At 34.5% G+C, this 144,179-nt stretch overlaps 11 protein-coding genes, 2 long non-coding RNA genes and 1 other non-coding gene across 17 annotated transcripts; 8 read left to right on the forward strand and 6 right to left on the reverse strand.

Moving 5' to 3' along the window:
* Positions 1-4,363: 4,363 nt before the first annotated feature.
* LOC123904514 (threonine dehydratase biosynthetic, chloroplastic-like) lies at positions 4,364-9,105 on the reverse strand. The gene is made up of 10 exons (XM_045954172.1): positions 9,089-9,105; positions 8,402-8,904; positions 7,902-8,081; positions 7,245-7,514; positions 6,948-7,154; positions 5,955-6,203; positions 5,804-5,874; positions 5,499-5,616; positions 4,798-4,932; positions 4,364-4,693 (listed from the first exon to the last, which is right to left on the reverse strand). The coding sequence occupies exons 2-10, from the start codon at positions 8,837-8,839 to the stop codon at positions 4,553-4,555; spliced, it is 1,809 nt and encodes a 602-aa protein (XP_045810128.1). The 5' UTR covers positions 8,840-8,904; positions 9,089-9,105; the 3' UTR covers positions 4,364-4,552.
* Positions 9,106-38,350: 29,245 nt separating this feature from the next.
* Positions 38,351-43,697, forward strand: LOC123904520 (protein CHUP1, chloroplastic). The gene is made up of 2 exons (XM_045954177.1): positions 38,351-39,679; positions 43,359-43,697. Exons 1-2 carry the CDS (start codon positions 38,605-38,607, stop codon positions 43,523-43,525), a joined length of 1,242 nt encoding a protein of 413 aa, XP_045810133.1. The 5' UTR covers positions 38,351-38,604; the 3' UTR covers positions 43,526-43,697.
* LOC123904526 (BTB/POZ domain-containing protein At3g08570-like) lies at positions 39,752-42,989 on the forward strand. 3 transcript variants are annotated; one of them, XM_045954180.1, is made up of 6 exons: positions 39,752-40,362; positions 40,973-41,246; positions 41,685-41,751; positions 41,903-42,010; positions 42,094-42,460; positions 42,651-42,989. In XM_045954180.1, the coding sequence occupies exons 2-6, from the start codon at positions 41,081-41,083 to the stop codon at positions 42,936-42,938; spliced, it is 996 nt and encodes a 331-aa protein (XP_045810136.1). In that variant the 5' UTR covers positions 39,752-40,362; positions 40,973-41,080; the 3' UTR covers positions 42,939-42,989. The 3 variants fall into 3 exon arrangements, with proteins under 3 accessions (XP_045810136.1, XP_045810139.1, XP_045810145.1); XM_045954183.1 differs by having other exon boundaries at positions 39,753-40,362; positions 41,883-42,010; XM_045954189.1 differs by lacking the exon at positions 40,973-41,246 and having other exon boundaries at positions 39,754-40,362.
* Positions 43,698-49,391: 5,694 nt separating the features above from the next.
* Positions 49,392-53,238, forward strand: LOC123904555 (peptidyl-prolyl cis-trans isomerase FKBP16-4, chloroplastic). Of its 2 annotated transcripts, none has more exons than XM_045954214.1 (10): positions 49,392-49,564; positions 49,653-49,805; positions 49,936-49,991; positions 51,071-51,126; positions 51,384-51,441; positions 51,604-51,678; positions 51,878-51,967; positions 52,236-52,327; positions 52,805-52,845; positions 52,926-52,955. In XM_045954214.1, the coding sequence occupies exons 1-8, from the start codon at positions 49,489-49,491 to the stop codon at positions 52,323-52,325; spliced, it is 654 nt and encodes a 217-aa protein (XP_045810170.1). In that variant the 5' UTR covers positions 49,392-49,488; the 3' UTR covers positions 52,326-52,327; positions 52,805-52,845; positions 52,926-52,955. The 2 variants fall into 2 exon arrangements, with proteins under 2 accessions (XP_045810170.1, XP_045810163.1); XM_045954207.1 differs by having other exon boundaries at positions 49,397-49,564; positions 52,250-52,327; positions 52,926-53,238.
* Positions 53,239-53,310: 72 nt separating this feature from the next.
* Positions 53,311-60,566, reverse strand: LOC123904545 (cactin-like). The gene is made up of 14 exons (XM_045954197.1): positions 60,131-60,566; positions 59,648-59,966; positions 59,454-59,545; positions 58,679-58,781; positions 58,251-58,322; positions 57,988-58,050; positions 57,763-57,903; positions 57,485-57,580; positions 55,158-55,442; positions 54,909-55,044; positions 54,653-54,801; positions 54,361-54,537; positions 53,736-54,002; positions 53,311-53,658 (listed from the first exon to the last, which is right to left on the reverse strand). The coding sequence occupies exons 2-14, from the start codon at positions 59,924-59,926 to the stop codon at positions 53,539-53,541; spliced, it is 1,980 nt and encodes a 659-aa protein (XP_045810153.1). The 5' UTR covers positions 59,927-59,966; positions 60,131-60,566; the 3' UTR covers positions 53,311-53,538.
* A 15,473-nt stretch (positions 60,567-76,039) lies between these two features.
* Positions 76,040-79,841, reverse strand: LOC123904573 (polyadenylate-binding protein 7-like). Its single transcript, XM_045954222.1, has 8 exons — positions 79,515-79,841; positions 78,537-78,655; positions 78,215-78,408; positions 77,823-78,082; positions 77,613-77,719; positions 77,344-77,533; positions 76,661-76,914; positions 76,040-76,534 (listed from the first exon to the last, which is right to left on the reverse strand). Exons 1-8 carry the CDS (start codon positions 79,708-79,710, stop codon positions 76,304-76,306), a joined length of 1,551 nt encoding a protein of 516 aa, XP_045810178.1. The 5' UTR covers positions 79,711-79,841; the 3' UTR covers positions 76,040-76,303.
* A 2,499-nt stretch (positions 79,842-82,340) lies between these two features.
* LOC123904579 (aspartic proteinase 36-like) lies at positions 82,341-87,529 on the reverse strand. Its single transcript, XM_045954227.1, has 10 exons — positions 87,072-87,529; positions 86,565-86,694; positions 86,162-86,418; positions 85,726-85,953; positions 84,811-84,973; positions 84,197-84,270; positions 83,866-83,962; positions 83,706-83,769; positions 82,966-83,037; positions 82,341-82,881 (listed from the first exon to the last, which is right to left on the reverse strand). Exons 1-10 carry the CDS (start codon positions 87,323-87,325, stop codon positions 82,706-82,708), a joined length of 1,515 nt encoding a protein of 504 aa, XP_045810183.1. The 5' UTR covers positions 87,326-87,529; the 3' UTR covers positions 82,341-82,705.
* Positions 87,530-89,975: 2,446 nt separating this feature from the next.
* Positions 89,976-91,930, reverse strand: LOC123904589. Its single transcript, XR_006808269.1, has 2 exons — positions 91,870-91,930; positions 89,976-91,172 (listed from the first exon to the last, which is right to left on the reverse strand). It is a non-coding gene; the product is annotated as an uncharacterized LOC123904589 (long non-coding RNA).
* A 3,827-nt stretch (positions 91,931-95,757) lies between these two features.
* On the forward strand, positions 95,758-96,742 carry LOC123904593. Its single transcript, XR_006808270.1, has 3 exons — positions 95,758-95,934; positions 96,051-96,190; positions 96,587-96,742. It is a non-coding gene; the product is annotated as an uncharacterized LOC123904593 (long non-coding RNA).
* Positions 96,743-105,122: 8,380 nt separating this feature from the next.
* LOC123895746 lies at positions 105,123-107,756 on the reverse strand. Its single transcript, XM_045946237.1, has one exon. It carries the CDS (start codon positions 107,754-107,756, stop codon positions 105,123-105,125), a length of 2,634 nt encoding a protein of 877 aa, XP_045802193.1.
* Positions 107,137-107,243, forward strand: LOC123903368. Its single transcript, XR_006807945.1, has one exon. It is a non-coding gene; the product is annotated as a small nucleolar RNA R71 (small nucleolar RNA).
* Positions 107,757-138,592: 30,836 nt separating the features above from the next.
* Positions 138,593-139,145, forward strand: LOC123904600 (putative defensin-like protein 234). Its single transcript, XM_045954243.1, has 2 exons — positions 138,593-138,706; positions 138,922-139,145. Exons 1-2 carry the CDS (start codon positions 138,634-138,636, stop codon positions 139,131-139,133), a joined length of 285 nt encoding a protein of 94 aa, XP_045810199.1. The 5' UTR covers positions 138,593-138,633; the 3' UTR covers positions 139,134-139,145.
* Positions 139,146-140,887: 1,742 nt separating this feature from the next.
* On the forward strand, positions 140,888-141,440 carry LOC123904611 (putative defensin-like protein 234). Its single transcript, XM_045954252.1, has 2 exons — positions 140,888-141,001; positions 141,217-141,440. The coding sequence occupies exons 1-2, from the start codon at positions 140,929-140,931 to the stop codon at positions 141,426-141,428; spliced, it is 285 nt and encodes a 94-aa protein (XP_045810208.1). The 5' UTR covers positions 140,888-140,928; the 3' UTR covers positions 141,429-141,440.
* Positions 141,441-143,184: 1,744 nt separating this feature from the next.
* On the forward strand, positions 143,185-143,737 carry LOC123904619 (putative defensin-like protein 234). The gene is made up of 2 exons (XM_045954257.1): positions 143,185-143,298; positions 143,514-143,737. Exons 1-2 carry the CDS (start codon positions 143,226-143,228, stop codon positions 143,723-143,725), a joined length of 285 nt encoding a protein of 94 aa, XP_045810213.1. The 5' UTR covers positions 143,185-143,225; the 3' UTR covers positions 143,726-143,737.
* Positions 143,738-144,179: the final 442 nt, after the last annotated feature.

The raw sequence follows: 144,179 nt of genomic DNA on the forward strand, positions 1-144,179 counted from the left end.
TGAACTCAAGACTCTTTGGGAGGAATTAGAATTGTATCTTCCAATTCCTTCTTGCACTTGTCGTCAGCGATGTGTTTGCGAAGCTATGAGGTCTGCGCGTAGAAATCACATCTTGCTTCAAACCGTTCGTTTCCTAACTGGTTTGAATGAGAATTTCTCTACTGTTAGGTCACAAATCTTGATTATGGAGCCTCTTCCTCCAATTAACCGAGTTTTCTCCTTAGTTATCCAGCATGAACGCCAAGGTAACTTTGCTGAAATTGATGATTCTAAGATTTTGGTTAATGCTGCAAGATCTGCAAAACCTTCTTCTAGTTCCAAATCTTCTACTCGTAGTTGTTCTTACTGTGGAAAGGACAATCATGTGGTTGAAAATTGCTTCAAAAAGAATGGTGTACCTCCACACATGAAGAAGTATTCATCTGCTCATAATGTTGCAGCTGAGGGAGGTAGTGTTGATTCTAATGTTGCTCCTACTCCTCCATCACTCTCTCAAGATCAGTATGATAAGCTCATGACTCTCCTTCAGAATTCTAATCTTGCTTCCAATGTTGGTTCTGCAAGCTCCAATCAGGTTGGTTCTTCCATCATCACTGATCATTCATCAGTGATTCACAAAGGTATTCATCTTTCTTCTCATAATGCATATGTTCTTGGCACTTGGATCATTGATTCAGGTGCTAGTCACCACATATGCAACTCATTATCTTGGTTTCAATCATATATTGAAATCAATCCTATTCACATTAAATTACCTAATGGAAATTTTGCAATTGCCAAATATTCTGGTATTGTTAATTTTTCTTCAAAATTAGTCATTCATGATGTTCTATATGTGCCTGCTTTTTCAATCAATTTAATTGCTGTGTCCAAACTTTGTAGTTCATCTAATTACAATGTTAATTTCACTGGTTCACAATGTGTCATTCAGGACAAGAAGTGCTTGAAGATGATTGGTTCTGGTGATGAGCATGAAGGCCTGTATCATCTTAAGCTCACAGATAGTTTGGCTCATGTTGCTTCCATTGATGGTTCTAACCATGCCACCATTCCCAAAACAGCTATATGGCATTTTAGATTAGGGCACCCTTCCCATCATAGACTTGTTAGTATGAAAAACAAATTCCCTTATGTAATAGCAGATCATAAAGGAATATGTGACATTTGTCACCTTGCTAGGTTTAAGAAATTACCTTATGGTAATAGTTTTAATAAAGCACTTGCTGCTTATGATGTAATTCATTTTGACATTTGGGGCCCTATATCAATAAAATCTGTTCATGGTTATTCATATTTTCTAACTGCTGTAGATGATTATAGCAGATTTACTTGGATTATCTTAATGAAGTCTAAAGCTGAAACTAGAACTCATATAGTAACCTTACTTAAAATGATAAAAACTCAATATAATCACCAAGTCAAAATTGTTAGGTCTGATAATGGACCTGAGTTTCTAATGCATGATTACTACTCTTCTAATGGCATTTTACATCAAACAAGTTGTGTGGAATCTCCACAACAAAATGGTAGAGTGGAGAGGAAACATCAACATCTTTTGAACATTGGTAGAGCTCTCTTATATCAGTCTAATTTGCCTAAAAATTTCTGGTCTTATGCTGTGTTGCATGCTGCATACATCATTAATAGAATTCCCACACTTGTACTTGAAAATAAATCACCATATGAAATGTTGCATCAATCCTTACCTGATTTAAATGATTTGAAAGTTTTTGGTTCTCTTGCATATGCATCTACTTTAACTGCTAATAGAACAAAACTATCACCAAGGGGTAGAAAATGCATTTTCTTAGGCTACAAGCAAGGTGTCAAAGGCACCATCCTTTTTGATCTTGAAACCAGAGACATTTTCATTTCAAGAAATGTTAAACATTTTGATCATATTTTACCTTATACCACCAACAATTCCAAAAACCATTGGCATTACCATTCAATCCTTGACAGTGATTCCATCACTCCCTCACCAGATAATTCAACTCAATACTTTGACACTCCTGCCATTACACCACCAAATGACTCACCTCCTAACACACCTGACCAACAACATAATTTACCTGACCAACAACATAATTTACCTAACTCTACACCAACTGCTACTTCACCATTGGTTAGGCCTGACAGGATAAAGCATAAACCTTCCTATCTGTCTGATTATGTATGCAGTTCTTCAGATTCATCCACACAGCCATCATCTCCAGGTATTCTCTATCCTATCTCCTCTTTTCATTCTTTAGATCATCTGTCTTCTTCACATAGTGTCTACACAATGTCTCTCACACAACACACAGAACCTAAAACCTATGCTGAAGCTTGTAAATCAGAACATTGGATACAAGCTATGAATTCTGAGCTTGAGGCATTGGCTCGTACTGGCACTTGGAAGATTGTAGATTTACCACCTAATGTTAAGCCAATTGGTAACAAGTGGGTTTACAAAATTAAGCACAAGTCTGATGGCACCATAGAGAGATACAAGGCCAGACTTGTAGCTAAAGGCTATAACCAGGTAGAAGGTCTTGATTTCTTTGACACTTTCTCACCTGTTGCTAAACTCACTACAGTTAGAATGCTTCTTGCCATTGCATCTATTAAAGGGTGGTTCTTACATCAGTTGGATGTAAATAATGCCTTCTTGCATGGAGATTTACAGGAGAATGTTTATATGCAAATACCAGATGGTGTTCAGTGCACTAAGCCTAACCAAGTATGTAAGCTGCTCAAGAGTTTGTATGGTTTGAAGCAAGCCAGCAGGAAGTGGTATGAGAAGCTTACATCTTTGTTAGTCAGGGAGGGATATACACAATCCACCTCTGATTATTCATTATTCACACTCAATCAACAAAACAACTTCACTGCATTACTTATATATGTTGATGATGTGATATTGGCTGGCACTAATATGCAAGAGATAGATAGAATCAAATGTATTCTGGATCACAACTTTAAAATCAAGGATTTGGGAGTTGTGAAGTACTTTCTTGGATTGGAAGTTGCTCATTCTAAAGAAGGCATCAGCATTTCTCAGAGGAAATACTGTCTTGATCTGCTCAATGACTCAGGTTTGCTTGGCTCCAAACCTGCATCTACACCTCTGGATCCTTCCATCAAGCTACATCAAGAAAATGGGAAACCATTTGAAGATATAAGCTTGTACAGGAGACTTGTAGGGAAATTATTATATCTCACAAACACTAGGCCTGATATAACATATGCAACACAACAGTTAAGTCAGTTCTTGCATAACCCTACTGTGACACACTACAAAGCAGCATGTAGAGTCATTAGATACCTCAAGCACAATCCTGGTAGAGGCCTCATGTTCCACAGAAACACAGATATGCATCTCCTTGGTTATTCAGATGCTGACTGGGCAGGGTGCTTAGATACAAGGAAATCAACAACTGGATATTGCTTCTTCTTAGGTTCATCACTAGTTTCATGGAAAGCTAAGAAGCAGTCAACTATATCCAAATCATCCTCTGAAGCAGAATATAGAGCACTATCTTCAGCAACTTGTGAATTAACATGGCTGCTATACTTGCTGAAAGATTTACACATTGAAAGCTCCAAACAGCCAGTGTTGTTCTGTGACAACCAGAGTGCTTTGCACATAGCTTCCAATCCTGTCTTTCATGAAAGGACTAAGCATATAGAGATTGACTGTCACCTTGTTAGAGAGAAGGTACAAGAAGGCTTGATGAGGTTACTTCCTATATCAACACATGATCAGGTAGCAGATTTTTTGACAAAAGCATTGCCTGCACCAAAGTTCAACAATCTCTTGTCCAAGCTTGGATTGCTTGACATATACCAAGCATCAGCTTGTGGGAGGATGTTAAGTGATGCTCATGATCAAGCTTTAAGTTGCAATATACATTGTACAGCTAACATTTTGTAACTAACTTGTAGCACAAGTTACTGTGTAGGTAGTGTAGCTTAGCTTATGGTAGATCATCTATGATTGTATATAAGTGATGTTAGTGTAAGAACAATTCATTCTATTCAATAATGAAGAAACTTTTCCTTCAATTCCCTTTCTATTCTTGAATCATAACATGAATTTCAACCAATAAAAGAGTGTATTGGAGTGTGTTTGTTAAAGAGTGTGTTGCTAGCATTATTCTTGTCACAAAATAAGGGTGAAGTCGTAATTTATTTCATTATGCAAACTTTCCAAACCATGTACGAAGATTGTATGTTATCCCATCATATAATACCGAAACTAAGACATAACTGTTTTTTTTCACTAAGCTCCACTTCATTTCTTTCCGCTCCACTCCGTTGCATTGATTTTAAACTATCCCAACATACCCTATAAATTATAAAAAAGCATTACAAAATCATGTATTAAGTACCACATAATGTAAAAATTGTTAATTCCTTGAGTCAACTTGTGAAAGTTTTGGAGGCCATTCGCTATTCGTCATTTCCTCTACCAATCTTTGAAGTTCACTATTGAAATAAATAGTATATGATAATCTACTGCACTAAAATACACAATAATTTGTAGTGACAAGTTCCTAAAACAATTCGATCAATATATTAAACGCTGTGTGGCAACGGTTTTAACCACCACATTATATTCATACCCAAGTCCGTTGGCACGATCATGGAATTCATCCATCTCACTGCTTGGAACTTGTATTCCAACTAATACATTTGCTCCAGTTTCACCCTGTTGCAAGTACAAATTAGATTGCATTGGTCGATGGAAAAATAACATGTACAAAAAAACCATGCAGGATTTGACTAGACGAATAAAATGTCGCAAATTCCAACCTGCGCACGGTAGTGGAATAAACTGATATTCCAACGTGGACTGAAGGAGTCCAAAAATTTCATCAAAGCACCAGGTCTTTCTGGAAAGGTAAAACGACAAAGAACCTCGTTCTGAATATTCGGTCGGCCTCCCATCTGAAAAATATTTTCAAAACAAAGTAAACTTGGTAAATACAAAAACCCGAATGGATCAGTTATTGAAGCATTTAATAAATATTATCAGCTTCGCGCACGACAAGACCATCAAATCAAATGGGGAAGCTCTTAGTGAAGAATATTGTGAAAAGTAAATATTCTAAATGTCACACATAATATGAGAAAGAGAAAATAGTTTCCAAAATATTGGTTAATTTGGACTGGAATATTAATCCATATTAAGAGAGAAGTCAAGATGAAACAGAAATGAATGCATTGAGATCTGTTGCTGTAAATTATCACGCAGTTCGACGTTGTACTTAATCTCAACTGTTGATTTAAGATCAGACGGTCTAAATTGCACATCAGTTTTAACTCATTTACACAATCTCAATCGTTTGATTGAGATCGGACGGCTGAGAACAGTAACTGAGTTACTGCACCAAATCTGATTCCGAAATGAATAGCATGGATAGTGAATTTAGTACTTGACTTTGGTTGGTTGTTAGTGAAGGAAAAAGAAATTATAAAATTCAAAATGAAGGGAGTTCGTCAAGCCAATTTACCAGGTGACGAAAATGATCTTTCACCAAGTCCATATCGGAGAGATCGTGAGTTTCAAGTTGAGAAGATTCCATTCTCTCCTGCATTTCTTTTAGTTCTGAGGCTGTGTGAACCCCAACACTGCACACAAACACAATTTATAATAAAATATTATTGGCCTTGGCATAACACTTGATGTCAACATATATTTGCCACAGAAAATGGAAGTAATCGAAACTCATAAATTGTGCAAGAGAGATGATAATATATACAAAATTGATCATAACCAGAAAAGACGAAACATCTGATCTATTGATATGATCTTAACCTGTAAAGGACAACAGCTTCTTCACTGGAATTATATCGGTATTTGAATTCTGTAATATTCATCTGCCCCACCTGTCAGGCCAGAAGAAAATCAGTTGACCTATGAACAACTCTGTTTTTGAGAAAATAAAAGTTAAGTCGTGTAAATATACCAATTCAGCAAACTGTTTGAAACTGCCAGGCACCTCCGGCAAGATAGTTTGCAGTATAGCTTCTTGTTTACGACCAACATTAGCAAGTTCAGTTACTATCCTAAGTTTATCAAAATTCATGTTTGCTCCAGAGGTTATTGCTATAACATTTTCCCCCTTGAGCCCATAATACTTGCAGTATGCCTCAGCTCCAGCAAGAGCAAGAGCGCCTGCTGGTTCTAATATGCTCCTTTTTTCCTCAAACATGTCCTGAAACAAGCTTTACCAATGTCATGTCCTAAAATTTTGAGTCCTAAAGAATCTGCAGTGCTTTCAATTCAATATACAAAACATTCAAACATTTATGCAGAAAAATATGTCCCAATAATCGTGTATACAACTAAAGAGCTACATTTGCATGAATAACAGCTTATAACTCAACAGCTACCGAGAGACATAGAGTACAAAGTAAAATTAACAACCAAACTCATATAATTATACCACATGCATCCTATAATCACCCTGCTGTGATTTAATGTCACCAGATAAAAAAAAATATCAGGAGTTTCTTTCTATCACTGCCAGCTCTCTCAACAATCCCCTTCCCTAGATTTAGCCATAATACAGAGAGAACAAAAACATCACCAAGTATATATAAACCAATGAAGCATTTAATAATTCTTTGATTACACAACCAGAAAGAGTTCGGATTTTGGAAAGTTATTCTAGTTCGAAATTTGTTATTACTTGCTGACTCACCAGTCAAGCAAATCTGCACTTAAAATTATGACCAGCTGTAAACGGTAAAGAAAGATAGATGGAAATGAAAAAATTAATCGAGCGCCAAAACAATGAGAATATAGAATTAAATTCATTTAACAAGGCATTACGAACTTCTCAATTTTACTTTTCATGAAACTAGAGTAGTAGTATAATGGTAGTGTGTGTGCATGTGGAAACTGTCTACAACACCAGATATTTTGAATGCAAAAAAGGGGAAAGGCTGTCTCTTACCTTTATTGATGCACAAATTGCATCACGGCTTACAAGAACAACGCCGTCTACCAACTCTTTGCACAAACGAAAAGTTTCCTCACCAACCTCTTTAACAGCCACACCATCTGCAAATCCTCCGACCTGGTCCAGCATCACTCTGTGGCCATGATGAAGTGACAAAGCCATTGCATTTGCATCATTGGGTTCCACCCCAATTATCTTCACCTGTGTACATTAAAAATGCCAATAGGCACAAAATGAAAGGAAGACGCGCACAATGAAAAAAACTATCAGGACAACATCATACAACCAAACCTCTGGATTTATCCTCTTCACGTAAGCAGCAATCCCAGCAATGAGACCACCACCTCCCACAGGCACAAAGATTGCATGAACCGGACCCTTCATTTGGCGTACAATTTCCATCCCTACAGTTCCCTGACCCATAATGACATCAGGATGATCAAAAGGGGGTATGAATGTACGACCATCCTCTTTAGCGCGGTTCTTAGCATATGCTTGTGCTTCATCATAGGAATCTCCAATAAGGACAACAGTAGCACCCAGCCTCTCCACAGATTTCCACTGCAAAGTTCAAATTAATTAAAATACATATATTAATCGACCACATTAATTTCTTCATCAATATATAACAAGAAACAAACAAGGTATTTTTTTGCTAACTTTCTGACTCTTAAGGGAAAAGGTCCTTAGTAATATAGAGTTTACGGTCGGGAGGTATGTAAAGTCTAGCCAAGATGGTTTCAGCCAGGTATCAAACTCAAGTGCTTTAGATCCATTCGACCTAAACGAAATCTCATTAACCACTTGGTTAAAAACAAACAAGGAATTCCCTCCGCCTTTAAACATAATAAAAAAGTCAAACTCAGTATTTAGTCCAAATTTAGACAAAATACACTCATTTCATATATTTAAGCCCAGATGGAGTATGAAAAGTAAATAAATGAATACCTTGATGTCGGGAGTAGTAACGGGCATTGCAATAACGGCGTTGCAATTCAATCTCTTAGCGGCCAATGCAACTCCTTGAGCATGATTTCCAGCTGAAGAACATATAACCCCTTTCTCCAAAACATCCAAAGGAAGTTTAGCCATCATATTATAAGCTCCACGGAGCTTAAATGAGAATACCTACCACAAAATTCACAATTTCATCATCACAAATCACAATAACTACACAATTTCATAAACATATCTTAAAGCTAACTAATCAACACAAATTGTTGATAAAAATAGTCAGTTGGTCCAGTGGTAATTGGCACTGGAATTGGTAGGTAGGACCATGGTTCAATCCCCGCAACTGCGATCGGGAGAGGCTTGAACCACTTATGCCAGAACTGACTCCGAACCAGATTAAGCGGTCAGACACGGGTGGTGAAAACCAAAAAAAAAAAAAAATCACAAATTGATGATAACAACAACATAAAAATGAAAAAAATGATGATTCTTACGGGTTGAAGATCTTCTCGTTTAAGCCAAATATTAACACCAAGTCTTTCGGAAAGCTTTGGCGCCAATTCAAGAGGGGTTTCTTTAGCAACATCATAGACCTTAGAAGTGAGTATACTGGTCAAATATAACATAGGACTAACTAAGACATTGCCGTCATCGGAATATGAGCGGTCAGGAACAGCTCCGAGATAACCAGGTGGATACTGAAGGGAATTGGACGAAACTTTCAATGGAGGAATAGACACTGGCGATGACTCAACGGAAGAGAGTAAAGGAGAGGAAACAGTGTCTACGGGTTTGGAAAGTGCGGCGGCGATGAAAGGGTTGAAACGAGGGTTTGAATGAAGCGTTGTGCGGTGCATTCTGTGGAGAGTGTGGTGGCGATGGAGGAGTGGTTGCGGCGTGGATAACCGTAACGCCTCCATGGTTTGGGACATTGATTGATTGATTTCGGACACAGATTTTGGAGAGTCAAGTTCGTACTGTACTAGTATTAGTATTAGGCAAATGTTAACATGTGCATCTAAGGCACATGTTAAGAATACAAATATAAAAATATTTTCTCGAAACATGTGTATTATATCTTTTAAGCATTAAATTCATTTATAATATTAAATGCAAATTTCTAATTATAGAAACCTTAACATGTGCCCTATATGCACATGTTAACAGCACCCTTAGTATTATTATAGTTCAAAAATGAAAATGAAAATGAAAATTTTTGTGTTGTGTTGTGTGTGGTGTTTTTTATATACGACAATTTCTTTATGCGGGAGTACTTAAGACATCAAATCCCAAATTTTCTATTTATTTATTTTATTATTATTTTTTAGGAAAAAACTTAGGTACAGTTCCATAGATGCTGTACATACTGTTCTTCACATAAAATGTAAAATAACTGCCAAAACTATTTTGCGGGACCCACCTATTCAACAACTTTGGATTTGTTTTTTGTAAAGCACATTATAAACAGTTTCTAAAGAATAATATGTAAGTTTTCTCCTATTTTTTATTATTATCCCTCGGATTTTCATGGGAAGGGATCACCCGATCAGTAATTCAGAACACAGTCGTAGGGTAAATACGGTCTGTTCAATAATTGTTCGAGTTCTTTTGAACGATTCGTTGTATAAGGAACTCATTAATTAACCAATATATTTATTTTAGAATTATGTATGTTTTTTTGTCTCAATACATTATCAAATTAAATTTTAGTTTGATTGATTCCTATAAAAAAAAGTGACATATGTTGGTTCCTTTAAAATTGTATGCATATAATTTTAAGGGTCTTGTTAACATGTGCATATAGGGCACATCATAAGGTATCTTAATATAGAAATTTAACATTTAATGATACAAGACATTTAATGCTTGAAAAGTTAAAATGCACAAATTCTTAAGACATAATTTCTATTTTTACTACCTTAACATGTGCCATATATGCACATGTTAACATTCTCCTAATTTTAATTCTTCTATTTTTTAGCTAATTCATAACATATCATTCTATTCTTGGCCAGCTAGTTTCATTCGAAATATATGACAAACTTCATTTGGAGTGGAGATGTCACTCAAATTAAAGAAAGTTTGTCATTAGATCATTATTATACAAACTCGATGAAACTTCATTTGAAAAATAAAATTGTACTTATTTTAATGAGGTTGGTCTTGGCATTAGATCATTATCCGAACTCGACGAAGCTTCTAAATTTGAAGATGTGTTGGGAATTAGTGCAATCTAATTTGCATTAAAGTCATTAAGAATTCTAAGTCAATCTCTTACCATGTTTTTCATCAATTTGGAGCAGCATTAAGCATTAATTTTCTGAGGTCAGTTCTAATACTTCTTGGCAAATTTGGTTATGGGGAGAACATTAATTGTTAGTTAGATTCTTGGTGTTGGGAGACTTTAGTTTTTCAACTCATTCTATTCCTCAGCATTTACACAATTTGCTTCAGTCTAATGTTAAAAGATTTCATTGTTGATGCTAATTGGTGGAATATTCTAAATAACCTTTTGAGGAGGGCTTATCCCCTTCTCTGTGTCATCTCATTGACAAGGTTATTGTTCCCATTTTTGAAAATTGAAGACAAGCTTTTATGGATTCATTCTCATGATGGTGAATTGACCGTCAAAGATGCATACTCATATCATTGTCTTGTGCTAAGCTCATTTGGAATCTTAATTTCCTACCTTCAAAATCCTTACTCTTCTTGTGGAAATGAGGATGAAAAGGAGAAAGTTTCGCTTGAGAGGTTTGGGGATGAGATTTTATCTCCCGATTCGCGAAGACATTGTCCCCAAACAAATTATTAAAATAACATTTATAAATGCATATTTAAGTACTTTATATATATATATATATATATATATATATGAGTCAGGATCCGTTGACACCAACTAGTTTGACACCAAATGTTACACCTCTCAATAACGTTTTAACCGATATAAATTTTATAAAATCCACCGTTGGATTGAAAGTTTACATCATATAGATCATTTGTGTAAAATTTCAAATAAATCCAAAATCATTTGATATGTTATTGAGATACATCAAAATTAACGGCATTTAAAAAAATACAAAAACCGTTAATTTTGATGTATCTCAATAACATATCAAATGATTTTGGATTTATTTGAAATTTTACACAAATGATCTATATGATGTAAACTTTCAATCCAACGGTGGATTTTATAAAATTTATATCGGTTAAAACGTTATTGAGAGGTGTAACATTTGGTGTCAAACTAGTTGGTGTCAACGGATCCTGACTCTATATATATATATATATATATATATATATATATATATATATATGTGTGTGTGTGTGTGTGTGTAAACTTGTTTATATATGATGTTTATTATTGTCACAAGATTTACAATAATATCTTAAATTTTGTATTTGTTTTATGATTAAACTTTAATTTTTTTTTACAACTAGTTTGATTTAAAATAATTGGAATTTGAACTTTTATTAAGGTTGATGGATCCCCACGGGAACCGTAGGAATCCGCGAGAATGAGGATGAGGAAAAAATACTCCCCGAAATAAAAAATGGAGATGAGGAATTAATATTTAGATGTGAGGAAAGGAGTGGTAAAATACTATCTACTCAATCCCTAGACTAGACCCAAACCTCCTTATATATTACAAACCCAACATAATTAGGTTTACCAAGCCTAACAATGATAAGCCTTTCCCTAATATCTCTAAGAATTTGTGCTGTTTATGACATATTAATTCTACCAATTTGAATAAATGACTATTTTAAATAAATAAATAAAAAACTAAACATATATTTAATTAGTAAAATTAGTTTATGTGTGTGTGATAAGTGCAAACGTGCAACAAGTTGCGCTATTAATCCTTTTTAGATGGTGAAATCAATCCTATCTAGAGACCTAAGAGACATCGTTGCTATGCATGAATTTTTGAATTTTTTTTAAAAGATTCACAGTCTTTGTTGCTAGAAAACCAAAATGTTCAAATGTAAAATGTACAAAAACATGCTAATTGTCGGAATATGTTTTCTCATATTTAACCAATTTACTTGAGACAATTTTATGGGCCGCCTTTTCTACCGTAAAAACTGGTATACGGGGGAGGGAGAGATAAAGAGAGAAGGAAAAAAATTAAATTAAGAAATTAATATTAATTTATTTTATAAGAGAAGGAAAAAATTAATATTGATCATTTTTATTTTGGAAATATCAAAGTCTTTGAATAAATTATAAAATAAAAAAATAAAAAGAATCAAAGTCTTTGAATAAGTTTTGAAAGTTGACCTGGATAGAAGATTTATTTCTCAAATACTATAAAAAAATGTTGCACTCTTTTTATAAGTTTTAAAGATGACCCTGGCTGGGTGGGGTTGTTAGTTTCTTCGAGTCAAAATATAAACATATGATGCACAGCTGAGCTCTATTATTTACCTTTATTGTAATCACATTAGATTAGTAGTTACAAAAAATTTAAATTTGGGTAGATAAATTATTAGAAGAAAGAAACAAAGAGTAAATATAAAAATTAAGATATGGAGATTAGCGTTAAATTAAAGGAAAAGGCTTAATTAGTCGGTGAAAATATAAAATTATAATGAGAGGTGAGTGATTAATTAAGGTCCTCCATAGTCCATAGCAATTGCCAATTGCCATGCATGTAGTACTAGTTTGGTAGGGATATTCTATCTTGTGGTCCCAAATCAACTCCCGAGAACTGACAACAAAGTGACAGGGACTAGGTTGGTGTGAGTCTCATCTCATGTACTTCACCAAGTGAACATTATTTAATGCACGAAAGATTTTTTAAAAAGGAAGGTAAGAAAATAAAACAATAAAGTAATAAAGTTAAGAGATATTAATCATTATAATTTTTTTGTGTAATTTGATCTCTCTTTCTAGAATTTGGATCATCTCCATCATCATCCTCTCATCCTCTTTATCTCTCTTAATTTCAATCTTTCTCTTCAATAAAAAGTTTTAAAATAATAATTAGAGAGTGAGATTATGAGAGAGATAGAGAAGATGGAGAGGGATGGATAGGAGAGTGAAGGAGAGGATCCAATCACCTCTTTGTATGTGTGTGTTAAGAGATATTATATATGGGGTTTTCTAACTTAGACCTTAGTTAGGTCTAAGTTAGCAAGGTGCACCTTTTCAATTGGACCAAAATACCCATTCTTTTAATTTTTGAAAGAATAGAGCAACAGGGGCATTTCTGTAATTTTACATAAAAAAAAAATACTGACACGCGCCCCCACCTTCTTAAAAATTAATAGACGTGGATCCAGTGTCGCGCGCGTACGGAAGGACCATGGTTACAGACCGTTGATTTCCATCAGACAGCCAAGATGTGATCTCATTAAGGCTGTCTGATTGATCAGACAGCCCAGATCATCCTACCATCTTGTCTGCGCCACACTAGATTATAAGCTGGAGAGAGAAAATTTTACTTTTGAAAAAGGCAGCCACGTGTCAGCATATGAATGGGTCTGCGTGATTTTTTCCATTTTATGCTTTAAACTCGATTATTTCGTCGTAAATTAATTTTTTATTTTTTAATTTTTATACCAAAATTCATAATTTTTTTTTCTCTACAAATAGAGACTTGGTTTGTTTGATTTGGACACCGAAAAAAAAAACGCAATTTTTCACTACTTTAAACTCGATTATTTCGTCGTAAATTAATTTTTTATTTTTTATTTTTTATACCAAAATTCATAATTTTTTTTTTCCTACAAATAGAGACTTGGTTCGTTTGATTTGGACACCGAAATCCTTCTGAAACCATTTAGCTTGTAGAATGGTTTCAGAGAGTTGTAATCTGAAACCATTTTGCTGGTAAAATGGTTTCAGAAGCAAATAACTAATAATCAACTTACTGAAACCATTTTACCAGCAAAATGGTTTCAGATTACAACTCTCTGAAACCATTCTACCAGATAAATGGTTTCAGAAGCAAACACAATTAATAAATTACTCACTGAAACCATTTTGCTGGTAGAATGGTTTCAGTAAGTTGATTATTAGTTATTTGCTTCTGAAACCATTTAGCTTGTAGAATGGTTGCACATAGTTGTATTCTGAAACCATTTTACTGGTAGAATGGTTTCAGTGAGTAATTTATTAATTGTGTTTGCTTCTGAAACCATTTATCTGGTAGAATGGTTTCAGAGAGTTGTAATCTGAAACCATTTTGCTGGTAAAATGGTTTCAGTAAGTTGATTATTAGTTATTTGCTTCTGAAACCATTTAGCTTGTAGAATGGTTTCAGAGATTTGTACTCCGAAACCATTTTTCTGGTAGAATGGTTTCAGTGAGTTGATGTAAGGTAGTGAAAAATGATATTAAGGTAGTGAAAAATTGGGTTTTTTTTTTCTGTGTCCAAATCAAACGAACCAAGTCTCTATTTGTAGAGAAAAAAAAATTATGAATTTTGGTATAAAAAATAAAAAATAAAAAATTAATTTACGACGAAATAATCGAGTTTAAAGTAGTGAAAAATTGCGTTTTTTTTTCGGTGTCCAAATCAAACAAACCAAGTCTCTATTTGTAGAGAAAAAAAAATTATGAATTTTGGTATAAAAATTAAAAAATAAAAAATTAATTTACGACGAAATAATCGAGTTTAAAGTATAAAATGAAAAAAATCACGCAGACCCAATAATAGCGTGACACGTGGCTGCCTTTTTCAAAAGCAAAGTTTCTCTCTCCTCCCATCCTGTCCACCACGCGCACCTGTCGGCGCGTGTCATGCACGCGCGTGATTTTTGTCCTGTAATCGCGTGACACGTGTCCTGGGGGGGGAAAAAGAAGTGGGGGCGCGTGTACTGTTGCATAAAATTACAGAAATGCCCCTGTTGCTCTATTCTTCCAAAAAATTAAAAAATGGGTATTTTTGTCCAACTCAAAAGGTGCACCTTGCTAATTTAGACCCAACTGGGTCTAAGTTAGCAGCCCCCATTATATATATATATGTGAATTTTTTTTTTTTTCTTTCACCACCAGTTAAATCTGGTTATGGAGTCAGTTATGACAATAAGTGGTTTCAACGCCTTTCCGATCGCAGTTGCGGGGATCGAACTGTAGTCTTCTATACCAAATTCATCGTCAATCACCACGGAACCAACTAACGATTGGTAGTGTGTGAAATTCTAATATGGACTACTTCTTCAAGTGGTCCATCGTGAACCAATATTTAAAAAATATTTAAAACAGGGTCTAGCTAATGTGTGTCCTAATTATGACACATGTTAAGTGTAACGCCCCAAAAATTAGATTCATTTTATTTAATTATTTAGTTGTTGTGGTGTTGATTTTTTTGTTGTGGTGTTGATTGACGATGTTTATTTGATTATTTTGTGGCGAATAATTAAATAATTGATAAATAAAAATAATGACGTTGCTAATTAGAAAATAAAATAAAAAGGTGTTGGAAGCATAAAGGGGGTGTTGATAGGAAAATGGTAGAGAAAGAGATAATAATGTAGTTGTCTGTTGACATTAGTTGATAGAAGAAGTATGATGATCCATAACAAAAACAAACACACAGAAAATAGTGCTAGTGAGTGAGAGAAGAGAGAGAGTTCGTGGGAGAGTGAAGGGAAGCAAGGAAATGAAATGCTTAACATTAATCTTGGGAGTTCACTGCAATCTAAGTAAGAGAGCTTTATATACTCTTGAAATTCTGAATTCAATAGGCATATTTGCTATATTCATTATGTGTGTTTTAAGTTGTTGGTCTCCTCTTTTCCTTGTTCATGATGTTGTGATGTTTGAATTTTATATACATGACTGTGTTTTGATTCTATCGTTGCACCTTAGGTTCGTGTTTGAAATATGTGTTGGCCATCATTTTGAATCTGTAAGGGGTTTAAAGTTTAAACTATCATCGGTTTATGAGTTTTAATAGGGTGAGTGTGGTCTTTATTTTATTTTGAAGCGTAAGTTGTTGTTGTTGTTGTTTGTACGTGTGCCTTTCTAATCTAATTCATGTTCTTATCATGTGGATTGAAATTGAAATTGTGTGTTATTGATCGATTAAAAGATCGTGTTTCTATTTCATGGAAAAGTCTAGATGAGCCAATGAGTTATCAATGGGTGAGTTAAGAGTTTGAAAGAAATTTTAAAATATGGTGGTTTGAGTCTAAGAAGTCATAAGAGGTGTTGCTATGATGTTTAAAAATTTGAAAACAATTGGGGAGTAGTTCTGGGATTTATATGGGTTTAAAAAAGGTCAAAAATGAAGCTCTTGAGTAAATCTTCAATGGAGTTTTTATTTTAAATTTCGTGAGAAACTTTCCCTCTTTCAACGTCCGGTTCGATTGTTGATTTTAAAAACTAATTACGAGTATCTCTTTAAAATTAAACGATGATCAAAACGATATAAAGAATGTCGAATTTGGTTGAGTAACGAGGGAGAACCATCCGGGTCGGATGCGGGCATCGCAACCCGTTTTACAGTGAAACGGGCGGAGGGGACGATGAACAGTGTCCCCGTCCACGCCCAATCGAATCCCCGGCGCGTGGCGGCGCGTGCAAGGGAAGGGAAGATCTTTTTTTAAAAATTATTTTACAGTAAAATAGTAAATAATTTTCTTAAAATTTTGGTAATTTTTGGACACTCATAGCTATTTTTAATTAATTATTTGGAGTAAAAAGGTGATTAAAAATATTATAATTTCGTGAAAATTTCCCAAAATTTTATGTAGGGTATTTTGAATATTTTGGAACCCTCTGGTGTATCTCACTCTCCCTGTGTTTATATAATATTAAGGATTTGAATTTATTTCACAATTGTTATTAATTAAATTGATTTAAAATTCATACATTTCATTGATAAACTTTTTTTTTGAAAAGACCAAAATGAGATATATATATATATATATATATATATATATATATATATATATATATATATACTAAGAAGTCTTCTCAGCACAAGACGTACCAAGAGAGACTAGAGTAAGTTACAACCAAAATCAAAAGAAAACCAAAAGAAACTAAACAAGGCCCAAACAAAGCATAGGATTAGACCACCAACTATGACAATTTAAAGCTAAAGTACTACTCGTTGCTTTCAACCACCTAAAAGAAAAAGTCTTGATCTTGTCCAACATATAAAGTAAAGAATTCGCCGAGCCTCTAAACAATCGATGGTTTCTTTCAGTCCACACAACCCACACACAAGCAAGCCATATGAGTTGCATAAAAGAATGTCGTGCTCGAAGACCACCCGCTGAACCAGTAAACTGAACAAAATGATCTGAAAGCGTCTGAGCAGTCACCAAAGACGAGCCAATCCAAGAGCTGACAAGAGACCAAAGAGCGCCAAAAGTACTACAGGAGAGGAACAAGTGCTGAGCTGACTCAACCTCCTCGCAACCAGAAACACATAGATGATCCTCCGAAGATAAAATAGCTCGAGAAACCAGGTTTGCTTTGGTAGGTAACCTGTCTCGCAAGAGTCGCCACGCAAAAATAGAAACCTTCAAAGGAACCTGAGGGTGCCAAATAAGCCCTGCCGCTGTATCCAAAGTAACTGTATCCTGTGCTGTCAACAGCTGATATGCACCACGCACTGTGTAACACCCAAACCCGTTATTTAATTAACTCTGCCTTTATAAAATCTTTTTTGAAAATACGCAGCGGAAAAATTGAAAATCTGATTTATAAAGCGCTGGTTTGAATATCACAAACTTCATTCAAAGATAATACTAATACATTTATCTAGTAGAATATTCGAATGAACTAAAAACAAAATCTCGCATCGAACGATACGTTATTAGTTATACAAAACGGATACTTTTCAAATGAAAACTTAAGACCAACAGAGTATACTAAGAGGACTACATGCATATACATATAAAAACCCCTTTTTCCCGTGTCTCAATCAGAGCAGAGCTTCACCATTGCACTCGGACGAGGCTAACACATAACCTGTCAACCTGGACCCCCAAAGGTCCAGCAATTAACACAAAGCAGAGAGTTAGAAAACATAAACATAAATATAAGTGTGAGTAGTATACTACACACTTCACACGCTATCATACATTTCTAACTCACGCACATACATCGTCAAATACGACTACCAATTAATCATTCATTTACAAACACACCAATCATATAGTTTCACGTCTTCTCGGACACTACCAAAGTGTTCATTTTATAGTCATGACGGACTCTACACTTGTTCATTTTATAGTCATGACGGACTCTACACTTGTTCATTTTATAGTCATGACGGACTCTACTCATATACCAAGACATGGCAACAATCACAGTATTAAACAATTAGTAAATACCAAAGCTTAACACATACGGAAAACACATTACAATCCGATCAGATAATGTCACATAACAATTATCAAATACATGTGCATTTACCCTAATGCATCTAATGCCAATTATCCAATGTCATGTCATCCCTAGACACGACTAATGCATGTGGTACCAATTTACATTGTTCAGATTTCAGTCATGACGGACTGTTCAGTTTTCAGTCATGTACGGACTGTTCAGATTATAGTCATGTACGGACTGTTCAGATTATAGTCATGCACGGACTCTACATCAACAGTTTTACATCATGCAGGATAAGCGTCTCACCAATGGTGGACCAAACCAGTTTTACATCATGTTGGATGCTGCTATTCACCCCATTTAAGATGAACCCAGTTTTACATCTTGTTGGATGCGTCGGAACTTACCGAACCACCTTATCTCCCTTGGATAAGCTCAATAACAGTTTTATATCATGTAGGATATGGTTATCATCAACCATCTCTCCCATAAAGAGGAGTCACACAGTTTTATATCATGTTTGGATATGGGCTCCAGATCTCGGATAACATAATCCCATCTTCGGCCACTTTTCATAAACATAGTCCATTTTCATCAATTATTGGAATTCACATGATTCCCATAACACAATTATTCATGAATGCATGATTACTTTTAAACACATCAAATACATGACGCTATCTAGCTCGAAGCTATACATTCACTGATGCGGAAACACAATTCCAACATCTAACACATTAGGATAACACAATATCCTATCACTCCAATCATAATTATTCACATGATAATTATCTGCATAACCATTTTTATACACATAAGGTTTCATTTACACTTATGTCATAAAACACACATCATTTCCTTAACATTGTAAATTAATGCTAAAACATAAACATAGTCACTTGAACTACAAGTCATTGCATACGCGTGCGAATCATATAACGATTAACAATAAGCATTAACAACATCAACATGTATCAACAAACATGTAAGGATACCCTTAAACCATGTTACAAGTGCCTAATTGCACTTAAAACAATTATCAAAAAGTTGCTGTCACAGTGCTGTTCGCTAAGCGAATCCGTAGCGAACCCGTAGCGAATCCGTAGCGAACCCGTAGCGAACCCGTAGCGAACTACATCAGAGGGTTGCAGGTACATGGCGAACAGGTAGCGAACTTATTCGCTAAGCGAATCCGTAGCGAACCCGTAGCGAACTTATTCGCTAAGCGAATCCGTAGCGAACCCGTAGCGAACTTATTCGCTAAGCGAATCCGTAGCGAATCCGTAGCGAACTACACCAGAAATATCTGTTCTTGAGTTTTCTAAGGCGGTTTAACATTGAATCAACTCAAAAATTCATCTAGACATGTTATAAATTCTTATAAACAGCTAATTCAAGCATATATGGTACTTATGAACATTAATTAACACTCACAAACACCCACATACATCACACTTACAAATTCATACCAATTTCTTGCATTTTAAGCAAGTTTAACAAAACATGCAAATCATTGATCAAACATCTACATATACCCACTTTCAACTCCCCAAAGTTGTTTACCTCATCTACCATGAGTTCACTACACATGTTAGGATCAAAAGAATCCAATTTCCATTAAGAAAATCACCCACAAAACCCACAAGAAAATAGAGTGGAAAGAGTTTGGGAATGGAGGAATCGACATCCTCCCCTCTTTCGAATCACTCACGAATATGTAATCTAACTCTCGTACCTTAGCTCGACGAATCCACAAGCTTGCTCTTCTCTTTCTCTCCCACGAGCTCTCCCTCTCCCTCATGAGCTCCTTGCCCTAGCTAAGCTCTTAAACTTCTCATGGATTTGTAACTTATGAGACTATTCACCCAAACTTATGCTACTTATACTACTTTCTATTGTCATGAACCAAGCCCAATTGGCTTAGGCCCAAATGGCCTCTCACGCCCATCAAGCCCAAAACAAAGGTTCTCGCGTCTAATAACTTACGCTCGGCTAAAATAAATAATCTCCGATTACGAGGAAATTCTTTTGAAAGTCAAACAATAAAATAAAACATATAGAATATATTTTACGAAAAACGGGTCGTTACAACTCTACCCCCCTTAAAAGATTTTCGCCCTCGAAAATTACCCGACTCAAACACAACTCCGGATAAACTCCCTCATCCGACTTGCTAATTCCCAACTTGCATTCTAACCAACGGGTTTTCTAGTCATAATACCTTAACCGATACGGTCTCTTACACAAACTCCGATTTAAATTCACACTTCTTCCGGATTCGTACCAACAAAACATACAAACTCCAAACCAAACCAAGTTTGACAAAATCAGTCAATCCCAATCGACACAATCTCGTCTACTTATCAACAATAGATCAAGGACAGCTAATCCCTTGATTTGTCGATAGATAGTCAACAATCGTGATGATGGCATAAACCATTCTCATCAAACTACTTAAAATTTTAACTTAACCTCTTACGGTACTCGCAGCACTACTCCAAAACAAAACCACTCCACTCGAAATACTCCGAAAGACCCTTCCGTTGCATACTTCACAACTTTCCAAATTCCATAAGTTCTTAACCTTTTCTTTAATCACGTAACTACGCCGAAACATACTATCTCCAACCGTCAAATTCCTTTTCCTTGCAATTCCCCAAATCATTGCGTCGAACATTCAACATAACTGTTTTATTTTCCAAATAATCTCTTATCCAATTTCTGACTTCCTTAACATGACCTTCCCGATATCATTTCCCGTCGAAATATTCTTACCAAAATATTACCTTAAGTCACTCGTCGACTCACTATCATCCCACCGTTCACGACGAAAATATCCATAATCATTTATTTCCTTCCCACATGGTATTACTATACTATTCCCATAGATACGATGTGTCCGACATCTCTAATCTCCACCGACTTTTCCATTTCATAGTTAACTTTTTCCAATTGCTACAAAACATCATTTGACACTTACTTTGAGCCTTGCTTCCAAATTCTTAATACACATTTTCCAAACACAACAATCACTTATGTGTGAGATAGTCCTTTCCGCAAATTCTTACTTGACATAAGTCACTTTCTTACGTCTCTCTAATACTCGTGCTCGACACGTTTCCAAAGGCTAACTTTCTTATCCCCAAACATCCAAAGGTAACACTTCGCACTTAGCTTCTCAAATCCTTCCAAGAAATGACTACTCGGTTCAAACATACTCAACCTTTATAAATCCTTCCTAGGCTCTTCTTGATCACCTAGTAATTCTGTATTTAAATCTCAGCTACTATCAAAAGTTGATTTCCAAACAACCATGATCTCCGTCTTGTTGATTCCAACACAACTCTCATCAGATTCCTCTGAAAACTTTTCATCAACAAAGCTTCCATCTTTATCACTCTTCCTCCTCTTTGAGGATGAACCATCAAGTGAAAGACAACCAATCAAGGGAACATTCTTGCTACGAGTTCCGCTAGAAACACCACCAGTCCCACTTATTGTAATCGGGTTTTCAGTTCCCTAACCACACCTTCAATCCTTGACATCAATCTCCCACTTAACTTAACCCTCAAGGTACCCACCATTCGCATACTCGTCGTATGATCATCACTAGGTTTTCTTACCCTTGACGCACACGTCTTCTCCGTTTCCCAGCAACGGTTTTCACTTAACATTCAATCTGCTCCATCGTCCCCCAATGGCCACATTCTCCCTACGGCTAAACAACTTCATTCCTACTCACTCCGAAATGATCATCTGATACTTCCTCCAAAGTATTCTCCAAATAAGAACTCCACATCGAACAACGCTACTCAATCTTAAACAATCCACTTCAAGAACATCTCTATTCGTCCTTACTCCTCGCGTTCGAAACATCTTGGAGAGACAAAATCTTCTCCCCCACTTATCTCAAACCCACCTTTACACTTCCACTAGAACATCCGGTGTAAGCACCTAACCGTCCTATCGATTCCAAATTTATTCCTCCCAAGAGAAATCTAATACCGACAGCATTCACATGCATGTCGTATGCAAAGGGTAAACATAAGGTAAGATATCTAAGCATCTACTCAAAACCCCGGTGCAGTCCTCTTGACATACACACCACTACAAAATACATAAACATACTATTCCCATCTATGCTAATGTAACAACCTACGTAACAACTAGCATACATAAACACAACAACATGTCAATACATATATTTATAACTAAAATATATGTAAGACAACAAAACATCCATGTACACAAGACATCGAGTCAAGTACATGCATTACATTTCATTTGCCCGCATACTTACAACATTTACTCAAACATGTATAAAACATAGCATGTTCTAAAACAAGTTCTCATCATGAGAATACATTCACATAGTTCAATTAAAGAACCACACTAAGTACTAGTAATCAATCTACCACATGTTATAAACAAACATATAACAACACACATTAGGATCTACTTACATCCTGCTCCATTCTCACTCTAGTGAGAAAATTCATTTTCACTTACTCAAAAGAAAATAATCATATGTTTTCAACAAAATCTTCATCACAAGCAGTTTTACATCATGCTGGATCATCAACAATTAGCAATAAGCATCTACAAACCAAAAGTTCAAACCACACAAATTTCTAAAACTTTAAGCATAGAAATACACAACCACTACTTGACTTGATAACTTATAACAATGATAAGTATCAATCGCATCAAGTACACACAACAAGAAAAGACAGACACAACTGGCACACACGCTCACTCGATCTGACTGCACAGAACGGCTCTGATTGACACGTAACCTCACAGTCCGAAGACGACCTGCTCTGATACCACTTTGTAACACCCAAACCCGTTATTTAATTAACTCTGCCTTTATAAAATCTTTTTCGAAAATACGCAGCGGAAAAATTGAAAATCTGATTTATAAAGCGCTGGTTTGAATATCACAAACTTCATTCAAAGATAATACTAATACATTTATCTAGTAGAATATTCGAATGAACTAAAAACAAAATCTCGCATCGAACGATACGTTATTAGTTATACAAAACGGATACTTTTCAAATGAAAACTTAAGACCAACAGAGTATACTAAGAGGACTACATGCATATACATATAAAAACCCCTTTTTCCCGTGTCTCAATCAGAGCAGAGCTTCACCATTGCACTCGGACGAGGCTAACACATAACCTGTCAACCTGGACCCCCAAAGGTCCAGCAATTAACACAAAGCAGAGAGTTAGAAAACATAAACATAAATATAAGTGTGAGTAGTATACTACACACTTCACACGCTATCATACATTTCTAACTCACGCACATACATCGTCAAATACGACTACCAATTAATCATTCATTTACAAACACACCAATCATATAGTTTCACGTCTTCTCGGACACTACCAAAGTGTTCATTTTATAGTCATGACGGACTCTACACTTGTTCATTTTATAGTCATGACGGACTCTACACTTGTTCATTTTATAGTCATGACGGACTCTACTCATATACCAAGACATGGCAACAATCACAGTATTAAACAATTAGTAAATACCAAAGCTTAACACATACGGAAAACACATTACAATCCGATCAGATAATGTCACATAACAATTATCAAATACATGTGCATTTACCCTAATGCATCTAATGCCAATTATCCAATGTCATGTCATCCCTAGACACGACTAATGCATGTGGTACCAATTTACATTGTTCAGATTTCAGTCATGACGGACTGTTCAGTTTTCAGTCATGTACGGACTGTTCAGATTATAGTCATGTACGGACTGTTCAGATTATAGTCATGCACGGACTCTACATCAACAGTTTTACATCATGCAGGATAAGCGTCTCACCAATGGTGGACCAAACCAGTTTTACATCATGTTGGATGCTGCTATTCACCCCATTTAAGATGAACCCAGTTTTACATCTTGTTGGATGCGTCGGAACTTACCGAACCACCTTATCTCCCTTGGATAAGCTCAATAACAGTTTTATATCATGTAGGATATGGTTATCATCAACCATCTCTCCCATAAAGAGGAGTCACACAGTTTTATATCATGTTTGGATATGGGCTCCAGATCTCGGATAACATAATCCCATCTTCGGCCACTTTTCATAAACATAGTCCATTTTCATCAATTATTGGAATTCACATGATTCCCATAACACAATTATTCATGAATGCATGATTACTTTTAAACACATCAAATACATGACGCTATCTAGCTCGAAGCTATACATTCACTGATGCGGAAACACAATTCCAACATCTAACACATTAGGATAACACAATATCCTATCACTCCAATCATAATTATTCACATGATAATTATCTGCATAACCATTTTTATACACATAAGGTTTCATTTACACTTATGTCATAAAACACACATCATTTCCTTAACATTGTAAATTAATGCTAAAACATAAACATAGTCACTTGAACTACAAGTCATTGCATACGCGTGCGAATCATATAACGATTAACAATAAGCATTAACAACATCAACATGTATCAACAAACATGTAAGGATACCCTTAAACCATGTTACAAGTGCCTAATTGCACTTAAAACAATTATCAAAAAGTTGCTGTCACAGTGCTGTTCGCTAAGCGAATCCGTAGCGAACCCGTAGCGAATCCGTAGCGAACCCGTAGCGAACCCGTAGCGAACTACATCAGAGGGTTGCAGGTACATGGCGAACAGGTAGCGAACTTATTCGCTAAGCGAATCCGTAGCGAACCCGTAGCGAACTTATTCGCTAAGCGAATCCGTAGCGAACCCGTAGCGAACTTATTCGCTAAGCGAATCCGTAGCGAATCCGTAGCGAACTACACCAGAAATATCTGTTCTTGAGTTTTCTAAGGCGGTTTAACATTGAATCAACTCAAAAATTCATCTAGACATGTTATAAATTCTTATAAACAGCTAATTCAAGCATATATGGTACTTATGAACATTAATTAACACTCACAAACACCCACATACATCACACTTACAAATTCATACCAATTTCTTGCATTTTAAGCAAGTTTAACAAAACATGCAAATCATTGATCAAACATCTACATATACCCACTTTCAACTCCCCAAAGTTGTTTACCTCATCTACCATGAGTTCACTACACATGTTAGGATCAAAAGAATCCAATTTCCATTAAGAAAATCACCCACAAAACCCACAAGAAAATAGAGTGGAAAGAGTTTGGGAATGGAGGAATCGACATCCTCCCCTCTTTCGAATCACTCACGAATATGTAATCTAACTCTCGTACCTTAGCTCGACGAATCCACAAGCTTGCTCTTCTCTTTCTCTCCCACGAGCTCTCCCTCTCCCTCATGAGCTCCTTGCCCTAGCTAAGCTCTTAAACTTCTCATGGATTTGTAACTTATGAGACTATTCACCCAAACTTATGCTACTTATACTACTTTCTATTGTCATGAACCAAGCCCAATTGGCTTAGGCCCAAATGGCCTCTCACGCCCATCAAGCCCAAAACAAAGGTTCTCGCGTCTAATAACTTACGCTCGGCTAAAATAAATAATCTCCGATTACGAGGAAATTCTTTTGAAAGTCAAACAATAAAATAAAACATATAGAATATATTTTACGAAAAACGGGTCGTTACACACTGTATAACCATCATCCGGGTCAGGCTGCCACTGCCACCTATCTAAAACAAAATCCTGCAAGGAAAAGGTCATAAGTAACGACTGACACTCCCCCACCAGCTCCTCCTCCCACGCCCTCAACTGACGCCGCCATACCCACGCCTCCCCTCCAATCCCCCACCCTCGCATAAACATCTCAGCCACAGAAGCCGATTTGTTTTCTGCCAAGTCAAACAACCGCCCAAACCTCTCCCTCAACGTGGTCCCATCCACCCAAGGGTCAGTCCAAAAAAAAGTATCAGACCCATCTCCCACCTTTCTTGAAATATGCCCTCCAAACCAGCCTCCGTCTAACGCACCACCACCATCTCGTAAACTCGCCAACTCCCTCCACCACGTAGACCCTCTCGACCCTCCCACACACAACCTGCCTCTCTCCACCCCATAACGACCAACCAACACTCGAAACCATAAACCCTCTCTATCCACTAACATCCTCCAGCACCATTTACCTAACAGGGCCAAATTAAATTCCTTCAACTGCCTAACCCCCAAACCCCCATACTCCTTACGCAAACAAATAGTTTTCCAATTAATCCACGAAGTTTTCCTAATATCCTCACATCCCCCCCAAAAAATTTTAATCAAAATAGATTCAATAGCAGAGATAGTACCTGAGGGAGCTTTGAAGAAGGACAGGAAATAGACAGGCAGAGAGGTCAACACAGATTTTAGCAGAACCAAGCGACCACCAAAAGAAAGAAAACGACTCCTCCATCCTGATAAACGATTCTTTAAACGATTCACGACCGGTTCCCAAAAACCTAAACGCCTCGGATCACCCCCAATAGATAGGCCCAGATAAAGGAAAGGGATTTTTCCCACTTTACAACACAAAGTTGACGCCGCCTCACCAAGCCAAGAATCAGGAATATTAACCCCTACCAGCATGCTTTTGTTAAAGTTAACCCGCAAACCCGACATAGACTCAAACAGCACAAGGACAGCCCGCAAGGCACGAACATTTGCCCAACTTTTGGACCCCAACAACAACGTATCGTCAGCAAACTGAAGGTGTGACACCGACACCGGATTTATATCTCCAACATTATACCCCGTAAAAAGGTTACGCTCTACCATGGCCTCCATCAAGACATGTAGACCCTCAGCAGCCAACAGGAAGAGAAAAGGGGATAACGGATCCCCTTTTCTTAAGCCTCTCTCAAGAGGAAACTCATCAGTCGGACTACCATTGACTAAAACCGAAGCCGTAGCCGTGCATACACATTCCTTAATCCACTTCCTCCATAGGGTTGGAAAACCCATCCTCCCCATAACAGCATCAAGGTAACCCCAGTCTACAGAATCATAAGCCTTCTCAAAATCGACCTTAAAGAGCAGCAACTCCTTCTTAGCCCTACGAGCCTCATCCACCACCTCGTTTGCAATAAGAATTCCGTCGAGGATTTGCCGACCCTGAACAAAAGCAGTTTGAGACTCAGAAATCACGCTGCCCATCACATTACGCAACCGGTTTGCTAACACCTTAGCTAGAATTTTATAAAGACTGCCCACAAGAGAGATAGGCCGGAAATCATTCAACCTTTGAGGACTATCCACTTTGGGGATCAAAGCAATAAAGGTAGCATTTAAGCCCTTGGCCAACCTACCATTACGGTGAAACTCTGAACAAAAACGCATGACGTCACCTTGAATCTCTGCCCAAAAATCCTTAACAAAGCCAAAATTAATCCCATCAGGGCCCGGGCTTTTATAACTATCGCAGTCCCAGACAGCTGCCTTAATCTCCTCCATCGAGAAAGGCTTGATTAAGCTACTGACTTCCGCCACCTGCAACCGTTTAAAAGCTAGATTTTCCACCCCAGGCCTCTCCATAGTAACAGCCTTAAAATGAGTAGCAAAATGAGAAACAACCGCATTTCTGATAGGGACCACACCCTCCACCAAGGTATTGTCCACCTGCAAGGACGAGATAGTATTTCCTCTCCGTCGGTTGGCTAGAACTGAATGGAAATACTTGGTATTGGCGTCCCCTTCCTTGAGCCAACGCGAACGAGATTGCTGCCAACAAATACTTGCGTTCAACCGGGAAAGCGAATGAATATCTGACGATACACCACGAAGTTCCGCTAGCTCAAATTCAGATAGATCATCCTCTTCCCCCTTCGCATCAAGCACCGCCAGTCTATCTTTCAAAGACTCAATCCGACTAGGCAAATTTTGGGTGTGCGTTGCATGCCAATCTTTCAAGGCCAGCTTAATCTTTTTAAATTTCTCTTTAAGCACATATCCACCCCAACCCTCAATCTGATAAGAATTCCATTTCTCTCGCACAAACAACTTATACCCAGGGACATCTTTCCAACATTTAAGCATCCTTAAAGGACGAGGTCCCCAATCCTCCTCATCCGCTGCCAAAACCAAAGGGCAATGGTCTGATAGCCCTCTCATCCGAGCTACTTGAGTACAGTTGGGCCAAGTTAAACACCACTCCCCAGAGAGCAAAAATCTATCCAAACGGCTCATCGAAAGCCCATCCCCTTTAAACCAGGTGTACTTACGTCCACACAGCGGAAGATCAACCAGGGTGTTATCATCTATAAAACGATTAAAAGAGATATGATCTGAGGAACGATACCCGACCCTAACCGAGTGACGTTCATCTACGCTCCTGACAGCATTGAAATCCCCGCACACGCATATCCGTGATCTCCCCAACGCTTGGATTCTCGCGGAAAGCGAGTCCCACAACAATTGCTTCGCCCCATCATCACAAGGAGCATAAACATTTGCCACATAAAACTCTTCATCCGACCTAACAAACCGACCATGACACCACAAAACACCTTCAAGACTCTCAGACGACCACACCTCCACCTCCGCAGAATCCCAAAGGGTTAGCAAACCCCCTGAAGCCCCATTCGAGGGACGGTAGGAAAACGCATGAGACGAGTTACCCCAAAGAGTCGAACAAATGAAATCATCGCAAGACTGCAACTTAGTTTCTTGGAGGCACAACATATAGGGATGTTGGGTACCTACCAACTTACGGACCTCCTGTCTTTTTGCTAGACCCCCCAAACCCCTAATATTCCAGGAAATAATCTTCATCGAGAACTCCCTCCTCCCTGCGTCTGACCCGACGCCGACTTCTTTACTATGCCCTTCCGAGCGAGCACACTAAACATGTTCTCATTGACGCCATTATACTCCACACCAATAGCTTTACCTACCTCTCTGACATCGTCGTCTACCACTTTCTCATTTCCTTTCATGACCACCCAATGTTGCCAGTCATTATTAGCAGAGACTGACGAGGACGAAACGGTAGACGACTCTCGGAGACTCACGCTGCCCGGCCTAGGCGCCCCGGGTCCTACTCTGCGGCGTCGCTCCTTCTTTTTGATAGCTTTTAATACCTCACCTCTCTCCGGACTAGGCATTCTGGCTACCTTTTTTATGCTAGAAATAGTATGCCGGAACACCCCACCACCTTTCCTCCTTTTCGGATCCTCCTGAACATTCCTCTCATGTCGGTCGCCATTGCATTTTCCTTTACACAACCGTTTATTAGCTGAGAAGAGGACCCCAGCATCCCCTTGATTCCTGTCCTGCAACCACTCCAAACTCCAAGGTCCCGATATCGCAGAATTCATCACACCGGGTGGACAAGAAAGTGCACGTTTGCTACGATTCGGTATAGGGTTAGCCACGCCCTGCCCTCCAGCAACACTGGGACTTCCACAAGCATCAGCAATCGGCGAGCAACAAGAATTACTCTCCTGTCTTCCCCCCGAAAAAGGAGAATCTCCTAAAGCGGATGGGGTTGAAGAAAATACTCTATCAAAACCAGGCATTTCTACCGCCTCTTTCACGCTCAAGCCGTCCACAACACCACGATTATTAGAGAGTGAAAAATTCTCCTCAGACCCGATAACCCCAGCTTCCTCCACACCTTTCGCTAAGTTTTCAACCATAGTATCAATCTGGCGTCGAACTTCCGGGTCGCCCTGGCCACCATTATTATCAAATTGGTACGACTCTGTGTCGCTCCCTTCCTCTAGAAGGCAAGAATCCTCCCCGAGGGTAAAACATCGTTCCTCCACTATTTTCACCTCAACCTGGAATCCGTCTACCAAAACAGACTCCATTTTATTGACAAATTCCAAGTCAGTTGTGGCAATCAGAACTCTGGCGTAATCAAGTCGAACCTTGTCCGCTGTACAACTATCCACACGCAAAAACCTTCCGCACTCAAGAACGCATAACTTGAAAAAATTCACATTCCACGCTTGCAGCGGGATACCATACAAACGGACCCAAGCACCTCGCCTGTAAGGCTGCACAAGGCTATCCCAACGTGCCCAACTCGAGAAAATAAGTTGAAAGAACTCCCTGACATTGTTGACTACTGTCATAGCGTCGTCGCCTGCCAGGCTTCGGACAAAAACCTTATCAGCCCCCATAGGAATAAGATCCAAATCGATAAAACCTGCATCCATTATTCTTCTCTGCATTACTAAAACCGCCTCTCCATTAAAACCCGTCGCCACTAAACCATTTTGCGCCCATGACACATCAACTGGCTCAGCCCTGTAGCTTCAACCGTAATCACAGGCTTAGACCCTCCCTCAAACAACTTAACATTATGGCGCCTCACCTGATCCTTCCCCGCCCCTAATGTAACCTCCACATCTCCCACCCGCACAGCTTCCGGTTCTCCGATGACTCCCTTAACATGCTCAACAACATTTACGTCTCCCCTACTAGCCTGCATCGTCTTAGTGTCCTTACGAAGACCGTTTCGTTTCAGGTCCAAAGATTGCGAAACGACGACGTCACCCTCTTTCTTAGCTAGCTTGCCGTTAACCTTCGTCATGACATGCCTCCCCTTCTCTGGTCTTGCCTCTTCCATCCTGTCATTACGGTTGAAGCTGGCTATTCTAGCTCGAACACGGTAATGTCCAAAATAAACATTATTCAGGGCACTTAACAACTTAGAGATATTTCTCACGTTTGAGAATTTGGCAAAACCGAACGGTTCACCACGCTTATTTCTCTTCCTGGGAACAAAAACATCTTCCAGCATGCCACAGACTTCAAAACCCTTGCAAAGAAGAAATTTTGATAATTGGTGCGGGAAATTAGTAAAATAAAACGTGACATACCGTTTTAATTCCGTCCCGAGCACATCAAAACCATCTTTCCCATGATTCACCAACCCGCCGTCACGTCCGTAAGAATCTATCTCCTTTCCAACAACCCTGTTTCGCACGATGGCCTGCTCCTCACCATGAATAGACTGCTGCAAGGTCTGGTTATGGCGTAACGCATATTGCCCTCGCTCACGATACACCTTCGCATCACCGCAACATTCATTGCTCTGCTTCCCACTGCCATGAAACTCCCGTCGATCATCATTCTCCAACCGCCTCCTTCCTTCCTTGCCCTGCCGCCGTCCAAATCGATCTCCCGCAGCCATATGTCAGTTCTGAGAAGAAAACGATGAAACAGATCGCCGCCGATGGAGATATCTTGATCGCCTGCGATCGCGGCGCACCTCCTTGTTGTACCGCGTCTGTAACCTCCTATCTGAGTCGTGATCGAGATCGTGATGTTGAGGCCATGATCGTTCATCGTGAAAGGAATGAAAATCAAGGATGGAATTGGTTCTGCTATGATATCGATGGTTCTGCATATCTCGGCCGTTCCTTCTATCCACTTCTCGGAGCCCTTTCCGACGTCGATAACTCACCTCAGTCCAACCTCGACTATCTGCTGATTCTCTCCCCCGTTTGTGCCTTGCTTCCGGTGAAGGCGGTGACCGATACGGCGGCTCTAAGGAAGCCCTAGATGCAGCGCCTCTCACTCTCTCTCTACCTCTCTCTCTCATCGCATTTTAAAAATTTCATTGATAAACTAAACCAAGTTAAATTGAGTTAAGGGTTCTGTTAAAAACGAGTAATAAGTTGTTGTCCTGAGAGGAGTGAATGACTAATTGAGTTATTAAATTTTAGTTGACGTTGTAAACGAAGTTGCTAATAATTGTTGTGTATCGATGTTGTTTGCCGTAGTTCGTTTATAGCAATTGTGTTGTTTGAATTGTTGTTTTGTTGAATAATGATGTTGAGCTACGTAGTTATAACGATGTTGAATTATCTATTTTAATGATGTTGAAGTTGTGCCGAAATTATGATGTTGTTGTTGTTGTAGTTGCTTATGGACGTTGTTTATTGATGTTGTTATAATGATGATGAAGTTGTCTATCGAAGTTGTTAAATGATGTTTCTTATTGACGTTGCTTATTATAACATGACATGCATTCATTCATGTGTTCAATGATGTTGCTTATTGAAGTTGTATAAATGATGTTGAAAATGACGTTGCTTAATGAAGTTGAAAATGATGTTGTTTATAATGATGTTGATCCTCCATGATGTAAAACTGGAAATGACGTTGTTACTGGTACCCCATGCATGTAGCGAGTCTAGGCACATTGCATGCATTTTAATTATATTGATCATTTAAATGATGTTGTTTATTTCTCTTTATTTAATTGTTAATTGATGATTGTGGTTGATTGATGAATGCGCATGGCCATCCGCTTAGGTGGTCTTGTTGTTATTTATGATGTTGCTAGTTATTACGTGTTTTAATTCAGTTACTTTCTTGATGTATTGTCGCTCACCTTTACATTCCCCCTTCTGGCTTGGCTCTACGGTAGATTAAGGGTAGGAGATGAATCACAGCTGATATGTTCGGATAGCTATTGCTTTGCTATTTATTTGGAGTCGCTCTGTTAGGATGTTGTTGGGGAGAAACTTATTTAATTATGTTGCTAAATTTTTATAATAATTAGGATATGTCATTTGATTCAGTATTTTCAATTCGGACTTTGAAACTTATATTATTTTGGTTTAATTTTTATTCTCCGCTGTATAATTTGTAACCATTTGAGGACATAGTTACGTTGAGTAAGTGTGACATCCTTATTAAATAAATTAAATTAACTATTTTTGAAAAATAAAATAAAGGGGTAAATTAAGGGTGTTACATTAAGGAACCTAAAAGAAGAATTATTGCATTAAAACACAATCATTTTTTTTTTTGACTAAAAAAAAACACAATCATTTGACTTTTGAAAAGTTGAATGCACAATTTTTAAGAATAATATATTTCTATATTGAATTGCTTTTCATATGCCCTTAGGGCATGACTGTAGTCTGGCAAGTGGATCAGTCTATCGTCGAGTAATAATTCACACTCTAGGCATCTAGAATGAGTTCGTATCCACAGAAATTGTGCCAAAGTGACTAATTTCTATTAGGACACATATGTGGCCAATTTTGATTGGACACATATGTGGTTGTGACATAGCGTTCACCAGCTACAAGCCTACAATTAAGATCATTAATTAAAAAAATATATGTTAAGGAATATTGTGCTATAGAATATATTATGTTAAGAATGTTCTAGAATACACTTGAGTATATTTACAAGGTGGAACATATAAATCAAATGCATCAAGTTTGCCACATATGTAACTCATTAATTCAAGGACATCACAATGGTTTTCTCAAGGTTTTAAATTGCGGTCCGCATCCACAATTGCAGTCGCAGTATTGCTGATGCGGTAGTCTCCACAACCGCAACGCACCACACTTGTAGTGTGATTATTTTCATTCACGTGTACGGCCGTATCTTAAATGCATTAGACTATTTTGACTATATTCGGTCAAACTTTCTCACCCAAAATAATTTATGAACCTTAAATCCTAATTTGCATCAAATCTAATAAAAATTTATACTTTTAACAATCTCACAACCGTATATTTTAAGTACATTCAAATCGGTGCTTATGGAATAAATTAAGACTCTACAATGGTGGATAAGTAGTGTAGTGTCATAGTAGTGACATTTTATATTATTGTGAAATTTCAAAATGATTTTATTCCGTAACAACCGCATTGCGCGTTGCAGCAACCGTAATGGCCGCAATTGCCTTATGCATTTGCGACACAATCGCAATTTAAAACTATAGTTTTGACGTAAAAGCTGGCTTTGAGGCAATATACAATACAATTTAATTATGACAAATAAGTGTCATGGGTCTTCCTTCTTCAAATTGAAACTCTTTGAGTAACTTCTTCAACCAAATGAGTTCACATGTTACTATGTTATGACTATATTCTGCTTTATTGCTTGCAACTGCATTTTATTTCTTACTCTTTTAAGATATCAAGTTTCCAACTACAACACAAATACCCATAAGTGAATCGTCTATGAATGAAAGAGTGTGCCCATCAACATCTGAGTAACCAATTATTTGAGTATGTCCTCTATGTTCATAAATATAAGACCTTTTTTTGGAGCACATTTATGCACGGAGGCAAGGCCTAGCAAGCCTGGATAGTTGTCCGGGCTCGGGCCAAATTTTTTAATATTTTAGGGGTTAGTTAGGGAAAAATTGACATTTTTAAAAGTTAGTTTAAGATAAAACTGAGACTATTTATATATTATGTCACTTGTGAAAGTTTGCCCAAACTCTATAATTTTCCTGGCTCCGCCACTGAACATCCATTTGTTCTTGGCATCGAGATTTTAGATCCGGCTAACCACACTACTAAACAAGTTTGGTCCTCTTCTTCATCAACATTTGACTTGTCTTGAAATGGTACACGGGGTGGTGTTTATCGATTCCTTAATTCTCGAACTCGTGGTGTAGAAGAACGAGAACCACCTCACCTCCGGACAAAAGTTTGACCAAATGGACTATATATATAGATGGCCAAATAAGGGCAAAACATTATCATTTAAGTACATATATTCAAATGATTGACCAGTTTGAAAGTTCTACAATGTCTATATATTGCACATTTTGGTTGCACTTTTAGAGGCAGAAGGAAAAGGAAGTTACGATTTATATGTTGTTTGGTTCATTTGGCTTAATAAAAATGGTTGCATTTTTTTTTAAGGAAATTAGGGTATAGTAGAAGGACTTGTACACATTAAAATCACTTCTTGGAGTTGGTATGCTACTATTTTTTTCGATTGAAAATGTAATCCGCAGTGATGCCTTTGACTTTCCTTGTATACTGTACCTCATACTCAGTAGTACAAGTTCTACAAACACCAAGTCCAACAGTACACACCAAATCATAGTCACAGTTGGCAATTCGTTTTAGTACACAACATGGGTTCGGGTACGTTACTCTCACAAAGAATTCGGTACGTGGGAGGTATACATAGTCGGTACGCTATTAATAAATAAAATATTTGATGAAAATATTAATATAAGTAAATTTATGTTAATTGATATCAAAAGTTGAGTATAGGCCGAAAGCACATGTGTTTTGTGTATGATAGAGAGAAAAGTCACACATCAGAAGTGTAACTAACATTGAGAGATAATCAAAGTTATACAACCCAAATCCATTTTACTAGTCGCAAACCACATTTTGTTGCAGTAAGAAACCACAGACAACCATTAATTTGAAATTAAATGGATTAGATTATACACTATAAATTTAAGTAAAAGCAATCTCAACCGTAAATTTAAATTAAACGGTTTCAATTTATTACAGCGGCCAGCTGTGATAGTGAAAAACCCATTTACGAGATATTTCCTAGCGTGGCTCTATTCAACCTCTATACAGTGTTTTAAAAATCAGACCGGTTGAACCGGGAACCGGAGGATAGACCGGTCTGGTCCGTATGTTGGGTCGCCCATGGTATTGGACCGGCGAAAACCGGTGAACCGGCGGTTTAACTGCATATATATTTTTTTCCTAGCCCAAAACGACGTCGTTTTGCATAAAAACTGAAAACTAAATATTTTTTTTTGGAGAAAACTAAATATTAGAAAATAAAGAAACAAGAGAACGACAAAATCACAAAATATAAACTGAGTTCATCTTCATCTATTTGCTCTGAACCCTAGCGCAGCAGCGACGACCTCTCTGAATCTCTGTCAACCGTTGTAGCTTCATCGGTGAGTGTTTCTATTTCTTTCTTTGTTTTTAATTGCTATTTCGACCAGTTCATCTTCTCTCAACTTTCTTTTTTTCTTCAATAGCTATTTTTAGGAAATGGGTTAGATATTGATGAATCATATCATATGATATGCTCAGTTTGTGTTCAATTTTTGTTCAATACTATTTTTTTTCTGCTGGTCTCAATGAGCAAAGTTTTTATGTTATGCTTCATCTGATAGTTACCTTCATCGATAGTTTTTTATTTTTTTATGTTAAGCTCAAAATTTTTGGGTTCTATTCTATCTTTGACTTTGTGTTCAGTACTTGTTAATTTCTATTTTTGTGTTTTCTTTTAATTTATATCTATGTTATGCTCTGTTACTTACTTTATTGTTAATTTTTTTTGTTTGTTTTGTGTTTGCACTTTCTAAATTAGTTAAATGACATCTTCTGAAATACCATCATCACAACCACCATCACTACCACAATCACAAGAAGCTTCTTCTGCTCCAAGTTCAGTTGAAAGGAATGTTAGGAGGAAGACTGGTATAACTTGGGCACATTGTACACAGATTCCGAACAACAAGACTCTTGTGTCTGTACTGTAACAAAGTTTTTAGTGGAGGGAGAATTCATAGGGTAAAGCAACATTTGGCTGGAATACTCGGGGATACTGAAATTTGCAAGGATGTGCCTCCAGAAATTCATTTTTTGGTGAAACAAAATTATGATGAACATAGCAAGAAAAGAAAAGCCTCAGAAGCGGCTGAAGTTTCAGCCGCCGCAGAGGGGGGTGGATTACAACAAGTAGCAACAAACCCGACACCGACAACATCTAAAAAGGAAAAGAATATTGGTCAAATTGGTACTTATTTTTTTACCTAGAACAACATCGGGAGCTCAACCTACTTTAAAAAGTGTGATACAAAGTAAAGAAGCGGTAGAAAGGTGTGATCTTGCTATTGCGAAGTGGTTTATTGATGCATCTCTTCCTTTCAACGCTGCAAATTCCCCTTATTTTCAACCTGCAGTGGTTCGACCAGTGAACTAGTGCCCTCGCCGGTTCGATGTTCGGTCCGGTTTTTAAAACGATGCCTCTATAACATACTAATGATTAGTAATTACTTTTTTTTAATAATTTTCATATTATAATATTATTTCTTTTTACAAAAATAAAATGATATTCATTCATTCAAATACAATCACATATTCAACATCGCTAAAAACATAAAAGGATGAATTTGTGAACAAACTCACAGCATTCAAGTTAATAGAATACAACGGCAAATTGCCTACTACAAATAATATGATAAAATTAAAGTGACCGGAATATCCATGCTTCCGGAGCTGCAACGTTGATGTCCAAATCATTGATTGAATCTGAATTTGATCGAAGTTGATCTTTCAATAGGAATAAGCGAACACTGCAACAATACGAAAAATCAAATAACGTCACACTAGACGACGACCAGCACAACGCCACTTAGACAACGACAACACGAAAAAACAAAAAGAAAAAAAAAATTGATATACGTGAAAGATCACTTATTTATATGAAAAGATGAGAAAAAAATGTGTAGAGGGGGTGATTCTAGATCAAAATTAACCTAAAATCACCCCTCGATAATGAACAAAGAATAAAAAGAGCTGAGTTGTATATTTTTGAAAATTGGTGTATTTCAATGTATTTTTAAAAATAGGTTGTTTAGAATTTTGATTTTAACAAATGAGAAATTAAAAAAAATGAACTTTAGTAATAAATATTAAATAATATCTACTTTAGTAAAAAAAAAAAAACTACTATACTTTTTTTTAAAGAGTCATCGACAAATTTCACACACACTAATTGTTAAAAAAAATAAAATTTAAATTCGAACTCGCATCCTACTATCAAATATTCATGTAGTTACCATATTTACTTTACTTTAAAAAATACATATTTGCTGCTGTAACTGCGTTGACACAATTACAGTATGAACCGTCCGATCTAAATAGATAGTTAAAATCATTTTAATATACATATGATCTAAACCGTCCGATATAAAATGAGTGGCTGAAATTAATTACTACTTTAAACTATATGTTTTTTTAACCGCAGCAAATTCAGGTCCTAAATTTTTTGAAGTGGGTTACTTTTGCTTTAAATTGAGACCATGCTTGATTATTTGGAGAGATATTTTCTCTTTAGGCTCCCCATGGTTCTTTTTTACCCTCTGGATTTTACTTTTTTGCCCTTCAATAAAAACTTCGGTTTCTACGAACCGAATTTTTTTTGCCTTGAAAAAAAAAATTCGGTTTCTGTTAACCGAAATTTTCCTGAATTTGAACTAGAAAAAACTTCGATTTCTGCGAACCGAAGTTTTTATCAAGGGCAAAATTGGAATATTGGGAGGTATAAAAAATACATGGGGCCCGAAGAGAAAATATCATTTGGAGAATATATTGTATGACTAATATGATCACACGTACCCATGGAAGAAAAGAAGCCCAACTTGAAAACCATTATTTTCCTAAGCTAATGCAATTGATTAATTCAGAAAGGAATCAGATTCCTTAGAGCACCAGGAATGGTAGCGTGGAAAGACTTTTGGAGTAGTCAAAAAGCCACATATCAATGTTCCTCTAAACAAAGGAAAACTATGTACACAAACATTAAACAATGTAACATTTCTAATCCTTTTATACCATATAAGAAACACCTTGTTAAATTTTCAATCAAATTAAATTCTCATCATAGGAAAAAGTCTAACCCAATAGCTTAAGTTTTCTACTTTTCTTTTGGATGGAAAACACAACACTTAAAGCAGAGAACCTTAAACCTATTATCCTAAAAGCTGGTGTTCCTTTAGCTGTTTCTTTGGCTGGTTTGATCTATGCATGGATCATAACCAAAAAAAGCTTAAAAAAAGTCTCTTCCTTTTCAGAAAATTACTCTCATACCCCTGAAATCAATTCTCGTGATGGAAATAAACATGAAGAAAATTTTGACAATTTTTCTTCTATGGAAGATGAAGAAGAAAAAGAAGAAGAACATGATACTTCTGTAGATAGTAGTGTTGTTTCTCGAAGCTTTGATTTGGAACAAGAGATTACTTGCTTAAGAAGCAAGCTTGAAGGTATGCAAATAAGAGAATTAGCTTTGACTTTACAATTTGATAAATATTGTGAAATGAAAGAGAAAGAATCTATGCTTATGGAAATCAAAAACATGTTGTTACTCGAAACGTCTCGAGTCGAGTTCTTTGATAGAGAGATTTCATTCATAGAGACAGAAACAATGAGGTTGGAGAGTTTTGTAGTTCAATACCTTAAGATTATTGAAAAAGTTGAGTTTTGGAAATCAGAGAATAGGTTGCTTCAAAAGAAAGTTCAGAAGCTACTTAAAAAATCAAAGAGTCAATCTCTTTTGATAAAGGAGCAATCTTTGATGATCAAAGAGGGAGAAGAAGAAATCTTGAGAAACCATGATGAATTGCAAAAAAGGGCTAGTGTGATTCATAAGTTAGAAGATGAAATTAAAGAGCTTAAAAGGGTTTTGGAAGATTTTCAAGATGAGAAGAATGAACTTATGAAGAAACTTGAAACATCAGAAGAATATGCATGTAAGGAATTAGAGTCACATAAAAAACCATTGAAATATTATTTGCAGATTGAATCAAAAGATGTTCTGAAGGAAGATTACAACAAGATTCTAAATGAATTGGAGCATGTTAAGAAGAAACGTGAAATTGAAGTTGAAGAACTTATTCACTTAAGGGAGATTAATGTTTGTTTAAGGCAAGAGTTAATGAAGCATGAATTGCATTGTTCCTTTTTGGATCATCAAAATGTGTCTTGCATTGGTTCTAATTTTCATGGTGACACTAGTACAAATATGACTTTTTACACATCATGTTTACATCTGACGAGCATATGTCAGATGTAAAAGGCTATGTGGAGTAACCTTTTCATCTGGCTTCAATATCCACAGATGTAAAAAATAAATAGACAAGACTTTTTACATCTGACTTCAATGTACCAGAAGCATAACTAAACGCGGTGGCAATCTTGTAATTATGGTGAAAATTATCTAAAATATGTATGTATCTGGCCATATTTAGGCACAGATGTAAAATGTCAGGTTAAATACAAAAAAAAAAAAAAATTTGGAACAAAGGTAAAGGTAGTGTATCTGTCTCTCTCCCAATTATCAAAAGAACTAAACCCTTCTTCACCTTCAATTCGCGTACGAGCAACACTCTTCACCTTAAACCCACAGCGCCGTCCTCACCTTCAATTCGCAGCAACCCACAGCGCCGTCCTCACCTTCAATTCGTAGCAACCCAGCAACACCCACCCTCTTCACCTTCACGAACGAAGCAAACCCCTCTCACCTTCACGAACGAACGAAGAAGCAAAACCGTCCTCACCTTCGATTCGCACCCAAAACGCATCAACCCAGCGCCGTCCTCACCTTCGCAAGAACCAGCGCCGTCCTCTCTCTCAACTCACCACCAGCGCCGTCCTCTCTCTCACGAACCCTAACTCCAAATCGATTCAGGTACTCTTCTTTCTATTTTAATCCTTTTTAAATATTTTCCTTTTCGTGATTTCTGTCGTGATTTTCCTTTTTAATACTGGTGTTAAGCTAAATCTAAGTGCTTATAAATTTCTATCGTGATTTTTGTCGCTTATCCGTAATCTCTCGCTCTCTCTCTGATTTGATGTTATTTAAAGCTAATACTGGTGTTAATCTCTTTCTGGAAAATTAGCTTATTGCATTGTGATTACTTACTAATAATTAGTTTATGCTATTAGTTTGTGATTGAATTGATTCTTTTGTGTTGAGGAAATTTTAGCAAAGTGAAACTAAATTGATAGCTATATAAATTGATAGCTTAACACCAGTATAATATAGATTTTCGTGACTTATAAGCGTTCATATTATAAACAATGTTTTCTGTGATTTTCGTGGTTTATTACTTGGTTTGTTACTTGATTTCTTTGTGATTTCTTTCGTGATTTTACATGGTTTGTGGTTTGTTACTTGGTTTTAGCTCTTAGAATTGTTACTACTGCAATTGATTCATTTAAGTGATTGGTTTCCCATCGGGTACGAAACCAATACTTTAGTTGGTGTTACCATGTTTTAACTTAATTTCACAACATAGGTATGGATCGTAGTTGGATGAAAGCTAGTAGATTAAGTGCCGAGTTTGAACGGGGAGTGATTGAATTTATTCGATTTGCTGAAATCAATCTTCCATCTCCCGAAAATAATGATGAAAAAAATCTTCCTCCTAAAAGCAATGAACATTTTCGATGTCCATGTGTTAACTCCCTCTAATAGAAAGAAAGGAAAAAAATGGTTTCTGAAAACTCCCTCTCTTCTTCTACTAAGCACTCTTCTACTACTCCTAAATTTTGTAACTCTTACACTACCAGGTACTTCTGCAATAAGGCTCAATTACCCTTATTTTTCTTTTTGCTTATTAGTTCTTTTTTACTATATATGTGTCTTGTGTGAGTGTATTTGTGTTTAATTCATTTGACAGTAGATTAAACATGTAACTACATTTGATAACTTGGTTAGCTATGCATATAAATCTTGAAGTGAATACTTAATATCTATCCAACACATGTTTTACTCTGAGATATTTGGAGCTTCTGAGGTATATATAGATTATCAAAATTCTTGTTCTTGAGGTTTTACTCTGTGAATGCTGTTAAATTCTTTCACATCTTTCTTTGTGTAACGAATTAAGGTGTTTTTGTTTGGGTAGAAGGACTAAGAGGATACAGGAGATTTTTGAATGTACTATGTGGTTTTCATGAAGGGCTTTTGTGTCTATTGTGAAATCAGATTTTTCTTCTTCATGGCAGGATTTTTGCTAATGTTGCTGGTGACATTACAATTGTGGTTGATGGGGAGTCATTTCTGCTGCATAAGGTAAATATTTCAACATTCCTAAGCTTTTTGTATTAGTCATATTAAATTGTAAGTTTTATATGGTAAACTTAGTAATATATTATGGCTTTGGATTTCAACTAAAAGCTGGTTTGATGTTGTGGTTCATATATTTTCCCTTGGTTACCCTAAGTGGGAAGATCCGAAAGATGGTTGCTGAAGCTAACAAGGGTTCAAATGTTTCAAATTTGGAGCTCCTCAATTTTCCAGGAGGACACCAGACATTTGAACTTGCCATGAAGTTCTGTTTGTCCTCATTCCCTTGACTTTCTTGTTTGGCATGTTAAAGATGGCTATAATGTTGGGTGCCACAATTCCATGTAGGCTTGAGCTTGAAAGAAGGATATCATTAAGGTTGGAAATGGTTTCACTAGATGATCTTCTTATACCATCTCTTCAGAGTGGAGACTCCTTGTTTGATGTGGATACAGTTCATAGGTTACTGGTGAATTTCTTGCAGCGAATTGAAGAGGAAGAGACGGAAGACTACGGATATGAATCCGATGGAATTGGTTCTAATGGACATGGTTCCCTGCTAAAAGTAGGACAGCTTATTGATGCTTTTTTAGCAGAAATTGCACCTGATCCTTGCTTAAGTCTACAGAAATTCATTGCTTTGATTGAGATACTTCCTGATTATGCTCGTGTCATCGATGATGGCCTTTATAGAGCCGTCGACATTTATTTGAAGGTAAATTTGCTTTTGGTTATAGTCTTATAGAGAAGATTGTTTTCTAATTCCAATATTTAGGCACTGCATATGCAAAACACATTCTCAATCATGAAACAGTTACACTTGCAAAACTAATCAGTCAATTATGTTTGTTATTAACTTTTCCTACTTCACGTTAACAATGCATCTCCTTTTTCCCTCTGTTCAGGCCCATACAGCATTAACAGAACAAGAATGCAAGAAACTTTGCAAGTTTATAGACTGTCAAAAGCTGTCTCAAGAAGCATGCAACCATGCTGCCCAGAATGACAGGCTTCCACTGCAGATGGTGGTACAAGTTTTGTATTTTGAGCAGCTGCGCTTGAAAAATGCCATGTCAGGAAGTTCAGGAGACGTGTTGCTATCACAGAGAATAAGTAGCGGTGTTCCAAGTGCAGCCATGTCCCCTAGGGATAACGATGCATCTCTGTATTTTGGTATTTTGCTTGACTTGTAAGACTTGTATTTTATTTGAATTGTAACACTTTGGTTGAATGTTGAATTTTAATGACTTGGTTGAATGTAATTGTATTTTGGTTGAATGTTGAATTGTAATGCTATTTTGGTTTTTTTTAATTACAAAATAGGATTTAAAAATATAAAAAAAAAAAAAAACGCAGGATTTTGAAAAAAAAAATTAAATAAAGTTACTATTTCACATCTGGTGACTTGGTCAGATGTAAAAGGTCCAATTTAATTAAAAAAAAAAATTGGTCAGCTGAAACACGAGAACAGAGGTAAAAGGGGATACTTTTACATCTGGCGAATGTCAGATGTAAAAAGCATAAACTTACTACTTCTCGTACGTCTACCTCTGACTTGGGCCAGATGTAAAAGGGGGTTTTGGCCAGATGTAAAAAGTGTTTTCTGTACTAGTGTGACCCTTCTTGTTCCAAAAAGAAAAAGTTGATTAATAGGCTGAAAAAATGGGTGGATGCTAGTGAGAAGGTAAGAGTGAAACCAGAAGCTAAAAGCAGTAATGAAATTAAGTGCTTTGGTTTGCATTCTGCTCCAACTACTCCAAGGTTTTGCTCTAGTGCTTGAGTCAAAATAACATACCATCTACATTCCTTAGCAAAAAGTCAAAATATAATTAGACTAAGTCATAATCTCTATGTAGTTATTGATGATACTATATAAAAATAGAGATTGATGTTGATGTATAAGTAATGATTATGTCATCTAATTATTAAATTTGATTCAGACTTTGGTTTAACATTTCTGCAAGATATATGGTGACTTTATTTCTGAGTTATTTTCCTTTGTTGTGAGATGACAAAAAATATCCATACATGCAAATATCCGTCTAAATATCCGTGGATAAAATCTGCCACGGATACGGGGCAGATAATTTATTGGATATCTATGGATGAAATAAATGGATATTTTAATTACCCGATACCTAATGAATATGGATACAGATTTAATGGTATCCATGCCCGCGGATATCCGTACCCGCTAATAAATAAGAAAATTACTTAAATATCCTTAGTTATTAAATATAAAAGAGGCTTTTATATTTTGCATAACTTTATGATGAATTTTATTTTAGTTAGAAATGTATGTATATTATTTTTTAAAAGAGAAATATATGGATATTATATTAAGTTTTGGTAAAAAGAAGAAAAATGAACGTGGTTACATTGTTGTTAAATTGAAAGTGAAATGTATGAATATATTATTATGTGTTAATATTTTTTTTACTTCTTTTAAGAAATTTTAGATAATTAGAAAAAAATATTTTTTTAACAATTTATCATCAATGGATATATGTTAATATATGCGGATACCTCAAAACCCGCAGATTAAACGCTTAGTGGATACCCGCACGGATATGGAGCAGATACGAATATCATATTTATTTAATGGGTGAACACAGATATTATACTATCCACACACATGAATATCCATTGACATCCCTAGTTTTGCATTTGTCTGTTCAAAATTTTAGAATGAGTGAAAGGTATTGTGGTCTAGAATTAATCATAAAACATAAATTAATAAAGTTTTATTGTGATAAGAAAAAACATGAGACCAAATGTAAATATTAGTTTGTTCTTATTTCTTTTTGTTTCGATAGATTTGGTAAGTTTTGAATGAGTAATTATTCGTGTGATTAATCATATGCACTAGATTCTGCCACATGTCTTGAGCTTCTATGATTCCTGTATTGTCTCCAACGCAGCTCACCTCCACACCTCTTCCAACGTTGTTCTCTTCTGACGTCGTCGCACCTCCGCACCACCTAGGGATGAGCATCATGGATAAACCAAAATAACTGTCCATAACCAAATATCATAACCGGATATTAAAACCAAATATCATAACCGGTTTAGTTTTCATAAAACCGGTTATGTCCATAACCACTTTTAGAACTGATTTTTAGTTTAACAACTGATTTTTTTTTTCAAAATCGGTTTTTGAGTAAAAAATTCAGTTTTCAATTTCAAAGTTTTGTCAGGAAAAAAAGTATCCGATCTTTTTTCCAGAAAAAATGTTATGATATTTTTTTCGGAATTTTTTTTTTTGTTTTCTCCGAAAAAAAGTTTATGATCATTTTTTGGGAAAAGTTTGCGATTCTTTTCAGAGAAAAAGTTCCCGATTATTTCTGGGAATAAAGTTTCGCTTTCATATAAAAAAAACAATTTCGGAGTTTTTTCCGAAAAAAGTTTACGATATTTTTTCGAGAAAAAAAGTTCTCAATTTTTTCGGGAAAAATTTTCGATTTCAGATAAAAAATAATTCCGGAGTTTTTTTCGGGAAAAAAGTTTACGATCTTTTTTTTTGGGAAAAAAATCTGAGATTTTATTCCGAAAAAAAGTTCCCGATTTTTTCCGGAAAAAAGTTTCGATTTCAGATAAAAACAATTCCGAGTTTTTAAAATTTTCCGATCTTTTTTCGGGAAAATTATTTTGATCTTTTTTCGTAAAAAAGTTCCCGATTTTTCCATAAAAAAGTTTCCGATTTTTTTTCGGTAAAATTTTTTTTATTTTAATTTTCGGAAAAAAAGTTCCCGATTTTTTCGGTAAAAAAATTTTAATTTTAGATAAAAACAACTCCATAGTTTTATCTGGAAAAACGTTTCCGATCTTTCTTCGAGAAAAAGTTCCGATATTTTATTCGGAAAAAAGTTTCAGATATTTTCCGGAAAAAAAGTTTCCGATTTTTTTTCGGAAAAAAAGTTCTCAATTTTTTGGGAAAAAATGTTTCAATTTTCAAGAAAAAAGTTCTCAATTTTTTCAGAAATATTTTGAATTTGATCTTTGAGAAATTTGGACATAAAATTTGGTTGTGGTATCCACTAATTGATTATGGATATCCAAATAAAAAAAATGGGTTTGGATATGAATTTGGTTATGGTTAATCCATTACAACTGGTTAAAATGAGCCACCTTGCACCACCTCCTCTTCTGTCGTCATTGCACTTACTTTCACTTCCTATTGTGGTCGCAAATCACTCTAGCGACACGCTGGCATTGACCCACCGATGCTAATTTGCTCTGTTGCCAAAAAAAAGTTAAATGATGAAAGAAACATCAAACTATAACCTAAACTAAAACCAGATGGAAAATTAACAATATCAAAATTATCTTTTAACATTGATTTAAAAAATTAAATGATGCAAGAAACATCAAACTATAACCTAAACTAAACCCAGATCGAAAATTAACAATATCAATTACCCTTTAAGTTTATTTACAAATAAAATCAAATAAAAACAAAAATTGATTTAAATTACCTTAATAGTGAAGTTTTCCACACCTGGAATCATGTCTTCATAAATATTTCAAATCCATCGATGTTGTTTCTTGAAATATCTCTCCCTTCTTTCAATCTGCTGCATCTCCGTATCTCATTCTCTATATAAGCGGGGTGGGTTCAAGGACGAGTTCAGGGTGGGTATCAATATCTCGATACCTTCCCGACCCCCGTCTTTTAAAATCGGGGAACATCCTAACCAGAACTCAAACTCAGTCAACTCGAATTTTCCACGTCAAAATCGAGGCGGGGCAGGCAGGGTTTACATAAATTTGATGAACATAAATTTAATTTAATAGTATATATTTTAAATAGTTGGAGAATATGCATTTTTTATTTTGTAATATCAATGTAATACTTAGATGAATCAACCCAATTCTTAATTAATATTAATTGGGAAGCTTATTTTGTTTTTTTGTAAAAAATTAGTAAACTTATCTATTAAATAGAAAACTTTTCCAATTAATATTAATTAAATTTTTTGAATTATTATAGTAAATTTGCACTATGAATGTATGCAAAAAAGGTGACAGGAAAGAAAAGAGAGAAATACAAAAGAAAATATGAAAAGAAATACTCCCTCCGGTCCTTATTATAAGGAACAATTTGGTAAAAACACACATACCAAGAAACCTTATCTTTCTTAATAAAAATTCTAAAATTTTACAATCTATTCCAAAACTAACCTTGGTGTATTAATTTATTCTTAGGGAATATGTCACTCTAATTAATGCATAACTTTGGAATGGATACAATTTAATAAGGGTAGAAATGGAATTGTAAGAATAAATTTAATGATTGTTTCTTATAAAAAGGACCAATTTTTTTTCTCAAATTGTTCCTTATAAAAAGGACCGGAGGGAGTAAGAGATAAAAGAAATTGTTATATATGCACGTGGTATTACATAAAACATTAAGGAAAACAAATTTTAATATATTGATGGTGTTGTGCATGTAATAATTGGTTGGAGGTATTTTTGGTGATTGATATGCATGACTTCAAAAGTCAACTTTAATATATGAGAATGAGAGAATTGTGTATGATTTATCAATATTAAAATTTTAATTTTTTAATTTAAACTTTGTAACTGATTGGTGGTATCATGAATGTAATTGATTGATGATATTCTAGGTAATTGATTTGTATAACTTCAAGAGTCATATTTTTTGGGGTTAATATTTTTTTTTTTGACAAAAGAGTTAATAGATCTTTTGCCCCCTATAATATGGGCGACTTTTGTTTCACCCGTAAAAAAAATAAAATTCGATTTCCTCATTGTAATATGAAGATTCCATCATTTACCCTCTCAGTGTCACTTAGATTTATAATATTCATTTTTCAGTGCCACTTAGATTTAGAATATATATTTTTTATGACGTGGCAAGCTTAGTTGAAATTTTAATTTTTTTTGGATTAATTTTTAATATCACTTGGAATTATTTTATACAAATATAATTTTCGCGGTTCGATCCCTCGCAACTACGATCGAGAGGGGGCTGGAACTACTTGATGACAGAACTAATCCCCGAACCAAATTTAACTGGTAGTGAAAGCAAAAAAAAAAAAAAAAAATTCGTAAATTAAAAAAATCAATTTTCATAAACACATTATGAAAAACAACATAAATCATCAACAACACCATCAAGAAGAACAACATCACCAAAAAGACCAACAACAAGAAGAAATAATATCCAAAATTTGGTTATTTGAAGTTTTGTATTTTAATAACTCTAATTTTTTTATACTTTAACTTTTTAACGATTTTGGAAACTTATGAACCTTCTTATCTTAGATTGTTATTTGGTGATTGATATGCATGACTCCAAAAGTTAAATTTAATACATGAGAATGAGAGAATTGTGTATGATTTATCAATATTAAAATTTTAATTTTTTAATTTAAACTTTGTAACTAATTGGTGGTATAATGAATGTAATTGATTGGTGGTATTCTTGGTAATTGATTTGCATGACTTCAAGAGTCATATTTTTATGGGTTAATAGATCTTTTGCGCCCGTGTTATGGACGACTTTCGTTTTTCCCGTAAAAAAAAAAATTCGATTTCCCCATTGTAATATGAAGATTCCATCATTTACCCTCTCAGTGTCATTTAGATTTAGAATATTCATTTTTCAGTGCCACTTAGATTTAGAATATTCATTTTTTATGACGTGGCAAGCTTAGTTGAAATTTTATTTTTTTTGGATTAATTTTTAATATCACTTGGAATTATTTCATAAAAATATAATTTTCGTAAATAAAAAAATCAATTTTCACAAAAACATTATGAAAAACAACAAGCATCATCAACAACACCATCAAGAAGAACAATATCACCAAAAAGACCAACAACAACAAGAAAAAAAATCCAAAATTTTCTTATTTGAATAACTCTATTTTTTTTTTTGGATAATTTAACTTTTAATGATTTTGGAAACTTATGAACCTTCTTATCTTAGATTGTTATTTGGACGTTTATATAATTTGGTACGATAATTATATATTTTGATATAAGTTTATAGACATCATGCTATTTATATTGTGATTTGGTATATTTTGTCTTTATAATTAAGTTTATATTTTGAAATATTTGCAGTTTTATAGTATTATATTAGTATATATGCTATGTACATAATAATTTTAATATTATTTTAATTTTTGATAAACTCATACAATTTTACGAGTCGAATTTACGTGTCAAATTTACCTAGACAAAACGAGTGCAGGTAAAAACTCCATCCCGACAACCTTGAATACAACTACAAAATTTTGACTTTGAATTCCGGTGAAGATATTCAGAATAGCAAACTAGAACTTGATTTTTTATTTATTTTTTTACCGTCAGTTTAATCTGATTCAGGAGTCGGTTCTGACATTAAGTGGTTCCAACTCTCTTCCGATCGCAGGATTCGAAACTACAACTTGATTTTTATTAGTTTATATTAGTACTTGTATTATAGAAGTAGAGGAACCTATTAATTAAGATTGTATTGATAGGTATATGTTGATGGTTTTGTTGATGACATATATAATAAATGTCAATAATCCAATCTAATTTTTGAAGTCCTGGTGTAAGTCAAGTCCTAAATGATTTCTGAAAATTGTGGATAGAATCAACCTTATCCTCTCTCTATATTTTTCTTTCTCTCTTTCCCCTCTTAAACCATACTAAAAAGAAAAGAAAAATATAAAAAGCTAATAATAATAAATATAAACTATACATTAACAAATTGAACAAACCAAGATCATGGAACTTTCTCTTCTCAGCCATCAGCTCCATCCTTTGCTCCTTCATTGCCCTCTCACCACCAATTTCTTGACAAGTAACTTCTCTCAACTCTACAATTTTCTTAATTACTCTTTTTCTTATCTAAACAGAATCTAAGACAATTGAATTGTTTAACTCCACAGGAACACAAAAAAGAATTTACAACAAAACTTCAAATAAGTTATTACAATGCAGCTGTTCACAGTCTTCTTCCAATAATACTTCTGTAGAACCAATCAATGTGTCTTTACAGATTGAAGGAAGGAGAACATTACTGACTTGTCTCCTTACCACATGTTAGTTAGTTAGTTAGTTAATATAGTTGATGATAAATATGCGTGTGTATGTGTGCGCGCGTGTGTGACATTTAATGCTAGAATTACAAGATTCGTAACTTAATTTAATTTTATTTATTTATGTGATCAGTTGCTGGAGTTTATGCATGTGATGTGGCTGAAGCTGTTAGCACTAGTAGAAGAGCTGTATGTGTCCTCATCATAAAGAAAAAATGAACGATGATTCTGAAAATAGAAATGTTATTTGAATATCGATTTGTGATACCAAAATTTGAAAAACTTTTAAACAGAAGTTCAAATTTGTGGTTATGAAATGTTAGATTTGGTTGATAGATATATTAGGTGTCATAAGTTATTAGTCATCTACCGAACTTTATTAACCACGATTTTCAGGTGTTCAAATCTACATGTAGTTGAAACATCTAAGATCGTCGTGGTTAATAAAATTCAGTCGATGGTTAATGTATTATTCAATTTTCAACTAATCATTGAACTACCATATATTTAGGGATGACAATTTGACCCATACCCAGAGGGTACCCGCAAAAATTACCCACAACGGGTAGGGTAAAAACCCGCATTTTGGGTACGGGCACGAGTATGGGTAATTACCCGCAAAAATGAACGGGTATGGGTACGGGTACGGGTACCTTAGTACCCACCCCGCCCCATACCCGCATAATATATATTTATTTATTTTATTTATATTATTATATTATAATATATATATATATAAATCAATTTAAAACAATACCACTCTACTAAACTATTACATATTTTTAATAAAAATGTTTATTTATAACATAATATAAAAATAATGTGAATATTTAACATAAATATGAACTTTAACATAAGGTTAGTAATAATTTTGTTTATAATTTTTATTAGTCAATATTAAAATCTTTGAAATTTTTTTAATTCTATTAAAATTATATGATATTTTATAATTGATCAATTTATTTTTAGTAAAAATGCGGGTAACGGGTACGGGTATGGGTACTTAGATACCTATAGGGTATGGGGACGGGGGCAAAAGTTGTTACCCACGCGGGTATGGGGATGGGTACGGGTATTTTTTCAATCTGTGGGTATGGGGATGGGTACTATAGTACCATACCCATACCCTACCCATCGCCATCCCTACATATATTTGAACTACGTTAAATGCTTAAAACTTTGTCGAATTTTGGTATCCCAAGGTGATGTTCAAATAACATCTCTGTTATGAAAATATGAGTACTAATTGGAATAGTGTTTTTCTGCAGTTAAGAGGAGCCAAAATTCCTGAAAGTGATTACAAAACCTTGCCTAATGGTCTGAAGTAAGTATATGTTGATTACCTCTGAAACTGTTTTGATTGTGTATTTTTCTATTCAACTTTGTTAGCTGACTCAAATTACTAATGAGTAATAGCTCATACAGGAATTTTTTGTTTCATTGGTAAACTAGTCTTTAATTAGGTTTTTTCCTTGGTGGTGTAATCTTGAAACTTTCGCCACTTTTACATGCTGATTTCATTTTTTAAGTTATATACAATTGGTTAGGGGGCAGTATGTGATAAAATTCTGATATGTTCAGGTACTATGATTTGAAGGTTGGGGATGGAGCTGAAGCTGTGAAAGGATCGCGTGTCGCAGTACGGTTGTGACTCAGTTAAATAAGTTTCACTCATTAGTGCGTTTGCATGTTTATACACAGACCTGACTCATATAACTCAAGATTTTCATTTGTAAATGCAGTTTATTAGTGATTAAGTTTTATATCAAAAGTTTTAAATAATCAGATTTTCATATTGTAGATTCACTATGTTGCTAAATGGAGGGGCATCACCTTTATGACTAGTAGACAAGGAATGGGCGTTGGAGGAGGAACGGTATGATCTGCGTAACTCGACCACAATCTACTTATCCTTTAATTGACTGTTGTATAAGTTAACAGGTTCTTCCTATTACATAATGATAACACATGAATAAAATCATTTTCTTGATGATCAACTATAAATCTAAGACATAATTTTATTGCAAGATTTTTCTTCTTGACTGATTAATGAGAACATCCTTAAATTATTGCAGCCGTATGGATTTGATGTAGGCGAATCTAAGAGAGGGAATGTCCTAAAAGGTTTGGATTTAGGAGTCGAGGGCATGCGAGTTGGAGGCCAGGTGAGAAGTTATTCTAGCAGCATGCAAATATCTGTTTTCTGTTACAAATTTCATTGAAATCATGAATATCAGTAAATGAAAGCTTCACTCAAGATATACTAATGAAAAACTACATTGAATTGGAATTTATCTTGCTCAAGATTTTGTTTTGTTTTATTTCATCTTTGTCTAGTTAATTACTGTATAATTATTCAAGCATATTATCTTTAAACAATATTATTTTAGCACACTATCAGCATTTGCGCCGCGCCAATAAACAGTAATTTAGTTGGTTTTCTGCAGCGACTGTTACTTGTTCCTCCTGAACTTGCCTATGGAAGCAAGGGAGTCCAAGAAATCCCTCCAAATGCAACAATAGAGGTGATTTACACTGATGTATTCCTGTAATTTGATATATACTACAGCCACAAGACTCATACTATATGCTTTTGCCTCTGCATAAATTGAATATTAGTCTATGTTGTATTATTCAATTTATGAGTTCCATTAACACCACCACCATTTCAAATGATCAAATTCCTTAGGCTTAATTTTCTTTTCTATTTCTTTAGTAAGGTGAATCTGTCTCCTTTGGACACCAAGCTGAATGCAAGATTCACACCAGCTAATTCTATTCTACCACTTTAAGCTACCCCTTCCAAATATAGATATCTGTGACTGTAAGAAAGAAAAACCCTAATAAGAGAAAAAGACCAATCTTGAATCTTTTGTAGTTTCTCTGCATTTATCATTAGGGCTCTGTCTATTTCTGCAGTTTTATATTGTTACATCACATATTACATTAAAGTGGATTTTATGCAATATACCGTTTTCACCTTTGCAACATTCGGCCTGCAGATGGATGTTGAACTGCTTGCTATCAAACAAAGTCCATTCGGGTAAGTGATAGTTTCAAAAAAGATTTATTCCTATGTTAAAGCACTCTTGTAGTTAATTTCAACAATTTTGGGTTCTGCAGGACTGCCGTAAAGATTGTTGAAGGCTAATGCACTGGTTTAATATTCAGAATGCTATGTTAGCAAACTATGAGAAGATAATCTCTGCCCTAGTAGGACGACCTCTACCAGACAGGACTTAGTTTGTCCTTGATGTGAATGAACGTACAATTTTACCTGTTTCTGGACCGGCATAAAAAAACAATGATAAGATTGAAACATTGCTGAACAAGTTGATTATTTGTATTCAATTCAATAGTTCAATACAGGATCTTGCCAGGAATCCAAAAACTCGTGAGACGAGACCACAAATATATAAACATTAGTTGTTTTTCATTTTTTGTGTTCTTGCACCACACATCAATTGTTTCCAAGCACGGACCGTGATTCACATTTGTTGTACCCATGTTCAGGACAGCGGCTGTTCATCACTACTGATTCTTTCAACTTTGAATTTCATGTTACATGTACTATCAATATCAGTCAAATTTGGCTAGAAGTAACTTAAGTCTTCCGAATATCTAAAAGAAACCCTACTGACAACACCTTCACATACATTTTACTCCAAAGTGGTAGAAACGTAGCTTCCTCAAGTTTGCATGAAAAGTTAACCAGAAAGCGAGCCAGTGCCTGAAATTATCTACGGTAGCGGTGGCGTTTGAAATTGAAGTATACGTGTAGAATTCCACGTTCAAACGTGCACTTAAAACCTTTCTTGTGAGAATATTCCCATTCTTTGTTTACAATGCGGAAAGCCTGTCAAGACACATGAAATAAGTAACTTGGTCGGAAAAAAAAAAGACCCTTCAGACTATCAAGAACAGTAGACTTACAATGTCTTCATATGGTGGCCCTGCATGGAATCTTATGATGCAAGTCTCACCATTGCTTCCATCCTTCTCAATAGTGTAAGTTGGAGCTTTTATCTTGTCTACGAGGTCCGGGTAGAAAATATTAAATTTATACCCTTGTACGACCTTTGGAGGTGGGTTGTCATGATCATAGTGAGTCTGATTATATTTGTTCCACTCATATCCTGTATGAACACGGTTGAAATACTTTGGTTTCCTGGGCCTGTATTTGTCATGCCACCAATAGACCTGCACCAACATTTATCACTTACATAAGAAACTTTAAAATAACAAAACATATCATCAGAAGTATATTTACCCAGTGCCAACTTACTAAAGCCCAAAGGATATGATAAGATAATATTTAATGTGATGCACAAAACTATCCTACTGTAAGTTGTTAACCACCCATCTCCATTATAATGGCATTCTAGGATTTCAGAACTTTGTATTCCAACTAACTAAATATTTTCAATCTAATAGTAATTAACATATTAGAATTTTTGACACAACATATTAGAAATTTTTTAAATATCATGGAAAGTGACAAGCATTCGCTGCCTTTTTACAGAGTGGAAATCATATAAATGACCAAAAGACAAAATACCTGTGAATCCAGATTCACTTCAGCACCAGAGCCGAACATTACATCTCCTTCTTCCATAGCTCCCATAGCTTTCATGGCTTTCATCTCAAAATTATCTTCTGAAGGAGCAGGCTTTGAAGCCATTGCTTCCTGAATTCGTTTCTGCTGTTCTTCCTTTACAGCCATACGTTTTTGTTCCTATAAATGCACCATCATTGGACAAGTTTGTGAGTTAGCCTATATACTTAACACTTAACAGAAACACAAACTCAGAGACACAAGACCATTAGATTAAGTGTTAAGTAAAATTTACCAGTAGAGCTCTGTCCTCTTCAGGGTCAATAGCTTCCTCATTTTCATCACCATGAAACAGTTCTGGTGAAAAGGACCCAGCCTCCTCTTCAAATTCTTGATCCTCTCCTTTAATGGGTTCTGGAGAAAGCGACCTGTTTGCGGATTGGACTGCATAAAAAACATCAGGGAAATATCAATATGAAATTTTGAATAGAGGAACTGAGGAAGTGTATAAAAGAGTCCCCGTATTTTAAACAGTGACAAGAAAGTTATACATTCAACATGATCCTCAATATCTTCATCAGATTTCATAACATGATCATCTTCCAATTTATCTTCACCCTCTGATGGTTTTTCAAGGCGATGCAAATGCTTGCGTAACATTTTAGCATGAATTTCCTTTAAACAAGCCTGTATTGCAGCAAATTAATAATGAAGAGTGAAATAATCCATTAATTTATGGCATAATCCATTAATTTAAGGCATGTATATAAAATACAAAAATAAAATGCTAGGGGGATTACCTTGGCCTTATATATGCGGAGGTGCTTTAAAACAGTCTCCCAGTACTCAACAAGCTTTGCTGCACCAGTACGCATTTCTGACTCAATATGCGCCTGCATAGCTTCCAATTCTGCACGTGTCTTCCCCTCCAAAAGCTTCTTCACTTCTGGTTCAACACTGTAATGCAGACCTCTCTGTTCTGCAAGCACCTCAGCTGGAGGTTCTTCTCCACGCACCCTAGCTCGATCAAGTGCATCTTTTTTTCGAGCTTCAGCTAGCTCCCAATCACTCACCAATAGGAGTGCCTAGATAAAGATATTGACCAAGAAATGTTCAACTTCAAACATGAGTTATGAAAGGACTAATTAAGTGCCAAGATGCATAGCATTACATGTTAAGGAAGCCAGCCACAATGACCATATAAGTTAGCTGAAACAGAAGAGGAGAATATTAAGAAGACAACTAATTCTTTTGGGCCTCAGTGCCTATAAGACATAAATAGTTGCATAATGATGCTTCTATAAACATACCAAGACATATACATAGTTGTATGTAAGAAAAAACATACATAAATGATCATCCACACCCTATAATATTCTCACCTCTATAGCATTGACCTTACTTATTTGCTATTTATCACCCAACATTCAACCCTATATAGCATTGCTGGTCTAATGCTTTAGAAAAATAAATAAAAATAAGCTTGAGTAACATTTATCTATCACAAATCACACCCAAACCAATCCTCCATTTAATTCACCCTCCTAGTTGGATCCTACAGTTTACATCTCTCTCTGTCTCCCCGTCATTTTGTGTGATGAACCAAAGGTGCCCAAGTCATGATATTTGTGGTATCATATGTTCTCCAATATCGTCTCTAATCTAGGATTTAAGTGCCTTCTACTAAGTGTATTCCATATACTATGTTTTACTTCTACTCAAGTAAAAACCATATGTTTCCATGGCCTGTCTTCATGTCTCTATCTTTGCATTTTCTTATTTATTTGACTTTTTAAATATGACTAAATCATAAGCAAAAAACATGTACAATGGCCCTGTCTCTAGGATATGTAAAACCAAGATAAAAATGATAAGCAGTCAAAGCAAACCTAAAACCAAGATAAACGGTCAACAAAGACCTTCATGTGAATCATTAGCTACGGCAAAATATTTTGTATCCGCCATATGGTTTCCTCACATTAACTGTGACCCCCTCACATATCTTAGACTACTCTATCATAAGCAATCCAAACTATTATATTCTTAGGGCCTTCCACAATACCTTTTTAAGAAAATCATCATTTGCCTTTCCCAAATCAATGAAAATCATGAACAAATCGTTTTGATTCCCCCAATATTATCACTAAGTTAGTCTTCACTCCACCGCATCAGATTAAAAGAAATGGAATAATTTTTTCATACGTAAACCAATTTTAAAGTCTATACTTGATATGAGATCATATCATTGCAAATAGTTGTTTTCAATTTCGGTGGCACTAAGAACTGCATAGAAGATATTGTGCTCATACACTTTTAGAAATTAAAATTAAATGATTGTGCTCATACACTTTTAGAAATTAAAACTAAATGATTAAAAGATATTATTCCAAAGCTATTCCCAAAGAGTTTAAATTCAAAACCATCAATTATTTGGCATGATTGTATATGTTGAGATCCCTATTATTCCACCCACATTAGTCCACGCTTCAGATGTCTAGTCCTAAGCTTGAGAGGGGTGTCGAGATTTGAGAGCTCCACATCAACTAGAGATTAGTGCCTTATAAGGCTTGGGCAACACTCACCTTACAAGCCGGTTTTATGAGGTTGAGTTAGGCTTGAAGCTCAAATTCTAAGATGGTATTAGAGTCCACCCTAGATCCTAGATTTGTTATTGGACTAAGATCTTTGTTATATTAGCTGCATATGTCCACGCTATAGATGTCTAGTAATGGATGTGTTGGGATCCATGTATTCCACCCGCATTACTCCAGGTATTAGATGTTCACACCTGAGAGATCGACTATAGATTAGAGCATGTAAGGCTTGACCGGTTCTCGCCTTAGAAGTTGGTGCTGAAGGGTCGAGTTATGCCTAAAGCCCAAATTCCATGAATATGCAAGTATATATAAGAACAAAAACAAATGGATGATATTTCCTCTTCATCATTAGATAATTTTCATAATTTTACTATGAGAGTATTTAAAAACCCGGACTGAAAAACAACCAGGAACAGTTGTTAGTTCAGAGGTTGTAGCTCAAATATTCTACATGGGTTGGCGTTTCCCTGTCAAAATATTATTTGCAGAACTATGACATAACTAAACAGGCAATGGAAAAAGGAAGATACCTCCCAATATTCTACATGGGTTGGCGTGGCCCTGTCAAGGTCCAAATGCATTTTGATATCATCACGGAGCTCTTCCATTTCATTCACTGTCAAACCCTGCACCATAAACGTCAAATCATTATGCAATTTGTCGAATATTGACATTTAATGCTAAATTGTCTTTAGTCACACAAAGGAAAGGGTTTGATAAGTTTTTGAGAACTGTCTTACATTATAATTATAATTTACAACAGTTAAAGGAAAAGAAACATATTGCTATCGTAAAGCCAAATATTAACCTTGAAGACTGTGTATGGTTCATTTATTTCTATATCCAAATCATCAGAGCCATCAAGATGCTTGGTCAGGACATCAATTGGCTTGGCACGTCCTTCACGCAATCTAATCTCAGACCTAAATTTGCTTTGATCAAAATGAAACTGCATATGAAATTGTTTTAGTAGTCAGATTGCCAGTACTATTTTATTTTATAAGAAAGCAATTCAAGCAACCATTAACCATACCTCCTCTTCTCTTTTTTCCCAGTCCTGGAACTCAGCTCGAGCACGTTCTCTAGCTAACAATGCCTGCATAAGATAATGTGCATACATTAAAAAAAAAGAAAAAAGTATATGTAACATATTTATGCACTAACAAGGTTTGGGAATAATTGGCAAGTCACAATAGAATATAGCCTAGAGCCCAAGACATACAGGTGGTACCCAGAACAGAATCTTCTTCTAACATCAAAATGAGAATTAATAACAAGTTAATCGAATGGACTTACCATTTCTTCCTCGTGTCGTGCTTTCTCAAGTGCCCTTTCTTCTCTTCTTTTTTTCACCTTTTCTATTTCCGCCTGCATTATAATTTTAACAAGAAATTAGTGAATGATAAATGGTATATGGGATGTTTGATTGTTTTGTTTGACCACATCATCATAACTCAAATCAATAACTCAGGGTGTATGAAGCATATTGATATGTGAAGCAAGTGAAATATCAGTCACAATGTTGATTCAAAAAAATATCAGTCACAACAACAAAATAACTAATTACTGGTGGCAAGTTGGCAACTGCATATATATTATATATAGTAATAATAACAAGATCCTGTATAATACAAGTTGAAATCATTTCAAATTGTAAGGTAGTCTACATTCTATATGCATATTTCCCTAACATACTAAAACATTTTTTGGAGAAAATTGCATACCATCCGTTCTCTCTGTCTCTTTTTCTCAGCTTTAACCGAAAATTCATCAATAGGCACACCTTGAACAACAACATCACGCTCAATCTTCTTCCGCCAAACAAACCTACAAATAGCATGTTTGTAAATAAGATGATAATGCACCTAAATATCACTCAACTACTAATACATTAATTTCTAGATAGATAAGCTAGTCACCGCTTCTAGAACATAGCAATGTCAATAAATTTGCAACCTTATTGGAACCAAATAAAACAGAAAAAAAATGAAGAGTGGATATATCAAAGTCATCTGACAACAACTGCTGCTAAACATTAACCCCGACAAGCAAACAAAAAGCTAAAAGCTTTCTACCATAACTTAACAAATAGTAGCAAGTAGCGACCAGTCACCAAAAACTTCAATGTGATAAATATTCACTCCAAGGTTATTCAATTGTTTTCTTGTTCAATCGTCTTCCAAAATAAAATTGTCGAGCGACCAACAATAAGGAGGAATCTCAACTCAAACAATAATTATACTTACACATGCCATACACTGACATTATAACTCCATAATTACCTAGTGCCTACTGCGACACTCTCTACAAATATAAAGTTTCTTCAAACTACATACTGTATGTATACTGCATATGAGTTACAAATACATATCTAGAAAATTTATCACTTTTATATACTAACCAACATGAAACAAGTTTAAAGTTTTTACTATATGAAAAATTAAATACAATATAAACTCTGGAAGAAAAAAAAAAATAAGGGTGAAGATAGGAACTTACTTCTCATTAAGATTGGAATCACCAAATGGATTTGAATCATTGGAATATCCCGACACAGTATGAGTCTTCAATTTCTTAGCAACTTTCAATGCCTGGACATAAAACCAAAAAGAATGCAACATCAAACACACTCTTCAAACCAAATCAAGTAATAAAAAACATAATAAAATATAAATAATTAAGAAAATTCAAACCTTTCTCTGTGCCTTTTTAGCCAAGTACTGTGCTATTTCCTCTTCAGTAATTTTCCTGGAAGATTTTCTCTTCCTTCCATCCCTATCACTACCACTGTCATCCGAAAAACTTTCAGAATCCGATTCATGCCGGCTCCTCCGCCTTCGTGACCTCCGGTCACTCCGGTGACCACTTCTCCGGCTTCTATCCAAATCATCAGATTGTGAAGAAGTTGACTCGGATGCAGAATCATCCGATTTTCTTCTTCTTCTTTCTTTCCTACTCTTACTACTACCCATTCTATTATCCTCAGATTCTTACGCTAGGCAAAAGAGAAACCTAAAGTAACGATTATATTTCAGAACACAAAAAAAAAAAAAAAAGCATAATCATTACAAGGTTGAAACCCTAGCTAGTATTTTGCGGTGGAGAATGATTCTACAATACTAGTTGAAGAAAAAATTTCAAAATTCGAAGTGAGAGTTGAAGGAAAATCAACGAACCCGGGGAGTAGAACACGGGTGGCGAATGGCGACGACGGTGACAATAAACGGCCGGAGATTCAACACCGGACATGACAATTGGCAGTTTTTTTTTTTATTTTCCGACGGTAAAGACAAACGGGCCAAAGCCCAAAAAAGAAAAGGGATTTTTGTTATGGAGAATTACTTTTCTCACCCCCTTACTTTTCTTTTTTGCTCTACCTTAGATTTTCAAAAATGACTTCCTCACATTCTAGCGCTCGAGCATTGTAAAAACGCAAAACTTAGAAGAAAAACAAAGGTTCATGTCGTCCAATTTGAATATTGTTCACAATCTAAAATGTGAACATGGTCAAAAGTCAGGTTTTTGGACAGTGGTCACAATCAAAGGAGCTTGGATAGTCGTCGCCAATTTTGATTGGCCAATTGGAGGGGCTATGATATATGTTCGACCAATTTGGTCTCTAAATTTATTTAGTTATTATCAATTTAATCTCTAACTTGTTATTTTAAAGGACTAATATATATAAAATTTGACTGAGTCATAAACCTTTTTGAAATATTGATCAGGAACTAATTTGGTGATTTATAATTCATGTTTAATTAAAATTATTCTTTTGTTATTTATTTACCTTGTACCTAAAAGATATTCAAAAATTAGTATTTTTTTAATAAAAGATTATTAAATTTGGTTTTTTTTTAACTACAAAAACTTAAAAATTCATATTTAATTCATCCTTGTAAAATAATTAAACTTTTTAAGAGTTTCTATAATATACTAAATATAATTTCCAAAAAGAATTCAAAATTTTAAAAATATGCCCAAATTCAATACGTTACCGCCATTGAGATACATTTTTGAGCTTACAGCTAAATTTTGTTTCCTTCACATATCAGCCATTTGAAATGGCATTTTTAAGATTTTTATTAAAATTTTAAAAATTAATAAATAGTTTAAGTGAATAGGCGGGGTTTGTATCTGTATGTGGTGCTCCTTTTCCATTCCGGTGAATGGGAGGGGTTTTGTATCTCGAAGTGCTCTGACGTTCAAATTAGTAAGTGTGCAGCAAAGATTTTAAGTGAATAGAATAATGTATCTGACTCCATTGCATGAGAGGAATATATATAATTCCGGTGTTGGACCAAGATCGTTGATGAGCATGTTAATGCCATCAATAGCTGTAAGAAAAGGCTGAAGAAGCATGATAGACAGTAAATGTCGATAATTCCGATGTCGGACATTACAATACGCTCAAGTTGATAAATGTCCATCATTTTTTAAAACACGCCGAACCACAACTATATTTTTTTGACTAAGTTTAAATTCCTTGGTGATATAAGATATTTAAAATGTACAGGGGACGTGGTTCAAATACTGGACACATAACTTATTCACCTTAATAGTAAAATTTCTAACTAGTTTAAAAATAAAAATACTTAGTATACTTCACTATTTTAAAAGTGTCCATGTTTCAGAGTATATTATATTATTTAAATGTATTTTTAATTTTTATTTAGTTTGTTTTAAACTATTTATCTATTTTTAAAATAAAAAAATATTGAAAATGCTATTTCCAATGGCTGAAGGAAACAAAATTTTGCTACAAGCTCAAAAACGTCATCTCAAATGACGGTAATGTATTGAATTTGGGCAGTGGGTCCCAATTAAAAGTGTGGCATTTGTGTCAATTATTTTCAATGTGTGGCGTTTTTTTTTATAAGCATGTGGCACTTTGATAATTTTTTTAAAATTAATCCAAATGATAAGACATTAGAGCCTATCAAGCAGTGGTCAGTATTCGATCATATAAAAAATTTGGTTACAAACGTAGAAAGATTTAGTAGACAAACTTAAGAAAATATTTTAGCCGCTACTGCAAAAAGATTTATTGTCTTAAAAAAAAAAAAGATTTATCTAGTTAGTCAATCTATTTACCAAACCCCCAAGTTAAGAAACTAAAATTTCAAGATAAGGAAAAGATTTGTTTAGAAGATTTGTTTAGTTAAAAGAAATATATATATTTTAACCATGCAAAATCTTTTTAGTTAACCAACTTAGGAAGATTTGTTTAAAAAAAAAAAGATTTTATTCTAGAAATAAAAACATAAAATCTAAATCAATAGCCTATATAAGTAAAGTAGTACTATGAGGTTTAACAAATAACACTTATTGTTTTCATTATTAAGCTTTATACAATATTTACAAACTTATTTGCCAAAAACACAATCTCTCTCATATTCATCTTCATAGTATTCAATGGCTCAATCCAACAACACATACCTTTCTCCTTTTTCTCTTTATTGTACCACCAAGGCTTGTCTCAATGGCCCTTTTTGTACCTCTTGTACAAAAAGTGATGATCAATGCAAGTTCCTCCAAAAGAAGACTGATTTTGGTAACGAGAAGACAAATGAAGTCAATCTCAATGCTAGATATCGTTGTTACGTTCATCCAATGTTAAAGCCGATTGAAAACTCTGAACAGTGGAAACTTGCTAAGAAGGACAAAACAAATGTTGCTATGTTAGTTGGAAAGAATGTGAAGAAGTCTAATGCTAGAGACAGGAGATACAATAATCCCGTATTGAAACCAGTTGAAAGCCTCGCTCAGTGGAATCTTATCAAGATCAAAAAAGTTACGTTTGATGTTTGAAGAATTTCAAAAGATGAGACATGACTTTCTTTATTTTTTGGTTTAGATTTTAGGAGATTTATTTTACAACATCAGCTATTTGTTGTTGTTTTGATGTAGTTAATTTTACAACCTAAGGTGTTAATTTTACAACCCTTTTAAGTTGCTTTCATTGTTTTATTGTTTTTGTTAGTAGAAAACTTTTTTTTTATGCATTGGAATATTAACTTGCCAATATAAAATTTATATTCAAGTATAAGTATGGTATTATAATTTTTTAGAGGCATAATAATTTATGCACACTTTTTATCAAGTTTGGAATGATCAATAAACTCTTTACTTGCATGTTGATTAAGAAAGAATAACACATCAGCCAAACTATAAAAAAAGATACACATCAACCAAATTTCCACATTAAATTATAATAAATAAAAGAAAATAAGAACAAAATTTTAATTGGGGTAACACAAACAATTATTACTCATACCTAACTTGATAGATTCCCGCTAAATATAGATTAAACACAAAGCAGTTGATTCCTATAGTTCTTGCCAATCCTTTTGAGTTTTCTTTTCTATTTTTGTTACATTTGTTGGAACAAAATTGATTTAAAAATGTTTGCCCCTAAATCTATAAAGGTTTTGATGATAACAAAGTATTAATTAACAATTGGAAGGACTAAAAATTTATTTTAAGTGCGCAGATATAAGCATCATATAAGCTCTGAGTGAAGCTCAGAGGATGTGAATTCAGAAGTTCACAAGCGCTCAGAAGATGTTGGATTTCAGAAGATACAACCTTCAGATGATGAAGTCTTCAGAACTTCTTGAGTGACTAAAGCTTCATCAACCTCTGAAGATCTTTTGGATATCTGTGAAGATTCCCTTTGCAAGTCAACTCTTCTACCAATGAAGAAAAGGACCTTTCAAGCCTGATCAGTTCAGCTACTCTTGTTTTGTCTGTCCTCTTTTGAGAACGTGGGTCTTCAGACCTGTTAGCTGAATAAGGAAAGTCTTCTCTGCTGTAGTCAAAGTACCTGAAACTCTTTCTTAGTTTTGGATACAACCAAACTGCATCAAGACAGACTGCTTGAAGACAAAAGATTATCAACTCCAACGGTTCTTTTTACAACGACTCTTTTCTAGTGGTATATATACTAGAAGAATCAGCTACAACAAATATACATCATTAAGGATTGAACGTGCGCTAAACAAACTCTGAACTTTGTGATATACAAGCTCTGAACCGCTGTTAAGTGCTTTTGCACTTTAGTCAAATACTCTGTACTATTTTGTATTTGTTCTCTTTAGGTTCATCTAAGAGCAATTGTATATTTTCATATACTTTACTATTACTTGAGGAAACTTAAGCTTGTGTGCTTAAGTGTGAAGTCTTAAGCTTGTGTGCTTAAGCATTGTTGAGAAGTCTCTTGCTTGTGTGCTTGAGCAGGTGTAATCTTGTGTGATTATAGTGAACTCCCTTGGAAGTGCAAAGGGACTGGACTACTCTCGTTTTGTGAGAGGAACCAGTATAAATTGCTTGTGTGATCTCTCTCTCTCTCTTATCGTGTTTATTGTGTTATTTATCCGCTGCCGTTGTAGTTAAGTTAAGAACTTGAAAAAGTTTTAAACTTGACTAAAACACAATTCAACCCCCCCTTCTTGTGTTTTCACACCTTCAATTGGTATCAGAGCTCTGGTCTGTTACTTTCACTTAACAGTGAGACAGTAAAGATCTTGTGAGAACACTATGTCTGGAGGAGACGATAGTAGTACTAGAACAACCGGTGAAGCCGGTGAGGCCAGTGGAGCTGGTGGTGGTCCTAGAAATGCCTTTGGTTTTGACTACTTGAGTAATGAATCACATGAACATAGTGGCAACAGAAAAGCCCCTATATTCAATGGTGATGCATCATTATTTGAGTGGTGGAAGGAAAGACTGTATAGCAATATTACTGCTATTGATCATGAGTTGTGGGATTTGGTTGAGCTGGGAGTAACTTTTGAAAACTTAAATGAACATGGAAGATTGTCCATTGAGCATAGAAAGTTACTCACACCAGCTAACTTAAAGACCTACACTAAGCATCATAGAGTAAAGGACATTGTTGTTGGTGCTATTAGACATGAGGATTATGTCAGAATAGAGAACAAGTCTACTGCTAAATCTATCTTTGATTCTATGTGTGCTACCTATGATGGTAATGAAAAGGTTCAAGAGGCTAAAGCTAGTCTTTTGATAAGGCAATATGAACTATTCACTATGCAACAAGATGAAAACATTTAGACTATGTTTACAAGGTTTCAAATCCTTGTATCTGGCCTTAAAGCTCTTAAGAGGAGTTATACCACCTATGACCATGTTCAGAAGATTCTGAGAAGTCTTCCTATTGCTTGGAGACCCAAGGTCACTGCAATAGAGGAAGCTCAAAATCTCAAGACTCTGAGTCTTGAAGCTCTGATAAGCAATCTCAGAAGCCATGAGATGGTTCTGGATGCTGACTCAGACACTAAGAAGAAGTCTAAGTCAGTGGCTTTACAGTCAACTAGGACTACTTCTAAGGCTCTTAAGACTCAGCTTCTTGATATTGAAGAAGAATCTTCTGCTGATGGTCAAGAGGATGAGATGAATGAGGATGAGTTTGCTTTATTCACCAAGTTTCAGCAATGGAACAGATTTAACAAAAGAAATTTCAGAGGTAACAGCTCCAGAAATTTTGTCAGCAAAAAGGATGATCAGAAGAACTGCTTCAACTGTAAGAAGCCAGGACACTTTATTGCTGATTGTCCAGAAATGTCTGCTAAAGACAAAAGCAAAAGATACAGCTCAAAGAAGCAACAATTCAAGAGCAAATTGAAAAAGAGTCTGATGGCTACTTTTGAAGAGCTATCATCTGAGGAAGAAGTTGAGGAAGAAGAAGAGGCAAATCTAGCCCTGATGGCTTCAGCTGACTCAGATGCAGACTCAGACGATGAATCAGAATCAGAATCAGAATCAGACTCTGAAGTAACTGATGAGGTATTTTCTGACTGCTCTAAATCTCAACTTATAACTGCACTTAACAAGGTCATTGAGAAACATCTCAGAGTGTTAAGTAAACAAAAAGTTTTACAAGAAAAGCTTAACACTCTGACTGAACAAGCAGAACATTTTCAAGGTCTGTATCAAGAAACTCTGAATAGAGTAAATGACTTTGAAAAGGGTTGTGCTGTTTGTCACAAACCTATTGATGAGCAGGAAATAGCTCTTCAACAGTTTGTGCATCTCAACCTTGGGAAGAGCAAAGCTGCTAATAGAATTTATAATGTTTTAAGACATAGAGGAGAAGGACTTGGCTATGAATATGGTAGAACATATTCAAAGCTAAAGACCTTTGCCAAAAAGGTTGGAAAATCTTGGGTTTATTATGTTGTTCCACCAAGTGAAGAGGGAAAGAATCCTGGTATGGTTGAAAATGACAATGATGATCTGAGTGATTTAGAAGCTGACAGCTCAGAGGAACCAAGTCCCTCAGGATCTGGAAAGAAAAGTTTAGAAGATAGAAGTTGTTCAGAACCTGAGAACATTAGTTCAGAAGTTCTGAAAGCTTCAACATCTGAAACTTCAAATTCTGGATCCAAAGGAACTTCAGTACCTGAAGCTAGTCAATCTAAAGGATCAGAAGTTCTTAAAAGAAAAAATTCTAAATCTCAGATGGAGTACAGGACTCAGATTATTTATGATTCTAGAGTCAGTAGATATAATCAATCAGAACATGGGATTGGTGATAGATACAAACCCTGGAATCATAAACAATCCAAATCCTGGAAAAATAACAGATTTCAAAAGAAAAGGTTTCAAAAAGATTATTATTCCAAACCAAGATCTTTCTCCAACACTAGACAACATAATAAGCATTTGTGGACTAACAAGCGTGGACCCAGAAGATGGGTACCAAAAGCTGAAATTATGTACCATTCAGATTTACCAACTAGGAAAGGATATGTCCTACCTAGAGTGTGGAAACAAGTCTTATGCAAAGGAAGAAGGGCTTATGTCCTAGACCAATGGCTGACAAGTTCTCAAGTTAACAATCAGAACTTGATAAATGAAGAGGAAGAATACTGGGATGACTTTATCATTAACCTTGATGAAGAGTTCTATCGCAATGATTAAAGTTGTTTCTCATACAGCCTGCCACTCAAAGAAGTATCATGAAACACTCATGGTATTTGGATAGTGGATGTTCAAGGCATATGACTGGTGACAAACAACTATTTTCCAAGCTGACACTGAAAGAAGGAGGATCTGTTGGCTTTGGAGGTAATCAAAAAGGAAAGATAATAGGTACAGGTACAGTAGGTAATTCTTCCCTATCTATTAATGATGTTTGGTTAGTTGATGGACTCAAACATAACCTATTGAGCATAAGTCAATTTTGCGACAATGGTTATGTAGTTGTCTTTAATAAGGAATCATGTACTGTTTCTAAACAATCTGATAACTCCATGATATTCAAAGGTCTGAGAAAGAACAATGTTTATAAAATTAATCTTTCTGATTTGAATGAACAAAAAGTGATGTGTCTTTTGACCTTGAGTGAAGAAAAATGGATCTGGCATAAGAGGTTAGGCCATGCTAACTGGAGGTTAATCTCTAAGCTTAGTAAGCTTGACCTTGTCAGAGGTTTACCTAAAATCAAATATCACTCAAACACACTTTGTGGTTCATGTCAAAAAGGAAAGATTACAAAATCATCTTTTAAACCTAAGAACATTGTCTCTACCTCAAGACCATTGAAACTTCTTCACATTGATCTTTTTGGGCCAGTTCACACTGCCTCTATCAATGGAAAGAAGTATGGATTAGTGATTGTTGATGACTACAGTAGGTGGACTTGGGTAAAATTCCTAAGAACAAAAGATGAAGCTTATGATGAGTTTAGCATCTTCTGCAAACAAATTCAAAATGAAAAAGGCTACACTATTTTAAAAGTTAGAAGTGATCATGGTGGAGAATTTGAAAATGAACCTTTTGAAAACTTTTGTGAAAAATATGGCATTTTGCATGAATTCTCTTCTCCTAGAACTCCTCAACAAAATGGGGTTGTAGAAAGGAAGAATAGAACTCTGCAAGAAATGGCCAGAACCATGATGCATGAAACAAATGTAGCAAAGTTTTTATGGGCAGAAGCTGTAAACACAGCATGTTATGTTCAAAATAGAATCTATATCAGATCTAAGTTGAACAAAACTGCTTATGAATTATTCAAAGGAAGAAAACCTGATATTTCTTATTTTCATCAGTTTGGATGTACGTGTTACATCTTAAATAACAAAGTCCATCTAAAGAAATTTGATGCTAGAGGTTATAAGGGTATTTTTATAGGATACTCTGAACGCTCAAAAGCATACAGACTGTATATTTCTGAAACACATATTGTGGAAGAAACTATGCATGTCAAATTTGATGACAAAGAGCCTGACCAAGTGTCAGAGCTTGTGGAAGGTTTGTCTAGATTTCAGGTATCAGAGGATCAATATTCAGATATTCCAAACTACTCAGAACATCCATTCTCTGAAGAACCTCTGAATACAACAGTTCCTACAGACTCTGAACAACAAAGAACTGAAGCAACTGCTGAACCTGACGTTGATGAGTCTGAAGATGATGAGCCCCCAAGAAATACCTTCAAATACAAATCATCACATCCAGAGGAACTGATCTTAGGCAACAAGGATAGTCCAAGGAAGACAAGATCTCAACTGAGAAATGAGGAATCATTAGTTGGTCTTATCTCAATGATGGAACCTTCAAAGATTGATGAAGCTCTGAAAGATGATGCTTGGATTGTAGCAATGCAAGAAGAGCTGAATCAATTTCAAAGAAATGATGTCTGGACTCTAGTGCCCAAACCTTCAAACAAGAACATTATTGGAACAAAATGGGTATTCAGAAACAAGCTGAATGAACAAGGTGAAGTGGTAAGAAACAAGGCTAGATTGGTTGCACAAGGTTATAGTCAACAAGAGGGGATTGACTATACTGAAACCTTTGCACCAGTTGCTAGGCTTGAAGCAATCAGGTTACTTCTATCTTATGCTGTTAATCATGGAATAACTTTGTATCAGATGGATGTTAAAAGTGCTTTCTTAAATGGTTTTATTTCTGAAGAAGTGTATGTTAAGCAACCTCCTGGTTTTGAAGATGTCTCAAACCCAGAACATGTTTTTAAATTGAAGAAATCACTGTATGGTCTGAAACAAGCTCCAAGAGCTTGGTATGATAGACTCAGTAATTTCCTTCTTGAAAAGGGTTTTGAAAAAGGAAAGGTTGACTGCACACTCTTTAGAAAAACAACCAAAGAAGACATTTTAATCATTCAAATTTATGTTGATGATATTATTTTTGGTTCAACTAATGCTTCCTTGTGCAAGAACTTTTCTAAGATAATGCAGGATGAATTTGAAATGAGCATGATGGGAGAATTGAAATTCTTTCTTGGAATTCAAATCAATCAGAAGAAGGAAGGAACTTATGTTCATCAATCAAAATATACCAAGGAACTTCTGAAGAAATTCAATCTAGATGACTGCAAGATAATGAACACTCCTATGCACTCAACTACCAACTTGAGCAAGTCAGATGATGAAGGAAAAGTAGATCAAAAGGTCTACAGAGGTATGATTGGTTCCTTACTCTATCTGACAGCCTCTAGACCAGATATTTTATTCAGTGTATGCTTATGTGCAAGATTCCAGTCAGATCCTAGAGAATCTCATCTTACAGCTGTAAAGAGAATCTTTAGGTATCTGAAAGGAACAACTAATCTTGGACTTCTCTATAAGAAATCCAATGATTATGTGCTAAATGGATTCTGTGATGCTGACTATGCTGGAGATAAAATTGAAAGAAAATCCACAAGTGGCAATTGTCAATTTGTTGGTGAAAACCTTATCTCCTGGGCTAGTAAGAGACAAACTACTATAGCTTTGTCTACAGCAGAAGCAGAATACATTTCAGCAGCTAAGTGTTGTACACAACTACTCTGGTTAAAATATCAGTTAGAAGATTATCAGGTAAGCAGTAACAATATTCCTTTATATTGTGACAATACTGCAGCCATTCATTTATCTAAAAATCCTATCCTACACTCTAGAGCCAAACATATTGAAATTAAACACCATTTTATCAGAGATTATGTTCAGAGAGGCATTATAGATATTAAGTTTGTTGATACTGAAAATCAATGGGCTGACATATTTACTAAAGCCTTACCTGTTGAAAGATTTGATTTTATAAAGAAACATCTGAACATGTTTTCAATCTCTGAATGAAAATTTTTTTTTTGGGCTTTTAAAGTGTAAGAGGTTATGTATATCAGAACTTATGATTCAGATCATCTGAAACACAAGCTCTGAAGTACCTAACTCTGATAGAGAATTTTAAATATCTCAGAGGCTCTGAACTATATAAGTGGGAAACGTTTAGTATTCACTGCTGAACAGTTGTCCATTAAAATAGCAGTTACCGAGTAAATTTCTGCACGTGGTCTACGTGTGTCAGGTAGTGGGTGGTTAATGATGATTTTTGGTATTCAACTTTCTGTCAATTAGCGTAACTTCCCAAATTTGCTATTTTCATGTTAACTGTACTCATTTAAATAAACTTACACAATACACTTGCACACTATTCACTTTCACAACCTACACTTTCATATTCTCTCTAAACCTCCAACACACTTTCTTTCTCTCTCGTTAGTTTTCCAAACCCTACCCTAATCTCCAACAATGGCCGGACCTTCGTCATCTTCTTCAACAAAGATTCCACCGTTTATGTTCAAGAATCTTCAGATTGTTGGGAACGAGATGGAGTTTCCTGAATCTGAACTCTGTTTTCTGTATGAGAAGATTGTGGACTTTGATAGTTTGTCTGCCAATGGTTTTGAAGTTAAGCAGTACTTTACATCACAAGGATGGGATAAGTACTTCGACATGCTTAACGGTCCTATCTACCCAGACTTGCTTAAGAAATTTTGGATGAAAGCAAGAGTGTTTGATAAACATGAAGCAAAGAAGGAAGAAATTGCTGCTATTGAGAGGGATCCTAGTCTGAAGGGTAAAACTAGGAAGGAAATGGGCTTGCTGGAATTTACAGGTGTTCAGATTAGGTCTAACATCTGTGGGATGAATATGGCTTTCTCACCAATTCATTTCAATGCTCTTCTTGGTCTACCTAACTCTGGGATAGAGTTAGATGTTTTTGAAAAGGATACAAGATACAGAGATGATCTTCTGCATCTCATCTGCACAGACTTCTCTTTGAAAGGGAAAGTCAAAGGATTGACTGACGAGTGCAGAGTGATGTTCAAGATAATCCTTGCTTCTATCAGTCCAAGAGTTGGAGGGACTAATACAATCTCCTGGACGCATCGTCATTTGTTATATTTCCTTCTGACAAGGAAGAGAGTTAATCTTGGAGATTACTTTTTTGAACGGATTTGTGAAGCAATTTTTGCAAGTAAGACTCAGAGGAAAACTACTATAGTTTATCCCAGGTTGTTGTCAGACCTTCTATATCAAGGTCACGTGGTTCAGAACCTGCAGAAGTTCCACCCAGAATTGGTTCAGAAGAAGTTTTATCCTGAGATTCTGAATGCTAGTTTTCTATCCAAAATGCGTTTGATTGCATCTAAGCCTGTTGCTCCTCCTCAAGAATTCTCTGTTAGGCTTGAAGATCGTCTGTACATTGAAGGCTACCCTGTTATTTCTGAAGCTGATGCTGAGCATGTAATTCAGGACTACTTAGAAGTGCTCAGAAGAGAAGGTTTTATTGTTGATAGGAGTATGGTTCCAAAGGCTCCTGCAAACCAGTATAACCCTTCTAGGAAGCAAAAGAGAAAGGCTGTAGCTCAAGATGATCTACCTAAGCCAGATCTTTTGGCTCAAAAGAAAGTTAAAGTTGAACAATCTATGGCTGAGCAAAGGACTAAGAGAAAACATGAAGAATATGCTACCAAGGCTACTGAAGAAGCTTCAAAAGAGCCTGTTGTTGTTGAAGTATCCAGCTCATCTGAAGAGACTGAGTCAGAAGATGAGACTGAATCTGATGAAGAGACTCTGGCTGCAAGGTTGAGGAAAAGACCTGCTCCTACTCCTAAAGGTAAAGGTAAGTCTACTAAGTATGTCTTTAATGCAAAAGAGATTGGAATAGGTTACACAAAACCTCTCAGAACTGTTTTACCAGCCTCTGAAACTCCAACCTCTGATAACCCCCTATCAGAATTAGAAAAACATCTTAGTCCAGATCCTCTGAATAACCAAACCTTCACCCAGAAACCTTCATCACCTCCAAAACCTAAATCACCTCAACCTCAACCACAAAAAGAAACACCTATCATATCACCATCTGAACCTACATCACACACTCCAAACCCTGACAAAGCTTCTCCCACTAAACAACCATCTCCAATTCTGTCATCTGAACCTGCATCCCCACAACATCAAAATCCTGAACCATCTAACCCTGAACCAACAGATAATCCAATTCCTGAAACAATTCCTGAACCTCAACCAAGTGCTGAATATGCTTCTCCTGAGCGTATTCATACTTGTACCCCCAAGCCTTCAGAGGCAGAAGTTGTCATTATTGACAATCCTGCTAATGAATCAACCAATATCTCTACCATTCCCAATCCTTCACCCTCATCATCTAACCTATTCAATAATCTATCCACTCAATTGCATAAAGACTTGGTTAGATTATCTTTGCTAAAGGACAGGTTTCTAGTTTGTCCTTCTGATGTGGATTTGGAAGTTTCAAGCATTAAGGCAAGGATTTGCAATGCTTTGGATGGTGCTGCTGAGGAAATTAAGGCTGTGGTTGGAAGAAGAGACTTGGATGTGATAAGCTTCATGAGGGAAAGTCTGGCTAGGGCTGAATTGAAAAGGTTAACCACTTTTAATCATGCTGAGTCTGAACGTGCTAAGCTGGAAGCTCTTGCTGCTGCTGAATATCGTCTGAACGCTTTCAAAGTCATCTGGATAGACTCCAAGCTGTTTCAGAGTCTTGAAGCTCAGAGGTCTGAGTCTGAAAGGTTAGAAGAAGCTGCTGCAAGAGTTGCCCAGTTGGCAAATGAGTTGCAACCCGAGGACTTTTCAGAGGATGATGTGCTTGCTTTTCAGAATCAAGAGGATGTGCTGATGATTGACTATCCAGAGGAAGGTGAACCCTCTGATAAAGGCAAGACACCTTTGGTTGAAGAACAAGTGTCTTTGGTTCAAGATCAAGCTCCTGTGGTGGTTAATCAGTTGCAGATCTTTCAAGAAGCCCTAAGAGAACAGCAGGAAGGTTTGGAAAGGCAAAGAGCTGCTCACCAAACATTGGAAACCAAGGTGGATGGTTTAGTTTCCAATGTGGGATCTTTGAACGACAAATTTGATCAACTCTTAGCTTTCCTTAAGAAACCCTAGGACTCTAAGCACTTGTTTTAAGCTGTGTTTTGTTTTTCTTGTTATCTTCTGAACAATTTTATTTGTCTGGTTTTTTATTTCAAGCTGTTTTGTTTATGTTGTCTTTACTTTGTCTGCAAAAATTTCTTATTTTGGTTATGTGGTTTGTTATTTTTTTTGTTTGTGCAAATTTTCTTTGATAAATAAGATCATAAGAACACAAGATGCTTTTAAAACGAAAATCTTTATTATTGATCTAACCATGTTGAGTACATTGGTAAAAAGAAAGAGAAAAAGACAACCTAATCCTAATCAGATGGATAATACTCAGAAGAAATCTCAGATTTCTCCTCAGCATCCTCTGATGAAATCTCTATAGGATCTGGGTTTTGCTCTTCTTCTTCTTCTTCTTGTTCTTCTTCTGGAACATAGCCAGCCAAGAACTCAACATAGTCAGCATCATCTTCATTCTCTTCAGCTTCAGAATCTGATGAGATGATTATTATCTCAGCATCGTGTGGTTTCTTGTTGTCTTCTTTATTCTTCTCATCTTTTTCGCGTTGTTCGTCTTCTTTCTTTCTCCTAAACTCTGCAATGCGTGAACTAAACCTTCTCATTCTTCCTAATCTCTCTTGGTTTACTCGTTTTCTCTTGTTTTTACTTGAAGAAGGCATGTTAACTCGTTCACCTTTTTATAACCTTTTAAGCGCGTTGTTTTCTGTCTTTGAAATAAATTCACCTTTGTAACAACCACTCTTCTTCTTTGACTGTCTTGGTTATATAAATTTTTTTACTTTTTGATAATGACAAAAGGGGGAGTAGTTACGCATTAATTGATAAGTGATAAGTTTCAAAACTGAAACCACGCCTTTTATCTCGCTTTTATCCGTTAAGTTAAAAGTTGTTACTTTTAAGTTGTTTTACGTATTTCAAGGTGGAGACTAAGTTAGTTGAAACTGAAATAAATTTCATAAGTAAGGATAAGTTAAGAGTGCAATTTTAACTTAGCCTTATGAGACTTAGGGGGAGAGCTTGCAAACCTCTCACTCTGAAGAAAGATATGAAACTTGTTTTATTTTCAGATTATCTTAATCTTATACTAAATTAAAATATCATGGATAAAACATAAAGTTCAGACTTTATGGAGTATCAATCTTAGGGGGAGCTTGCAAACCTCATAAACCTAAGAGAAACATGATAAGTTAATTTAACAACAATTGTCAATTAATACTGATGTTTGTCATCATCAAAAAGGGGGAGATGTGTGACATGAATCTGGAGATAGATCATTCCTATATACACTGTCGAGATCGAAAAGTTCCATTCGACAGCAATTCAACAATCGCTTTCTCAAGCGGTTGAGAGCCTTGAGTCTCAAGATACTGGCATCACCCCATGTTAAATATGTGTTGTTCCCAGGCTCTCCTAAACACCATCCACCAGGAACAACTGAGCTAGGACTTCGGCCCAAAATATTTTGGTCAATGAGATCAAGCACCGGATCATCTTGCTGGAATTTTTTACCGAAGGCGGCTCCACTATTAATCAAGTCATCAAAATCTGTTGAATTGAGTGGTCGAAGATCATTTCTATGGCTGTCCTAATTTATTACTTTCTTGTTGAATTGTCGAGAATTGCAGAGAACTGTAGGGAAATAATTGGACAGCGATGACGGTGTGTTAGATAAATACATCAGTAGAATCCAAGGGAGGTTATCTACTCCTAAAATGTAAAACTCGATAAAATTAGGACTTAAAATAGAAAAAGATGAACCTGCACAAGAAAGGAATAAGTCAGTTAAAATAAACTTCTCAACAAAAAGTAATAGAATCTCGCAATGACAGTGTCTTATTGATTGGAACTCAAGTTACAGACAAGCAAAATAGTGTATTATTGATTGGACCAGAATTATTACAGACACATTTGAGCTAATGCTCCTCAAAGAAGAGATAACTCTGTCATGTTCACTCTTATACCTATGTTTCCTCTTCTAAAAAACTGACCAGATTAGCAATTGTAATCAATTCTCCTGTTCAACACATTTGTTAGTCTGGCCCGAACACGATGCCTAACAGACTGTATATTTTTTTTTTCAATAAGAGCTTCTTTTGCCAGTTAAAATTAGACTCTGCGTCTCAATGTCTCAAAAGTTTTCTTTTAATTGAGATTCTGGAACTCCTAATCCTATATGCTAGAAACTAATCCAAACAGGACCTAAGTAAAGATCTGCTTAACTTTTTTAAGTGATGAAAACAAGATAAAGGAAAACTCAAGAATGCGACAAACTGCATATCAAAAATAGCAACTGTGTTAAGGCAATCATGAGCGAAACACCCAAGAGAAGGCAAAAACACAATTTATACCCTAAGATGCATGATAGATAATTTGTGCAGTTATAGAATGCCTACAAAACTGGGCACTAAATGAAGATGTTGCAATAGATGGGTAGGCATAAGTAACAGGATTGATAAGCTTAGCGCCAAGAGCTTTAATTATGAAGAAATTTGTAGTGGTTCTGATAGAGTAAAATGATGAGAGTTTACATAAGATTGTTTTGGAAAATTAAACAACTACTAGCTCATGCCTGGTTTAGATGTGAATATACATTAAAACAATGTGCCTTCAAAGATGGTAGAATTAGATTCAACATGATATGGTGGAAGACTATTAATAAGAGTTAAGTGCATAATGGGGTTCTATGATATAGTATAATGAACACATGGCAAACTAGAATCCTTCGCTTGGATTTCAATGAGTGTGATACTAAATTTGGGAGCATTACACCATTTGTGCCATGTGTTAAAAAATCATTTCAAACTATTATTGCAAGTAACTTTTCTATCATACCATGTTACCATATTCAAAATCCCAAACAAAAAATTTCCATTAACCAAATGTTACCATATCACTATTCACAATCAAACTGAAAAAGCTGAATGTATCATCATCACTATATATTCACATCAAAATGAAAGAAAATATACTGCGTCTGCAGAACAAATCCTAAAAACCAGTTCAAAGATGCCAAGAATGAAGTATATTACAATATCAGATATCTGGGTTCTTGAAAATTTCAGCCACCACATCACAAGCTAGGCTAAAACGAAGTATCATCTCTTGGTTGAAGTATATTCAAATCACTGCAACCTTAGCTGCAATAGAATTTGAATGAAGTACATCCTGGCCAGAAACTTTGGTCTTCTGAAGGTCAAGAACCTGCATAACAGATGAAGTTCCAGCTTTGTCTTCAATCTCCTGTTGGCATCCACTAGCCACATAATTGACCTGTCCTGACTCTTTTGAATTCGTATTGTCATTCATCCCTCTCATGTCTATCCCATGCTGCTTACCATTGATGGAAATCTGTGGATGGAAGAAGTAAAATTAAAATAAATATCTAAGACCGTTAAAACTGACATCAAAATAGGATCATGAAAAAGGTGAATGAAATACATGTATATATAGTTATTATGCAAATTTGTCACTCACAGTAGAAGCTGGTGATTGTTGAAATGCTTTAGAAGGTGCTGCAGAGCCATTAGCACTCAATCCTGATCCCAAAGGGTGATAAACAACACCAGTAGCTGCGTAGATGAGAGGATGAGGTGCACCACGGATAACAGCAGATGAAGGTCCAGTTAATCCTTCTAGTTTCTGAGCATGTTTGAGCTGCAATAATCTTTTCCTAACCTCTTTCTTCTGAGCAAAAGCAACATACAGTGGTTTGCCATGGAACATGCACCCTGTAGCATTTAACATCAACTTAAATGAAACATAGGACTAACATAACTAGTAACTTGATAAATTTGTCTATCCAAGAACAAAATAATCAAACATATCGAAAGTATTGTGAAGAAAATGCTCCTAAATGTACTTGTCAGTTGGATAAAGATATTTTAATATCATTAAAAAATTCTTAACAGGGCGCGGACGTAAATTTTCTAGATCAGAACTTCAGTACATAGAAAATAATTAACATTTAACATATATCTAATCTCTCAAATTGTAATCAAATATACATAACATGCAGTATTATTGGAACATGATGGTGATAAATTTTCTCAAATTTCATAGTACTACTAATACATACCTAGGCAAAAAATGATACAAGACCAAAAATATTCAAATCCTATCACCTTAGTGGCTAACAGATTCAAAGCAACTTAACTCACCATTAAAACTGTTCACAGACTTAACAGCCTCATCCAGGGTGGAGAAACAAACAAAACCAAACCCCTTGCTAATCCCTTTATCATCTCGCATAATTTTTGCAGACAATATTGTGCCACATGCACTGAACTGGACCCTTAGTTCTTCATCACTAACGCTATCATCTATGTTCTTCACATAAATGTTTGATCCCTGAAAGATAAATGGTGACATATTAAGAAAGTTGGAATTAATTAGTCAACTATATATAGAAGAAATGGCATGAAATTACCTTGTATTTCAAGTTTTGTTCCTTGCATTTTTCCACAAACAAGTGATGCAATATCTGTTCACGTTCAACCTTTTTTTGTGCCCTTGCAACATACAAGTTCTTTGAACCTACTTATGACAAACCAAAACCAGATATATCCAGAGAATCAACATCCAGGAAAGTGCAATTTTGTGCACAAAAGACCCAGTACTAAAAAGATAAACAAATTACCAAATTGTGATCCATTCATTGCTTCCATTGCTCGTCCAGCATCATCTGGGTGGTTATAGTTCACAAATGCAAAGCCTTTTGACATCCCATTCCCATACTTTGCAATAGCCAAGCTACTAATCTTTCCAAAAGAGGAGAACTTTTCTTTAAGATGAGCTTCGGTAATATCTGGGTCCAAATTCTTAACGTACAAGTTTGTATCCTTGGCATCCGGAACAGGATAAGAACGCTCACTTTTTCTGATAAATTTCCCAACATATCTGTGAGAAGAATTGGAATCAGATTAAAATAAATCTTTGGATAACGAAAACAACAATTAACTGAAGGCACAAAAAACATAGACTTCAAATCACAAAGTATATGGATAGCATATTCTAAAAAATTTAACATACATCTTCTTATCTCTCACAGTAGAGCCATTCAATTTCTGGATAGCATCATTTGCAGACTCCTCTGAATCAAACTGGATATAACCAAACCCTTTGCTCTTCCCATCCTCAGACATTTCAATTTTGCTGGACAAAATATTCCCATATTTGTGAAATAAATCATGTAGTCCCACATTATCTATGGATTCTGCTAAGTTCTGTAATCAAATTAACACCAGAAACTTCTAATTAGAGTTCATTTCATAGATAAAAATGAAACAGAATATCATATCATTTAAGCATTTCACATCATAGCTATATAGTGTAATAGTGTTTAACAACATACCTTAACAAACACATTCCCTCTGCCACTTCTCCTTGCATCAGCATCACGACTTGACCACATGACCCTTATCACTTTTCCATTGAGTAAAGAATGATTCTTCAGTTCGATTGCACGAATTGCTACTCAATCAACAAATAACACATTAACAGTATAAACATTCAAAGTGCTATGATTCTTTAAAGCACATAGAATCAGACTACATTAACACATTAACAGTATAAACATTCAAAGTGCTATGATTCTTCAATTCGATTGCACATTTTTTATTTAATTTTTTGCCTTCTAATCTTTCACAGCTAAGTGAGCTAACCACAAATTATAATTCCAATTTCAAGATTGATACAATTATAAATCTCAATCAATAACATAACTTGGTCTGATCAATTTTGGCAAATAACATAGGAAGCAAAAAACACCAGCTTCAATATTTAATCAACTAACATCATTCTAGCTACCAGTGAGTGACAACACATCCACACACAAGCATACAATACAATATACACTATTTCCCCCTTTTACTAAATGATAATATTGCATATGTAATTCATATAAACTTTTCCTCCATTTTCAAGAATCAAGATAAAGGTTAATTTCTTTACAACAACTACAATATTAATTATAATAAACCATTAATCCTAAAATATAAACACCAATTAAAGCATAACTAACTTTCCAAACGCAAGAAAAGCAAAAGATTAATCAAAATTAACTAACAACATTCTAGTTCCAGTGAGTGACGACACATTCACACACAAGCATACAATTTTCCCCTTTTACTTCATTATAAAATTTTCCTCCATTTTCAAGAATTAAAGGTTAATTTCTTTACAACAACAACAAATTAATTATAATAAGCCATTAATCCTAAAAAAGAAACACCAATTATAGCATAACTAACTTTCAAAACGCAAGAAAAGCAAAAGATTAATCAAAATTAACAGTGCAATCAACTGTAGAAACCGTTAATGCTATTGTTACCTTCTTGATGAGAAGTGAAGTTGACGTAACCGTAACAGAGGGATTTTCCAGTCGCTGAATCCTTACAGACGCGAACGAAAATGAGGCTCTTGAATTCCGAAAATGCCTTATAGAGAAGATCGTCGGTTACATCGGAGTGAAGATCGCCGACGTAAAGTGACGCCAGTTTAGCCGTTTCTATCTCAGAATCCGCCATTGTTGAATCGGAAAACGAAGCAAAGAACGAAAAGTTGGTGGTAGCGTTATTTGTTTGGAAAAGTTTGTAACAGAACAGTTAGTTAGTTAGTTATAGGAATGAATGTGAAGAGAGAAAGAGAGAGTGGTGAATCGGTGATGTGTGGTGAGAGTGTGAGAATTTTGCATGGCGGGTTCAGTATAAATAAGGGATTAACAAAACGGTTACGCGCGCTAACTTAGAGCATTACCTTCACGGATTTTTGTTTTTTAATTTTTATTTTTTACATTCTTGAATTTTTGTAAGTTTAACAAAAAAGAAAATTAAAATATCATCCTTCATATATTTGTGAAATTTTTTTAGTTAATGGATATATTTTGTCGATGTAAATTAACTAATTTAGACTGACATTTCAATAGAAATCAAATATTTCTTCATGTTATATAATTGAATGTAATAGATAGATTGTTTGAGATAATATTTGATTGTTTTTGGATATGATAATGTAAAGTTATTTTATATTGTCAATGAGTATTCTATTTTCTCAAAATTTATTATAAATTACATGACAAAAATGATATTATCAATTTAATAGGATGAATTGTATGCAGGGTCTCTTGATGAGCAAATACATAAGTATTGATAAATTTGTGTTTCTGAATATCCAACTTCAAGTGTGGTGATGATTTAAAGTGAAATTTAAAGACTTCGATTGTAGTTTTTATATGTGGTATTCGAACCCCTTAATTTGACTTTTTTTTACCAAAAAGGTGTAGTTTTTATGGCATATTACCAAATAGATGTAGTTTTTTTTAAAAAATTACGGTGTAAGTTGTCGTTGCCATGTACGACTTACACACACTACTTCCATTTTTCTTTTTCAGCTTTTAAGCAAAGTACGACTTTGATTTTTTTTTCTTTTCAATTTTTAATGAAAGTCGTCACTACCATCGACGACTTTCAATTTATTTATTTTTTTGCAAACTAAGAATTCAATAAAAGATATAAACATTGCAAACATTCATAATTTGTAAGACTTAGAAACTATTTAAACATTCACTCTTTATTTGGACGATTATTTTTTATGTCACTCAGTACGACATAAACCACATTTTCTTGTTTTGTTAGGTATAACTACATCCATCTCGTTATGTATTCTAGTTGTATTCGGTCTGCCCATATTATGTCTTCTCATGTTACGATTAAGTTTTAATGTTGGACCCGAACATGAAGTCTAATAATCTTCGCTACCAAGAGGATGAAATTCATGCATGTAAACTTTATAGATGTAGTCCAGTGTGTAAGTTGGGTCAATATAATGCAATAGGCACACAATGCAATCACATGTGAACACGGATATCTGAGTGCTCGGAATTCTTCATAGTCATACCACCAAGTATTTAAATTCTTAGTTTGTAAAGAAAAAATAAAAAAAATTGAAAGTCGTACATGACAACGACAACTTTGCTTAAAAGTTGAAAAAAATTTGGAAGTAGTGTGTAAGTCGTACAGGGCAATGACGACTTACACCCTTTTGATAATTTTTTTAAAACCGCACTTGTTTAGTAATATACTATTAAAATTACAGCCTTTTGGTAAAAAAATCCCTTAATTTGCTTGAGAGCTTAGTGATGTGCCTCTCTTTTTTGACACCATGGCTTTTTGTTTTGGCCATTTCTCATTGTAATTTGACTTTGTTTAACCTCTTCATTGTACACATCTTGTACTAATTGTTTTATTAGTTTTTTAAAGTCTATTTTCACATTTTTACTGATAAGATAGTACCAACAACCATTTTAACCATTTTAGAACGGTTACAACTTAACATGAAATTTAAACTCCGTCCATCAAAGTTATAAAGTCGACTCTTAGTCAAACAAGTTGAACTTTGCATCACAATTCCATATTCTTATTTAAAAAGAGAATGAAAAAAATAAAAACTAACAAATTATACAACCAACTTCCTTTATAAAGTCAACTCCGTCTATCAAAGTTATAGATTGAAAGAATTACGGAGACCATTTCAAGAGTAAAAAGTTATAGAAACTAAAACTTAAAAAAAAAGAATACATTACGTTATATGTAGTAAAAACATATTTTATATCTATATTCTACATTAACAATGGTATTAATGATCATGATATAAGAGATGAACAACAAGTTCCTACAAGGAATAGACATTTGTATTCGTAATGATATAAATCACTACTTGTGCACCATGCACAACATAAGGGACTTGTACATGTTAGACTTGGCCGAAGAATGATTAGATTTTCATTATTCTTCAAATGATAGTTACATTAGGCTTTATACAGCAACACCTAAGTAACTAACATGGTAACTAACTCACTAGTTAGTTTCAACTAACATAACAACAAAATTGCACCTAAGCTAAGCTAGTGCCTTGCATTACAAGTAACTGGTTGCAGCCAACACTATAAACAAGAGGTCTATACGAAACAAGTATAGTCTCAATGTACATTATTATAATAGAACAAAGACTGTTAACAGGCAAGTTACTTGAAGAATATGTTTCGGTATGCAAGATAAGTATGAACAATTCAGGCAAGGTGCCATTTTTTTGTGAAAGATAAAAATGTGAAAAGTGGCTTCCTTTTTCTTATTCGGTAGGGCGCAATTTAAATATTTAGTTAAGTAAATATTAAATAAAATATCAAAATTATCTGAGCACCACTCATGAATCCATTGTTAAGAGAAACCTATACACCTATCTAAGAGTGAGAGCTGAAGAACACAGCTGAACTGTTCTGTGCCGTCAGAGCACTATATAAATATTACAATCTGAACCATTAGAGATACACTAATCTACATTAATGCCAGTTCTCTCTTTACAATGAGATCTGCATTTTCATTAGATAAATGGGAGGATACCCCCTTTTGTGAACATAGAGTAAACACATCTACCACTCCTGATCCAAATGCGCCAAGAGTTGCAAACTCAAGTAGGTATCAATGTTAGGTGACAAAGAATGAGCTTTTGAATCTTGAGTTTAAATTATAAATGTGGTGACTTCATGAAGATTATTATGTGCATAGAAAGAGCCACAATGCTTACAGGGAGTAACTTGGAGAGAATCCCTATCTTTGAGCTGCTGACACTAGTCTGTTTTGCTCTTGCATTGATGTACTCATCCTTGCTTGTAGTCACCGAGACGTTTACAGACATGGAACCTAGCAGCAATTTTAAAATTTTAAGACAGAGTGAGGGACCCTATACTTGCAGGAAATAACAGTCCATGTATGTAGTGAACTTACAATCATAGTTAGTCCATCCAATTCGCTGACGAGCCAAGTCATAGACAATGATCTTATCTTTTAGAACAAGATCTGCAAAAGAAGAAACAACATTGATGATAAACTCAATTCTCAAAATACCAATTAGATCATTTGCTCATTTGATGCATATAATTTATATAGATTAAACATGGAAAGGCTAAATTATAATTAATATACTTGTTAATGATGCTTTAAGATAAGGGATAAAATCAACTTTATCAGAATTACAAAGATCAGTGTCAGAGAATAGTATACTAAGTTCCTTTCTGAAATTGGTTTGTTGTGACAAATGGAAAGCAAACATAAAATAAAATATTTATTGGAACTCAATTTGAAAGATGATAATAAGAGAAATCAACATCTTTGGATCAAATTTTGAATTATATATATGTAAGATAATTACACTTGAAGTTCCATTGGAATGTTTAGTAGAATATGAAAATCAACTATCAACTCATATTTTTAGTTTATCTGTAACATTCAATCAGGTGTTCTTTATTTTCACATGTAAAGGGCTCTGAAATTGTGAAGTACTACCAAACTAGACATGGATAAAATGATTCCACACAAGTCATTTGCCACAGATACAGAACATATTTTACAATTCTCTACCATTTATGAAAGTGAAAATACCCATTTCATAATCAAAGGAGAGAATTCTAAATTTTTTTCCAATTCCAAGCAGAGTTTAGTCTGTTTAAATTTGTCCATTAACTAACCTCCTAAAATTGTGACTCCCTCTTGCACTTTCTGGAAACCTATGCACCACATTGCAGCACCGTCCTGTTAAAGCATTTTGGCACATCAGTGGCATACAATTCCAAAGAATAACTTCTTTATATGCAAGAATATAACCAGCACTGTAACAGACATATTTACCTGGAAACCGTTATGCACAAGGTATTGTGCTGGTTTTAAATCCATTGATGCTCCACCCGCAAAGTTTAAACTGACTGGAGGAAAATTATCATCTATACTGAATATGTAACAAATACAAATTTTAATGACAGATTCATAAATCCTAAACAAACTCTCTTTTCATATGAAGTATATAAAAATCTTCATAACAATATTGTAATCCCGCCATCCCTAACTAAAAGCAAAAACAGGTCGAAGAAAGTTGATGTATTTGATTCAAATTGGAACCAAATACATCAACTCTCTTTGACCCATTTTTGCTTATAATTAGGGACGGAGTATTTGTAGTTACCTGGTTATGACCAGATAACACTGGCTTCCTTTTGAAATAAAGGGAGTAGCAATTTGTGACACAGCAGTATTAACCTATACATCCATTTGAAAACTCAACATCAGGATATGCTAAAGTCAATATTGATCATAAAATACAAGAGAAATAAGCAAGAGGTTGTTAGCCTCTCTACCAAACCCCAAATTGGAAAAATTAATAACAAGAATTATATAAAAACAATGATGTAAACCTAAATACAGTGTTCAATTGCTGAAGCATCTTAAGGCATACAAGTCTCCATTAAATCATTTTCAGATTTTACTTTAAACAAAAAACAATTATTGACTGGATCATTGAATGGTTCAAAATTGATCTATATCCACATAATAAAATTTCATACCAGTCAATTAAGACAGGAAGGTGAGAATCCAAATGAACTCAATGGCAAAATGTCAATCAGCAATTTCAGGAAATGGACAAAACACGAGACAAGCAGACCAAAGAGTAAGAAAATATCCTCATTAGTTACTATTACTAGCAATGCAGAATTCCTCATCATTAAAAAGGCAAATGAGAATAATGTGCCAACAAAGTACAATGCTTAAAAGTTTTGGGCGATGTACACGAAAACTTACTGCATTAACAAGAGGATCATAAGCTTCTTGAACAAGATATGCCAATGTTGTACCACAGTCAATTATAGTTCCTCGGTTGTCAGATGTTGCAAATACAGCTGGATTAATTGAGAGAAGTTGCCCATTGACAGCAATGCTTTCAAGATTTAAGTTGTAATGAGGTCTGAGAATTAATTATAAAGGAAAAGACTAGTCAATTATACAGCAAAGTATGTCATATTGAAATGTAAATTCTCTGACAAGATCAAAAACAGAAAAAGAATATTTTAAGAATCTGATTCTTAGCAATGTCACCTTATGCATTTGATTAAAAAACTCATTTCATTAAATTAAGAAATTTTAAAATGGTTGTCCATTACCAGGATGATTCGATCATACTCACTAAGGGTGTGGCATGTGATGTAACATTGTGTAAGAGAAATAATAAAGGAGCCCAAGGGGGACTCAATCAACAGAAGATGACAAGACAAATCCCTTCAAGACAATATCATCTTGACAAACCAAAGCATTCTCTTCTCCATAAGAGACATGAAGCCAAATATTTTTCTCAGCTCGCTAGTGTAACAAGAAACTACCCAAAATCACGTATTCAAAAAATTATCAATTGAGTTAAAAAAACTGACGGTTTTACTGCACCACAAAAACAGAATAAAAGCTTTGATTAAGCTATTTGCAGTGCCGACCTTGCATTTCTTGTCATTCAATTCAACCAAGCATATAATAATACTAACTTGCAAAAGCAAAAATGCTAAATTTCATAATTATTGATTGCCAATCAACAATAATGTAATTGTGAATATTTAATTCCATAAATTACTTTCAGAAATGTAATATCAATATTGTGAAATATCAGGGAAAAGTGATCCACAAACTGGGGACAAGGAAATGAGAAAAGCAGTGCAGAAGAGAACATACTGTGATGGGACTAGTGGACTATAAACAATACTTGGCTCCAAAATCTCACCAAGAACTAGAATGCCTCCTCCATTGGCATCTCCTTTCAAACAATGAGAGAAAACTTTGGGTGTTATTCCTCGTGATGACAATTGTGATACAACAGATAGAGCACCAGGGCCGAACCCAAAAATTCCATCAACCGCTCTATCCGTCTTAGTCAAATCTCCAGACTGAGAGGTGCTACACCTATTGCCAAACAACCATCAAATAAAGTTTTATTTCAATCCAAAGTCCATATTAAGTATTACTATTAAAAACTAACCACATCCCACACTTCACCCATTTCTCCCTTGACAAAACCTGCATTGCATTACGAATCCCCCCCAAAATAACATTCCCCTACCCCAACATTCTCTCCGATTTTCAGTCCTAACAAAGCACAAGGGTTGCTCACCCAAAAATAACGGTAGCCGAAGAGTTGACACCATCAGGAGCAGACTGTCCGAGAATCATGTCAAAATACAGTTCATCAGAGACATAAGTACCTGAGGTACCACTCCCATCTTCATACTGAAACGTGTAGCTGCACTGATTAACCTGAGGGGAGCATTGAGCACCTGGACCTTGACCCCCATAAGTGCATATAGGGTGCGAGCAAGGAACTAGCGCAGCAGTGGATGAACCAACTGTGTCAAAGAAATTGAGCTCAATCTGTACAATGCACAACAATACAAGCAACAAAAGAACACAATGCGTTAAGCTCCAAATCGGAACCTTATTTCCCGAGGCAAGAAAACAACCGCAACACTACAAATAAGTAGTATGCATGTAAAAAAAGAAGTAATGGAAATGCTGACCCCAAGTCCACTAGTTTGAGGACAATTACTGCAAGTATTGCAATTAACCCACAAAATATCACTTCCAGTATCAATCTGAACATTAAATTCCTTAGGTGGAGATCCTATCTTTACTTTGGTAGTATACAGCCTGAACAAGAAAACCATCATTATTAATAATTAACCCTCTTTAGATAAATAAACACCTTAATTAAGTTATTTCTCTAACAAAATATAAAACAAAATCAAACAGTTTTCATATAAGTTATAAGTTGTTTCCTTCTATAAGCTATACCAGAGAGCTTACAGAAATAACCTGAAAACAGCTTATTTCATATATTTTCATAAGTTCCCTCAAACAGTACCGCAAAAATTAAATTAAACTCGGTACTTAAATATGGCAATAAAATATTCAATTCAATAATAATTCAATAAATGCATAACATAAGATACCAGAAAAGGAAAAAGAACATGCGAATGAATATAAGAAAGCAGAACAATAAATTAGAGAGAGAAGATTATCCATACCCCAGTGAGAATGGATCGGAGGTGCCTTGAACTTGGAAGCGGACAACACCACCAACAACACCTTGCAAGAATCGAGCATGGCGAACTCTATCACGAGCTCTGATTGTTTCCATCTCAACACGGTGGCTAAGAGGAACTGCTCGTTGTAGATGGAGGTAACCGCCGCCACCGCCGAAGACCGGCGAGGTGGCTATGCAGCATCCTATCAAAAGCAGAAGCAGCAACAGCAGCGTTGGAGTGTGAAACCGCCGCATTTTGGTTTGAGTTTTTTTTTTCTTCTTCCGTTTTTGGGGTTTTTTTGTTGTTTAATTGGAATGGGAATGGTGATGGAGTCGGTGCATTGAAAATGGAAACGTTAATTAGATAGAGATGAAAAAAGAGAAAGAGAGAGAGAATGAGGTGTTACGGTTTCTTCAGAACATGATAGTTGATCATTACACTTAATCAGTAACTAGCTCAATTGTCTCGTTAAATACTAGTGGTATACTACTATATCTCTAGCAAAATACTAAAATAACCTTTTAATTAAAAAAATAAAAAATAGAATAAGACAACTACGGTTCTACTGTTTTTAATTTTAAAAAATTGTTTTTGGAAATGAATAAATTGGAGGTTAAGAAATTAGAAAAAAAATGAAATTTTTGTATCTTGCCATGAAAAACTTTTTGTATTATTAAAATACTATGTTAAAATAACATTTTATTCATCAAATACCTTAAATATTTGTTATGTGTTATTTTATCATATATTATTATATTAGGTACTTATATTTTGTAGATCAAACTAGTTTAAAGATCCGTGCATTCGCACGGATCATTGACTTTTATTTGATATTTAAGCTTGTTATTATATTATGGTAGAAATTTTATTTAAAATAAAATATTTAAGAATTTGTTATATAATATTGTAAAAATATAAGTGAAATTATTGTGCTATTTTTTTTATAAAATTTATTAAATGAATAAATTTGATTATAATTATCAATGTAAATTATCCAATTTTTTATGTATCTGTAGCAAATAACGGTCACGTGTATATTTTTTAATAAAAAATTAAAAATTTGATTAGGAATATTTTGGATAATTTAGTAAATTTGATTAGAATTAACTTTAGTGTATAATTATTATTATATTATTATTATTAATAATAATTAATAGTATATTTAATAGTATATTGTTTATGTTTTTGTAATGAAAAATATTATTTTTCTATTTCTATTTCTATGAAGCACACTGATTCAGGTGAATTACAAATGAATGATGCATATTGTTTCAAAATGCAACCTCTTCAAGATTTACATTGGGCCAAAGTTATATGGAGTCCTGATATACCTCCCTCTAAATCTATTCTTGCTTGGAGGCTGATGCATAATAAAGTCCCAACTGATGAAAATCTTAAATCTAGAGGTTGTTATTTGCCTTCTATGTGCAATCTTTGCTGCAAATCTGAGGAGTCTTCCTTTCATATTTTCTTTGAATGTGAGTTTGCTGTCAATATTTGGTCATGGTTTGCAAGCTGTTTGGATATGGTAATGCACTTTACCTCCATGGAGGATATGTGGAAGATTTGTGACATGAATTGGTCTCCTCAGTGTAAGACCGTTATTACCTCAGCTTTGGTCAATTTGCTTAGCTCTATTTGGACCGCTAGAAATCACGCCAGGTTCAATGATAAACACACCAACTGGAGATCTTCGATATCCTTGATTGTTGCCAATACTTCTCTTTCGGGCAATCACTCTACAAAGACCTCTTCTTGCTCCATTAGAGATTTCATCATTTTGAAACATTTTAATGTAAACATTCATCATCCTAAAACTCCTGTCATCAAAGAAATTATTTGGCAGCCTCCTTTGTTCAATTGGGTTAAATGCAATATTGACGGTGCCTCAAAAGGCAATCCTGGCTTAGCTGGGTGTGGAGGTATTTTTAGGAATCAGAATGCAGATTTGTTGTATTGCTTTGCTGAGCCTTTGGGCATTGCTTCCTCATATCAAGCTGAACTGTGTGCAGCAATGTCAGCTATAGAAGTTGCTCACAGAATTAAATGGCATAACATCTGGATTGAAACTGATTCAGCTCTTGTGGTCCTAGCGTTCCAAAACTCTAACTCTGTGATTTCTTGGAATTTAAGAAACCGATGGAACAATAGCATGTTTCTCTTTGGTCAATTGAATGGCATAGTGACTCATATTTACAGAGAAGGAAATCAAATTGCAGACTCCCTTGCAAATCATGGTTGTGCTTTATCTTCTTTCACTTTTTGGCATCAAGCTCCTGTGTTTATTTCTGATAATTTAGCTAAAAACAAACTAGGTTTCTCAAGCTTTAGATATTGTACTTGATGGAGTTTCGTTTTTATGTCCTGTAACACCCCCTTTTCAGAGACTGAAAAGAAGAGCGTCACAGTTCTCTACCCAGATTTAAATGTTTAAATACAAGCAAATAAAATCATGCTGATTTATTTTTGGTAAAGGAAAGTAATAAGTGAGAAATGTACTCTAATATAAGCACTATTATTTTTATTTAAGAAAGTTTTCAAAATTCTCTTTATATAAATTTAAAGTAAGCCCATAAATAATATGCATCACTTATATTAAACAATCATCTAGTAATTTTGCTCAAAGAATTTTCAAATATAAAACATTTCCATTTCACATAAGTGTCTTACAATTTTTCAATATGAAATAATAAAAGATAAATTCCTACAAAAGACTCTAACCCACAAACGATCACGAGCTGGTCAAACACTAAAGATGCATGTCATCTAGAGAGTACCCCAATGACGTCATCAATACATATCAAAGAGATCTTTCTATTCGGAATCCAAAAATAAAACTAGACCACCAATCAGATACCTAACGTTCTTTATTTTAATGTCTCTCACAATGCCATTTTCCTTTCCTCAATGAACTTCAACTTGAGGTCTTAGTATCCTGCACTAACTGTTGTAAGGGGTGAATCACTCGTACACAAGTTACCATCGTGATGATGTCACAAGGCTACACATAATATTATACAAGTATATACATTTATTTAACTATTATATATACATACCTGAGTATCTAATCATGTATTTACATCAAATAGAATCAAGTAGTCAAATAGTCACGTATAGTCAAATAGTCACAAAAATATGAATTGCACAAAACATTATATCAATATCATAATTCAACAATTAGTCAAAAACAAAGATAATCGAATATATCCAATATATCAATCATCAAATATATCAAACATCGAGATTTAATCATTTAAAATGTATATAAAATCCAATCATAATTTTCACTCAAAGTTAGTCTTCTAACTTGGTTAGTATTATCTTTATTCAACCTACTCCATGGAGACCTCTATTATGAGCGTAAGGCCGTTTCAACTGCCATAACATGGTTGTTTGCAAATCAACATATATCAAATATGTCTCAACCATTCTGGCCCGAGCGCTACACCTTATTATAGATAGTCCTGCACAGTCAGGTTTCACCACGTCGGGTTGTATGATTTCCTCCAGTCAGAGTGGCTATCTCTGACTATTGGTAGGAGTTCAAAACGCCGGTGATCCCCAGTAGGTCTTGAGGCGACCTAGCCGAACCTATCCTCAGTCTTACATACATTATCGTATTGTAAGAAACACCCTGTTTTGCTCTTCACCTATCAAAGGTGATTAACCGTTCAACTTTTCAACTTAAGTTTTCTTTGTCAATATCTAACTTGACATATTAATCCTCAACACTTCTAATAAAACTTATGAGATCACCTCAAACTTTCACCATAAATACTCAAGCACATAGATATTATTATAAATAAACAAACCAAAAACATAGATAATTTATTTATTATTCTTCACAAAACATTTTCAAATCATATCATTGCTGAAGATTTATTCACATAAACTCAAACCAAATCAATCACTCATCATTTTGCATTTTGCATATACCTTAATGAATTTAAATTACTATTAAGTACACAACACCCCTAATTATAACTAATAATATATATACAAGTAACACATTTCTTGTGCTCATCGAAACTTATTATTAGCAATTCCCCTTACCTTGAAGCTTTCCAAAATAACTCGAGCAATCACCTTCATCTAGGACACCTATTAACTCATCAAAACAACTATTTCTTAACTAACTAGAATTATAATTAAATTCTAACAATACTAATGTATTAAAAGAAATTATGCAAGAACAGGAACCTAACATAATTAAGAAATTGCATGACATCTACTTCTTATTCTCATACGTGTATATGGCTTCAGATCATTAAACAAAACACTTTCCACATATCATAATAATAATCTAAATGTTTAGAAGGATATGGTTCTGTTACCATATTTTCGGTTCTTTCTTTCATTTTATTTCATTTCGTTTTCTTTTCTAAACAATTAGATAAAATAAATGAATGTTTTCTTAATTAAAACTTAGAGAAATAATACATGGCAGTGAACATGAATCAAAAGTGTAATATAAAATCAAAGTGAAATTAGACAACAAGTTAACTAAAACATTTGAGTAAATGCTCTGTTTTTAGAAATATTGGAAAAAGGCTCTTAGTTTTCATAGAGTTGGCTTAAGCTAAAAACTAGAAGAATTGCATAAGTGCTCTGTTCCCTTCATAAGTAATAATAAGACTATAGCTAGTAACTACATAAAATTCTTGGAAGCAATTGAAAATACTAAGTGTCTAAAGATTTTTAGAATGAATGAAAGAGATGAGTTACTTAAAAGAATAAAACAAACATAATATAGAATGTTATAGTAATAGTAGAATGGAAGAAAAGTTAAGAGCTTGACCTTCAGTAAGCAGGTTGCCGAAAGTGATGGTTGTGTGCAAAATAGGAAGGGTTAGTGTCCTATTTATAGTGGTTCCACTTTACCTCTATATGGTGAATTGAAAGGCCACATTTTTACTTTCACTAAAGCCCACGTTTTCACTTATACTTGTGGAGGAAAATTAAGCCATGATGATGCATAGGTGTAATTCCTATCTTAAAATTAAATGCATGCTTATCTCTTAATCTTTCATTTTATTTTTCATTTAATTTTAATAACATAGATATTTTTCTGGTCTAAAAGATGTTTTTCTTTTCTTTTTCAGCGATATAAATTTATACTATCGAGTTACTCACTGTCCGAAATTCGGTAGAATTTTAAGCCCAAACTTTTATCATAGCCTACTACAATATTTCATAATTGATATCTAAAGTTATTTTTCTTAAATTCACAGTCTAGAGAAAATATTAATTATCAATCTACACAAAATAAATATACTATCAAAGCACACCTAAAATAATTCAGAAATATTAGGTATCACAATGACATATTTTCATAAACTATTTATTTTTAAGGGTTTATACTTTTACACTACTAGTTCTGAAATTTAAACCATAGCTTACATCAAATTAATAGATTAGATTTATAGATTTTCTTTATCTAAAATTCATTTCCAAGAAAATAATTACTTAAACATTCTCATACTTTAGACACGTAACTAGGACTAACATGATATTGAATACTCATTGAATGTATTATTTTCACAAACTATTATAAAAATATAACTAAATGATCAAATTAATTTTATAAAAATACTAAAATTAATAATATAAGGAAAATACTAGTTTATAAAATTTGGGGTGTTACATGTCCCCTCCATATTGTATGTCGTTTTCTCTTTTTAATATATTTGGGGTTGGTTAGTTGTTTGCTACCACCCTTTTTGTTTAAAAAAAAAAAAAATTTATTCTTCTTTTTTTTTTTTTATTATTAATTTTATAGAATTGACTGTTTTATTCTTATTTCTATATTCCTATGATCTATTTTATTCTTATTTTTAAGCATATAATATTTTTGCACAGGTTGCTTAAATAGATTATTGAGTTGATCATATCAATTTATTTTGTTGCTATTTTTATGAGTATAAATTATTCTGTTTTGTTTCAATCTATAATATGTTTTGTTTTTATTTTTAAGCATATCATTTTTTTTTTGTATTTATCTTATATTCTTTCTATATATATATATATATATATATATATATATATATATATATATATATATATATATATATATATATATTTTGTTAAAAGTGAAATTACAATGAAGGATATAAAACTTGCAACGTGGTTAAAAATAATAAGGATAAATTAGTAACTTTGGTGGTAATCGATTTTAATATATTAGTAATAGATATGCCCTTATTCTAAATTAAAATGATTGTTGTTTTTGTAAGCACGTCCGGTCCTGACTATTTAAAAGTCTAATCCTGAATGTTGAAAATAGAGCTTTAATGAAAAATTCATATAAAAAAAAATTAAAAAGAAAATGTTTAATCTTGGATTGGGCTTTTAATTTTTCGTTCAACAAAGACATATTAAAAGATAATGTGAATCTTTTTAGAATGGTCATTTTAATTTTTTTTTACCTACTACGGCATAAAAAAATGGAGGCTCGGCTCCGTAGAGCTGGTTGCTCATGTTTAAGAAAATGTTGCTCATGTATAAGGATAGAGATATTGTAATAGGTAAGAACTGAGATTCAAGAACTCGAATTTTTTCATTTATTAACTTTAAAAGGTAAAAATATTTTTTTCATTTTTTTTTTGTTTTCGCTACCAAATGGAATTTTATTTGCTCTCTTCAACCTCAACTACGGCTCTGGTAAACATATCACTTTCCATTATTAATTTTAATATTAGAATTTTTTATGTTCTTATTATTCATAGATAACTTTCTTAAAGTGTGTAAGTTATTCTCAAAGAGTTTAACTCTTATGTAAAAATTTGTTTGCACCTTTAGCAAATTACATGCAATCATATTAACATTCTTAATGATCTAACTTTTATGATTTTGTTTTGATGTATACAATGTTGTAGATATGGTGCAAAAAGATGATTTCAAATTTTGTCGCCAAAGTATGACATTGAGTGGAAATTGTCAAAATTCTCCTACATGCATTACAGTATTCAATGCTAAATATGGAGCAAGCGCAACCACTCACAGTTGTAATTGTCAAGATGCTGGTAAAAGCCACACTTGTTCATGCTGTATTAATTGTGATTATACAGATGGTAAAACTCCTTGTTAGAATCTCAAATAGTGCACTATGTTATCAACTTAGTGTGGCGAGAGGTTGAACTTATAATCTCATGGAAGTTGAATTCAAGTTGTACACTGGTCAATAGTACCATTATTATTAATAAGAATTTTCTTTGTCAATGTTTTATAAAAACTTTATTAATATTGTTAAAAATTAATGTAATTTAATAAATAATGTCTTGACGTCAGAATAATTGTGTTGTTATGTTTTGAGTTTTGGTACGATCTTATTATCTTTTTTTATTTTCATTTCAATAAATATATAAATAGTTTAATTGTGAGAAATGTTGGTGGGTGAGATTATTAAACTCTCAACTCTTATCTTTTCAACCCTTTTATCAAATGAAAAAGAAAAAGCAACAAAACCTAAAGAAACTAAAGACTAATGCCTTTATATATTGATTGAAAAGGCATTTTTAAAAATATAAGAAATATCAACAAGATAACAAGTGCAAATCTAAGTTTGTAGGAAATTGATATATTTTTGAACCCCAGACTTTCCACTCAATTTAAAGGTGAAATTATAGTCACTACTCACTAGGCTAATTGACTAAAAAAAATGTAAATTATAATCTTAAGGTGTGAAGTTCGAATCCTGTCAGGAACAATTGTAAAATCGGCATCAATGCACTTAAATTAATAATAATAAAAAAAATATAAATTATAAATCCTATTGATATCTTAATAATATTTTACTGTAAGTATAAACATTAGTAAGTGGTGTAACAGGCACATGAACCGGTGCATTCGAAAAGTATGAACCTGTTCAGAGACAAATTATTAATAATATAAAATCTTGAACAACTTATGCATCGATGCAAGCAGGCCATGCATAGTTCAAGATCCCCGTGAACTAATTCATGCACCGGTGCAAGAATGTCTCGGGTTTTTAGAAACCAAGCTATGAACCAGTTCAAATGAGCCACGAATCGGTGCATGAAATCCGGAAGACATGCACTAGTTCATACCATGTATGCATTGGTTAAAAAATGTTGATATTTGAAAAATAAGCTAAGTTCAATGCATTTTTGAAAACCTATTTAGAAAATTATGATTCTAAAATTGTCTTAATCAAATCAATCTATTTTAATCTTATTTTTGACATCATTCAAAACAAACGAGAGTATGTGCACGAACAATTAGGTGCATAACTATACTTTTAGAAGTAAATTTTTAATCTATGGTCCTGCACACTAGAACATACATCAGAGTATCCAATCATTCTATTACACATTGTTATCTTAAACACTGTAACATCCCGACTTTAAATAATAGGAGTATTATTAATTTAAGGTATTGTTTGAATTAAATTAAGTAAGAACAAGTAATAGTGGTGAGGCATAATGGCACACATGGAATTAAGATAAAATTGAAAAGGGTAATTGTGGAAGTAAACATAGAAAAGCATGTCTTGATAAATAAAAAACCGAATTGGGTTGGTTCCGGACGGTTTTACGGGTTCGCGGGTCTGTTTTGCGGTTTCTAGTGAGTTTACACGGTCGGGTCCGGTTCAATAAAATGGAACCACGGATACCCGAACCGAACCGTGTTTACTATTTTATTTTTATTTTTTATTACTAATATGATGACATCCTTTTCAGTCTTTACTTTTTTACGCTTAATATTTTCCAATTCCTTTTGTTTCCTCTCTCACTCACTCTTTTCTATTGCCAAACCCTAGCCGCCGCCGTGCATTCCCTCCTTCTCCTCCGTTTTCTCAACTCTTTCTCCACCATCCCATCCATCCACTGTCGTCAAACTCAAAGTATCTACCATCCTTCTCATCAATTTTTCTTTTTTTGATTTACTGGGTTTTGTTGTTTTAAGTTTTCACAAATCTTAATAGTTTTCTTTTTGTTTTTCTATCATGTAATACACAAGAAGTAAGATATAAAACTGCTCATGGTTGAGGAACAAAGATGCTGATCGACAGATTTCTCTTCAGATCTACATGGTATATAAATTTTTTCAAATCTGTCCTTGTTGGATCCATAGATCTGTGAAGTTGTATATTGAGATAGGTAGTGATATTTATTTTACACTCTTGTAATTTTTTTGTTTTCATTTTATTTGTTGTATCTTAATCATTAAGCAGCAACATCTCCATGTTTTTAGGATCTCAAGTTAGGGTTTGTTATTTCAGTTTCTATTTCTTAATTTTGGATTTTTCATGTTACTATTTGACTAATTATTTTGTTAATTTTTGAGTTTGGGTTTGAATCTTTAACCTCTGTTTTCATTTTTTCCAGATATTTGATTTAACAACCTACTAAAAAAATAGATCTGTTACTTTGTTTTTGTATTGACTTGTAGTTCTATTCTTAGAATAACTAGTTAATATTAATAACCTTTTTAGTGAATTAATTGTAATATACTATATGAATTTATATTTTAATTTAACCTTTTCTTTTCTCCAGGAAACTCTAAGGATTGGAGGTTTGAATGAAGAAAAAAAATGATCGACAAGTCATGTTGGCATTGGAATAATTCCTTCAAGTGTTTATGGATTTTAAGTGTTGTAATATTTTTTGATAGTGTTTTGTTGAATATATAATGTTATTGAATGTATTTTATATAGTTTGTTAATTTAATTGGACTAGAATTAACATGATACAACAAAAATGAGACAGAATGACATACAAAAACAAAACCATCTAAAATTATCATAAAAATGAGACAAAAAGGTCAAAAATTAAAATAAGACCCAATTTACAGTATAAACGAGACAAAACAATCTAATTTTAAATTGAATGTGGCCCATTAAAAAAAACAAAAATTGTCTGGGTCACAAATGGCCCAACCCGTAATAAACCACCCGTTTGACCCGTTATCCGTTGGACCCGAACCCGTTTTACCCGAATCCTAAAATCAGTTCGATATGGGCCAATAGATATGACCCGTGGATTGGGCCGGTTTGAGATTTTGGGCCCATACCGACCCAAACCGACCCGTTGTCCACCCCTAGATATATATGTGTGGACTTAAGTGGCAAAGCAGATCACTCATCTTCTTTCTCTCTCTCGTTATCAGTAGCTCAACAACAACACACTCCACCAATTGTCTCTTCCTCTCACGCCATGTTCCATTTCACCAAATAAATTCAATTCCTTTGAATGTTCTATGTGCTACTCAATCACCATATGTTCCATTGTTTTCGATTTTAATAATGTTTCAGCCACTGCTCTTCCATTTATTACCTCGCAAACACTGATGTTTGAAGGAAATCAAGTTTAGCTTAAATCCATCTTCAACAACATCTTGAAGCTTATCAATCTTCACTCAATTGCAACATGCAAGTCAAATCAACTCAGGAAACTCTCAAATATATAATTTATGTTACAGCCCTAAGCCCCAAATTCTATTCTTTCAATTCTTTCTTGCATGTACAAGAAATTCATTCAAGATCTAGCTTCTAAATTTCTAAGGAACTAAGGTATAGATATTGGTTCAAATCTCCTTTTCCATTGTTTGAGCTTCAAAACAAAATCGAATCTTTACCTCCTCTTGGTCTGGTGTTGTTAAAACTGATTGGTATGATTAGAATAGTAATGCATGAATTCTATGGAATTGTAGTTAAAAATTCGTATGACAGTACAGGTATTAACCGAGTCATAGCGGTTGCTGTGTAGCCCAGATTTGTGTAATTGTTAGAGTTTCGGATTCTACACTTAATTCTCTTCAGTTTGGATATAAATTTGGTATGTTTTGGATTAGAAATGGATTCAGAAAACGCGTTTGAAGTTGGGATATTAATGCTGGAAAGTGCTTACGGGTTTTGGCATGAATTTTGCAGAATAAGCTAAAATGTGAGTTTAAGTTGGGTGAATGATTCCATTACTGATTATGTATGCTTAATTGGCTGAGTAAGAGTTTGGTGTGAAGTTGAAATGCACAAATTAGAAGTTGGAAGTCAGTAGCAGTCTTGTGTAGAAAATCTGTCGCGGGTTGCATATGTGAGTAGCACCATCGGATGGTTCTAAGCGGGCGAGATGGCTCGGTATTGCTAGCAATTTTAGGTGGGTTCCCTTAGAGCCTTAAACTCTAGTTAGTTTTAGCTCCATTAGTTTCCCCAAAATTTATGCATGACAACATTAGTTTAGATATGATAATAGTATCCCCAAATTATGAATTGTGCATGATCACATAAGTTTAGGATCAATTAGTGTATGAGAGGAGCTTAATCCCAAAGCTTCTCTCCATTTTAATCATGTAATATATGTTGCATTATTCATGGCTAGCGAGAAAAGGGATTTGTGGTGAGAAGTCTTGTAAAAATGGTGAAAAACATGAAAACAGAGTACTAAACTGATAATCTCGCTAAGCGACGTACTTCTGGCTAAGCAAGGATATCAGCTCAGAATTCTGCAGAATTTGAAAACAGGAACTGTATTACTCTTTTGATTCCCCAATCTTTCTAGATGATTTTCTGTGAATAATGCAGGTATAATCCTTAATTAAAATGTTAATTACACATTAAGTTATGATAATCAGGAAATCAGGACAAGTTAGTTACCCAGGGAGGGAATTCATGGGCAGGATAACAATCAGGATAGTTATGTTAAGGAAGTCAGTCAATCATGGTGGTTACTTATGTACCATGTTATGGGATTCGAGGAATCCAATCATGTTACGATTGTGAGCTTCATGCCGTGTCGATGCGTATAATCATCGACGACGGATATGTCAGACCTCTGAGATCGGCTCACCTCAGAGTGTCTTAGTTATGTTAAAATGAACAAGATATTTAATATGTGTTACACCTTTATATTATTATGTTTATGAAATCATGTTATGAAATTATGTTAAGACTGACAATCAGGATCAAGGAACTTTTAGTTCATCAGTTGCCCCCGGTGTAAACACCAATAGTAACTGGGTAGTAGGAATCCACTGAGACGAAGTGACTGTTCTCATCCGCCACTTATTTGATTTCAGATAAGCAGGTTGTTCGAGGATCGTGGCCTCGAAGCATGAAGATTCAGATACGTGGATTATATTATGGAGCTGACGTTATGTTAATCTTATGTCTATAAGATTCAGTTTATTTATGTTCAGTTGTTAGCTCGATCATGTATTCATTCATTGGATTTTTGTAATCCTATTCATGTATTTGGTCTTTATGTAATGAAAATTAATGTTTCCCGATTCAGTTATGTACACTCTTGTCGATATTCTAGATAAATTGACATGGGGTGTTATAATTGGTATCAGAGCAGGTCGATTCAGTATCGGACCTTGCCGCGAATCATTAAAATTCAATCCAAAGTAGTATGAACCCTTTAGAGTCTGGACTGTTTACGCTGAAACCACCGCGTGCTGAGCCCGATCAACTCAGTATCGTGTATGGTAGGCAGGGTATTACGGTTAAGAACCGAAGTGGACCAAGGAGGTCGTGTAGTAAGAACGTAGTAGGAGCACAAACTCAGAAGGAAGTATGAACGAATATCATTAGAATCGAATATTGGAACTACAGCAGTCGACGCCACAGGAGTAATTAGAGTGACACCAATGAGTGGTGGGCATAATTTGGGAATAGTATGTGGCTTAATACTATTAGTAAGGGGCATGTCTGGAAATGCTCGAACCGAACGCGGTCAACTGACGATAGCAGGTTTAAGGATATGGAAAATTCTGGGAATGGAAAATCAGTATCAAAGTAAGCTTTGATCGGAGTGAGACTAGGACTGAATATAAGAGTAAAGATGCCCAGGTGATTATAGTAAGTCTGAATTGTGCAAAGTGATAAATATTGGACTTGGAGGAACTGAGCACAATATAACTGAAATGTGTAGTACGCAAGTAATATTCAACTGGAATGTATGCGTCGTGTCGACTTCTTCGAACATAGAAACAACCTCATTCACTTATAAAACTTTTCATCAAGAGCACGTAAAACCAAGCGAGACCTACTGCTAGTTAGTAAACCAAAACTTTTCCCAATTATGACTAACCTTCATTGCAGCCGCGTAGTTCATCCCATAGAATTCGAAATTAGACCACAAGGATTCTTTTACCTTTCTAAAGTCATTTGTTGTATCACTTCCTTAGGACATTACCACTAGTTGTCCTTGATTAAATAATTTCAGCCTCACAACTCATAATCAGAGATCGTATCTGACCATTAGAAGTCCAGCATTGCCTGGAGTAACAATTACGAAGTATGAACATTACATTCCTCGAACCTATCTCATTTTGATAGAGAGATAAATTCTTCTGGTGCTATGAGACCTATCACTTACATTTAATGTAAGAATTCCATTAAGTTGAGAACTTTTCTAATTCCTCAATAATAGTGAATAGGATTCACATTTAGAGTGTTATCCTTATGTAACTCTAACGAAATGTCTTCAGCTTTCCAGTTTTGTTATCAATAATCAGTTCGGACCTATGTACGTTTTAATTGCTTGTTAAGAGTAATATGTTATGATCCTTTAAGAACTATCAGTTATTCATGTCGATCTTCAGAGCAGTAACATTATGTTCTCCATCAAGAGATTCTCTAATCTTTTATTTTCATCACTGATGATCAGTTCAGAACCACAAAATTAAGTAACCATTAAGGGTCATGAGTAATTTCAGTTTAAGTTCTTATGTGTCTTGTTAATCTGTTAAACAACATCGTAAGGTACCTTGAACATTGGAAACACTAATCCATCCAGAGATATAAGTAGTATCAAGATTAGTGCTGATAGTGCGAACCTTTCAAATCCATTCGCTGTAACCAAGTTAGACCAAAGTAAGCCTGAGAATGTTAAGCCAATAAACATGAGTGTCCCTTTGGAAAACAACCAGGTATCCTTGTGACTGATTAATTAACATCAACAAGCAACCTAGAGTTAGTCAACTCAATTAGTAGTAGCATCACCATCGGTGAACCAAGACATGTGTTTTACTTTCCATTGGTGACCAGTCTATCTTAAACAACCCTTTATCGCGAAGAATATCACCGTCGAAGTAAGAGTCGTCGTTGGAACAACTCGGTTATCACAACCAAACGTAATGGTAAGAAGAGACGAATGCTAGGAAAGTGGTAATATGAGACAACTGTAAACAGTATGAGTTGACGTATCGCGGACATGTAAGATTATGGTAAATTAAAATGTTAAGTGTGCGGTGGTGCGTCTCATGTCACGAAGTGATGTGAGTTTTACCTTGTAATGTCATACGGTAGGAGAATTAATAACAATAGGAGGAAACATCGGATGAGATGAAATGAAATGTGACAGTGTCCGGGAATTTATAAACCAAAGTCGTAATGATGCAGTCTGAAGATGACGGTAAGTAGTTGAAATCAGAGTGCGCAGCCAGTATTGGGTGAGAATGTAGGCGACAGATTGACTTGTAGGCCAACAACTCTTTTGAAAAGAAAGTTTTATTCCAATGAATTGAAGATGGATGACCGTAAGATGAATAAAAAAAAAAGTATGACGTATCAGTTACGCATATATTCATGTTTGAGCCTAGGATTGTTAATAAAGGAGTACCCGTGAGAATGAAGATTGTGAAAGGAAAACGGTTCAACTAAGAATACTGACGCGATGAACTAGAAAGACCAAGTATGTTTTGGGTGCTGAATTGAATAGTGCAGAAGAGGAAAAGTTATGCCACGAGCGTTTGAGTTGATGAAAAATAACTGAAAGAGCTAATGTAAGAAGAGCACTGATGCGCTGCAAGTATACAGCCTTGCCGCGTGTAGTTTTAAAAGATTATCGATCCCACAGAGACCAATAGTCGACCTACCGTTATCTAATGTTACGTTGTAAATCTAAGGCTAAATAGTAAATAGTAGTAGAATTTTTAAATAAAACAAAAGAAAATATTTTTTTTTGGGTTTTTAGAATAATAAAGCGTATTGCTAGGATGAGCTCTTAGTTGCTTCACAGGGTTCGATATTTAATTCGCGCTAAGTAAAATTACTACCGCATCTAATTGTCGTATTTTAATAAAAGCGATGCTCCAGGCGAAAGCCGTTCTCACTTCCAGCTCTCACAACTCTCATCATGAAATTATAAAATACTTATCAAAGTAGTTTTCGTGCTAAGTAAAATTACTACACCACCTAGTTGTCGTATTTTAATAAAGTCGATGCTCCAGGCGAAAGCCGTTCTCACTTCCAGCTCTCACAACTCTCATCATGAAATTAATAAAATACTTTACAAAGTAGTTGCATTACTTCTAGATATTTAGTGGTGTAAACAATTAAGTTTTCGAATTATATTGGTTTAAAAACACTAATCTCAGCTATCGCGAATCTTGACTAATGTTGTAGATTATAAAGGTGATGCTAAACTCTCGTCTCACATCCGCTAATAAAGTACTTTTTGAAAACCAAATATAATTAAATTACTTCTAATCCTAAGTGGGCGTTCTTCCGAATTAGAAATAATTATCGACTCTAATCCTAAGTGGGTGTTCTTCCGAATTAGAATCAATGTTCAGTTTTTACTATCTAGTAGAAATATCAAGTGGCGTTCTATGTTGATCCTACTTTAATTAATTCTCACTCTCGTGACAAATTATAGTCATTTAAAAATAAAAACTGCTTAAAGAAAACTTAAAAGAAACTAGCGCGCGAACTAACTATTGAAACCCTACTAGCTACTAATCACACATCCTAGCAATATTAAATTAGCTAGACATAACTAAAACTAAAACTAAAGACGAAATAAATAAATAAGCGGGAAATAAAAACATAAAGCAAATAAATAAATAAAGCATAAATAAATAAAAACAATAAAGAAAAATAAAAGAAAGAAAGAAAATAAAATAAAAACCTGGATAAAAGCTCCAAGGAATAACGTCGGCACAAAAGAAAATAATATTCAACTTTAGAAAGAATTCCCGCAAAGGCTTAAGAATTCTTTCCAACTAACTATACGAGTTATATTCTCGTTTTACAAGTTAATTGTTACAAAGTTGTGTGTCTAGAAAGTGGAGAAAAGGGACCTATTTATACTAAAATACAAAACACTACTGTTGAAATCTGCCCGATGTGGGACTAATTTCACAACACGCGTCACCGTCCGATTGAATTTTGAGGGACGGTCATGATGGAAAAGTGGCAGGCGCCACTTTGGTTCCTTGTGGCAGGTGCCACTTTGTTTGTGCTGGCAGGCTTGAATTGCTTTTGAGTGGGCTGCACACGTGTGGCCCAATTGGTTGCACGTGTGTGGCCTTTTTGTCCGGTTTTGCTTCTTTTTGGTCCGTTTTCGCTCCTTTCTTCAACTCGTGCAATTTTTATCTGTTTATTTAAAATACGAGAAATAAGTAACAATTCATAATATAAAACTTCGGAATCAAAATAAAAATAATTAAAATATAATAGTAAATTAACTAAATAAATAGCATATTTTTAGGTGCATCAAACTCCCCTAAACTTGAACCATTGCTTGTCCTCAAGCAATTTAGCTTGCATATAGAAAACATTTGAAATGCGAAGCAACTCACACACACAGACTCAGAGAAAAATAACATCACAAGTACTCATACGTGGTCAGAAATTTAGATCGGCTAAGATTAATTAGTTAGGTTCTTTACACAATCAAGAAGGGTATTTCAACGACACACAAAGTTCTCCCTCTTATACATATCGAATTCGGATCATGCCGTTGTACTAAAATCTAAATCTTCTCCTTTGTTTCATCCTTTTTCATTCTAGACAGTCACATTAAGACCCTTTATCTATGTCACACACATGGTAAGAAAATCGGTTAGCGTCTTTATTCATCTTTTTCAACCTGCAATTAGCTTGATGATACAAATTTTGATGATACAAATTTTGTATAATCATATAAATATTTTTTCAAGGTTTAACCGTATTACCACAGTATGACCTTATATATATTTTTTTCTTTAAGGTTTAACCGTATTACCACAGTATGACCTTAAGAATTTGCTTAGATGATTCGCTTATATTCATCGACAAACCTACTTAATGTGTGACTTTATAGATGGTGTCCGACTGGATAGATAAACTACTAAAGGATTCCACAAATTTAAATCAGGAGATTTTGGCACAATGGTTATTCAAATTGATATCTATACTAGGGAGACTTCTGGGTGTTGGAAAAATACCGATTTTGTTGTGAAATTCCCTAATTTCCTTAACTTAGCCTCTCGTCTTTTCTTAGCCTATATACTTTCTAAGTGAGCTATTAGCCTAAGTTTTTGGAAAATTTTTTAATTTGGCTCAAGAAAAGGAAAAATTTAGAAAAACCAAAGAATATACTATAAATTCAATTTTTTATTATGCGAAAGGAAATAAAAATTCAAATAACTAAAAATTAAAAGTAAATAAAGATAGTAGAATACTCCCCTAAACTTAAATCCAACAGTGTCCTCACTGTTGTGACTTAAGAGTAGAATTGGAGCGTAAAACCTGTGGTAGATCATGGGGGAGGCTGTTGATGGTTTTGGAATTTGTTGAACTGAAGTCTCAAACCGCCTAGCACTTGTATGACATTGTCGAGCTGTTGTTGACGGTGCTCTTCTGAGCTCTCCCATCTATGATAATAGCCCTGCATCTCATGTTAGTTTTGAAGAATTTGTGCTTATTGGGCTTGCATGAGTTCCATTCGTTCCAACATCTCCTCTTGTTGCTGATGCATCGCATAAAAGAGTCCATCGCGCTCCTCGTTGATAGCATTTAGAGCGCGCATTTCATAGAACACATCATCGACGGTACTCTATCTTGATGAGGAAGAACTGCCTGCAAAAGTGTTAGAAAAATGTGTAGTGTGTGCAGGTGGAACGATGTTGGCGCCCCCACCAGCGGCAACATTTTGAGAAATGTGCGTGGGAGCTCTATTAGTCACAGGATCATCAGAGATAGTCATAAAAAAAATCAAAAATAAAAGAAAGCAAAAATTAAACAAGAATTAAAGAAAACTCATGGGTTGCCTCCCATGCAGCGCTTTGTTTAACGTCGGTAGCTCGACTTCTTAACCCTTTAGATTAGTATGGTGCCTCTTCCAAACTCACGTCCTTAAAATTATGTCCAACATCCTTAGGTCTCCATTTGAACATGTCAAACCATCTCATAGGTGTTTTCCTTTTTCCTTTCTTTTTCTTGGAGGCAGACAAAGATGTTTTATTTTTGAAGATATTACTTTCTGGTTGGGCTTTTAGTATGTCGGGAGGTACTCGTTTAAAGGGTGTGTTATCGACATTTGATTCAGCTATGTCGAGTCTACAGCAAGAGCTTTTCTTAGCTAGGTCGTCATTACCATTTTTATGAGTCGGAGGGATGAGAGTTTTTAGAATTTCAGAATTTTTGGTTTTATCTTTCTCCATCTCTTTTCCACATTCTTTGACGACGTCTAACATATAGCAACTATCTTCAATGGCCGATGCGTTCATGAATTGTGTTAAGATAAATTCAACTTTTTCTTCACCTACTTCAAAGGTGAGCTTTCCTTTTTTCACATCTATTATGGCACCGGCAGTTGCTAAGAATGGCCTTCCTAAAATTATGGGTGTATTGGAATCTTCCCTAATGTCCATGACTATAAAATCAGTTGGGATAAAGAATTGACCTATACGTACTGGCACGTTTTCTAGTATACCTAGGGGGTATTTGACAGAACGGTCAGCGAATTGTATTGACATTTTAGTTGGTCTCAATTCTCCTAACTTAAGTTTTTCATATATGGGCATAGGCATTAAGCTTATACTGGCTCCTAAATCGCATAGTGCTCTATCTATGACATGTTTTCCAATGACACATGGTATGGAAAAACTTCCTGGGTCTTTTAGCTTAGGAGGCATATTATTTTGAAGTATGGAGCTACACTCGGCAGTAAGCATAACAGTTTCTTCTTCCTCGATCTTTTTCTTATTAGTTAAGATATCTTTAAGAAATTTAGCGTACGAGGGCATTCGTGTGATAGCTTCCGTAAAAGGTATTGTGATGTTTAGTTTTTGTAGAAGCTCTACAAATTTCTTAAACTGCCCTACGTTTTTGGATTGTACTAATCTTTGAGGATACGGGATGGGTGGTTTATATGGTGGGGGAGGAACGTAAGGTTTCTCTTTCTCTTGGGTTTCCTCTCCACTATCCTCCTTTTCTTTTGGTTCACTCTCTTTCTCGGTTGTCTTATCAGAATTGGGTTGCATGGCAGGATTTTTAGTTCTAGGATCAGCCGGTCCATCGTATTGTGTCCCACTTTGTAATATAACAGCATTCACATGTCCCCTAGGGTTTGGCTGAGGCTGGCCAGGAAATATGCCTGCGGGAGCAGAGGTAGATGCTTGTTGTTGTGCCACTTGTGCGATTTGTGTTTCTAACATCTTATTGTGAGTGGTTAAGACATCTAGCCTGCTTGTTAATTGCTTAATTTGCTCATTAGTGTGTATGTTTTGATTTAGGACTTCCTTGTTAGTTTGAGTTTGTATGGCTATGAAGTTCTCCATCATCAATTCAAGGTTTGACTTCATAGGAGCATTTTGAGCAGGTTTTTGGAATCCTGGTGGCGAAGGAGTAGGTGCTTGGCCAGGTGCATATGAAGCGTTGTTGCTATTGTACGAAAGGTACGGGTGATTTCTTTGGTTTTGGTTGTAAGAGTTCCCTTGAGTGTAATTCACTTGGTCGTTGGGAGCTTCGGTTAGAAGTCGACATTCAGCGATTGTATGACCCTGAGCTCCGCACAACTCACAATTTTGTATTGTTGCAGCCACGGTGGCTTTGGGTGCGTTGGTTAGACTCTCTATCTTTTGAGTTAAGGCATCTAACTTGGCGTTGATGTGGTCCATGTTGCTGATTTCGTACATTCCACCTTTCGTTTGAGGTTTCTCTACTGTTGTTCTCTCGTTTCCCCACTGATAATGGTTCTGAGCCATGCTCTCGATAAGCTGATAGGCTTGGTTGTATGGTTTATCCATAAGTGCGCCACCAGCTGCGGCGTCTATTGTCATTCTTGTATTATACAAGAGACCATTGTAAAAGGTGTGGATAATTAGCCAATTTTCGAGCCCATGATGAGGACATATCCTAATCATTTCTTTATATCTTTCCCATGCTTCGAAGAGAGACTCATTGTCTCTTTGTCTAAATCCATTGATTTGGGCTCTTAGCATAGCAGTCTTGCTAGGCGGGAAATATCTTGCTAAAAAGACTTTCTTCAACTCGTCCCATGTTGCGACTGAGTTGGATGGTAGGGACTGGAGCCAAGCTCTAGCTCTATCTCTTAACGAGAATGGGAATAAGCGAAGTCTTATAGCTTCGGGACTGACACCATTTGCCTTCACGGTATCCGCGTATTGCAAGAATATGGACAAATGTAAATTGGGGTCGTCCGTGGGGTTTCCGGAGAATTGGTTTTGTTGTACGGCCGACAACAATGAAGGTTTAAGCTCAAAGTTATTTGCTTCAATAGCGGGGGCAGCGATGCTATTGTGTGGTTCTTCTTGCGAAGGAATAGCGTAGGACCTTAGTGGTCGTTCTTGTGGGGCTTCAACCATATCTGGTTCGTTAACTATATCAGGAAGAGGAATCTCTAATTGATTTTCTAAATTTCTACGTCTTAAAAGACGTTCGGGTTCGCTAACTAGTTGTACCAATCTTTCGCCTCTAGAGCGAGTGCTTGACATGCAACAAACGAACTAATCGGGGTAAAATAAAAATAAAAAATAAAAATAAAATTGCCTTAGTCTCTACGGTGTAACACTGGAGTTACGATATCGACTAAATTGGTCCCCGGCAACGGCGCCAAAAACTTGGTGCGCTGCAAGTATACAACCTTGCCGCGTGTAGTTTTAAAAGATTATCGATCCCACAGAGACCAATAGTCGACCTACCGTTATCTAATGTTACGTTGTAAATCTAAGGCTAAATAGTAAATAGTAGTAGAATTTTTAAATAAAACAAAAGAAAATATTTTTTTTTGGGTTTTTAGAATAATAAAGCGTATTGCTAGGATGAGCTCTTAGTTGCTTCACAGGGTTCGATATTTAATTCGCGCTAAGTAAAATTACTACCGCATCTAATTGTCGTATTTTAATAAAAGCGATGCTCCAGGCGAAAGCCGTTCTCACTTCCAGCTCTCACAACTCTCATCATGAAATTATAAAATACTTATCAAAGTAGTTTTCGTGCTAAGTAAAATTACTACACCACCTAGTTGTCGTATTTTAATAAAGTCGATGCTCCAGGCGAAAGCCGTTCTCACTTCCAGCTCTCACAACTCTCATCATGAAATTAATAAAATACTTTACAAAGTAGTTGCATTACTTCTAGATATTTAGTGGTGTAAACAATTAAGTTTTCGAATTATATTGGTTTAAAAACACTAATCTCAGCTATCGCGAATCTTGACTAATGTTGTAGATTATAAAGGTGATGCTAAACTCTCGTCTCACATCCGCTAATAAAGTACTTTTTGAAAACCAAATATAATTAAATTACTTCTAATCCTAAGTGGGCGTTCTTCCGAATTAGAAATAATTATCGACTCTAATCCAAAGTGGGTGTTCTTCCGAATTAGAATCAATGTTCAGTTTTTACTATCTAGTAGAAATATCAAGTGGCGTTCTATGTTGATCCTACTTTAATTAATTCTCACTCTCGTGACAAATTATAGTCATTTAAAAATAAAAACTGCTTAAAGAAAACTTAAAAGAAACTAGCGCGCGAACTAACTATCGAAACCCTACTAGCTACTAATCACACATCCTAGCAATATTAAATTAGCTAGACATAACTAAAACTAAAACTAAAGACGAAATAAATAAATAAGCGGGAAATAAAAACATAAAGCAAATAAATAAATAAAGCATAAATAAATAAAAACAATAAAGAAAAATAAAAGAAAGAAAGAAAATAAAATAAAAACCTGGATAAAAGCTCCAAGGAATAACGTCGGCACAAAAGAAAATAATATTCAACTTTAGAAAGAATTCCCGCAAAGGCTTAAGAATTCTTTCCAACTAACTATACGAGTTATATTCTCGTTTTACAAGTTAATTGTTACAAAGTTGTGTGTCTAGAAAGTGGAGAAAAGGGACCTATTTATACTAAAATACAAAGCACTACTGTTGAAATCTGCCCGATGTGGGACTAATTTCACAACATGCGTCACCGTCCGATTGAATTTTGAGGGACGGTCATGATGGAAAAGTGGCAGGCGCCACTTTGGTTCCTTGTGGCAGGTGCCACTTTGTTTGTGCTGGCAGGCTTGAATTGCTTTTGAGTGGGCTGCACACGTGTGGCCCAATTGGTTGCACGTGTGTGGCCTTTTTGTCCGGTTTTGCTTCTTTTTGGTCCGTTTTCGCTCCTTTCTTCAACTCGTGCAATTTTTATCTGTTTATTTAAAATATGAGAAATAAGTAACAATTCATAATATAAAACTTCGGAATCAAAATAAAAATAATTAAAATATAATAGTAAATTAACTAAATAAATAGCATATTTTTAGGTGCATCAAGCACACACTTAAAAGTTGTATTATCGGCTAAGGTTATAAGTTCAATGTCATGAAATGAAAGAATATGATTTCTAAAAGTAACAAAAACAAGTGCCAATACGGAGAAGAATACAGAGTGGTAATTCTGGGACTACAAATCATGATCGGTTAAGAGGTGGGAATTAGAATCGGGACGGGAATATAGACAATGTACTTGGTGATGAATGAAGAAGTTCGTGAATTTCGCGGACGAAATTCTTTTATTTGCTCTCTTCAACCTCAACTACGGCTCATGTAAACATATCACTTTCCATTATTAATTTTAATATTAGAATTTTTTATGTTCTTATTATTCATAGATAACTTTCTTAAAGTGTGTAAGTTATTCTCAAAGAGTTTAATTCTTATGTAAAAATTTGTTTGCACCTTTAGCAAATTACATGCAATCATATTAACATTCTTAATGATCTAACTTTTATGATTTTGTTTTGATGTATACAATGTTGTAGATGTGGTGCAAAAAGATGATTTCAAATTTTGTCGCCAAAGTATGACATTGAGTGGAAATTGTCAAAACTCTGCTACATGCTTTACAGTATTCAATGCAAAATATGGAGCAAGCGCCACCACTCACAATTGTAATTGTCAAGATGCTGGTAAAAGCCACACTTGTTCATGCTGTATTAATTGTGATTATACAGATGGTAAAACTCCTTGTTAGAATCTCAAATAGTGCACTATGTTATCAACTTAGTGTGGCGAGAGGTTGAACTTATAATCTCATGGAAGTTGAATTCAAGTTGTACACTGGTCAATAGTACCATTATTATTAATAAGAATTTTCTTTGTCAATGTTTTATAAAAACTTTATTAATATTGTTAAAAATTAATGTAATTTAATAAATAATGTCTTGACGTCCCAATAATTGTGTTGTTATGTTTTGAGTTTTGGTACGATCTTATTATCTTTTTTTATTTTCATTTCAATAAATATATAAATAGTTTAATTGTGAGAAATGTTGGCGGGTGAGATTATTAAACTCTCAACTCTTATCTTTTCAACCCTTTTATCAAATGAAAAAGAAAAAGCAACAAAACCTAAAGAAACTAAAGACTAATGCCTTTATATATTGATTGAAAAGGCATTTGTAAAAATATAAGAAATATCAACAAGATAACAAGTGCAAATCTAAGTTTGTAGGAAATTGATATATTTTTGAACCCCAGACTTTCCACTCAATTTAAAGGTGAAATTATAGTCACTACTCGCTAGGCTAATTGACTAAAAAAAATGTAAATTATAATCTTAAGGTGTGAAGTTCGAATCCTGTCAGGAACAATTGTAAAATCGGCATCAATGCACTTAAATTAATAATAATAAAAAAAATATAAATTATAAATCCTATTGATATCTTAATAATATTTTACTGTAAGTATAAACATTAGTAAGTGGTGTAACAGGCACATGAACCGGTGCATTCGAAAAGTATGAACCTGTTCAGAGACAAATTATTAATAATATAAAATCTTGAACAACTTATGCTTCGATGCAAGCAGGCCATGCATAGTTCAAGATCCCCGTGAACTAATTCATGCACCGGTGCAAGAATGTCTCGGGTTTTTAGAAACCAAGCTATGAACCAGTTCAAATGAGCCACGAATCGGTGCATGAAATCCGGAAGACATGCACTAGTTCATACCATGTATGCATTGGTTAAAAAATGTTGATATTTGAAAAATAAGCTAAGTTCAATGCATTTTTGAAAACCTATTTAGAAAATTATGATTCTAAAATTGTCTTAATCAAATCAATCTATTTTAATCTTATTTTTGACATCATTCAAAACAAACGAGAGTGTATGTGCACGAACAATTAGGTGCATAACTATACTTTTAGAAGTAAATTTTTAATCTATGGTCCTGCACACTAGAACATACATCAGAGTATCCAATCGTTCTATTACACATTGTTATCTTAAACACTGTAACATCCCGACTTTAAATAATAGGAGTATTATTAATTTAAGGTATTGTTTGAATTAAATTAAGTAAGAACAATAGTGGTGAGGCATAATGGCACACATGGAATTAAGATAAAATTGAAAAGGGTAATTGTGGAAGTAAACATAGAAAAGCATGTCTTGATGGATATATATGTGTGGACTTAAGTGGCAAAGCAGATCACTCATCTTCTTTCTCTCTCTCGTTATCAGTAGCTCAACAACAACACACTCCACCAATTGTCTCTTCCTCTCACGCCATGTTCCATTTCACCAAATAAATTCAATTCCTTTGAATGTTCTATGTGCTACTCAATCACCATATGTTCCATTGTTTTCGATTTTAATAATGTTTCAGCCACTGCTCTTCCATTTATTACCTCGCAAACACTGATGTTTGAAGGAAATCAAGTTTAGCTTAAATCCATCTTCAACAACATCTTGAAGCTTATCAATCTTCACTCAATTGCAACATGCAAGTCAAATCAACTCAGGAAACTCTCAAATATATAATTTATGTTACAGCCCTAAGCCCCAAATTCTATTCTTTCAATTCTTTCTTGCATGTACAAGAAATTCATTCAAGATCAAGCTTCTAAATTTCTAAGGAACTAAGGTATAGATATTGGTTCAAATCTCCTTTTCCATTGTTTGAGCTTCAAAACAAAATCGAATCTTTACCACCTCTTGGTCTGGTGTTGTTAAAACTGATTGGTATGATTAGAATAGTAATGCATGAATTCTATGGAATTGTAGTTAAAAATTCGTATGACAGTACAGGTATTAACCGAGTCATAGCGGTTGCTGTGTAGCCCAGATTTGTGTAATTGTTAGAGTTTCGGATTCTACACTTAATTCTCTTCAGTTTGGATATAAATTTGGTATGTTTTGGATTAGAAATGGATTCAGAAAACGCGTTTGAAGTTGGGATATTAATGCTGGAAAGTGCTTACGGGTTTTGGCATGAATTTTGCAGAATAAGCTAAAATGTGAGTTTAAGTTGGGTGAATGATTCCATTACTGATTATGTATGCTTAATTGGCTGAGTAAGAGTTTGGTGTGAAGTTGAAATGCACAAATTAGAAGTTGGAAGTCAGTAGCAGTCTTGTGTAGAAAATCTGTCGCGGGTTGCATATGTGAGTAGCACCATCGGATGGTTCTAAGCGGGCGAGATGGCTCGGTATTGCTAGCAATTTCAGGTGGGTTCCCTTAGAGCCTTAAACTCTAGTTAGTTTTAGCTCCATTAGTTTCCCCAAAATTTATGCATGACAACATTAGTTTAGATATGATAATAGTATCCCCAAATTATGAATTGTGCATGATCACATAAGTTTAGGATCAATTAGTGTATGAGAGGAGCTTAATCCCAAAGCTTCTCTCCATTTTAATCATGTAATATATGTTGCATTATTCATGGCTAGCGAGAAAAGGGATTTGTGGTGAGAAGTCTTGTAAAAATGGTGAAAAACATGAAAACAGAGTACTGAACTGATAATCTCGCTAAGCGACGTACTTCTGGCTAAGCAAGGATATCAGCTCAGAATTCTGCAGAATTTGAAAACAGGAACTGTATTACTCTTTTGATTCCCCAATCTTTCTAGATGATTTTCTGTGAATAATGCAGATATAATCCTTAATTAAAATGTTAATTACACATTAAGTTATGATAATCAGGAAATCAGGACAAGTTAGTTACCCAGGGAGGGAATTCATGGGCAGGATAACAATCAGGATAGTTATGTTAAGGAAGTCAGTCAATCATGGTGGTTACTTATGTACCACGTTATGGGATTCGAGGAATCCAATCATGTTACGATTGTGAGCTTCATGTCGTGTCGATGCGTATAATCATCGACGACGGATATGTCAGGCCTCTGAGATCGGCTCACCTCAGAGTGTCTTAGTTATGTTAAAATGAACAAGATATTTAATATGTGTTACACCTTTATATTATTATGTTTATGAAATCATGTTATGAAATTATGTTAAGACTGACAATCAGGATCAAGGAACTTTTAGTTCATCAGTTGCCCCCGGTGTAAACACCAATAGTAACTGGGTAGTAGGAATCCACTGAGACGAAGTGACTGAAGTAGCAAAGTTTTTCACAAGGAAGGGGGGGTTTGAATTGTGAACCTTTTTAAAATTAAACTTAAGTCACAAAATAAATGGTTAGCAATAAAACTAATTTTGTGCTCAGTGAGATCGTTCTAAGAATGATCTGTGCTGTGTAAAAACAGATGCAGAAAATAAAAGTTTAAGGGAAAGAAGATAAACACAAAGAGTTATCCTGGTTCACCCCTAATCTTTGGGTTACGTCCAGTCCCCACCACCTGTGAGTTTGTCCACTAGAATCACTTAAATGTTACAGATCCAAGACTTACACATTCACCTTGATCTTGACCTAAGATCAACAACTTACCAAAGCTCCTAGAGCTTTGAACTTTCCTAGTCAACTTGACCAATCAACACTCAATCAATAGTCACGTATTGACTTGAGCAATTACAATATAGATGATTTGTTTCTAAGCTTAATTTCAGACTCACTATAAAAGAGAAGCCTAGATGGAATCACTCTAAAGAGGTTTGTACTCAGATTTACAAAAGAGTGACTTAAAAAGGACTTTGAGCTAAAGAGATTGAATGAGATTTATATCACTTGAATTGCTTGAAAACTCTTGCTCTTTCCCTTGGACTTGATTGCCTTTTATAGATGCTTGCTTGAGATTGAAGCTTGGCCTTCAAGTATATCAGTTGGAGAGTAAAATAGAGCTGTTACTCAATGCTCTATATGCAGCAGACAACTTCTGCATAATGTGCAGATTCTCTGTTCAGTCTTGGAACAGTCTTGATTTCCTTTTGACTTTGATCCATAAGATCCAAATATGTGTGAGCTGTTATCAAGTACATATGAGTTGTTTCTTACTTCCTTCCACTGTCATGTATCAGATATAGCCGTTTGGATGCTCAGAAAAGGACTCATGACAGTTGGGAATGGTTTTAAAAAAACTGTGTGCAGGATCAGTCTTGCATCAGTCTTGAAACAGTCTTGAAACAGTCTTGACTGCACCAGCAAATAAGATGAACATTCATCCTTCCTTTCTTGTGGCATGCAGCTGTATAATAGCTCTAGGTGCTGATCAGTAGTAGCCTTAGCTTGAGAATAAAAACCAGCTGGAATAGTACATGAGCATATGAGACAAAAAGTACTTCTATGACATCACATTGAAGAATGTTCCCAAAATGGTCCTTTAGCAAGTACATCACAACTCATACTTAAAAATGTGTTGTTGCATTCTGATTGGTCTAGGATATGTGATCAGATGTTTTCATTGGATGATCAATACCATGAGAGATCAATGCTTGTGATTCATCACATGACTAGGAAAACATATACTTAAATTCCATCACATGTTGTTGATCCCAAAAGAGATTATCTCCTGTAGTGATTTGGTCCATAAGTCCATTGTAAAGTGCTTATTTGTTTTGTTCTTAGTTGACTTGAAAAACCAGAAAGCACTTATTCCAAAACGTGCTTATTGTCAAAACTGCAGTCTGTCTGCTAAGAATGTTCTTAGAATGGTCTTGAAATAGCTTTGCAGGATTTTTACTTTGCAAGTGGTTTGTTAGAATCTATTTAATCTTATGCCACTCAAAAGCACTTGTTAGATAACAAAATGATCAGAATCATTTAAAATATAATTAAAGATGTTTGTAATCTTTAAAACATCAAAAGTGGATTTTGCCTCAACAATCTCCCCCTTTTTGATGATGACAAACTTCTTTAATTTAGATTTTAAAAATGATTTCTGATTTAATCAAATGATAAATGTACTAGTGTTTTTATCAAAAAGCTCCCCCTCAATTTATGCATTCAATTTCAAATTATCAAGATAAAATTGAGCAAGATAAAAAAATCTGAATCATAACATATTCTTAATCATACATACTTCAAGTGAGCATTACAAACCATGTGTTCAACAAGATTAAGATCAAAAGATGATTCAAAACAGATGCTTAAGACTTAGATTACATAATGCTAGAAGTTCTATCCTAAGATTAAAACTTCCTACAATATCTAGTCATCAAAAGTTTTCAAAATTTAAACACAGTACAAAAACAAACACAATACATAAGCAGAAATATTAAAAATCCTAGCATTCTTGAAACAAGCTTCTTCTTCTTTTTCTCCCCCTTTTGTCATCACAAAGAGTGGAGGGACTGCAAAGGTTTTTAAGGAGACACAGTAGGGCTGAAAGCATCAGAGGATGGATCATTCTCTGGCTGAGGGAATTCAGGAATGTGTGGAGGAGGATGAGCTGGAGGATGAGGGATATTGAGAAGAGGACAAACATGATCACAGAGCCAGGTGCGATAGTTTTGTTGTTCAAGCATGATATGCATAAGCAGATTGTTCTGCTGCATCATAGCTTCCAAAATCTTGGTGGTTTCTCTCTTGGTTTTGGAAATGATGACGAATCGTCACACTCTCTAATCCAGGCCTATTTTAGCAACATTGGATGCATTTTAGTAGGTTTTTAGCAATAAATATAAGAGAAATCTAACCATAAGCTTGATTACTTGTTTTGCAAGAAAACAGGAAAAATTGAAGGAAATGGATGTTTTTCACTACGCTGGGGGCGTAGCCCATCACGCGCCGCGTGATGGAGCTCACAGGGAGCCAAGATTTTCACTCTGATCACGCGCGGCGGGACACCTGACCACGCGCGGCGTGAAGCCTTGTTCAAGAAGAAGATTGCTCTCCGACTTGATCACGCGCCGCGTGATACCGTTATCACGCGCGGCGTAGCTGATGGATCTGCAACCACGCGCGGCGTGATAGATCTGACGCGCGGCGTGGTTGCGTTCAGTATATATGGTTTCTGCATAATTCTGTTTTGGGGTTGGAAAATTCTGCAAATTTGATCTACATTCTGGGTTTGGAAACTTCAAGATTGGGATTCAAGACTCCAGAGGATAGCTCCAAGCACATCGATAGCATGGATTCACAAGCCATGACGTTGAAGCTAGGACGCGAACGAAGGGAGATGAGGAGCTAAGCTTCTTTGGAGGTAGGATCTAGGGTAGTCTAGGATGTAGATAGATCAGTTGTAATCTGCTATATGTGTAAGAATCTACTCTGTTCATAGTGTTGATTTAATGCAATTCGATGCTTAATGCTTTATAATCCTTCATTAGTGTTGTAATGATTTCGAGTTAAGTCACGTGCGAGAGTATTGATTTAATTTCTGAACTGAATTGCATTGAGCGCTCGAGTGTTTCCGGTCGAGAGATTGAGACATAGAGTGTAGCGAACGATTGACGCGCATTAATATCATTCGTTGTAGGTAGCTTCCGCCCGAGAGATCGGGGGAGTATCGACAACGAATAGAGTGGATTTTGACAAGAGATTGCGATTCACTAATTTGTCGATCTAGTTGTGAACACTTGAGTAGATTCCTATGATATAGTAGATTGCATGTGGTTTAGCTATAGACTAGGCGATTCCGATGATTCTACCTCGCTTTTCCATTATATCAAAGCACGTTTTCTAACAATTCATCACTCAACTTACCCCCAATTTATGTGTATTTCTTGCATAATGTTTATGAGCACTATTCGACTAGTTTAATCACACAATCCCTGTGGATCGATATTTTTATTACTACGTGGTAATTCGTTCACTTGCGAAAATTATCCATCAAGTTTTTGGCGCCGTTGCCGGGGATTGTGATTGATTCGACAAGGCAATAGTGTTCATATTTTCTGTGTTTTCTTTATTTTTCTGTTTGATATTTTTTCTACCGGAGCGTTCTACTTGTGTGTTTCCTTGTGCATGCGGAGGACAGGTCCCGTTGAGCTACAATTCGATCCCGAAATTGAAAAGACAGCGCGCGCAATTCGGAAGGCAACAAGGGAAGCTCAAGCTTCAAGAGAACAAGCTTTGCTAGGTGGCACACCGGACTGTCAAGGACAGATCTTAGCCATAATGGAAGAAGAGCACGTTCCACCGGTTCCTCAACCACAAAGACGTACTCTTGGTGATTATGGGAGAAGAGACAATGACACGTTGGCAAATCAAGGCTTTCAGCCGGCGAATCCTGTCTCATTCGACATCAAGAACACGGTCCTCTCCGCCCTAAAAGAGAACCCTTATTCAGGATCGGAAGCTCAATGCCCGAACTTACACTTGTCTCACTTCTATGAAGCCTGCGACTATACCGATCCACCGGGGGTGAGCGAATCGGACAAAAGACTGAGGTTATTCAAGCATTCTCTCACCGGCCGTGCTAAAGATTGGTTGGACACGATACCCGCCGGAACGATTGAGACTTGGAGACAGCTGGAGCGGAAGTTCTTAGATCGTTACTTTCCCATTCACAAGTTTCTAGAAAGAAGGGCTGAAATTAGCAACTTCGAGCAAGCGGATGGGGAAACGTATGATGCTTGGGAGAGGTTCAAAGTTTGTCTTAAAAGGTGTCCGAATCACGGTTTCGATGGCCACAATCAGATGCAAATGTTTACCCAAGGTTTGAGGGCTCAAACGCGAATGATACTTGACGCATCAGCCGGTGGTTCGTTGAAGAACCGTGACGAAACTGAAGCAAGAGAATTGGTGGAAAGCATGGCTCAAAACGAGTATAGAGCTACTAATGATAGAGGAGCCAAGAAGAAAGGCGGAGTGTTGGAATTGGATACTCAAACAGCACTATTGGCACAGCAAAAGCTAATGACTAGCCAAATGGAAGCAATGATGAAGCTGCTGTCCAATCCACAAGTTCAATCTTCTCCAATAGGTAAAATTGACAATGTGCCCTGTGATTTTTGTTTGCAGGACCACCCAAATGGCGGATGCTTCCCGGAGGGTTCAGAGGAGGCTCGCTACTTAGCCAATTTCCGGAAGCCGTACAACAACAATAACAACGGTTCCGCCATTTGTTATTGTTTGATTTTATGATTAATAAAAATTTGTTTAGTTTTGAGTTTATAATAATAAAAAAAAATTAAAAAGAAAATATTTAGATAAAAAAGATATTTTTTTTTAATTTGGAAAAGGACATATAATAGCTCTTTTGCAAAGACCGCTATTAAAAGATGACCTATAATAGCGTTTTCAGGGCACGGGCGCTATTAAAAGTTGTATGCTTGAAGAACTATAATAGCGTTTTCCGAATAAAGCGCTGTTAAATGTCGTTTCAAAAGGCCTCCCAGGTAGCGGTAGTTTGCATACGATAGCGCTTTTTACCAAAAGCGCTGTTAAAAGTGGACTTTTGATAGCTTTTTTAAGCGCTATTATATGCACCCAGACTTACAATAGCGGTAACAGTAATAGCGTTTTTAAGCGCTATTAAAAGTTAAAACAAGCGCTATTAAATGCCCTTTTTTGTTGTAGTGTATCACCATGTTGACACGGCTAACCGGGAAGGGAAAGAAGAAGAGTGATGCTAATCCAACACAAGAGCCACCAAAGAAAGCAAGAACAAAGATGAGTGCAAGCAAGGGCCAATCTTCTCGGTCCGCTCAAGCATCTCCTCCTCGCCGGAGCAGTGTTACCCGGCCACAAGTTCATCCTCACTTCATTAGTGAAGTTCATGAGAAAAGGTACACACAAATTCGAACCTTTACTATTAATCAAGAGAAGGGTTTTGGTGAGGATTTGCTGAATGGTGTGGCTGAGATAGGAAATGAGGTCAAGTCTAGGGGATGGGAGAAATTTAATAAGTTGATGATTAAAGATGAGGTTAATCCTGGCAACCAGATGTGGGCTAGGGAGTTCTTTGCAAATGCCTATTTACCGGATCAACCAATGTTTCCGGAATATATTTCTGTGGTTAGGGGTGTTAAGGTGAGTTATTCTTTTGAAACTATAAACAATCTGCTTGGTTGTGCTGCGGGAGGCGTGTGTGAACTCTTGCGTGATAGAGAGAGGATCGACAAGAGTGGGATCGAAGTTAGGGAGGAACTGAAGAGTATAGTGTGTCGTCCGGGAGCAATGTGGCTAGCCCACTCAGCAGCTTCTCTCCCTAGAAGGTTGAGCTTAACAAGTTTTAATCCCGTTCACCGAGCTTGGGGTGAATTTTGGTTGAAGAATGTGAGGGTTGTTGGTAACAATTCAGAGATTCAGCTTGATAATGCTTACGCGGTCCGGTTGTTGGTTGAAGGGAAGTATATTAATCTGGGGTATTGGTTACAAAAAGATCTTCATGAAATAGCCAATCATCCGAATCCCACTTTTACTTTGGGACATTGCAATCTCATCGCTGCTTTGTGTAGGGCGAATAATGTTCCAATGAATGTGCAAGAAGGTGATCTTCATCCTGTTCGTCCTTTGTCATTATCTTACTTCATCAAAAAGTTTGAGAGAGGCCCTATTGTGCCCCGAGGTGAGGGGAATGCTGCAAGGGAGGAAGCTTTGAGGGAAGAAGAAGAGATTAATCGGTTTGAAGAAGGTAATCATCCGGATCAACAGGGGGATCCGGTACATGAGTATCACGATATACCAGCTCAGGACCCTCCTCGTTACTCTCATGATATGAATCAGCTTGCTTCTATGTTGCATCAGATGGAGATTTCTCAATATTCCGGGCTGCCGAATCTCTACTTTGATACCGCTTCTTCCATGTACACCGAGGCGATGACTTACCGGTCTACTTTCCCTCCTGCTACTTTTGGGACTTTGTATCCAGTTGATACTGATTGGGAGGCACATCAGGCGAGGGAGCTGACATCATTCCAGGCCAGACAAGCTTACAATTCTGGTTTGAGAGCTTCTGAGTTGGCGGAGATCGAAAGGCGACGCCGGGTTGAGCAGGATGAGGCAGCTGCTATGGAGAGGGAGATGCTGGATGTGGATGGGCTGAATCTGAACTTGAATAGCCCGTTTACAAACTACTTCATTGGCCAGCCGGATGACACCATTTGACGTCTTTGGTTATGATCTTCTGCTGCTACTACACTACTACTCTATCTCTACTTTTTACTTTCATCTATTTTACTTTCGTTAGTTTGTAATAATATTTGATGTTGCTTGGATTTGGCTGGATTGTATTATTTTAACCTTTGAATTTGAATTTTGTCTTGTTTTATTGTGGAATGGCGTTTACTTTTAGAGTTTGTTTCAATACTTTGGCATGTTCCTTCTAGTTACTTGAGTATCAATTGCTTGATTTTCTCCGTGTGTGATATGTGAAACCTGCAGTGCAATAGCTTGTTGCACTCATGTGATCAAGAGGCAAAGGAAGGGAACGCACACTTTTTGACCGGTTCTTTGATTCGACCCAACCAAGAGGTATTGAGCCAAACACTTCTTTTTCTTCTATGTGTGATATCCACTCATGTATTGTCTCTCGATTTTGCTTGTCGTCTTTTTATTTGATTGGTACTTTTGTAGCACACACGAGGCATGTTCCTTGGTACCTTTGAGCCTTTCTATCCACCCTTACATATAATTATCCTTTGCTTAACCAATTTGAGCTGAAAAAGAAAATGTTATTTTGCACAACCTTAAGAACATTTTGAAAAAAAAAAGGAATGACTTTCTTGGAGGTTAGGCACCTAATTAGTGGTTGATGCGCATTGCTCACCGCTAAGTTTGGGGTTGCTCTTTGGAATTAGCAACAAATAAAGTTTGGGGTGAGGGTACTAGAGATCTTATAAAAGTTTTGATTGTTTTGATTGAAAAATTTCAAAAATTGCAAGGCAAAAAAAAGAAAATGAAGAAAATGAAAAAAAAAAAAATACAAACAAGATGAATGAATGTGAAAAAAATATGGAAAAGAAGTGATAGCCTTGAATTCAAAAGAATTGAAAAACTTTGTTTGATGATTTGAAAAAATTTCTCTAGTCCACTATATTTCAAAAGGGGTTTGGTTTATGAAAATGTTCTTTGACTAATAGGGGGATCTAACTCCAAGTTTTTCTACCACTTATCCAAAATGTCACCATCCATCCTAGCCAAGCCACGTTATAACCCTAAATGACCTCTAATGTGTGTGCACAAAGTGAACCGAATGAATTCTTAGATTACTTGCAAAATTATTGTTGACTTGCATTGATGTGTTGATTTGAGTGGATTACCAAAAACTGAAGAGTGCATGTGAGTAGTGTGATGAAATCATAGAGCCTTGGTCGAAAAGTGTGAACTACTTGAAAATGTCTTGCGGGAACGATTGTGCAATTGAGCATTGTTTGCAGGTGGATCATTGATCATCAGGTGATTCTCACGTATGTATGATTCGAGTGATTTTAAGGAAAATGCCAAGGTCTTGACACAAAAGCTTGAGGTAAAAGTTGTTTCCTTGAGGACAAGGAAAGGTTTAAGTTTGGGGTTGTGATGACGAATCGTCACACTCTCTAATCCAGGCCTATTTTAGCAACATTGGATGCATTTTAGTAGGTTTTTAGCAATAAATATAAGAGAAATCTAACCATAAGCTTGATTACTTGTTTTGCAAGAAAACAGGAAAAATTGCAGGAAATGGATGTTTTTCACTACGCTGGGGGCGTAGCCCATCACGCGCCGCGTGATGGAGCTCACAGGGAGCCAAGATTTTCACTCTGATCACGCGCGGCGGGACACCTGACCACGCGCGGCGTGAAGCCTTGTTCAAGAAGAAGATTGCTCTCTGACTTGATCACGCGCCGCGTGATACCGTTATCACGCGCGGCGTAGCTGATGGATCTGCAACCACGCGCGGCGTGATAGATCTGACGCGCGGCGTGGTTGCGTTCAGTATATATGGTTTCTGCATAATTCTGTTTTGGGGTTGGAAAATTCTGCAAATTTGATCTACATTCTGGGTTTGGAAACTTCAAGATTGGGATTCAAGACTCCAGAGGATAGCTCCAAGCACATCGATAGCATGGATTCACAAGCCATGACGTTGAAGCTAGGACGCGAACGAAGGGAGATGAGGAGCTAAGCTTCTTTGGAGGTAGGATCTAGGGTAGTCTAGGATATAGATAGATCAGTTGTAATCTGCTATATGTGTAAGAATCTACTCTGTTCATAGTGTTGATTTAATGCAATTCGATGCTTAATGCTTTATAATCCTTCATTAGTGTTGTAATGATTTCGAGTTAAGTCACGTGCGAGAGTATTGATTTAATTTCTGAACTGAATTGCATTGAGCGCTCGAGTGTTTCCGGTCGAGAGATTGAGACATAGAGTGTAGCGAACGATTGACGCGCGTTAATATCATTCGTTGTAGGTAGCTTCCGCCCGAGAGATCGGGGGAGTATCGACAACGAATAGAGTGGATTTTGACAAGAGATTGCGATTCACTAATTTGTCGATCTAGTTGTGAACACTTGAGTAGATTCCTATGATATAGTAGATTGCATGTGGTTTAGCTATAGACTAGGCGATTCCGATGATTCTACCTCGCTTTTCCATTATATCAAAGCACGTTTTCTAACAATTCATCACTCAACTTACCCCCAATTTATGTGTATTTCTTGCATAATGTTTATGAGCACTATTCGACTAGTTTAATCACACAATCCCTGTGGATCGATATTTTTATTACTACGTGGTAATTCGTTCACTTGCGAAAATTATCCATCAGGAAACATCCTTCTCCATTTTGGTTCTCTTAGGTCTGGTGCTAGGACCAGCAGCAGCAGGATTATCAGCATGTGGAGCAGCATCTTCAATGTTTTGACCAGAGGAGCAAAAGGATTTTAGTGAGCCAAAGTGTGGTGGAAAGGAGGGTAATGAATTACCAGCAGAGTACAAGGGAATTTGAAGTTGGGGAGGTTCAGGACTTGGAATTTTAAGCAGGCTCTTAAGAAAATCAGAGCTGGATTGAGAATCATAGAATGGTGGAGAGAAAAGAGCTTTGTTGGTGAACCTTGGATTGGTGGATAATCCTTCAAGAACATGTGCAGCATTTTGGGAAAGAGTGGGTTGGTTGTTTAATCCAAAGCTTGAGTCAAAGCCAAGTGAGACATCAAGATTAACAAAAGGAACAGAAATTGTTGGAGTAGGTTCCAAGCTGTGGTTTGCAGAGGGAGCAAGGTTGAGAACGTTCTCAAACTGTTCTACAATAGCAGTTAAATTTTTGTCAGCTTCAAAAACTTCTCTCTTTCTTTTCTCACCTATAGTAGGTACATCAGCTGCTTTCTTCATGTGAGATAAGTTTTTCAAATCAAACACTTTGGAGTTATTAAAACTCTTTTCCTTCTTGAGCTCTACCTTGCATTCTCTAAAGACCTTAGTTAAATGCATTCCATAAGGTAGTGTGATTTTCTTAGAACCAGAAGATGCAGCCTCTATCATGTTGTGAATAATGACATAGGGTAGGTTCAGCTTTTTCCCAGTTCCTAGATGATGCGTAACCATTAAATCTCCATCATAAACTTTCTCTCGAGTTCCTATTCTTGGAAAGATATGGTTTTGGACCATATTGAATAACACCTTGTATTCATTTTTTAGGTAAGAAGCAGGTGGTTGAGGTAATTTTGCACCTTCAGCAACAAACATCTCCTGAATTAAATCCTCCTTTTTAACTTGAGCTTCAGAGTACCAAGTGTCTCCAATCAACTTGGCTCCATCAATGGGTAGATTGAGATACTTTCCTAAGATCTCAGGGGTTAGATTGATTTCAACATTCCTAAGGGTTGACTTAATTAGATCATTCTCAGGATCAACTTTGGCATTGAAATAGAAAGCTTGAACTACTCTAGGGTAGACAGTTTCTCTCATTTTAAATAGGTGAGTCCAACCTTGTGCTTCAGTAAGCTTCATTACATCTATTCCCCCACTAGCAAGGTTTGCAAAGTCATAATACCTACAGCTAGGGACAGGTTTCACATTCCAGAACAAATCAAAATCTTCTCTTTCAGAGTAGTGAATAAGAGGGATTACCATATTTTTAGGGAGCAGTTGAGTTAGAGTTGGTTCTTCAGTTACTGGAGATTTCCCTTTTTCTCCATCATCAACTGAGTTCTTCTCAGCTTCTTCTTCTTCAGAACTTGATGTCTTTCCTTTTTCAGCAACATACTTTTCCAAATGATCAAGGAAAGCTTTGCTTGGAGTTCTTGTTTTGACAGGAGCAGATTTGGTGGTTTGAGTTGATTTTGAGGGTTCAACAATTTTGGAAAGAGGTTTTATGTGACGAGTGAGAGAGGTGGTTTCCATTTCTTCAGAGTCACTGTCATTGACTTCATAAATGGTGTTGTCTATGACAGGTTTCTTAGTTCCACCACCAGATAACAATCTAGCTGATCTTCTTACTTGAGGGATTTTGGTTGATTTGGATATGGATTTTGTGTAAACAATGAGAGGTTTTGGAGGAGGGTTAGAGGATTGAGAAATTGATTTAGAACTATCTTCTTGAGAGAGTTTCATGATAGTCTCAGCAATGATTTTCTCAGTGTTTCCTAATTCCACCAAGGGATTTGATGGGTTTTGTTGAAAAATTTCTGTATCAGAGTTAGGAGCGGTTGCGAGAGTTTCAGAAATAGTTTCAGAGATGGGAGAAGGAGGTGGAACAGGCGGTTGAGATGGTGATTCATTTTCAGCAGTTGGTGGAGGAATGGGAGCTGGAATACGGCCGGTGTTCTTGGTTCTTGCCATTGAGAATGAAGAGAGATCGACGGTTTTGGGAGGAAGGATGAGAGAAAAAGGAGCAGTTATTGATTTGATTTAAAGAGGGAAGATAAGAAGGGTTTTGTCCAATGAAAAAGAAGTAGGTGTACTTGAATGTACTATTTGTCTTGGAACTCTAAACTACATCTTACTTAAACTATTTTAAAGGTACTTAGCTATTAATATATGCATAATAACCTAGGCCAAATAGGATAGACAACTTATTTAAGACTTCTTAGTTTTTTAAAAAAATATGTTTTTGAGTAGAGAGAAGGTCGTGACTTCTGACTGGTTTCAAGAACGTTCTAAGACTGTTCTTTAAACAGGGTTTTTTATTATTTTTAATTTTTCTTTAATAAAATTAAAACGTTCTTCTACTAATGGCTTAGTAAAAATGTCTGCTAGTTGATTATGAGTATCTACAAAGGTTAATTCAACTTCCTTTTTATTAACATGATCTCTAATGAAATGGTGTTTTATTTCAATGTGTTTTGATCTTGAATGCTGAATAGGGTTTTTTGATAAATTGATAGCACTAGTATTATCACATAAAATTTTAATATTTGTGTACCTTAATGAGAAGTCTTCAAGTTGGTTTTTGATCCAAATCACTTGAGAGCAACAATTTGCAGCAGACACATATTCTGCTTCAATTGTTGAAAGTGCTATGGTATTTTGTTTTCTGCAACACCAACTTACAAGTGCTTCTCCAAGAAATTGACATGCTCCACTTGTGCTTTTTCTTTCTAATTTATCCCCAGCATAGTCAGCATCACAATATGCTATAAGATCAAAATGTGAACCCTTTTTGTACCATAGACCAGTATCAGGTGTTCCCACCAAGTATCTAAAAATTCTCTTGACAGCAGTAAGATGTGATTCTTTTGGAGATGATTGAAACCTTGCACATAACCCTACTGAGAAGACAATGTCTGGTCTACTTGCAGTCAAATAAAGGAGTGATCCAATCATTCCTCTATATTCCTTTTCAGATACATCCTTTCCTTTTTCATCTTTGTCTAAGCTTGTTGATGGATGCATTGGAGTAGGCATAATCTTAGCCTCATTCATCTTAAACTTTTTGAGGAGATCTTTGACATATTTTTCTTGACTTATAAATATTCCTTCTTCAAGTTGTTTGATTTGAAGACCCAAGAAGAATCTAAGTTCTCCCATCATACTCATCTCAAATTCACTTTGCATGAGGGTTGAGAATTCTTCACACATTGTTTCATTTGTAGCTCCAAAGATGATATCATCAACATAAACTTGAACTACTAAAAGATCATTTTGGTTTTCCTTTCTAAAAAGTGTGGTATCTATTTTTCCTCTAGAAAAACCATTGTTTAAAAGGAAAGTGCTTAATCTTTCATACCATGCTCTTGGAGCTTGCTTAAGCCCATAAAGAGCTTTAGTTAGCTTAAAAACATGATCTGGTCTATGTTGGTCAATAAAACCAGGTGGTTGATGAACATAGACTTCTTCATTTAAGAATCCATTTAGAAAAGCACTTTTGACATCCATTTGAAAAAGTTTTAAGCATTTATGAGATGCATATGCAAGTAGTATTCTAATTGCTTCTAACCTGGCCACTGGTGCAAAGGTTTCATCATAATCAATACCTTCTTGTTGATTGTATCCTTGAGCCACAAGTCTTGCCTTGTTCCTTATAACTTTTCCTTCTTCATCAAGTTTATTCCTAAAGACCCATTTAGTACCAATAATTGAATTTTCTTGAGGTTTAGGTACTAGCTTCCATACTTCATTTCTTTCAAATTGCAGAAGCTCTTCCTTCATAGCTTCAGTCCATGATTCATCTATGATTGCTTCATCTATTGATTTTGGTTCTATTTGAGAAATCATAGCTAGATTGTTTTCTTTATTCTGAGTAGCTCTTCTTGTTCTTACACCATCTGCTGTACTTCCAATGATTTGTTCTTGTGGATGATAATTGACCATTTTCCATGTCCTTGGAGGAGCTTGTGAGGATTCTTCTATTTCATTAGTTTTCCTTTTCTGATTTGTGATTTCCTCTTCCTCATCAGCAATTATGGTTGTTTGTTCCTCAAACTCATCAAACTTTACATGCATGCTTTCTTCCATGGCTTGAGTTCTTAGGTTATAAATTCTATATGCTTTTGAAGTTAAAGAATATCCTAAGAATATTCCTTTGTCTGATTTTGAGTCAAACTTACCCAGATTATCTCTAATATTAAGAATGTAGCAGTAGCAGCCAAAAATATGAAAATATGATATGTTAGGTTTTTTATCCTTCCAGATTTCATAAGGTGTTTTCTTTAAAACTTTTCTAATAGTTACTCTGTTCAAGATATAGCAAGCAGTGTTTATGGCTTCAGCCCAAAAATATTTTTCCACATTTGATTCATTTATCATAGTTCTTGCCATTTCTTGTAGAGTTCTATTTTTTCTTTCTACAACTCCATTTTGTTGTGGAGTTCTAGGACAAGAAAAATTATGAGAAATACCATTTTCATTAAAAAAAGGTTTCAAACAGAGAGTTTTCAAATTCACCTCCATGATCACTTCTAATGGAGATAATTTTTGTTTCTTTTTCATTTTGAACTTTTAAGCAAAAGTTTTTGAAAGCTTCAAAAGAGTCATCTTTTTGTTTTAAAAATAACACCCAAGTAAATCTGGAATAATCATCTACAATAACAAAACCATAATTCTTACCTCCAAGACTTGTAGTTCTGACTGGTCCAAATAAGTCTATGTGAAGTAGTTCAAGAGGTCTTTTGGTTGAAATAAATTCCTTTAGTTTAAAACTACTTTTTACCTGTTTTCCTCTTGCACATGATTCACATAACTTATCATTTTCAAAACTTATCTTTGGTAATCCTCTTACTAGATCAAGTTTAGAAAGTTTTGAAATGGTTTTCATACTTATATGTCCTGCCCTTTTGTGCCAAATCCATTTGTCTTTTTCAAGAGACACAAAACATGATTCATCAGGGAGTTCATCTAAGTATGATATAAACATTCTTCTTTCTTGATCCATTGAAAAGAATTTTGTCAGAAGATGAGTGTTTGATTTCACATGTATCAGGTTTAAATATAACCTCAAAACCATTGTCACATAATTGACTAATGCTTATTAAGTTATGTTTAAGACCTTCTACATAATGGACATTTTCAATTTTAGCAGAGTTTATCTTACCAATTGTACCTTTACCTTTGATAGTAGCTGTCTCATTATTACCAAAAGTAACTGATCCTCCTTCTTTCTTTTCAAAGGAAAGAAAGCTTTGTCTATCTCCAGTCATATGTCTGGAGCAGCCACTGTCCAAGTACCATGGCTTCTTCTTGACTGTGAGAAGACATTCCTGCATTTATTTTTAGCATGTTTTTAGGTACCCATATTCTTCTGGGTCCTTGATGGTTAGTGTTATAATGATTCTTCTTATGTTGGTAAGAAGAATTCCTATATGTTTGTTTAAAGGTTGATTTTTTAAGATTGTTCTGAGAACGTTCTAAAAAATATTTCCTATGATAATTTTGTTGTCTAGATTTTCTAAAACAAAAGGGTTCAAGATGTCCTTCCTTATGACAGTATGAACATTTGTATATAGGTTTATTTGGAACAAAAAGTTTCTTGTATAATTTTTGATTTTCAAAACCTAGGCCTGTTTTGCTAGAACTGCATTTTTGGGATCCTAGAATATTTTCAAAGGTTTTAGTAGACTTTACAAATTTGGTTATGTCATTTTCAAGTTTTGAGATATTTTCCTTTAGTATTCTATTTTCTGTTTGTATGTTAGGGTTGATTTGTTCCTTCTGATTTTCTCTAAGTTCTTCTAATTTTCTTTTATGAGCAATTTCCATGTTTTTGATTATCACTTTTAATGTCTTATTTTCAGTTTTATATTCATCCTTTTCTTTGGAAATTTTGGTTGCTTCTTCCTGAAGCTGATCATATTTTTTATTTAGACTTAAGCTATCATAAAATAAATTATCAAACAGATGTTCAGCTTTTTTGACAAGAAGAACAAGTTTCAGCATTTACCTCTTGTGTCTCTGATCTTGTCATAAGGCATATGTTTGCTTCTTGTTCTTCTTCTTCTTCTAGGAGTTCATCTAATTCATCCCAGGTTGCCATCATTGATTTCTTTGCAAAAGGTTTTTTGAGTTTTGGACAGTCACTTTTGTAGTGTCCAAATTGATTGCATTCATAGCATTGAATTTTGCTCATGTCAACTTCAGATTTTGCACTATTTCTTTTATTTGGAAATGTTCTTCTCATTTGATTTCTTCTCATCATGAGTCTTTGAATTCTCCTTGAGAGTAGAGCAAATTCTTCTTCATTATCTTCATCAAGCAAGTCTTTGCTGAAAAGAATTTCTTTCTGCTGAAGACATTCTTTTGTTTGAGAGTCCAAAGCAATCATTTTTTATGTTCTTATTATTCATAGATAACTTTCTTAAAGTGTGTAAGTTATTCTCAAAGAGTTTGATTCTTATGTAAAAATTTGTTTGCACCTTTAGCAAATTACATGCAATCATATTAACATTCTTAATGATCTAACTTTTATGATTTTGTTTTGATGTATACAATGTTGTAGATGTGGTGCAAAAAGATGATTTCAAATTTTGTCGCCAAAGTATGACATTGAGTGGAAATTGTCAAAATTCTCCTACATGCTTTACAGTATTCAATGCTAAATATGGAGCAAGCGCCACCACTCACAATTGTAATTGTCAAGATGCTGGTAAAAGCCACACTTGTTCATGCTGTATTAATTGTGATTATACAGATGGTAAAACTCCTTGTTAGAATCTCAAATAGTGCACTATGTTATCAACTTAGTGTGGCGAGAGGTTGAACTTATAATCTCATGGAAGTTGAATTCAAGTTGTACACTGGTCAATAGTACCATTATTATTAATAAGAATTTTCTTTGTCAATGTTTTATAAAAACTTTATTAATATTGTTAAAAATTAATATAATTTAATAAATAATGTCTTGACGTCCCAATAATTGTGTTGTTATGTTTTGAGTTTTGGTACGATCTTATTATCTTTTTTTATTTTCATTTCAATAAATATATAAATAGTTTATTTGTGAGAAATGTTGGCGGGTGAGATTATTAAACTCTCAACTCTTATCTTTTCAACCCTTTTATCAAATGAAAAAGAAAAAGCAACAAAACCTAAAGAAACTAAAGACTAATGCCTTTATATATTGATTGAAAAGGCATTTGTAAAAATATAAGAAATATCAACAAGATAACAAGTGCAAATCTAAGTTTGTAGGAAATTGATATATTTTTGAACCCCAGACTATCCACTCAATTTAAAGGTGAAATTATAGTCACTATTCACTAGGCTAATTGACTAAAAAAAATGTAAATTATAATCTTAAGATGTGAAGTTCGAATCCTGTCAGGAACAATTGTAAAATCGGCATCAATGCACTTAAATTAATAATAATAAAAAAAATATAAATTATAAATCCTATTGATATCTTAATAATATTTTACTGTAAGTATAAACATTAGTAAGTGGTGTAACAGGCACATGAACCGGTGCATTCGAAAAGTATGAACCTGTTCAGAGACAAATTATTAATAATATAAAATCTTGAACAACTTATGCATCGATGCAAGCAGGCCATGCGTAGTTCAAGATCCCCGTGAACTAATTCATGCACCGGTGCAAGAATGTCTCGGGTTTTTAGAAACCAAGCTATGAACCAGTTCAAATGAGCCACGAATCGGTGCATGAAATCCGGAAGACATGCACTGGTTCATACCATGTATGCATTGGTTAAAAAATGCTGATATTTGAAAAATAAGCTAAGTTCAATGCATTTTTGAAAACCTATTTAGAAAATTGTGATTCTAAAATTGTCTTAATCAAATCAATCTATTTTAATCTTATTTTTGACATCATTCAAAACAAACGAGAGTGTATGTGCACGAACAATTAGGTGCATAATTATACCTTTAGAAGTAAATTTTTAATCTATGGTCCTGCACACTAGAACATACATCAGAGTATCCAATCGTTCTATTACACATTGTTATCATAAACACCTTAGAGAAATTGTTCTAGAATCCATTTTGGTTCAACAATAATGTTTTTAATTATGTGGTAATTATTAAATAATTTATTAAAAATTAAAATTTATAAAATTTTAAATTAAATTTTTTAAATTTTACAGCGTTAGTACTCTTCCATTCCAATTATTTATTTGGTTTGAAAACTTTTTTTTTCGGTAAATAAGGGAGCAACAAAGAGACTACCAGGACCACCCTATATATAAAATAAAGTCGAAGAAATATATTTTTAAGGACTACAATCAAGGCCTAAAATATTTAAAATTTAATTTCTTACTATTTAATGTTATCAAAAGAATATAATAATAAAAAATTTACTAAATATTTTTAAACGTGGACCGAACTAATTGACTAATATACACTGAACATTTATATTTGGCAAATAATATAGAGTTACTATATGAGTGGTTAGCGATGTCTATATATTTTTGTGTGTATGTGTGAGAGAGAGTAATTCATCATTCTGCACATTGTCTCAGCATCTTTAGGGTTTCATTTGAGAATATCATCATGATGAAAGTAGAAAGCATTCTCTTAGCCGTTGGAATTTTATTTGCTCTCTTCAACCTCAACTACGGCTCAGGTAAACATATCACTTTCCATTATTAATTTTAATATTAGAATTTTTTATGTTCTTATTATTCATAGATAACTTTCTTAAAGTGTGTAAGTTATTCTCAAAGAGTTTGATTCTTATGTAAAAATTTGTTTGCACCTTTAGCAAATTACATGCAATCATATTAACATTCTTAATGATCTAACTTTTATGATTTTGTTTTGATGTATACAATGTTGTAGATGTGGTGCAAAAAGATGATTTCAAATTTTGTCGCCAAAGTATGACATTGAGTGGAAATTGTCAAAATTCTCCTACATGCTTTACAGTATTCAATGCTAAATATGGAGCAAGCGCCACCACTCACAATTGTAATTGTCAAGATGCTGGTAAAAGCCACACTTGTTCATGCTGTATTAATTGTGATTATACAGATGGTAAAACTCCTTGTTAGAATCTCAAATAGTGCACTATGTTATCAACTTAGTGTGGCGAGAGGTTGAACATATAATCTCATGGAAGTTGAATTCAAGTTGTACACTGGTCAATAATATCATTATTATTAATAAGAATTTTCTTTGTCAATGTTTTATAAAAACTTTATTAATATTGTTAAAAATTAATGTAATTTAATAAATAATGTCTTGACGTCCCAATAATTGTGTTGTTATGTTTTGAGTTTTGGTACGATCTTATTATCTTTTTTTATTTTCATTTCAATAAATATATAAATAGTTTATTTGTGAGAAATGTTGGCGGGTGAGATTATTAAACTCTCAACTCTTATCTTTTCAACCCTTTTATCAAATGAAAAAGAAAAAGCAACAAAACCTAAAGAAACTAAAGACTAATGCCTTTATATATTGATTGAAAAGGCATTTGTAAAAATATAAGAAATATCAACAAGATAACAAGTGCAAATCTAAGTTTGTAGGAAATTGATATATTTTTGAACCCCAGACTATCCACTCAATTTAAAGGTGAAATTATAGTCACTACTCACTAGGCTAATTGACTAAAAAAAATGTAAATTATAATCTTAAGATGTGAAGTTCGAATCCTGTCAGGAACAATTGTAAAATCGGCATCAATGCACTTAAATTAATAATAATAAAAAAAATATAAATTATAAATCCTATTGATATCTTAATAATATTTTACTGTAAGTATAAACATTAGTAAGTGGTGTAACAGGCACATGAACCGGTGCATTCGAAAAGTATGAACCTGTTCAGAGACAAATTATTAATAATATAAAATCTTGAACAACTTATGCATCGATGCAAGCAGGCCATGCGTAGTTCAAGATCCCCGTGAACTAATTCATGCACCGGTGCAAGAATGTCTCGGGTTTTTAGAAACCAAGCTATGAACCAGTTCAAATGAGCCACGAATCGGTGCATGAAATCCGGAAGACATGCACTGGTTCATACCATGTATGCATTGGTTAAAAAATGCTGATATTTGAAAAATAAGCTAAGTTCAATGCATTTTTGAAAACCTATTTAGAAAATTGTGATTCTAAAATTGTCTTAATCAAATCAATCTATTTTAATCTTATTTTTGACATCATTCAAAACAAACGAGAGTGTATGTGCACGAACAATTAGGTGCATAACTATACCTTTAGAAGTAAATTTTTAATCTATGGTCCTGCACACTAGAACATACATCAGAGTATCCAATCGTTCTATTACACATTGTTATCATAAACACCTTAGAGAAATTGTTCTAGAATCCATTTTGGTTCAACAATAATGTTTTTAATTATGTGGTAATTATTAAATAATTTATTAAAAATTAAAATTTATAAAATTTTAAATTAAATTTTTTAAATTTTACAGCGTTAGTACTCTTCCATTCCAATTATTTATTTGGTTTGAAAACTTTTTTTTTCGGTAAATAAGGGAGCAACAAAGAGACTACCAGGACCACCCTATATATAAAATAAAGTCGAAGAAATATATTTTTAAGGACTACAATCAAGGCCTAAAATATTTAAAATTTAATTTCTTACTATTTAATGTTATCAAAAGAATATAATAATAAAAAATTTACTAAATATTTTTAAACGTGGACCGAACTAATTGACTAATATACACTGAACATTTATATTTGGCAAATAATATAGAGTTACTATATGAGTGGTTAGCGATGTCTATATATTTTTGTGTGTATGTGTGAGAGAGAGTAATTCATCATTCTGCACATTGTCTCAGCATCTTTAGGGTTTCATTTGAGAATATCATCATGATGAAAGTAGAAAGCATTCTCTTAGCCGTTGGAATTTTATTTGCTCTCTTCAACCTCAACTACGGCTCAGGTAAACATATCACTTTCCATTATTAATTTTAATATTAGAATTTTTTATGTTCTTATTATTCATAGATAACTTTCTTAAAGTGTGTAAGTTATTCTCAAAGAGTTTGATTCTTATGTAAAAATTTGTTTGCACCTTTAGCAAATTACATGCAATCATATTAACATTCTTAATGATCTAACTTTTATGATTTTGTTTTGATGTATACAATGTTGTAGATGTGGTGCAAAAAGATGATTTCAAATTTTGTCGCCAAAGTATGACATTGAGTGGAAATTGTCAAAATTCTCCTACATGCTTTACAGTATTCAATGCTAAATATGGAGCAAGCGCCACCACTCACAATTGTAATTGTCAAGATGCTGGTAAAAGCCACACTTGTTCATGCTGTATTAATTGTGATTATACAGATGGTAAAACTCCTTGTTAGAATCTCAAATAGTGCACTATGTTATCAACTTAGTGTGGCGAGAGGTTGAACATATAATCTCATGGAAGTTGAATTCAAGTTGTACACTGGTCAATAATATCATTATTATTAATAAGAATTTTCTTTGTCAATGTTTTATAAAAACTTTATTAATATTGTTAAAAATTAATGTAATTTAATAAATAATGTCTTGACGTCCCAATAATTGTGTTGTTATGTTTTGAGTTTTGGTACGATCTTATTATCTTTTTTTATTTTCATTTCAATAAATATATAAATAGTTTATTTGTGAGAAATGTTGGCGGGTGAGATTATTAAACTCTCAACTCTTATCTTTTCAACCCTTTTATCAAATGAAAAAGAAAAAGCAACAAAACCTAAAGAAACTAAAGACTAATGCCTTTATATATTGATTGAAAAGGCATTTGTAAAAATATAAGAAATATCAACAAGATAACAAGTGCAAATCTAAGTTTGTAGGAAATTGATATATTTTTGAACCCCAGACTATCCACTCAATTTAAAGGTGAAATTATAGTCACTACTCACTAGGCTAATTGACTAAAAAAAATGTAAATTATAATCTTAAGATGTGAAGTTCGAATCCTGTCAGGAACAATTGTAAAATCGGCATCAATGCACTTAAATTAATAATAATAAAAAAAATATAAATTATAAATCCTATTGATATCTTAATAATATTTTACTGTAAGTATAAACATTAGTAAGTGGTGTAACAGGCACATGAACCGGTGCATTCGAAAAGTATGAACCTGTTCAGAGACAAATTATTAATAATATAAAATCTTGAACAACTTATGCATCGATGCAAGCAGGCCATGCGTAGTTCAAGATCCCCGTGAACTAATTCATGCACCGGTGCAAGAATGTCTCGGGTTTTTAGAAACCAAGCTATGAACCAGTTCAAATGAGCCACGAATCGGTGCATGAAATCCGGAAGACATGCACTGGTTCATACCATGTATGCATTGGTTAAAAAATGCTGATATTTGAAAAATAAGCTAAGTTCAATGCATTTTTGAAAACCTATTTAGAAAATTGTGATTCTAAAATTGTCTTAATCAAATCAATCTATTTTAATCTTATTTTTGACATCATTCAAAACAAACGAGAGTGTATGTGCACGAACAATTAGGTGCATAACTATACCTTTAGAAGTAAATTTTTAATCTATGGTCCTGCACACTAGAACATACATCAGAGTATCCAATCGTTCTATTACACATTGTTATCATAAACACCTTAGAGAAATTGTTCTAGAATCCATTTTGGTTCAACAATAATGTTTTTAATTATGTGGTAATTATTAAATAATTTATTAAAAATTAAAATTTATAAAATTTTAAATTAAATTTTTTAAATTTTACAGCGTTAGTACTCTTCCATTCCAATTATTTATTTGGTTTGAAAACTTTTTTTTTCGGTAAATAAGGGAGCAACAAAGAGACTACCAGGACCACCCTATATATAAAATAAAGTCGAAGAAATATATTTTTAAGGACTACAATCAAGGCCTAAAATATTTAAAATTTAATTTCTTACTATTTAATGTTATCAAAAGAATATAATAATAAAAAATTTACTAAATATTTTTAAACGTGGACCGAACTAATTGACTAATATACACTGAACATTTATATTTGGCAAATAATATAGAGTTACTATATGAGTGGTTAGCGATGTCTATATATTTTTGTGTGTATGTGTGAGAGAGAGTAATTCATCATTCTGCACATTGTCTCAGCATCTTTAGGGTTTCATTTGAGAATATCATCATGATGAAAGTAGAAAGCATTCTCTTAGCCGTTGGAATTTTATTTGCTCTCTTCAACCTCAACTACGGCTCAGGTAAACATATCACTTTCCATTATTAATTTTAATATTAGAATTTTTTATGTTCTTATTATTCATAGATAACTTTCTTAAAGTGTGTAAGTTATTCTCAAAGAGTTTGATTCTTATGTAAAAATTTGTTTGCACCTTTAGCAAATTACATGCAATCATATTAACATTCTTAATGATCTAACTTTTATGATTTTGTTTTGATGTATACAATGTTGTAGATGTGGTGCAAAAAGATGATTTCAAATTTTGTCGCCAAAGTATGACATTGAGTGGAAATTGTCAAAATTCTCCTACATGCTTTACAGTATTCAATGCTAAATATGGAGCAAGCGCCACCACTCACAATTGTAATTGTCAAGATGCTGGTAAAAGCCACACTTGTTCATGCTGTATTAATTGTGATTATACAGATGGTAAAACTCCTTGTTAGAATCTCAAATAGTGCACTATGTTATCAACTTAGTGTGGCGAGAGGTTGAACATATAATCTCATGGAAGTTGAATTCAAGTTGTACACTGGTCAATAATATCATTATTATTAATAAGAATTTTCTTTGTCAATGTTTTATAAAAACTTTATTAATATTGTTAAAAATTAATGTAATTTAATAAATAATGTCTTGACGTCCCAATAATTGTGTTGTTATGTTTTGAGTTTTGGTACGATCTTATTATCTTTTTTTATTTTCATTTCAATAAATATATAAATAGTTTATTTGTGAGAAATGTTGGCGGGTGAGATTATTAAACTCTCAACTCTTATCTTTTCAACCCTTTTATCAAATGAAAAAGAAAAAGCAACAAAACCTAAAGAAACTAAAGACTAATGCCTTTATATATTGATTGAAAAGGCATTTGTAAAAATATAAGAAATATCAACAAGATAACAAGTGCAAATCTAAGTTTGTAGGAAATTGATATATTTTTGAACCCCAGACTATCCACTCAATTTAAAGGTGAAATTATAGTCACTACTCACTAGGCTAATTGACTAAAAAAAATGTAAATTATAATCTTAAGATGTGAAGTTCGAATCCTGTCAGGAACAATTGTAAAATCGGCATCAATGCACTTAAATTAATAATAATAAAAAAAATATAAATTATAAATCCTATTGATATCTTAATAATATTTTACTGTAAGTATAAACATTAGTAAGTGGTGTAACAGGCACATGAACCGGTGCATTCGAAAAGTATGAACCTGTTCAGAGACAAATTATTAATAATATAAAATCTTGAACAACTTATGCATCGATGCAAGCAGGCCATGCGTAGTTCAAGATCCCCGTGAACTAATTCATGCACCGGTGCAAGAATGTCTCGAGTTTTTAGAAACCAAGCTATGAACCAGTTCAAATGAGCCACGAATCGGTGCATGAAATCCGGAAGACATGCACTGGTTCATACCATGTATGCATTGGTTAAAAAATGCTGATATTTGAAAAATAAGCTAAGTTCAATGCATTTTTGAAAACCTATTTAGAAAATTGTGATTCTAAAATTGTCTTAATCAAATCAATCTATTTTAATCTTATTTTTGACATCATTCAAAACAAACGAGAGTGTATGTGCACGAACAATTAGGTGCATAACTATACCTTTAGAAGTAAATTTTTAATCTATGGTCCTGCACACTAGAACATACATCAGAGTATCCAATCGTTCTATTACACATTGTTATCATAAACACCTTAGAGACATTGTTCTAGAATCCATTTTGGTTCAACAATAATGTTTTTAATTATGTGGTAATTAATAAATAATTTATTAAAAATTAAAATTTATAAAATTTTAAATTAAATTTTTTAAATTTTACAGCGTTAGTACTCTTCCATTCCAATTATTTATTTGGTTTGAAAACTTTTTTTTTCGGTAAATAAGGGAGCAACAAAGAGACTACCAGTACCACCCTATATATAAAATAAAGTCGAAGAAATATATTTTTAAGGACTACAATCAAGGCCTAAAATATTTAAAATTTAATTTCTTACTATTTAATGTTATCAAAAGAATATAATAATAAAAAATTTACTAAATATTTTTAAACGTGGACCGAACTAATTGACTAATATACACTGAACATTTATATTTGGCAAATAATATAGAGTTACTATATGAGTGGTTAGCGATGTCTATATATTTTTGTGTGTATGTGTGAGAGAGAGTAATTCCTCATTCTGCACATTGTCTAAGCATCTTTAGGGTTTCATTTGAGAATATCATCATGATGAAAGTAGGAAGCATTCTCTTAGCCGTTGGAATTTTATTTGCTCTCTTCAACCTCAACTACGGCTCAGGTAAACATATCACTTTCCATTATTAATTTTAATATTAGAATTTTTTATGTTCTTATTATTCATAGATAACTTTCTTAAAGTGTGTAAGTTATTCTCAAAGAGTTTAATTCTTATGTAAAAATTTGTTTGCACCTTTAGCAAATTACATGCAATCATATTAACATTCTTAATGATCTAACTTTTATGATTTTGTTTTGATGTATACAATGTTGTAGATGTGGTGCAAAAAGATGATTTCAAATTTTGTCGCCAAAGTATGACATTGAGTGGAAATTGTCAAAATTCTCCTACATGCTTTACAGTATTCAATGCTAAATATGGAGCAAGCGCCACCACTCACAATTGTAATTGTCAAGATGCTGGTAAAAGCCACACTTGTTCATGCTGTATTAATTGTGATTATACAGATGGTAAAACTCCTTGTTAGAATCTCAAATAGTGCACTATGCTATCAACTTAGTGTGGCGAGAGGTTGAACATATAATCTCATGGAAGTTGAATTCAAGTTGTACACTGGTCAATAGTATCATTATTATTAATAAGAATTTTCTTTGTCAATGTTTTATAAAAACTTTATTAATATTGTTAAAAATTAATGTAATTTAATAAATAATGTCTTGACGTCCCAATAATTGTGTTGTTATGTTTTGAGTTTTGGTACGATCTTATTATCTTTTTTTATTTTCATTTCAATAAATATATAAATAGTTTAATTGTGAGAAATGTTGGCGGGTGAGATTATTAAACTCTCAACTCTTATCTTTTCAACCCTTTTATCAAATGAAAAAGAAAAAGCAACAAAACCTAAAGAAACTAAAGACTAATGCCTTTATATATTGATTGAAAAGGCATTTGTAAAAATATAAGAAATATCAACAAGATAACAAGTGCAAATCTAAGTTTGTAGGAAATTGATATATTTTTGAACCCCAGACTTTCCACTCAATTTAAAGGTGAAATTATAGTCACTACTCACTAGGCTAATTGACTAAAAAAAATGTAAATTATAATTTTAAGGTGTGAAGTTCGAATCCTGTCAGGAACAATTGTAAAATCGGCATCAATGCACTTAAATTAATAATAATAAAAAAAATACAAATTATAAATCCTATTGATATCTTAATAAGATTTTACTGTAAGTATAAACATTAGTAAGTGGTGTAACATGCACATGAACCGGTGCATTCGGAAAGTATGAACCTGTTCAGAGACAAATTATTAATAATATAAAATCTTGAACAACTTATGCATCGATGCAAGCAGGCCATGCATAGTTCAAGATCCCCGTGAACTAATTCATGCACCGGTGCAAGAATGTCTCGGGTTTTTAGAAACCAAGCTATGAACCAGTTCAAATGAACCACGATTCGGTGCATGAAATCCGGAAGACATGCACTGGTTCATACCATGTATGCATTGGTTAAAAAATGCTGATATTTGAAAAATAAGCTAAGTTCAATGCATTTTTGAAAACCTATTTAGAAAATTGTGATTCTAAAATTGTCTTAATCAAATCAATCTATTTTAATCTTATTTTTGACATCATTCAAAACAAACGAGAGTGTATGTGCACGAACAATTAGGTGCATAACTATACTTTTAGAAGTAAATTTTTAATCTATGGTCCTGCACACTAGAACATACATCAGAGTATCCAATCGTTCTATTACACATTGTTATCATAAACACCTTAGAGACATTGTTCTAGAATCCATTTTGGTTCAACAATAATGTTTTTAATTATGTGGTAATTATTAAATAATTTATTAAAAATTAAAATTTATAAAATTTTAAATTAAATTTTTCAAATTTTACCGCGTTAGTACTCTTCCATTCCAATTATTTATTTGGTTTGAAAATTTTTTTTTCGGTAAATAAGGGAGCAACAAAGAGACTACCAGTACCACCCTATATATAAAATAAAGTCGAAGAAATATATTTTTAAGGACTACAATCAAGGCCTAAAATATTTAAAATTTAATTTCTTACTATTTAATGTTATCAAAAGAATATAATAATAAAAAATTTACTAAATATTTTTAAACGTGGACCGAACTAATTGACTAATATACACTGAACATTTATATTTGGCAAATAATATAGAGTTACTATATGAGTGGTTAGCGATGTCTATATATTTTTGTGTGTATGTGTGAGAGAGAGTAATTCCTCATTCTGCACATTGTCTAAGCATCTTTAGGGTTTCATTTGAGAATATCATCATGATGAAAGTAGGAAGCATTCTCTTAGCCGTTGGAATTTTATTTGCTCTCTTCAACCTCAACTACGGCTCAGGTAAACATATCACTTTCCATTATTAATTTTAATATTAGAATTTTTTATGTTCTTATTATTCATAGATAACTTTCTTAAAGTGTGTAAGTTATTCTCAAAGAGTTTAATTCTTATGTAAAAATTTGTTTGCACCTTTAGCAAATTACATGCAATCATATTAACATTCTTAATGATCTAACTTTTATGATTTTGTTTTGATGTATACAATGTTGTAGATGTGGTGCAAAAAGATGATTTCAAATTTTGTCGCCAAAGTATGACATTGAGTGGAAATTGTCAAAATTCTCCTACATGCTTTACAGTATTCAATGCTAAATATGGAGCAAGCGCCACCACTCACAATTGTAATTGTCAAGATGCTGGTAAAAGCCACACTTGTTCATGCTGTATTAATTGTGATTATACAGATGGTAAAACTCCTTGTTAGAATCTCAAATAGTGCACTATGCTATCAACTTAGTGTGGCGAGAGGTTGAACATATAATCTCATGGAAGTTGAATTCAAGTTGTACACTGGTCAATAGTATCATTATTATTAATAAGAATTTTCTTTGTCAATGTTTTATAAAAACTTTATTAATATTGTTAAAAATTAATGTAATTTAATAAATAATGTCTTGACGTCCCAATAATTGTGTTGTTATGTTTTGAGTTTTGGTACGATCTTATTATCTTTTTTTATTTTCATTTCAATAAATATATAAATAGTTTATTTGTGAGAAATGTTGGCGGGTGAGATTATTAAACTCTCAACTCTTATCTTTTCAACCCTTTTATCAAATGAAAAAGAAAAAGCAACAAAACCTAAAGAAACTAAAGACTAATGCCTTTATATATTGATTGAAAAGGCATTTGTAAAAATATAAGAAATATCAACAAGATAACAAGTGCAAATCTAAGTTTGTAGGAAATTGATATATTTTTGAACCCCAGACTATCCACTCAATTTAAAGGTGAAATTATAGTCACTACTCACTAGGCTAATTGACTAAAAAAAATGTAAATTATAATCTTAAGATGTGAAGTTCGAATCCTGTCAGGAACAATTGTAAAATCGGCATCAATGCACTTAAATTAATAATAATAAAAAAATTATAAATTATAAATCCTATTGATATCTTAATAATATTTTACTGTAAGTATAAACATTAGTAAGTGGTGTAACAGGCACATGAACTGGTGCATTCGAAAAGTATGAACCTGTTCAGAGACAAATTATTAATAATATAAAATCTTGAACAACTTATGCATCGATGCAAGCAGGCCATGCGTAGTTCAAGATCCCCGTGAACTAATTCATGCACCGGTGCAAGAATGTCTCGGGTTTTTAGAAACCAAGCTATGAACCAGTTCAAATGAGCCACGAATCGGTGCATGAAATCCGGAAGACATGCACTGGTTCATACCATGTATGCATTGGTTAAAAAATGCTGATATTTGAAAAATAAGCTAAGTTCAATGCATTTTTGAAAACCTATTTAGAAAATTGTGATTCTAAAATTGTCTTAATCAAATCAATCTATTTTAATCTTATTTTTGACATCATTCAAAACAAACGAGAGTGTATGTGCACGAACAATTAGGTGCATAACTATACCTTTAGAAGTAAATTTTTAATCTATGGTCCTGCACACTAGAACATACATCAGAGTATCCAATCGTTCTATTACACATTGTTATCATAAACACCTTAGAGACATTGTTCTAGAATCCATTTTGGTTCAACAATAATGTTTTTAATTATGTGGTAATTATTAAATAATTTATTAAAAATTAAAATTTATAAAATTTTAAATTAAATTTTTTAAATTTTACAGCGTTAGTACTCTTCCATTCCAATTATTTATTTGGTTTGAAAACTTTTTTTTTTCGGTAAATAAGGGAGCAACAAAGAGACTACCAGTACCACCCTATATATAAAATAAAGTCGAAGAAATATATTTTTAAGGACTACAATCAAGGCCTAAAATATTTAAAATTTAATTTCTTACTATTTAATGTTATCAAAAGAATATAATAATAAAAAATTTACTAAATATTTTTAAACGTGGACCGAACTAATTGACTAATATACACTGAACATTTATATTTGGCAAATAATATAGAGTTACTATATGAGTGGTTAGCGATGTCTATATATTTTTGTGTGTATGTGTGAGAGAGAGTAATTCCTCATTCTGCACATTGTCTAAGCATCTTTAGGGTTTCATTTGAGAATATCATCATGATGAAAGTAGGAAGCATTCTCTTAGCCGTTGGAATTTTATTTGCTCTCTTCAACCTCAACTACGGCTCAGGTAAACATATCACTTTCCATTATTAATTTTAATATTAGAATTTTTTATGTTCTTATTATTCATAGATAACTTTCTTAAAGTGTGTAAGTTATTCTCAAAGAGTTTAATTCTTATGTAAAAATTTGTTTGCACCTTTAGCAAATTACATGCAATCATATTAACATTCTTAATGATCTAACTTTTATGATTTTGTTTTGATGTATACAATGTTGTAGATGTGGTGCAAAAAGATGATTTCAAATTTTGTCGCCAAAGTATGACATTGAGTGGAAATTGTCAAAATTCTCCTACATGCTTTACAGTATTCAATGCTAAATATGGAGCAAGCGCCACCACTCACAATTGTAATTGTCAAGATGCTGGTAAAAGCCACACTTGTTCATGCTGTATTAATTGTGATTATACAGATGGTAAAACTCCTTGTTAGAATCTCAAATAGTGCACTATGCTATCAACTTAGTGTGGCGAGAGGTTGAACATATAATCTCATGGAAGTTGAATTCAAGTTGTACACTGGTCAATAGTATCATTATTATTAATAAGAATTTTCTTTGTCAATGTTTTATAAAAACTTTATTAATATTGTTAAAAATTAATGTAATTTAATAAATAATGTCTTGACGTCCCAATAATTGTGTTGTTATGTTTTGAGTTTTGGTACGATCTTATTATCTTTTTTTATTTTCATTTCAATAAATATATAAATAGTTTATTTGTGAGAAATGTTGGCGGGTGAGATTATTAAACTCTCAACTCTTATCTTTTCAACCCTTTTATCAAATGAAAAAGAAAAAGCAACAAAACCTAAAGAAACTAAAGACTAATGCCTTTATATATTGATTGAAAAGGCATTTGTAAAAATATAAGAAATATCAACAAGA

The sequence above is a fragment of the Trifolium pratense genome, linkage group LG1 (assembly GCF_020283565.1).
Source record: "Trifolium pratense cultivar HEN17-A07 linkage group LG1, ARS_RC_1.1, whole genome shotgun sequence".
NCBI lineage: Eukaryota > Viridiplantae > Streptophyta > Magnoliopsida > Fabales > Fabaceae > Trifolium > Trifolium pratense.

Bases quoted from the DNA above. Each gene is read 5' to 3' on its own strand.
- LOC123904600 (XM_045954243.1), top strand. From the start codon at position 138,634: ATGATGAAAGTAGGAAGCATTCTCTTAGCCGTTGGAATTTTATTTGCT. The intron at 138,707-138,921 runs GTAAACATATCA...ACAATGTTGTAG, and splicing joins CAACCTCAACTACGGCTCAG to ATGTGGTGCAAAAAGATGAT.
- LOC123904579 (XM_045954227.1), bottom strand. From the start codon at position 87,325: ATGCGGCGGTTTCACACTCCAACGCTGCTGTTGCTGCTTCTGCTTTTG. The intron at 84,271-84,810 runs GTAAGTTTTCGT...ATGGATGTATAG, and splicing joins ATGATCCTCTTGTTAATGCA to GTTAATACTGCTGTGTCACA. The intron at 83,038-83,705 runs GTTAGTTAATGG...CTTCTTTTGCAG, and splicing joins GGGAGTCACAATTTTAGGAG to ATCTTGTTCTAAAAGATAAG.
- LOC123904555 (XM_045954207.1), top strand. From the start codon at position 49,489: ATGGAACTTTCTCTTCTCAGCCATCAGCTCCATCCTTTGCTCCTTCAT. The intron at 49,992-51,070 runs GTATGTGTCCTC...GTTTTTCTGCAG, and splicing joins TTAGCACTAGTAGAAGAGCT to TTAAGAGGAGCCAAAATTCC. The intron at 51,442-51,603 runs GTACGGTTGTGA...TTCATATTGTAG, and splicing joins TGAAAGGATCGCGTGTCGCA to ATTCACTATGTTGCTAAATG.
- LOC123904611 (XM_045954252.1), top strand. From the start codon at position 140,929: ATGATGAAAGTAGGAAGCATTCTCTTAGCCGTTGGAATTTTATTTGCT. The intron at 141,002-141,216 runs GTAAACATATCA...ACAATGTTGTAG, and splicing joins CAACCTCAACTACGGCTCAG to ATGTGGTGCAAAAAGATGAT.
- LOC123895746 (XM_045946237.1), bottom strand. From the start codon at position 107,756: ATGTCAAGCACTCGCTCTAGAGGCGAAAGATTGGTACAACTAGTTAGC.
- LOC123904526 (XM_045954180.1), top strand. From the start codon at position 41,081: ATGATGAAAAAAATCTTCCTCCTAAAAGCAATGAACATTTTCGATGTC. The intron at 42,011-42,093 runs GTTCTGTTTGTC...AATTCCATGTAG, and splicing joins ACATTTGAACTTGCCATGAA to GCTTGAGCTTGAAAGAAGGA. The intron at 42,461-42,650 runs GTAAATTTGCTT...CCCTCTGTTCAG, and splicing joins CCGTCGACATTTATTTGAAG to GCCCATACAGCATTAACAGA.
- LOC123904619 (XM_045954257.1), top strand. From the start codon at position 143,226: ATGATGAAAGTAGGAAGCATTCTCTTAGCCGTTGGAATTTTATTTGCT. The intron at 143,299-143,513 runs GTAAACATATCA...ACAATGTTGTAG, and splicing joins CAACCTCAACTACGGCTCAG to ATGTGGTGCAAAAAGATGAT.
- LOC123904545 (XM_045954197.1), bottom strand. From the start codon at position 59,926: ATGGGTAGTAGTAAGAGTAGGAAAGAAAGAAGAAGAAGAAAATCGGAT. The intron at 59,546-59,647 runs GTTTGAATTTTC...TTTTATGTCCAG, and splicing joins CTAAAAAGGCACAGAGAAAG to GCATTGAAAGTTGCTAAGAA. The intron at 55,443-57,484 runs GTATCTTCCTTT...ATCTTTATCTAG, and splicing joins CCCATGTAGAATATTGGGAG to GCACTCCTATTGGTGAGTGA.
- LOC123904520 (XM_045954177.1), top strand. From the start codon at position 38,605: ATGGAAAACACAACACTTAAAGCAGAGAACCTTAAACCTATTATCCTA. The intron at 39,680-43,358 runs GTGACACTAGTA...TTCTGTACTAGT, and splicing joins CATTGGTTCTAATTTTCATG to GTGACCCTTCTTGTTCCAAA.
- LOC123904514 (XM_045954172.1), bottom strand. From the start codon at position 8,839: ATGTCCCAAACCATGGAGGCGTTACGGTTATCCACGCCGCAACCACTC. The intron at 6,204-6,947 runs GTAAGAGACAGC...AGCTTGTTTCAG, and splicing joins CAATTTGTGCATCAATAAAG to GACATGTTTGAGGAAAAAAG. The intron at 4,933-5,498 runs GTAAATTGGCTT...AATATTTTTCAG, and splicing joins AAGATCATTTTCGTCACCTG to ATGGGAGGCCGACCGAATAT.
- LOC123904573 (XM_045954222.1), bottom strand. From the start codon at position 79,710: ATGGCGGATTCTGAGATAGAAACGGCTAAACTGGCGTCACTTTACGTC. The intron at 77,720-77,822 runs GTAATTTGTTTA...TGTCATAAGTAG, and splicing joins AATGAATGGATCACAATTTG to GTTCAAAGAACTTGTATGTT. The intron at 77,534-77,612 runs GTAATTTCATGC...TTTATCTTTCAG, and splicing joins AACAAAACTTGAAATACAAG to GGATCAAACATTTATGTGAA.